Genomic DNA, 144,179 nt, shown 5'->3' with positions numbered 1-144,179 from the left:
TTGAATTTTATTGTTGGAATTCGTGCTAATAATCCCATTATGTGACGAAACGTTCCTACAGGTGTAAAAGAAGTGTTGTCTATCAGAAAATCCGAAAAACGACTTAAAATTTGTTGTTTTTATTTAAGCGTACGAAATTTTTGGCACGAGATATTTTCATTCTCAAAACCATTTTAGGCGGTGATTTTGTTTTTCCCATAATCTTTGATACATTTTTGTGGTGGAATTGAAGATATCGCTGCATTTGGCACACTTTTTGAAACCCCTGGGTTATAATGGGTTAAATGAAATTATAGCAATGTGCATCGTAAAATGCAACTAGAACGCCGCAAACGCAGGAAATATGCACAGCAATAGTGCTTCAGTCGTCCAATATCATCGCTAGCTTCTAATTCTCCCAAATCGAACAACGACAAATAAATATCGTTACTAGTTTCTTTTCGTTTGGCCAGCGCTATGTGCAATATCGAAGAGACTAATGTCGTTCTCAATTTCGAAGCGAAAACGAATGTGTGGAGGAAATAATGAAATTGAATTTACCTGCATGCTTTGTCGTAGGCCGTTGTCTCATTTTCGGTTTCGTAATGTTCTAGTGGTTTAGAAAGTAGCATCGCTCGCTCGTCATTTTCGTCAGATTTTGGTAAACGAAAAAAACATTTTTCGACTCTGGTCCTCACAGAGACGTGGCTAAGCGAAAGCACTCTTTCAGTGCAAGCATTTCGCACAAACTATGACATCTTCCGTACTGATCGTAGCTCACGCAACAGTCACAAGACTGCCGGCGGCGGGGTGCTTGTCGCGGTCCATCGTCGTTTAAAAGCGCAACTGCTCAAGAATATTCTAGGGGCCTGTGTCGAACAGATCTGGGAGAGAATCAAACTGGCTGGCTACGCACTCTTTCTTTGGGTGGTTTATTTTACACCTGACCGGACACGCGATCAATGATTGATTGATGCACACACTCAGTCACTGGAACGGATCTCCACTCAGGCAAACCCTCTTGACGAGATTTTGATTGTAGGTGATTTTAACTTCTCCGGATTAAAATGGTCCACCGCAACTGACGGATTCATGTTCGCGGATCCCGAACTGTCATCTTTCCATTACTCTCATTACCAGTTTGCTTGACTGCCACAGCCTAAATCTTCTGCGCCAAATGAATAACGTGGTGAACGAGAGCAACAGAATCCTCGATCTCTGCTTTTCGAGCAAATCTGACTATGCGCCAACAATGACAGCAGCACCGTCCCCCCTGGTAAAGATTGTTAGATACAGCCCTCCCCTGCATATTTTGCTTGAAGCGAATCCTGTGGAGTATGACTGTAACACTTCTGACAAAGTCAGCTATAGTTTTGGAAGAATTGACTACTAAAGCATTATTGATTTCCTGTCGAATATTCACTGAAACGAAATTCTGGACAATGATGATGTCAACGCAGCAGCCCAGACTCTTTCCGACATGTTGAGCTATGCTATTGATCGCTATGTACCCAAAAGTACTGGCTATCAATCTAGGTACCCAGCATGGCAAACGGCCGAGCTGAGACGATTAAAAGCGACTAAAAGGGCCGCTCTGAAAAAGTACTCTAAACATGGGGGTTACGTGCTACGACAACATTACGTATATGTTAACCAACTGAATAAAAAGACAGCTAAGCGGTGCTATGCTAATTACTTACGGAGCGTTCAACGCAGATTGAAGTCCGATCCTAAAACATTCTGGAGGCATGTAAACGAGCAAAGAAAGGGATCTGGGTTACCTTCAACGATGGGCTACGGAGTGCGTATGAGCACTAATTCTCAAGGAATTCGCGAATTATTCTCTGAAAAGTTCGCGAGCGTTTTTTCCAACGAGAAATTGGCACCGCTCCAGGTTTCCCGTGCGGCACTTAATGTTCCATAGTCATGTCAGTTTTTGAATTCTATCAATATCGACAATAATATGGTACAATTGGTGATTGGCAAAATGAAGACTTCGCCTCCGCAGGTCCAGATGGTAAACCAGCAATTATTCTTAAAAAATGCTCTTTCGGTGTATTGGAACCTCCAGCAACATTAGCTAATGGGAAAGTGACGTCATGGCAGTAGAAACATTTAACAGTAGTTACCACATTTTTATCATCTATAGCTTAGCAGGAATTGACGATGTACACAACTCCCCATGGTTCACAGCTCCCCACCGTCCCCTTGTATCTTATGTTTGTCGTAAACTATTCCACGAACATGAACCCCAAATGAATTTTTGATGCTCAGAGCAGTTTTCGTTTTCTTTCCGGACATTACACGGAACAATGAACATTATCAAACGAATAACGATGTTTTGAATAGTCCTAACCGTTTTCATATATCTACTACTCGTTCGTATAACTATGTTATATTTTATGAACCAGTTCACGGAACACAAATAAGCCCATGAATAATATTCCAAATTTTGTGAAATACTTCACACACAAATTTCTCGACCATGTGCAGAATTAAATGAAAGTGAAAATGATTATAAATACCTTCTAAATTTGTGAACTTATTCAAAAGCACGCAAGAACACAATCACAAATCCGTGAATGAGTCAGAGAAAGTTTTATTGGATAACCTTTATATGCTCGGTGTTAAGTCAGACCGGACTAAGTCGCAAAACATCAAAAAATTAAATAATGATAACACTGGATAAAGTCAGCTACATTCAACTTTTGCCAGATTTGAAATGTGTAACAATAAACAAAAGTTATGATAAAAAATAATTTCCAATAATAATGTAAAGGATGCTGCGATTCAAACTCGTTTTTCTCGAAATCAATATTTTGTCACTTAGTCTGGTCTGACTTAACAATGACCACAGGATATTAAAAAATATTGGAATTTGGAAAGATAGTCGTTAATTTCCTTTTGATGCAACAAAATGATAGAAAAGTATAAAATGTCGGGTCTTGTATCATCTCGTGATTTTTGTAAGTTCCTTTGAAACTTTTGGATTTTCAAAAAATATTCAAAATGTTTTTTTTTCTTCGAATTGTCACCAGATTTCGACGTTTCATGCATATCTAAGACACACAAAAAATTAAAACCTGTATTTCCAAACTCAGCTCACAATTCAATCAATTAAAAAAAAATCCATGTCCCAGAAAGGCATGTTTCGGGATTACTCCATCTCGATGTTTCAAGACATTATAAGATATTTTTTTCTGATTAATAGGAACTTTTTTTGATGTACTATGTCTGTATATTACGACCGATACATTGAGAAGACTATTTTTGGAGCCGTGACCTGGTTTGTGAATGATTGTTTACGATGCATATCATTACATTCAAAGTGCCATCATGACATTCCGGTTATGTACCATACATTATCCACTTATCCTTTTGCACATGCAAGTAAAACAAAGTGAAGGTTTGGTAAAATGGATGTCGAACAAGAATAGTCATCAAAAACTCTAACTTTCAGCTTAAAATCATACACATTGTACTCGGTCGAATCATATCTGATCTTATTCGGATCAAATATAATCCGCTAAGTATACTTAAACTTTCGAAAGAACTGGCGCAAAAAATTTCAGCGGTGAAAAATATTTTGCCCAGAATTGTGATATTCTATCTATTAGGAAGTACGAGCTGTCTACATACTCGCTCACAAAGTTGAGATCGACGGTTTAGTTACCGATTTATCATGCGTGGATCTACTGAAGCACGGGGTTGATTGTTTCAAGGACCCCTTACTCCGGTGAGCAAAGATTTTGAATGACAATTGCACTGGACGGGACAAAATAGTGTGTCCTCTCAAAATTTGTGCCAAGTAACCTTTGGCAGCAGAGTCCACATAACCGAGGAATGTGAAGCATTCCCTTAAAAACGCTTCTCTTTCAGAAATACTAAAAAGAGCTATGCAATTCTCGATCACAAATCATTATGCTCACGTGACTCAGGAGTGTGACTCTGATTATCTCGATGTGAGGACATCTTTTACTGCACCCAAAACTATAAGCAGATGAGATTATTTGCAAAACTTTAAAAAAATTTCCTTAAGAGGCCGTCAAATATATCAGCTTGAGGAAGCTCTGACACAAAGTCTTAGTAATCGGAGATAAAACAAGTAATTTCCAATGCTTCTAGAAAATCCAAAAGTATCATGTGCCATTTCAACGAGAGACTCAACTTAGCGGAAGACTCGTTGATCACTGGCAACTTTGTGATATTGCTAAACTCTTCCCGGTATCGAGACGACTTCATCGTAGCGTAATATTCTAGCGCCTTTGGTGGGGTCTTAGCTGTGTGCTACTTTGGTGTTTACATTGGCTTTCTTTTTCAGTTCGACTTTCGAACAATAATTTAGTATGTACATGGAAATGGCCAGTGGCGGATCCAGGGGGAAGGTCCTTGGGGCCCGCCCCCCCCCCCCCCACCCGAAAATTTTTATCTCCTTGAGAAATTTTAAAATACTTTCTATTTTAAATTCGTTCTAAATTTCAAATCATTCCAAACCAGATTCGACAACCAAAACTGATTTTAATTAAAAAAGGGTATTACATAGTACGTATTGTACATTTAGCATTTCAAATTCGAAATTTCGGACCCCCTCCGAAATTTTTTTCTGGATCCGTTCCTGGAAATGGCACTTCTATCATGACTTATTTTATGATTTATCTTCACTAGTTTTATAAAATAGATCACGATTTCAGTGCCCCTCCTAAGCTTGGCGCCCTTGGCGAGGGCCAACTCGGCCAACCGTATGCAACAGGCCTGCCAAATAGTACTAGCCCCATATTCGCACCAATCCAAACAACTGAATGTGGGATAGAACGAATGGATACGGACATTCATAATTTTATAGTAACAACGATACACTTAGATTTCTACTTTCTACGTCCAGAAAATTATTGTAAACATCGCAGACGGACCACGGAATGCAACAAAATAGAGCAAACGCAATCACGAACGCGACTCGGTTGATTAAAATCAATTGATAACGGCGGCGATAGAAATAAGTACACATACCAGTTATGCGCGTGCTGTAGTGGGTCTATGTGAAAACATCACCGCTCCCAGATATCAGAATAAACAGCTACAAAGTGGATATCTCATACGGTAAAAAATAACAAAGACACAATCTTTCTGTCGGCAATGTTTTCAAATTCCGCCCAGCATATCAGCACATCTACAATAGTAACTAAGTTCAACAGTTGATCTCCCGGTACCCACCCGAACGCAACCTGTTGGAATCCGTTGTTTCGTTTGGCGCAAACATTTATTCAAGGGCAACATTTCTGATAGAATTGTAATTTTTACTTTATATCACTACCGTCAGAGAAAAAAAAATCGAATTTTCACGGCGCCTCTTTTTGGCCGTCGGGGTGTGTCACAGTGTTTAAGTATTTTTTACCAGATAGATTTGACGCCAGTGCCAGGAAAAACCAACATCTGCTAGGGAAATCACACACTGCACGAGAACGGGAAAATCAAAACAAAGAAAGAAAAGCCAAAGGCAGAGACTAGAAAAGCACATTGTTTGAATATCCGCGTGACCGACAATTGCGCATGGGCAAAAATTCAAGCATTTTGTGACCTGGAACATCAGTCATGAAGCAGCAGTGAAATTGATTTCTACGTCTCGAAAACATTGGCAATCATCATCAAAGTGACTCAAATTAGAAGATACGTACGTTTTGATACCAATACACGACAATGTGCTGACCGATAGGAACAAGCTTCCGAAACTCGAAAACATAGCTCAAAAGAAGCATTTCGCTTCGGTGTTGGATCAGTTCAAAGAAAAAGGCTATAGGTCTTCAGTGATCTGTTTAAACGTACAACACCAAGGTGTAGGCCGTTGGCTCCGGTATCTCCTCTAGAAGAGCTTGGGTAACATAATCTAGAAGGTAAGTAAAGCATAAATTTCTCATTCTAATCAAAAACATAAATCAGTTTTCCCCTCTCTCGGGTGTCATATTTCAGGTAGTAAACAGACCGAGCAGGAAACGATGGCCACACTGTTGCGGGCTTTTTCGAGCTTTTTCACCAAGCACCCCTTGGCGGGAAACAGTTTGGTCTACGGAAGCTTGTACGTGGGGGCAGAATTTTCTCAGCAAACTATTACGAGAAAATTTTTGGTAAGAATCTTTCGTTGAATCCTTACGATGTTTTGATGATGTTCGTTTGCTTCACAGACAGATCCCCCGCAAGATATCGACAAACCGACTCTGGGTCGATATGCAATCATGGGAACGTTGGTCTATTCACCAATTCTGTACAACTGGTGGGTTCACATTTTTCCCAGACCACTTTGCCACCGGAAATCATCTACTATAAATTTAATTATCTTTTATATGTTCTTTCTTCCTTTCGTGCATGATTTTTAACCCAAAGATATTCTTTTAACAATTTCTCCAACCAGTAGCTTCTAGCCGAGCTTCATTCAAACTCATAAAAGCCAATCAAAACTCGCATTCATTTTCACACACTTGCTCAGGAATGCTTTTGTTCGGAAAGGTAAATGAATAGCACGTATGTGGAAGGATCAGTCACATCTGCACTACTAAATATTGCAATACATACAATAACTTGTTTGGTTGTGATAAACCCTATTTTCATAACAACGATTGTCGGACTAACATTCTCTCCCCATTGTTAATACTGTGTAGGTACAAATGGTTGGATCGAACCTTCCCCGGAACTGCCAAACGAATCGTGGTTAGAAAACTGTTGCTGGATCAGTTCATACTAACACCGCCATTGCTGGTGCTCTTTTTTACGGGTGAGTAGTGATATGATCTAAGAATGTAGAAATAATTCATAAATGTAAGTTCAAAGCATCCTAGTAGCAACCAGGTTCAAACCAATGTATACACAATCCATCGTTTAAAAACCGAGTAATGAACAAAAATGAGCAAAATCTCTTCTTGCAATAATTTAATCCTTTTTCTCCGCAGGAATGTCCCTAATGGAACGACAATCGAACGTACTGGAGGAGTGCAAACAAAAATTCATGCCAACCTTTGCCCGGTCCTGCCTCTTCTGGATGCCGGCACAGACGCTCAACTTTCTGCTAGTGCCCCCGAAATTCCGCGTCGTGTACGTCGGATCCTGTGCCTTCGCCTGGGTCAACATCCTGTGCTGGGTCAAGCGGCAGAAAATGATCGGCAAATCAAACGCATCCGATGTGCAGTAGCAATGAACAAAAAAAACACAATTTGTATTGCCAAGTGAAAGATTTAAAACACATTTTTGCCTTCTCAATATGAAATGTTCGAGCCATTTATTAAAACTGTTTCAACGGCAGGATAATGTAATGCGCGTATTTTTCTTCCAGAATAAAATATGGAAACTTTGTAACATCAACAACTGACTCTCACTTCGATTCCCTCCAGTATATCAGCTAACAAATTGTAAATAGTCATTATTTTAGTATACCATCCAGCACGCCAGTCCGCGTCTAAAATTAGCTGTGCCATTACTGATCGGGAAAAAATCTTCACACCTTGCCATATGTTCCATACTACCGAGCAAGAAAGACAGCGAAGGATGTGCGTGAGTTGGCCCCATTGTATACAAAATAAAAATTGATTGTAAACAAATCACTCCCAGCCTCAGCGGACCCCGACCCGGATCGTTGTATATAATAAAATTAGTACAAAAATAAAAACAATGAATGGAAGGAAACGGGGAAATTTATACGGTCAGGCAAATCAACGCTCGGTTCGGTTCGGAGGGCAATCGGAAGGGGACGGGAGTAAAGGAACGATCTCACACGCATAAATTCCACCGACCACCACCACCACTGCTGGAACGATCTAATGGTAAAGATAGACATAAATCCGGAATTCGCCGTTAAGAGAAATAAAAATCTTTTCCTCGGCAAAAACATTACGGTCTGCGTCCCAGCTGCCAGTCAGTTCCTGATCCTAAAAAAAAATGCGCCGCCCGCTCGAAGTACGTGTTTCTTTTAACACTAAATTCTGCCCCGTACCGTTCGATCGATGGGCTGGCGAAAGGCTGTGGGTGAATATGAAGCAACTGTGGTCAGCGCGTGCCAGTGGAAAGTGGAAATAAATTCCACCGCTAGGGTGTCTTATTTACAGCGGAAGGAAAAACGTTTTAACACTGCGATGATCCACCTGAGAGCAGGAGATCGTGTTTACAAACTGCACTGATGGAGACGCACGATGAGTTGTTAATTAGATTGTTATTTCGATCATATTTTTTTACGTTGCATCGTGTGTGAGTGGAATGAGACATCGCTGAAGAGTTACCTGTACAGAAAAATAAGACAGGAGTGATTCACCGGTTGCTGTTTGTCGTGACCGGAGGATAGATATCAAACTATCTTTCGGAATATTTTTGCGTTCCTCCGGAAATTCACAAATATTTTCGAATCTTTGAACACTTATTATGGCAAAATTACAACCGTAATAGTTGCGTCCAGCACCTTAAAATCAAAAGTTGAATTAATATCTTTATTACACATGTATTTATTCGTTTATTGTTTACACTTCTTATATAAAAATGCATAGAATTTGCTCAAACTGTTAACATGTTTTTCCGAGGCCCGGATGGTCAAGTCTAATATATCAATCAACTCGGGTCAACGATTTGGAACAATATCTGTGTATCATTTGCTATCCTCCAGTAGGATGATTTCGCTGGGCATCATTCCAGTGATATAGCAGACTGCCACTGATGAGATTGTTCTGTACGCACTCGCGGCTTGCATGGCCAGGCCATATGCCAGTACGCACTTCTCAGCTTCCCTCGATTCCGTTGTACCTCCAGTGCCGGAACCCAAATGGGACCTCTGTACCTCAGTAACGACAATGCTACGCTAGCCAAAAGACACCCTTATCCACTGCTTGGCCCGAAGCTGATCGGTATGATTTTGGCTGAATTGTTGATAGCTCTGGCCCCCTCTCTGGGTGTTAAAGTTGAGCCGATCATCAAACATCGCACCCAGTTGTGTCAGCGCCCGCTTCGAGTCTATTATGTGGAAATAAATAAATAAAATAAAATAAACAGCAGTACATGACCCGCGACACAAAAAGGCGTACAGGTAGACGAACCTGGTTCAAAAGGACACAATGTGGCTGAGCAGATGTGGCGAAAGTTACCCTAAACTATGTAACCACCGGTTACGATGAGTAATTGATGGCTCCGCCACAATAAATAACAATCCTCGAGCGGTTCAATATTTTGCCCTCCCAGTATCGAAATCCATCTCTGCCTTTTCTTGGTTCGAGCTCCACTGCCACCCAAATGGTACCCACATATCATCTCACAGTACTTGTTTACTGCGGTACCTGTCGCATTTAGCTGCCGCTACACTCCACGGGTAGGGGATGGTCGAAAAGGAACGCTATCAACTCAGTGATAAAAACTGCCTAGATAGCGATCCAACGAAAAAGGCGAGGCATTCGATACTGTGCGTTAGTGACACTTGACGTGAAGAGCGCATTCAACAGCGCAAGCTGGGATGCCATCGCCTTCTCGTTGCACCGGCTTAGCCTACCGATGGGTCTGTACCGGATCCTAGAAAGCTACTTCCAGAACCGCGTACTGCTATACGAGACCGATGCCGGTCAGAAAAGAGTTCCGATTATCGCCGAAGTCCCGCAGGGCTCGATCCTAGGCCCGGTGCTATGGAACCTCATGTATGACGGGGTTCTGAGACTGAAGTTCCCTCCTGGGGTCAAGATCGTCGGCTTTGCTGACGACGTAACCTTGGAGGTCTACGGGGAGTCAATCCCTGAGGTAGAACTAACCGCAGAACACGCGATCAACACGGTGGAGGAATGGATGAGCGCGAGAGGCCTGGAACTCGCTCAGCATAAGACGGAGGTAGTTATCGTCAACAACCGCAAGTCGGCACAACATGCAGTTATCCATGTGGGAGAAGTCGTGATCACCTCACAGCAGAGTCTGAAGTCTCTCGGAGTCATTATAGACCTTCGGCAGCCACGTCGACTATACATGAAAGAGTGCGTCGACTGCTGTTGCGGCACTATCGAGGATGATGTCCAACAGCTCAAATGTGTGCGCCAGTAGACGTAAGCTACTGGCAGGCGTTACCGTATCTATCCTCAGGTAGGGCGGCCCGTCATGGTCAAGAGCACTGAGGGTAACCAGTTACCTACAGAAACTGTAAAGCAGCGTGATGTGCGTGAAAGCTGCCTACTGCACGGTATCACACGATGCATTCTTCGTGATAGCGAGCATGATGCCACTGGGGCTGGTCATCCGGGAAGACGAGGAGTGCTTCGAGCTACATGGAACTAGAGTAGCCCGCGAGCGTACCAGGGTGACCTCGGTCGCCAGATGGCAGCGTGAGTGGGATAACTCCTCGAAAGGTAGGTGGACCCACCGGCTGATACCTAACATATCCAACAGTACCTCCACAGGTTCGGGCACGCGGAGGTTCCCGCCTGCCTTGACTGCCCAGGTGTAGACGAAACTGCCGAACACATACTGTTCGTATGTCCTCGTTTCGACGTCGAAAGAAGAGCAATGCTTGACGTCTGCGGCTGGGACACAACCCCTGATACCCTTATTCAGCGGATGTGTCAATCGGTGGAGAAGTGGAACGCAGTCTCGACTGCAACCACCCAGATTGCCTCTAGGCTACAGGGAATTTGGCGCACCGAGCAACAGACGACGGGCACGACTAACTAGTGATTGGTTAGTTGGAGCGAAAAAGGCCGAGCGCAGAAAAGTGAGTGAATGGTCTGTTCATGCTGAGGCAGGTTTGGCGCAGCGACTGGCAACCGCGTAAGAGGTAAACCCAGCCACCCCGAAGCAAGGCAGAAGAGCGAGTGTATAGGCGTATATGTGGACTGCCTCATGCCAAGATGGGAGGGTCGTAGCGAAGTATGTTGGGACTTAGCTATCGATGCCTCGTGGCGTGGCAGAGGAGCGAAAGGGTTAGCATCCAAGTAAGTCTCACACGGTATGTTAAGGGTGAGCACAAAAGTCAGCCTCACATGGTATGTTAGTGATGAGCACAAAAGTCACCATCACAAGGTATGAAAACGGTGAGCACCCAAGTAAGCCTCACATGGTATGTCAGAAGTGGGGCCTCAGAAAAATGTCCCACATGGGATGCCAGAGGGAGCGACAGGGGTGTAATAGAGTGGTACGATTGAGAGTGAACCAGGTGATTGGGTGATCATCCAAGTCAGCCTCGCAAGGAACAAAAAAGGTGAGCACAAAAGTAAGCCTCATGTTGAGTGTTAGAGAGTAAATCAAGGTGTGATAGAGAGAGCACCCAAGTAAGCCTCATACAGGACGTATGAACGTGTGAGCGAGTGTGAATGAGTACATCAAGTACAGCCATCCCCCCAGAAGTAATACCGAGAGGTAGTCCCTGGGGGAACAATGCCGGAGCCCAATGGAGTTTAGTCGGTATTAATGGCTGCGTCACCATTAGAGCCCGACACACCCCCAGTACACCCCTTGTGGTAGCTTGGCATCTACTAATAGCACGTGTACTGGGCTAGTACGTAAATGTATTCTCCGTTGTAAAAAAAAGAACACTCCACGGATAGAGCAACCAGAAAAAGAGTTAGCAGGCGGATATAGCCGAGCTGTCAAACTTCGGAGGTGTTCGGTTCATCTCCGGTGCCGACTTACAAACAGGATACCGTTCTAGGCTCAGCTCCAGACACTGATCCTCCTTTTCGTATCTGACCTCCACCGAAATTAGAAGTGCGCGCGGAGTATTTAAGTTTATTAAAGTAATTTTTTGTTAGCTATTAAAATGTGGTGTAGGTTTATTAATTTAATGTTTTTTTGTTTATTAACCGTAAATAGAGATTCAAGAGTAAAAAAGAAATAAATGAAAATATCGTGTTAGTGAAGTTAAAGAATAAAATTAAAAAACTACAAGGGGCAGCCCTATGGGGTTGCACGAACTGTAGACGTAGAACTATACTACTTAATGTAAAATATTTATTTTCTTAGTACATGTATAGTAATAATAAATCAAATATATTTCTTAAGTATGGTTTAATCACAACCAATCAACATCGAGTATTCCATATTTAACCAAACCTTCTTGGTTATCAGGTCATTTCATTTGTAGTAGGTGATCGAATACGATTAAACTTATTTAAGAAGATCTGAAGAAAGAAGACAGAAAACTGTGACCGAACTAATCTCTGGAACTAAATCTTTATAGCATAAAATTAGCTTGTAAAAACTTATCGATTGTGTGTGATAAAAACCCGGATCAGTGAAGAAAAATCAAATTTTAGACAATACCTACTAGTAAAATCAAAATACTATAGGCTGAGTGGAAATGAATCACGTGAAGGGGAAATGAATCAATGAATTGATCGAACGTAAATAATAAACTTTCATTGTGCAATTTAGTAACAAATTACATCTACCTGACCACACATTCGCCTCAAACATTAAACCCAAGCGCACAAAGCAAAATGCATGAACGCTGATAATGGTGGGTAGAGCGAAAGAGACAACTAATACCAAGACACTATGTTAACCGTGTTTGCAAATGGAGCTCGCATGTACAAACTATTTTGTGTACGAATAATTATACATAAAAGTGTGCTGGAAACGAGCACAACACAAAAGATAGCATAGTGTTTGAACGGCAAGCACAGTCGCATTCACTGGGTAGCGTACCTCCACAGCCAGTGTAACGGACTTCTAACTCAGCTACACTGGCTGTGAAAACACACAACGCAGTGACCTGCTTCATCTGCCGCTCAACAGGCAACTGAGCTGCACTGGCGAAATCCGTCCGTTTAAATAGTCGATGATGACGTCATTCATAGAAGCGTAGCGCGCTAGGTACACAAATCTGTCGTGCTGGACTAGGGAAGCGCTATCTTCTGTGTGTAAATGTGCAATATTTTGACTAGGTTGTTCATTATTTAAATTTTTAATGCCATGATATCAAAAATCTTTGGGTTTATCTATTAGAAGCTATTCTTAGAACTATTTCGGGGCGATATGCGCAAAAAAATTGAAAATTTATCGTGAGATGGCTGAATTATATGCGTTTAAAATTGGACCACTTTTCGTTACATACCATTTTTGTAGAATTTGCAACTTGCATCCCTATATCGAAAACAAAGACGTAGTCCTACGTCAAAAGGTAGCTATAAAATGTTAGGATAACATGTGATTTTGACTTAGAGTAATTAATTTATATCTAGTAGTACGAAAGTGAAATCGGAAGCATTTCAAGACGGTTCACAAACCAATTAAAATACCGGAAAAAGGTAAAATTTGTTTATAAAAAGTAGACGTGAAGTTGGTAGCGGTTACCACATGGTTGTATGATTATGTTGCTAATACCTCTGGGTAGGTCCCCCGAGGGCCTTTTATTATTGGCTCTAGATTGCCATCTGGAGATTAATCCTTCGTAGGACGATCGAACGATCCGAGGTCCGGAGCACCGTGCCATTTCGACTTCGTCGTCTTCTAAATTACCCTAAGTGACGTCACTTAGGGTAATTTAGTTAATAAATAGTGTTAAGATGTTTTCAAACCGGTGAGAATTGTATTGTATAAGCAGAGCTTTTAATTAGCAAATTTGCACCACGTTTCCCTCTTGCTCGGATTTCGGACTCGAAAGGAGTCGCCAGCCCTCGTCTTTGGTTGTCGGTCGAAAAGATTTATCAGGTCGTAGCTTTTGAGCATCCCCCACGTAAGTACACCCGTTTACTGGTCTTCGTCTGGTTACATTGTCTGTGCCATTGCCGGATGCAAATGGGTCACCAGTCTGATGGTGTGTGGCATCCATATTCACCACAAGTAAGCATACTTTTCCCACCCTGAGCAGCTCAAGGTAACAACTAGGCTAATGGGGACAATAAGTTGTTTCTTTTCCCCGCGATCTTTACTGAACGCTATTGCTCGCAATCTAAAGTTTTCACTGACTGAATCTAAAGGTTCTTGAAAAAGTCAACCCCATATTTCAGCATATCTCCCATTTTACATAACTACAGCATTAATCTCTAGTTCTTGTGCGGGTATGTAGACACGTTTTCGCAAAAGGCTCGCAGTTGCCAATCTTGTTTGCCTGTTAAAGTTCGCTCACAGATGCCCTTATTTTTACTTGTCGGAGCTTGGCGATATCGGTTACGCACGAGTAATATTTAGTCAGCTCACGCTATATTAGCTATATCGACTGTTACTTTTTGACCATTCAAGGATAGGTTGAATTGGATGGATATAATTTGAAAAAGATAGCTAATCGAAATTATTTTCGGCAGCAAGTTGATCATCCGGAGAAATGTTCGAACCGATCCCAATTGATAATTATCGTGCGGAATTGGCTATCCGCGAAGAGAAGATTTATTCAAAAGGAACAAAAAATATTAAAAAATGGGAATAAATAATGAAAACACTAATCCGCATTAATTATGCAATCGTTGATGCTTACACCTAAAGCTATATATCTGCAGATTTTGGGATGCACAAGATGACAATGGCATTTTTACTGAATTTATTGTTTCTTTAGCCAATTTTTCAAATATTTTTTTCACATACAAACTTGAAAAACTCTTGTGAGTGAACTAGAATGTGTTGTGTTGTGCCGATGATTTTGACGGATTGTACACTGACCTCATCATGTTTGACTGCTGATTATCTAATAAGAGCTGCTTAGGAAATGGTAAGTAAGAATTCATACCAACCCAACCCCTATTAAAACCTCAACAGCATGATAGCCATCATTGCCGGCCGACCCCATCTCCATCGTGTACGAGGAAGGAAAAGGGATAAGGTTGGCGGGAAGTGTTGATGCTCCACCTACTTAACGGAAGGACAACGATTCATCAGACTCTTCCCTAGGAAAGTGGTCGCAAAACGTGCGATTCATTGTGCTCTAGAAGTTAATTTTAGTGATTTGATGTGTTAGGAATACTTTTTTGGAATGGTCAAAATTCTTTTGACGTATACTGAGTTGTGATTAATCCTTCTAAAAATGAGATAGAAAATTTATTTCTACTAACATTCGAAATGGAGTCATGATGTCAATGACAAAGTTATGAAAAATTCTACTAAGAGAACATGTAAACTATCCTAAATGTGATGGTGTTGAGATAAAGCGCGTTGTTCGTGGAAGGCACCCAAAAACCTTTTTTTTCATTATAACTTTTTTCAGAGGTTTTTTCTAATTGTTTAAATGTTGTATAGAAATGTTGGAATTAAGAAGCTACAGGCATTTGTCGAAGACGTCAACAATTTTTATTTCAAAACAGAGTTATTGAAGAAAGTAAATTAAAATATAGCCATTTTGAACGTCAATTACTAAGAAATATGTGGAAGACATTTTGATTCTGTGAGAGTACTATAAGAAAAATACTAGCCACAACGGACATCCGCAGACCTGTACATAAAAATACTTCCCATCAATGTATTTTGTAACACAATAAGAAGGACTTTTTAAACATAACTCTTTTCAGTGATTTTTCTATTTGTCGAATGTTCTAAAAAATAATTGGAAGTATCAAAGTACACATACTCAGAACTCTAAATTTCTGAAATCTAACGAATTATTTATAAATTAACACGGTAACAAATGTGAATAACTGAAATATGTCCCAAAAAATTTAACTATGTTTGCACACAAAAAACCAAAACAGTATTATAAATTATTTTCATGAAACGGTTACGTGATCAGAATTGCCATTAATTCTTTGGTTTCAAAAATTGCATTTTATCCCTCAAACGCATTGAATGATTAATTGTTTGAAATTAAAATTAGACTGAGATATAATATATATACGAGAAAATATTTTTCCAAAGTTTTTCTGGAAAGTCTGATCCTAAATAGCAACTCTGACTGCGTAATCATTTCATGAAAACGATATCCAATACTTTTTGTTGTGGCTCTTACTCTTGCAAATATAGTAAAAAAACATTGCACGTCCTTCAGTATTTACGTTTGAAATGAATAACTCGTTAGTTTGACAAAACAGAAATTCACAGTTATCGATTTATATGCGTATTTTGATACTCTCAATGATTTAGTTAGTTATGTTGAAAAAGTCCTACTTATTTAGTTACAAAGTACAAAGCATACATTGCAGGAAAGTATTTTTTTATATACAGGCCCGTGAATGCCTGACATTGTGACTAGTATTTTCTGTAGTGCTTCTCACTGTCTTTCTCATAGAAATAAAATGTCTTCTATACATTTCAACATCACCTAGTAATTGACGTTCAAAATGGTGTATTTTTAACCTACTTTGTTCAGTAACTCATAAGCTCTGAAGTAAAACATGTTGACGTCTTCGACAAATATCCGTAATTTATCAATTCTAAAAACTTTTCAGAACATTTGAAAAATTGGAAAAATCTAAGAAAACAGTTATTATGAAAAAATGATTTTTGGGTGGCTTCCACGAACAACGCTCGTGTTGAATAGTTTACATGTTTAGTTTTCTCGCAGTAGAAACATGACTCTATCTCGAAAGTTAGTATAAATAAATTTTCTATCTCACTTTTAGGTGTATTAACCATAATTCAAAATACATCAAAAGAAGGGATTCTCCATTACGAAAGAGTATTGTTAACACACTAAATCACTATAATCAACTCCTAGAGCACAATTAATTAAACGCACGTTTTGATACCATTGCGACTACTATGGGCATAGGTATCGAGGAGTTGGAGGTTTAGAAGGGTATAAGATTTAGAATTTGCTCCAAGCAAGCAATGCGACCTGTATAGTTATTATGTAGCTGTTTAGTTAGTCTTCGAGTACACGATCTTGTTAAGTTTTTTTTTTTAATCTTGGTAGCCGGCTACCGAGAGTATCCTATGGTTTCTAAACAAAAGCAATTTGATCTCCACCAGCCGACTGTGCGAGTATTGCTTAGAAAAGCTAATCCTATCTGGGCCGAATCACTATTTATTGCAACAGTATGTAGACAGATTTCACTATTTCTACGATATATTTTTTGGGTTGAAAAGAACCGAATGATAACACGTTATACAGACAAAGAATCAAGTAAAGGCTTTCCTATTTTCCGTATCGGATTGTTTGTAAAGTACACGTATACGAGCGATAATAACGACCTTTGAAGGGAAATACAAAGGACTGTTAACCACGGGCTTGTTAGTACTAACGGAACTTGAATTTAGAATCATAAAAACAGACGCGACGAATTTTAAGTAGAGTAGAATGCGGTCAAACAGGTATTGGGCTACAATAGGTATGGGACATTATCTTTGCTATGTTATTGCAGAGGTCGTGTGGTATGACTGTCATTTCCGCTGTTACCGTGGATCGGTTGTAGTAGTTACGACATCGTTTAATTTTACGCGTTTTGTTCTGCGAAATCCGAGTGTCTTTCGTCCTTAGTACAGTACATTTAATCAATATAAAACATGTCAAGTGAGATTTTTCTAACGTAAAAATGAATGCTGAACATGAATATTGTGTTACGCTTTGCGGCACGATATTTCAGCCGTTTTGGGGAGATTATACTATCCATGGTCGCCTATTTATCCCGTTATCTGTGGGATTTCCTATCAAAATGGGACTGATATGCTATCATAGGCAGTATAGGTGAAGCAATTAATTTCAATTGAAGACTTTCAGTTATTTCCCTAAGCTCCACTGCGCAATCGAGGCCGAAAGCGACGTAAAGCTGCACTTCGCACTGATTCAGCGATGCTGGAGTCTTTACGAACTAAGCAAGCAGCTACGGCTCGAAAAAACAAACAACCGCCGAAGCTAGAAAAAAAAATTGCCGCAAGAAAAAAGTAAAGAGGAGAGACAGCAAAACGGCAAAAACAGATGAAAAAAGAATGAAAATTCATCGACAAAGAGAAGAAAAAAGAATCCAAAAAACTGCTATGAAGCGCAAACATGGTCGTCCCGTAGCTAAACAACCACGTGAGCCGGAATGCACAACTTCTATTCCACACTCTGGCGACGACGAGGATACCGAAAAAATCATTAACAAGTACAAAACCAGACGCAACTGCTGAAAAAAAACACGTTTATTCAACATTTCCCTACATGGTTTTATGATTTTTCACATCATTTGCCACTTCCTCCATAACTTACTTGAATGAATAAATACCATTCATTATTTGTGTTATTAATTTCTAAAATATCTGCAGATACTCTTCAAATAAAAGTAGAACTGCTGATTTTCTAGGCTTGGACATCGATTTAACCTTGAATAAAGTGACCTATCGTACCCCCAAATTTTAAATACGTCGTAAAAAGTACATTCGCCTTAATAGATGTAGCTTGAAAAATATTTAGCCAAACATAAAATCATTAATGCCAAAACGTTGCCAGATCTATAACCTTTCCAACGAAAGCTTGTTTGTTTAAATCAGTGGAAAATACCATCGCACGAGCTCGCCAAAGAAAACTGACCTATTGGACCGCACTCTACTCTATGTAAAGACCCATGATCATCGATATTAGTCAGATTAAAGTATTACTGAGGCTGATTTCCGAACAACTATTAATTTTTACGGTAGGGTGTTCGCGCTAAGAGTGTTCGAACCCTCTTATTCTGTTACTATCGGCAGAAGACTAATAGCACCCAGTCATCGCCGGTGTACGGACCAAATGTCATCAATAGACTTAGACTCGCGTGGAGTATAGGAGACTTGTGAGAACTATGTTATCTCACCGTTTGACGACCTTAAGTACGTTGGGGTAATAATTGACTCAAAACTTAATGGAACAGCTCACATCGAGTTCAGAATTAAGAAAGCTTGCAAGGCCTTTGGCCAGTGTAGACGCGCTTTCGGCAAATCTTGGGGACTCAAGCTCAAGTATATTCAGTGGATCTACACAACAGTTGTTAGATAATACTAGTATACATATGCCTTGCGTGCTGGCAGACGAGTCAAGTCATGAAAATCCAATCAACGTTAAACCATCTGCAGAGGATGGTCTTGATAGCAATGACTGGTGCATTCGGCTCTCTTGAACATAAAACCACTAAATATATGTGTTTCTGAAACAAGAAGCACTTTCTTGTACACACCGGCTCAAGCTTACAGTAACCCGTAGATCGTGCAACTAGCCACACAAGACTGTGGCCACAAATGATTACTTGGGATAAGAATATACTAGCTCTCAGTGACCTTACACTTACATGTAGTTTTCCTTTTACAACTTTCAATGTAAGAATTCTTCCTCGCGAGGATGGATGGAGCGACAACTTCAAGAATACATAGTTTGTTATGCTGACGGTTTTTTATTGGATAACCAATCTCATTAACTTGGTAGATACTTCACTGTATTCCAAGCAGAAATCTTCGCGGTTCTGTGTGGTATACAATCGGCACTTCAACAGGGAATTTGCGGTAAAAGAATCTATTTTTGCTCTGACAGTCAGGTTGCCCTGAAAGCACTTAGTTCGACAGGTTCGATACCGAAATTAGTGATCGCATGTCGAACTCAAGTCGAAGAACTTAGCATTTGAAATGCTATCTACTTTCTATGAGTTACCCGCTCATTGCGAGGCGCTGCGACTGACTTCGTTGGTCCGGAACCAGTTATACCACTGTCGATAAATGAGATAAAGCTTAAGATTCGGTCTTGGGCTGCATCCGAACATGCCAATCATTGGCGGAGCTAGCTAAACTGCGTTTTCAAGCACAATTACAGTATTCTCGTCAGGGAACTAACAGGACTTTGTAAACTCAATTATCAAATGGCTACTATTCACCGTGCTGAGTAATATTCGTGTGCTCTTTGTGAATCCGATTACGGAACTTCATATCATTCGATATGTAACTGCCCTGCAGTAATGCAATCACGTGTCCGAATTTTTCGTTCTCCTTACATAGCTGAACCTATGTACAGGGAGCTGAAACTCAAGGATATGCTATTGCAGTGGCGTAGCCAGAAATTTGGTTTGGAGGGGGTTTTGACGAAAATCGCAAATTTTTTGAAAAAATGCTAAAATTTAATATGAGTTTGATAAATTATTGAAAACTCCAAAACATAAGTAGTCTAACAGATGTCATTCCAGTCTACAAACAAGAAGGATCAACATGGAACAGTTTTCAAACCTCTATAGATTATTTTATTGTATAATATGTCAATGAAGTCAAAAATTGCGATCTTTTAAAGTGGGATAAATGATCTAAAAAAATTTCAACGTTCAAGATCACCCAATATAATAATCCTTGACTTTGAAGGTTTGACAACTTCGGGAAGTTATCAACATAAAACAGCGCCTGCTTTGATATAGAAATTTTAGTGATTAACTCTCCTAGAGGTAATTATGGTGAATTAATTTTTCAAAAATATTAAGAGACATGGTGCCTTCAGCAAAGTTTTTGATAATGTCATTTCAAATAATTTTGTTGAAAATATGAAGGCTACATGAATTCAACATATAGGGATTTAAATGGACTGGGCCTGCTATATTTCTTCTTAGTGAAGAAAAATTTAGGCGAAAACTATTTTTTTCTGCGCTACGGATAAAATTGTTTGAAACAATCATTGCGAGTTGAGAACACAAAACCTATAACTAAATTATGGATGGATGGAACTGAAACTTGCGTTTCGACTTCATCTCATCAGAATCCGACACTAACTTGGTGGGCGGACTAAGCTAGCGCCGAATTGATGCTAGCTCCTGAAAATGGAATCACTCTTTGTGTTTTTGAGTCCTTTTAATATCTGGGAAATATTTGTTTTAAATCCAGTTCCCTTATTTTTTGTAAGCTTCAAAGGCGCCTTGAACGCAATGTGAATTTATTATTTAATTACCGCAGATGAGATTTATCAAATACAGTAATTTCAGAATAGCTTGTTGTAAAGGTTTTCTACTACTATATTTCGATACTCTGAATATGTGGGATATTTATGTCTTTGACAAAGTTGTTTGAAATAACACTTTCGAAAACTTTGCTGGAGACATTAAGTCTAGACCCAAATTTGGTTGAAGAGTAATTCTTGTCTATAATTACTTCTAGGAGGATTAACCGTCAAAATTATTCTATCAGCAGATGAACAGTTTTACATTTTGAAATTCTTCAATGTTACTAAACATCGAAATTTGGCAGTTTCGAATGAATGTGATCGTGACCGTTAAAAATTTATCGAGCATTAATTTTACTTTTCTTCATTAGTCAACCTCACAACTTGCAGTACTAGTACGTAGCACACAAAATTTTAGTACGCCATTCATTGCATCCTGCTAAGAGGCTATTCATATAGTTGATAATACAACAAAAATCCAATGCTCATAAAACCGATCCTGACCTGCTAGAGACAAAATTACATCAGCTTTCAACTAGTTTCTGAAATGTTATTCTTGTTGTTAACCATACTGAATTGTTGTCTAAACTCTACACAATCTAAAAAAACATTTTCAGCATATAAACCTAAATCGGTTTAAGCCGTCTCTTCGGAAGCATTGTAGTTCTTTTTATCTTAGAATCCACAAGGGAATGTTGATGTATGCGCTTATCGAGAAGTGTCTTTTATTCTCTTGAGAGTGAAGAATGCTTCCTATGTCTATGTTCTCTGTGTCGTTATTTTCCTTATCCCTAACCTTATCACTTCCGCAATCCTTCCCACCAGCAAAATGATGAAAAGACAAATCGTGGTAATGCACAAATCTCCAATCAACAAAGGGAACATGCCATTTGAGTCAGTTGTTTCTAACTTCTGAAACTAGTGTCATATATCAAGCTGCAAGCTATTTGATGTTTCCGACAATTTTGTTGGATTCGATATTATCTAATACTTATCTGAAGAAATGATGAATAATTTAAAATAAATAGATGAATGAATCGAACCCTACAATTGAATGCATTTAGATCATTAAGGAACAATTCAGTAATACTTATGACACACATGTGATATCAAAATCACTGTACACCATGGAATCATATGTGTGTCACCCAGAATCACGGTGGTATCACGCAAGCATCGTGATTCAACATTGATTTCGGTACCATGGTATCAGACCGTTGTACTGCCTCAAAATACAACCAATGGAAATGCTACCAGCGCTATTTCCAGGCAGTGGTGAACTCCAGAGCTTTTACTTTCCATTAATTTGACGTTTGAAGAATATTGTTTTGAAAAAAGTTTTCTTCGTGTTTTGAACTGATCACGTATAAATAGTTCCGGCCAGATTCGATTACTCGTAGAGCTCAGAAAGATGTCGTTTTTGATAATCGAATTATCCGGTTAATTGAATAAAAAAAGTTTCGTCTTGAAAAATATGCATTATATGGTGAAAAAATTCTTCCTATGGTACATGCATTTATGTTTGACCTATAGATTTTGTTTTGTCAAACCGTTTTCATAAGTGAAACCCATATCGTCCACTTTACATTTTTTAAAGTGGAATTATATATGTATGCATCGATTGTTGGTCTAATAATTAAATTTAAGACCAGAGTTTATAAAGAAAAAATTTGGTTTTCAAGCAAAATTTTGCAGCTATGTGCGCTATTGAGAAATAAATAAAAGTTTTCAAAGTTCCAGAGTATTTTTTAAAAATATTCCGTTCCGATAACTTTTATGAAATAATACTATAGTGGATATAGCACCTGATTTTGTCCGCTGTACATTTTTTCGAACCCAGATTTGTCGGCTATTAGCCCGATTTTACAAAGGCTTTTGAAATCAATATATGATGTTCTCAAAAGATCGTATATTTTTTAAAATTAATGTGATAAAGCACTGATGGTTGGATTTCAAAGTGTTTATTGATGGCTCAACAAACATCCTATATGTTCCGATTTTTCAGGCTGAAAATATCGGGCCATATCCCACCATATTTCCTAAGCCGCGGAGATTCTCCCATATATATTTTAACATTCTTATACAAAAGCTAGTTGGCGGTACAGGTAAGTTGGTGGAGCCCTATGGAGCTGGCTGCACTACATTTTGCTTTGTAGAAGTTGCGAGCGATTCTTAAGGGGGAAGGGTTTCAGCGTGAAAAAACACTTTTTCTTGCGATTTTTTTTAGAACTTTGCGTAAAGCGAATTGATCAAAACTTTTGTACGTTATAGTATATTATTTCAGTAACAAGCATTCCTGGAAAAGTTTCACACCTGGCATCATTATGGCAATAATAATTTATTCGTGGCTAAATATTTTTCAAGCTACATCCAATCCGCAGACACTTTTTTCGATGTTTTTAAACTGTGAGGGTACGATAGTTTACTATATTCGAGGTGAAATAAAACTATATATACGCCTAGAAAATCTGCGGTTCGACTTTTATTTGAAGAGTATTAATACTGCAGATTATTTAAAAAATTAATAACGCAAATGACAAATGCAATCCATTTACGTCAGTCAGGTAAGAAAATAAGAAAGTGGCAAATGATGTGAAAAATCATGAAACCGTGGAAGAAAATGTTGAAAGAACATGTTTTTTCAGCAGTTGCTTCTGATTTTGTACTTGCGAATGACTTTTTCGGTGTCCTCGTCGTCGCCAGAGTGTGGGATGGAAGTTGTGCAGCCCGGCTCACGTGCGACGACCACGTTTGCGCCTTGGATCATTTTCTTGGATTCCTTTTCCTTCTCTTTTTCGATCATGTTTTTTCAGTTATCTACTTCAACAACACCCTAAAATATTATATTGTAAACTCACGCGAAATATCTCTCCCGCTTTCATTGATGACAAGCGCTTTCCTTTCACATGAGCACGTAATGTTTCGAGCAGAACCTTGAGTTGTTTAGAGGCTGATCGATACTGGCGCCATCTTGAACAAATGCAATTACGTTCTTTATGGGCGAATTTCGCGCTAAATCTTATTCGGAGTTGACAGCACCATCTCAGATTTTAATGAAACTTTCTGTACATGAAGACTTTGTCACAAAAAGCCACTTTGCATACTTTGGTTTTCCAAAAATGTTCTAGACTTTTGAAAGGGGTCAAACTGTTTTTACCAATTTTGCCTTTCTCATATAAAGAAAGGCTATGCAATCACTGTAAAAATCGACTTTTTAACCAAGGCCCGGAGGGCCGAGTGTCATACACCATTCGATTCAGTTCGTTGAGATCGGCAAATGTCTGTGTGTGTATGTATGTGTGTGTGTCATTTAAACTCACACAATTTTCTCAGAGATGGCTGAACCGATTTTCGCAAGCTTAGTTTCATCTGAAAAGTATAACGCTCCCATAAGCTGCTATTGAATTTTTAGTTGATCCGACTTCCGGTTCCGGAGTTACGGGTTGAAGAGTGCGGTCACATTGCAAATTCCCATATAAACTGGTACCACCATGATGTTCAAATGATGTAAAACATATTAAAATTGATGTAAAATTACTCTAGTTTGCGGGTCTAGATCACTAATGATCAATCAAAGCTGCTTTGACCATATTGGCCACCTATTACGGTTCATGACGCCCCCGGGGAACCCGCCAAGTTCCTAAGCTAATATCACACCCATTCCACAACGAATTCTCTACCGATTTTTACAAACTTGATTTCAAATGAAAGATACAGTAATGCCATTGACTGCTGCTGAATTTCATTCGGTTCTGACTCTTGCTTCCAGAGTTACAGGGGTGTTAGTAAGGATACACTGGAATTTCCCATATAAATCGGTACAATCGTAATACCTCAGAGGCTAAAAACTATTGAAATGGTCACCAAATTACTTCTAATCGCAGATCTAGATCACGGATTGCCAATCAAACATTCTTTAAATATATTGTCCACTATCGACGATTCCGGAAGTCCGGAATTCCGGACATATTCCACAATTAAAGTCACATCGGTTCTTCGGTGATGACTGAACCGATTTTCTCAAACCACGTCTCAAATGGAAGGCAAAATATGCAGTTAGTATTGCGTCGCCGCCCCTCCCCCCGCCTTACCCTTACACCTCCCTCCTTCATCAATCCCCACCCCTTGGACCACCCTCACGTCCGCATTTCCTTCTTCCACCCCGTATACCGAAATAAGATGAAGGATTTCTGACGCATCCTCCACTCCCACTCTACTAACCCCCCATTCCCTCCACTTTCAAACCCATTTTACCAACATTTCAAAATATAATCACATGAAGATAACATTAAACTCATGCTGATTAAGCTAATTAAATATTATTCGTTTGGCTTTCTCATATAGAAAGGTTATGCAATTGCTCCAAAAACCGACTTTCTAACCGAGGCCCGGAGGGCCGAGTCTCATATAACATTCGACTCAGTTCGCCGAGATCGCAAAATATCTGTGTGTATGTATGTGTGTGTTTTTTTTTTTTTTTTTTTTTTTTTTGAGAGCAGTAAAAAAATTTTCAGAAAAACCCTGAGTGAGGAAAAATGTACAAAAACCCCATTGTCAGGGAACGGGTTTGGGCTGCCATCACCCGACCCGCTAAAAACCACTGCTCTTGCCCAGAACCTGATTCCTCCCCGGCACTACCTTACGGCATTACTTCGGGGAGGGGTTTTTATGTGCATAGCACGCACTCTAATTCAACTACTTACTAGTTCGTTTCTTCCGTAGGGTGACAGCCCCACTCCTCTACACACCACCAATTCTCTACTATCCACACAGACTGGCAAGCTCTGCATGGCAGTCGGAAAGCTGGCTGTGAGTCAAGGCTTAGTACTCCTCCCCTACGAGTACAGTCTGAGCGGCAAACTTCTGACTGTCTATTTCACCGAGCCCTGCGGCTCGCTTGTGCCGGTTAGCACCGCAACTCCCTTCTCGCACCATTCAACGCCGTTTACTCTTTGAGCACCAGACTTGTTCGCGAACTACTCGGTCTAGTCCCCGACGATGGACCTAGCCTACTCCGACGGAGAATTCCCCGGCGAGAGAAGTTCTCCCGAAACCGAGCCAACCAACCAGATGTCGAGGTCAGTTCGGCGATTCCGGTGGAGCAGAGCGTCCGGTTCGCTGATGCCCCGACGACCTGCGACTGGTGGTATTTCGTCGCGGTCTACTCAGTCTAGTCCCCGGCGGTGGATCTAGCTTACGCCGACGGAGAGTTCCCCGGCGAAGGAGGCTCCGGTACCGATTCTTCTTTTGTTTTAGCACCACAAATTTCATGAGCTCTTTGGCTTCCTCTCGTTCCGTTTCGTCCGATCTACTCGATCTAGTCCCCGGCGGTGGATCTAGCCTACTCAACGGGCCATACAGTAGGTGCTGAGGTCTATCCGGCGATTCCGGTTGGAGCGTAACTTCCGGTTCACCGGCGCCCCAACGACTCACTGCTAGCTCTGCGACGCGGTCTACTCGGTCCAATCCCCGGCGGTGGATATAGCCTACTCACGAGCTACCCGGAAGGATGTCGAGGTCGGTTCAGCGCTTCCGGTGAGGCTTGACGTCCGGTTCTCAGGCGCCCCGACGACCCAACTCGGTGCTACATCACGCACTACTCAACTGGTCCCCGGCGGTGGACCTAGTCTACACAGTTGGAGAGTTCCCCGGCGGCGGAATTTCTCTCGAAACCCGATTTGCGGTTTCTTGTTGGTCTCTACGCCACTTCCTCTGCAACTCGGAGAGTATGCTCGAGACCACTCTGTTGACAGCGTCCCAGGTATGTTCGTCACGGCACATCTCTTCGACGATATTGTCCGCTGTCATACCAGGTATACCCCTACGAACTTCTTCGAATCTAGGGCATTCGAAGACCACGTGTTCCGGTGTCTCCTGCACGGTCGCACAACCCGGGCAAAGGGGTGACGAAGCATGTCCAAACCGATGCAAGTACTTCCGGAAGCATCCGTGCCCGGACAAAAACTGCGTCAAATGGAAGTTCACCTCTCCATGCTTCCTATGTACCCAGGCCGATACATTTGGGATGAGTCGGTGGGTCCACCTTCCTTTCTCCGCGTTGTCCCACTCCTGTTGCCATTTAGCCAACGAGTCCGCTCGAACCTGTCTCCTAGCGTTACGTGCATTTCTCCGCTGATAGCATTCCACGTCCTCCGCCAGGGTAATGCAGATGGGGATCATCCCGGCGATAACGCATACTGCCTCCGACGATATTGTTCTGTAGGCACTCGCGACTCGTACGGCCATCAGTCGGAATGTCCTGTTTAGCTTTTCACGGTTCCGCTTGGTTTTCAGCGCAGCACTCCAGGCAGGAACCCCATATCGGAGTATCGATGACGAAACAGTAGATAGCAGACGTCTCGTGCTGCTTCTCGGACCGCCGACGTTTGGCATGATTCTCGCTATTGCGTTCGTTGCCTTCGCCGACTTTTCACAGGCGTAATCAACGTGGTTGTTGAAGCTCAACCGGTCGTCGATTATAACTCCCAATTGCTTCAATGCACGTTTCGATGCAATCACGTGCCCTCCGACGTCGATCTGCATCCGTTGGACCGATCTGCAGTTACTGACCAACAACACCTCCGTCTTGTGGTGAGCTATTTGCAGCTTAACCCCGTTCATCCAGCTCTCGATCGCGTCTATTGTCTCCGTCACCGACACCTCCACTTCTTCAAGTGTCTCACCCATCACCGTTAGTGACACGTCGTCCGCGAAGCCTACGATTTTCACTTTCCTAGGCAGCTGCAGCGTTAACACCCCATCGTACATCCCGTTCCAAAGGGTTGGACCGAGAATGGATCCCTGAGGAACGCCCGCTGTGACACGCAATGACTTCTGTCCTTCGCTCGTCTCGTACAGTAGCACTCTGCTCTGAAAGTAGCTCTTCAGGATCTGGCACAGATAGTCGGGAACCCTCATTCTATGCAGCGCTGTAGCGATGGCTTCCCAGCTGGCACTGTTGAACGCGTTCTTCACATCTATCGTGACCACAGCGCAGTATCGATCTCCTCTTCGCTTCTGTTTAGATGACTTCTCGGCACTCTCGAGCACTATCCGAATTGCATCCACTGTCGATGCTCCTTTGCGGAAACCAAACTGCATCTTGGACAGTCCGCGCTCACCTTCCGTGAATTTCGTCAACCTGTTAAGAATGATCCTTTCCAGGAGTTTTCCGAGTGTATCCAGCAGGCATATGGGTCTGTACGAGGTCGGGTCGCCAGGTGGCTTCCCTGGCTTCGGCAGCAACACCAGTTTCTGGACCTTCCACATTTCGGGGAAGTTGCCTTCATTTAGGCACTTCTGCATCACTATCCTGAACATGTCCGGATATGCCAGGATCGCAGCTTTCAGTACCACGTTTGGTATTCCATCCGGACCAGGGGCTTTCTTTGGTTTTAGGCGCTTCGATGCATCTACTAGCTCGTCGTTAGTCACTTGCCGATCCATGTTTGTTCCTTCTTCCTCGCCGTGCGGTGACGGTGGCCATATAGTTGGATCGTGCTTCGGGAAAAGACCCTCGACGATTATCTTCAGCTTGCTCGGACACATTTCGGCTGGCGTCGTCGGACCCTTCATTTTCGCCATCACGACTCGGTATGCGTCACCCCAGGGATTGGCGTCTACTTCTCGGCATAGCTCCTTGTGGCACTCTGACTTGCTAAGTCTGATCTCCCGTTTTAGAGCGGCCCTAGCTTCCCGAAACGATGCCTTATGCTCTTCTCTATCTGGTTCCGACCTTGCTCTTTGGGCCCGCCTTCTGGCTCTGAGACAAGCAGCGCGTAACGTACTAAGCGTCTCGTTCCACCAGTAAGCTGGACGCCGTTTGTTGCGTGGTTCCAGTTTTCGCGGCATTGTGGCGTCACAAGCCGCCACAATCCTTCTTGTTAGGTCAGCCGCATCCACGTTCTCGATCCCGCCGTTCGGCCGAAGTGCCTCAACAAAGAGGTCTTTGTTGAAGGCTTTCGTCTTCCACTTTCGTTCGCCGGTCACCCTTCTCTGTACTGCCGCGGGGTTCCGTTGGCCGATACGGTAGCGAATCTCCTGGTGGTCACTATGCGTATACGTTTCGCATACTCTCCAATCCATGTTCGCCGTCAATGAGGGACTACAGAATGTGACGTCTATGATGGACTCCCTCCCGTCTCTCCAAAATGTACTAACAGAGCCTTCATTGCACAATCGTACGTCTAACTTCGCTAGAGCTTCCTGCAGGATACACCCTCTTGTGTTGGTTACTCTACTGCCCCATTCCACAGCCCAGGCGTTGAAGTCACCACCAATGACTACCGGCTTCCGATCGATCAACTGCTCGGTTAACTGCTCCAGCATTAGGCTGAACTGCTCTACTGTCCACCTTGGGGGAGCGTAACAGCTACATACGAAGATGCCGTTGATTTTGGCTATCACGAAACCCTCATAGGAACGTTCTACCACTTCTTGGATAGGGAATCTTCCCATTACTTGTATCGCTGCGGTTCCTGATCTATCCGCCACCCAGTTACCGTTATTAGGGGGGACTTGATAAGGCTCTGCGATCAAAGCGACATCGCACATAGTTTCTGTCGTAGACTGCCACAACAGTTGCTGTGCGGTATCACAGTGATTCAGGTTTATCTGGGTCATCTCCATCACCGTTGGCCTGCAGTCGCCTTCTTGTACGCTGGGCATTTAAAGCCACCCGTCTGATGGTCGTTTCCTTCCGCTGGGGTGCAAAGCAAGCACTTCGGCCTCTGCGTGCAGTCTCTCGCAAGATGGCCCGTCTCTCCGCATTTCCAGCACATCCCGGATCTGTCTGGGCCTTTGCAAGCCCCTGCTAAATGTCCAAAGCCTAAACATTTGAAGCATTTCTCTGCTTGTTTGTTTACTCGTGGGGCGGCTCTCAGTAGGCATCTCGACCATCCAACTGTAACCTTACCTACCTCCAGTGCCTTGTCTGCAGCGGTTACCGGTAAACGTATCATCGCTATCTGCGTTCCTCCGTATCCCTTCCTTAACCGGATCGTCATGTGCACCTCGCCCAGTTTGCACTGCTGCTTCATAGCACCTCTCAGCTCATCTTCCGTCGTTATTTCGTCGAGGTCTTTGCACACGATTACCATCTCCGGGCTTAAGGCTTTAACTTCTGCCTTTCCACCCATTGATTTAGTTATAGTCTCCTGCAAGGCAGAGCTACTAGTCGTAGTATTCTTTTTAAGCTCGAGGAGCATCTCATTTTTTTGGGTACGCCTGACTCTTAACACGTTTTCCCCCAAATCTTTCAGCTCCGGGTCCTCTCTGACCTTTTTGAGCAGTGCGGCGTACGTAGTCTCGTCATTTGCTTTGACGAGCACGGCTTCTCCCTTAGGCGCCTTCTGACGAGCCGAGATTTCCTCTTCTGCTCCCCTTTTCGCTCCTCCTTCTTTTTTTGCTGTTTCCCGCGTTTCTCCTTCCGACCTACAACGGTGCTCCAGCTTTCACCCTGTAAGGTGGCGTCCTTTTCTTCGGCAGCAACAGCATCCTCGAGCGTCTGCCTCTTTGACCCGCCTGGTCTTTCTTCTCCTGGTGAGGATCTTGTCCTCTTTGGAGTTATGGGAACTGGCGTGTACTCCACTCCAATCTGCCTCTCCTTACCCTGTTTCGGAGGGGCTAGGAGGACAGTGGCCTTAGCCGACGCGGATGCTCGCTCAGCTGAATCTGCCCTCTGCGTTGCCGTATCGTACTCTTTCACGGCAAACAGTAGCGCCTTCCGGATTTTGATGACCATCTCCTTAATGTCTTTGTGGACATTGTTTCTCATGTCCACGAACTTGTGGAGCTCCTCCACCAAGTGCCTCGCTACCACTACCTTTGGCGTTTGTGGAGTGTAGCTCCTTCCGCTCTGCTCCGGCTGTTTTTGTTGCTGCTGTTGCTGTTGCTTCGGCTTCCCCTCCTCCTGCTCTTGCTGGGTGACTTCAGCTAGTATTGGTGGTGGTGACCTCACCAACCCACCTCTGGCAAACGGATTTGCCGTGCCTGCTCCATTTATATCGGTTGTATGTATGTGTGTATGTATGTATGTATGTATGTATGTATGTATGTATGTATGTATGTATGTATGTATGTATGTATGTATGTATGTATGTATGTATGTATGTATGTATGTATGTATGTATGTATGTATGTATGTATGTATGTATGTATGTATGTATGTATGTATGTATGTAAGTATGTATGTATGTATGTATGTATGTATGTATGTATGTATGTATGTATGTATGTATGTATGTATGTATGTATGTATGTATGTATGTATGTATGTATGTATGTATGTATGTATGTATGTATGTATGTATGTATGTATGTATGTATGTATGTATGTATGTATGTATGTATGTATGTATGTATGTATGTATGTATGTATGTATGTATGTATGTATGTATGTATGTATGTATGTATGTATGTATGTATGTATGCATGTATGTATGCATGTATGTATGTATGTATGTATGTATGTATGTATGTATGTATGTATGTATGTATGTATGTATGTATGTATGTATGTATGTATGTATGTATGTATGTATGTATGTATGTATGTATGTATGTATGTATGTATGTATGTATGTATGTATGTATGTATGTATGTATGTATGTATGTATGTATGTATGTATGTATGTATGTATGTATGTATGTATGTATGTATGTATGTATGTATGTATGTATGTATGTATGTATGTATGTATGTATGTATGTATGTATGTATGTATGTATGTATGTATGTATGTATGTATGTATGTATGTATGTATGTATGTATGTATGTATGTATGTATGTATGTATGTATGTATGTATGTATGTATGTATGTATGTATGTATGTATGTGTGTATGTGCGGATTTGTTAGCAAAATGTCCACATCGGTTTCTCGGAGATGGCTGAACCGATTTTTACAAACTAAGATTCAAATGAAAGGTATAATATTCCCATAGGTTGCTATTGAATTTCATTTTCAACCGACATCTTGTTCCGGATTACGAGTTGAAAAGTATGGTTACAAAACAAAATTTGTTGATTTGTCCACATCGGTTTCTCGGAATTTTCAAACTTGATTTTAAATGAAAGGTCCATCAGCTGCGGTTGAATTTTGTGTGGATCCGAGTTCTGGTTCCTGAATTACAGGGTGATACGTACGATCACGCAGCAAATCCCGATTCTAGCGAATTCTGCGATGAATGTAGAAAGGTGAAATTTTTTCCAAAATGTAAACACAACTGTTGAATTTGTAGATCTAGGTCACCAACAGTCATTCAAAGTTTCTTTGGCCACACTGGCCACCATCGACGGATCCGGAAGCATCCAAATTCAGAATAACGATTATATTGGTTTCTCGAAAATGGCTAGACCGATTTGATCAACTTAGTCTCAAATGAAAAGTGTTGCGTCCCCGGAAACTGATATTAAATTCCATCTCCATCCGACTTCCGGCTCCAGAGTTACGGGTTGTGGAGTGCGTTCACATAGAAAACTCCGATTGAAACCGATACCGCGATGAATGCAAAAAGGTGCTCTTATATATACTTACCAAGTGTAATAAGAATGAAAGACATTTCCATAATGTTATATTGTACGAACCAGCTATTAAATCATAGTTTGGAGAAATGAGAAAGGCACAATTGCACCTCTAGGTGGATTAAAACAGGTTTTTTTTCAAATGGCTATAGTCTAAAAATGACAAATCCTACAAAAAAGTGTTCTAGGAGTGATTTTCACAAAATTAGTCAAATTTTTAAATAAAAATATTGAAAAAATTCTTCATTGACTCCTACACTGGAAATAATCGATTTTAAAGCCTTAAAGTCGATTTACTAAAAAAACCCTATCTTTGATTTGGATGAAATTTTGTTCCAAGGTAGGTGATTATATTCCCCATCTACCGTCAACAATTCAAGTTGGGCACTTTTCAGGAAAAAGAGTTACTTTAAAAAAACTTTTCCTTGTCCAAATTGAATTTTTTCCCAGTGTATTTTTGTCGAAAACTAAACCAATGAAAGTCATAATCATCTCAGAATCCAATAAAACTCAGTTTGTGAGAAGATATTATCTAATTTAGCAACTAAGTATATTTTATAAAAGAAATGTATAGAATTCGCTCAAAATTTCAAGATTTTTTCTAATGCCCGGAGGGCCGAGTCTTATTTACAAATCGACTCAGCTCGTCGATTTGGTACAGTGTGTGTGTAATGGACAAACTCTCATTCATGTTTCTCAGCATGAAGCAGGCTGAACCGATATTATCCAAACCAATTTTTAAATGAAAGGCCTTGTTACGACAAAGCCCTCTCGTCCATACAAATCTTTTTTACCGGTACCAGGGGACCTATCCGATCGAACGTCAACAATGAACAAGTCTAATTAGGAAGCGGACTATATTCTCTCAATATAAAATTAAACATCTACAAATTTATTACATACAATCGGTGAATTACTTATCTTAATGCTACAAGAAATATTTAACTTAAATTATAGACTACAAGCGAAGTTTAAGCAGTAAAGGTATTATTTATAATTATCTGGTGAAAAACTAAGGTATAAACACGTGAATTAATTAACTATAATTTATATAAACTTATCCTAAAACTAATGCAGGTGATAAAGGTGCCCTACGCTTTCTGTGGGTATAATTTGAATACACAGTAGATTCAACCGCAATAGAGTTAATATTAAATTAAGTAACTGAGATTCGGAATATTGTATGAAAACCTAACCTAAATTACAGTTGCTATAAACGTGGAACAAGACCCGAACCGATATCAAAAGAGGTTAAAAAGGCACTAAACGTAAGAAATGTAACCATTACTTCTAATATTTTAATAGCCTTAAACTATGTTTCAGAAATTTTATAATCCTATTAAAAAAAAGATTGTCGAATTGGAAAAGGCGCGGTTCATTGCAACAGGCCTATTACCCAGAACGCTGTTAAATAGTTTTTGATTCTGATGTTTAGTTTCCAAGATATGAATGTTTGAAAGTGCAAAAATGGTATTTTTTGCATTTCTTTTTAAAAATATCTGCCAAACTTGACGACAGAAATAAACATTTCATATATATTTAGTCAGCTTATACGAATACCTTTCGAACTAGCTATAGATTGATGAAATCGGACTATTTTCAAAAGAGTTATTAAACATTAGATACGGACGAAAGATTTTTATCATTTCCCATTGCCAGAAATAAGTCCAAAAACATGCAATCCATTATTAACGCCAAAACGGCTAATTTTAGGTCAATAGTATCTTCGGAGAATTTACCGAGAATTTACTGATTTGCTGATTAATCTCCCTAAAAGTGAGATATTTTCATAAATTTTCTGGGAAGTAATTGTATTGAAATGATACTTTCAGCAAATTTGTAGCTCTTACTTTCGCGAATAACTTTACTGAAGATAACAAATATCTATTTTTAACACTTTAAAAGTTATGGCTTGTTGTTTGTGGATTACTCTTTGACGCCTATTTATTATTCAATATAGTAACAATCCATTTAAATACGCTATACATTATTTCGATAAAACGAATTTCGCATTTCATTTTTCTATCTACAACCGCTAGAAATAACCACTGAACAATTCCAAGTTGTCTGGATGGAACTTGATCACTTATCGATGCAAAAAATTTCACTTGCGCGAACCTTCTGACTTTGGGAATGCGACGAGTTTAGACGAAAACGCAATATGATAAATAACGAGGATAACACTTTCCGAAAGTAGAGGCACATTTATGAAAAATGGCGTTTTCCGTTCGACTCTAGCAGGTTCTGATCGATTTTTGTTAGTGTTTGATTTTTGTTGCATTACCAATTATATGAATAGATAAAATAAATGTTCGAAACAGTAATTTAGTATCAAAATAATTCCGAAACCGAAACAATTTCGGAGGTTTAGTATCTTCGATGAATTTTAGAAACGTTAAACAGCACTTCATCTGATAAAATAATGTTGGCGTTATATTCTTCAAAATGTATTTATGGTGAATTTACTTTTCAAATAAATTCAGTTCGAGAATTAATGTCTTCAGCAAAATCTTCGAGACTGATATTATAAACCACTACATTGAAGACATGAAGGCTCCATGTTTTCAGGGTATCAAAATATTTTAGGCTATTTGTATATACCTTTAAAATAAATTATTATGATTGTACTGTTTATGATAAATCTTTTTACATTTCTTATAAAAGAAATGTATAGAATTCGCTCAAACTTTCAAGATTTTTTCCGAGGCCCGGAGGGCCGAGTCTTATATACCAATCGACTCAGCTCGACGATTTGGGACAATGTCTGTGTGTGTGTGTGTGTGTCTGTGTGTGTGTGTGTGTGTGTGTATGTAACGGACTAATTCTCATTCGTGTTTCTCAGCAATGGCTGAACCGATCTTATCCAAACCAATTTTAAATGAAAGAACTAAAAAACAGTATGAACGCTATTAATTTGTTTTTGATTCTGATGTTCAGTTTCCAAGATATGAATATTTGAATGCGTAAAAATGGCGTTTTTTGCAGTTTTTTTAAATTATCTGCCGAAATTGACAATATAGATTAACAATTTATATGTTTTTAGACAGCTTTAACGAATACCTTTCGAACAAGCTATAGACTGTTGAAATCGGACTATTATCAAAAGAGATATTTAACATCAAATGCGGACGAAAGATTTTTATCATTTCCCATTGCCAGAAATATGACCAAAAACATGTAATCTATTATTAACGCCAAAACGGCTTATTTTAGGTCAATAGTATCTTCGGAGAATTTAATGGAGGTAATATGCCCTTTCTCTTGGTATTGTGCTTTTGCTGATTAATCCCCCTATGAGTGAGATATTTTCACAAATTTTCTTGGAAGTGATTATATCGAAATGATGCCTTCAGCAAATTTGTAGCTCTTACTTTTGCGAATAACTTTACTGAAGACTTCAAATATCTATTTTGAATACTTTAAAAGTTTTGGCTTGTTGTTTGTTGATTACTCTTTGTCGCCTATTTATTGTTCAATATAGTAATAATCCATTGAAATAAGCTAAACATTATTTCGATAAAACGAATTTTGTATTTCATTTTACTATCTACAACTGCTAGAAATAATCACCGAACACTTCCAAGTTGTCTGGAAGGAACTTGATAACTTATCAGTACAAAAATGTTCATTTATGCGAACCTTCTGACTGCAATTTTTCTAACTTATAATAATCGGATCGATCTGAAACATATCGGAAAATGAAAAGCGAAATAAATAACTTCAAGCAACGGCGTAGCCAAGAGAAGGTTTTGAGGTTTAACATCATACAACCCCCCCCCCCCCACACCAAAAAAAATATTGGATTGAAGTTGAAAATTTATTAATGCAGACTGATTTAATTCAATACTACAATAACAATTATCTGATCCGTAGATTGATAACCTGTTGTTGTAAACGTCATGAGGACTTTTGATAAATTGTCGGAATGGGGTCCTGATATGTAACTGATCTATTGGTCTTGATTTCACAGTTGTCTAATAGCATCAATATCAAATTCCTGCCTGAAAACCTTCCAATAGAAAATTCCAGAGTTCTGTAATCAATCATAATTCTCAGATTTATTTTCAAATTTTCAGCTTTTTTCCTACACAATATTACGAAAGCTTATTACACAATTTTTCCTAATAGGTTTGTAAAAATTATAAACTATTTGAAATTTTTTAATAGTTTTATTTTTTATTTAACCGTGATTTTTTAATAAATAGTGATCATCGCTTCACAACGTAGTCTATTTTTCATGGTTTGCGGTGAGCACGAACTCTCGAATTGCTGAACTGAAAATTATGGAATAGAAATGAATTTTTAGTATTCTTTACAGACCCGCTGGTGCCCTAAGACGATTTCGCTAGATTTTTAGAGCACTGTGCACTAGACTGCCCAGAAAAATGATGAATTTTTGAAAACTCAATCGGCCCACCCCTGAGTAGATTCCTAGTCCCACCAGGAGTACTTGTACCAAATTTGAAGCAAATCGGACAAGTCTAGCTACCGGACCAACGTGCCTGAAGTTTATATTGGATTTTTCAACAATTTACATGGATAAAAAACTCACTAGCTCGTATTTTCGCCGCTAGGTGGCACTGTATACAACGTATTATCACTGTAAGTGAAAATAAGAAAGATATTTTAATTATCTACAACTTTGTCGCAGACTGCTAGGAATTCCGGCTATGTTAAAAGAAGTTATTAAACTTTTAACGAAGTGATGTCTGAGTCAGTTTTGCATGGGGCCTAGCAGTGCATGGTTGTGTATCAGTACTCGACTCCCGCGAACTATATATTTTTGTGAAATAATGGTTAGATTTAGCCGAATAGTATGTTTACAAGAATTATAGTAAATAATACGAGTTATGTTTTGGTTAGAAAATTTTAGTTCCACCTGTGACCGCATAGAGGGCGCCACTACTAACTTTTCATAGAAAAGAGATAGAGTATCAAGATGTTCAGTAGAAATACTGAAAAATGCCTGTTCTATAACTTTGTAGAAGACACCAAATTTCTATCTCTCTCCGTTGAAAAGTTAGTGGTGGCGCCCTCTATGCGGTAAAATGTGGAACTAAAATTTTCTAATCAAAGCATGACTCGTATTATTTACTATAATTCTTCTGAACATACCATTGAGCTAAACCTAACTATTATTTCACAAAAATGTTTAGTTCGTGTGAATCGAGTACTGATACACAACCATGCACTATTAGGCCCCATGCACAACTGACTCAGACATCACTTCGTTAAAAGTTTAATAACTTCTTTTAATAAAGTCGGATTTACTTGCAGTCTTCGACGAAGTTGTAGACAATTCAATTATCCTTCTTATTTTCACTTACAGTGATAATACGATGCATACAGTGCCACCTAGCGGCGAAAATGCGTGCTGGTGGGTTTTCTCCATGTAAATTGTTGAAAATTCCCATACAAATTTCAGGCCCGTTGGTCCGGTAGTTAGACTTGTCCGATTTGCTTCAAATTTGGAGCAAGTACTCCTGGTGGGACTAGGAATCGACGCAGAGGTGGGCCGATAGGGGTCATTTTTTTCCTGTCACCCTACTGTGCACCCAGTGCATTAACGCAAGTGACGGAAGGTTATCGAAAAGTTTCATGAAAATGAAAGTTCCAGTAATGATGATGATTTTCCCAAACGGTTCGTTTTCGTGAGGTTTTTATTTGTTCTTTGGCATTAGGATTAGCGATAATAATTCAAATCAAGAATACTACTGGGAAGTCACCTTTAGAAAAAGTCGATGTCGAAGTAAAATTTGAAGCTATGCACGCATGCACTTCAGAGATAGCGTGATATCAGGAGCTGCGATTTCATTTCAACGCTTTTTTGTGAAAAGGGCGATACTTACAAATGTAAACATAGGGCTTTTTTCTTACATGCGAATGAGGGCTTTGAAACGTAACAAATTAACCTAAAAATTTTGATTCTACGATATTGCTTTCTTAAACTACAGCAAAAAAAAACAACGGGCGATACTGTATTTTTGTTTGTTTATTTAAAGTTTCGCCATCCACGCTCCATGCAAACAAACAGGGCGATACTTTTTTTTGCTAGCAGTTTAGAGGCGAAACTGTTATTTTCGTATATTTTAGGATTATCAAACTGATACCAGCTGAAAATAGTAACAATGATCTCTATTGAAAAAACCCGGACGAAATCGGTGGTGTAAAACGGTAGTTATTGTAAAAAAACGTAAGGGCCATACTTCAATGCTGATAGATGGGACCGAAAAAGTAAACAATCGCCAAAGGGGCGATACTATCATTTTGTCAATTTCAATAGCAAAAACAAATTTTAATTTAATAATTTCAAATACTTTATGAAGTTTTGGGTTTCGATCACTGAATCATGCAATCTAGGATGTCAAAAAACACAATAGTTCTTAAATAGGAAATAAAACCAAGTCTGGAAATATTCACTGTTGATATTCTTTGAATGGTATCACTGCTAGTATCGCCCTTTTCAAGAAAAAGCGTTGATTTCTTAGTTCTCAGTCGCGTTGGAAATTTGAGTAAAGTATAAACTTCAAATCGATTCAAAAAAAAATCCACCACAATATAGATATTTTATTAACAGAGCGTTAACAATAATTCGTTGGTATGTCTATTTTATGGGCCATTTTTTCGCTTTCCCATTGATTTGGTTTGAGATTTCTAGCACTGATGTTGTCCTATGCTGATTTGAGCGGTTCTCTGAGTCCTGCCACTATCCCATGTAGTATGTGTTATCAAAAACATCGCGAAGCATCAAGTTCTAAATGCTCTCAAACGATATAATATCCGAAGAGAGTGATAAGAGTTATAAGAAATGTCTCATCACACTGTTAGGTGGATTAAACACGTTTTTACTGTTTACAAACAATAAAATTTACATTTGTCCAAAGTTTAAAATTGTAAAGCTCACAATAGAAAGTTATTTTATAAAAAGAAATAGAATTAAGAACATTTCGTAAATATCATTTTATTGCTCGATATAATCCCTACGCGTAGTATCCATGCCTTCAATAAAGTTATTTTAAATGATAATCTCAACAAATTCGCTGAAGACACGAACTCTGTTACTATATTTTGACAAAACAAATTTCCTCCATTTTAAAACTTCAAAAATAACGTAACGCAGTAAGTTCGATTTTCACCAATCCTCCAAACCGAATTACTGGCTACGACGCTGATTCCAAGGAAGTAGAAACAAAGTCGTTCTACACTCGTCCACAGAAATTTTTTTTCGAATATTGCCTATCTATTATAATACATTGAAGACCTGATTTGATCAGCCCCCGATTTTGTCAGCCTAATATGAAAATTTGTTTGATGGGCTCTAGCAGACGAACAAGGCTGAATTCTTAAAGATGCAAATATGCAAAAATAAAAAAAAAGATTTTTCAAAATTTACGCTAGACGACCCCTTTAAGAGAAATTTACATTAAATATTCAGAAATAGTTATCAGACTACATCAAGGAAAGGGAAGAATATTAAGTTTATTATAAAGAAAGAAAAAAATATGTTCCCATTTAGTCAATATCCCTATTTGGTAAGCATAAAATACACCATGGGGCTGATAAATACGGGTCTTTACTATATTAATTATTCACTGTGTCCCACATCAATAAGTACATCCCATTTTTTGAGCATATATCAGCTACTTTTTAACATTTAACAATGTTGTTGGTTTTGGTTAAATAATTATTTTTGAAGGAATAACAAATTTTTCAATTTAAAGGCTTGAAGAAATTCAAGTTAAATACAAATAATTTATGTAGTTGGAAGCTCTTCAGTTTTGTTTCACTAGAAAACAAAAATTTTTGGCTCAAAATGATACAGATCAGGATAATTAAAACTCCTATCACTCCACTTCTAGTTGATAGAAAATACTTTTTCCGTTGGATGTGGAGTGTCAGATGGTAAATAATTTGAAATTTTAGTTAGAAATACTCGGGAGAAACCAAATCCAAGTTTAGGAAAAAATATCCATTTCTCTTTCACTTCAGGTGTTTCGAAATTTATGCCGAATTTATAATTCAGTCAGTAATCGTTCAGTGTGAAGAAATATTATAATTCAAAGTTATTATAATACAATAAATTATAATTTGGTGAAAAGTGTTGGTGTGTCTTGAGATAATAAGGCTAGTAGTAATAAAGAATTTTGTCTCACCATTAATTTCAAGATAAGAAATCGGAAAAATATCAAGAGTTATATTTTCACATAACTTGCATCGCATGTTCGACAAATTTGACGATTGCTGAAACATTAATAAAACTGTAATAAATAAATTTACTATATAAATGGATTATTCTGTGAAACAGTTTTGTTGTTTTCCCTTATTTAGAGTTTTCATCAGAAAATAATGGCATATTCATTTTTGACAGTGCACTACACCGGTGTAGTCGGTGCTACACTCATTCAAACTTGGGTGTAATCAGTCTATCTCTTTCTTTGCACTACACCGGTGTAGTACCAAGAAAAAACGAAAACGCCATAAGATGAGGTAGGGAGTGCTTACCCTATTCAGAATGTTTGGACTAGTGCTCACTGTTCGATAGAAAATTTAGTTTGTTTACTATGATCAGAGAAAATGCAAGTTTGCTTTGATTGCGAGCTAAAAAATGTAATACAGCGGTAACAAAACATGTGTGTCACAATGCCGCTGTACGAGTACAACGTGGTATGAGAATCATTGTACGGAAATCACATGTGTGTCAATGGTATAAACTACCACTAATAAATGCATCTACAACTACAATGTGATATTTGGTAAACTAATTACATAAGAGCGGATAATACAAAGAAAGTAATATGATATCTGTTAAACTCTATAGCTAAGTATGCACCTCTTGCGAAATGAAATTTCCTATACAAAACCTATGCATAAAAAACGTCGCGAAATGCTCGCGAAAAAAATTTTCGTTTCCATTTCGTAAGCGGTACGCAGCTCTCGCGAAAACGATAACGAAAAATGCAGTTAGCCGAGACACGGTTCGACAAACGATAAGTTTCATAATACTTCCGCGAGACAGCGCTGCTTTCTATGCGCTGTCACCAAGGCAAACTTTTTCCTTGCGAAATAATGGTCAGAGGTATTATTTCGCACGGAGGCTCGCGAAATTTTGACAGGTTGCAATGTAAAAATATGAAAAAACAAGATTGGTAATTTTGTGTTTTTTTTTCAACGCAACCTGTCAAAATTTCGTAGTTTTAGAGATTCAATATTTTGAATTTGAATGGTAAGTTTAGAAATATTATTGGAAGTGTGATTGTTTCTAGTTTTAAACAATTAAATTTAAATAATTAATATTATTTACAGCACACCCGAACAAGGCGGCCGCCGGAGCAGTATTTTTTGTCAGCGGCAGAGCCAGCAGCCATCGATCAACTTTGGAAGTTTCTCTCAACAACAACCCGATGCTACAAATCAGCTCAACTAATCTTATCAACATCCTGGCCAACCAATATTAAATCGATACAACCGTAGCAGTACCGACAACTCCAAATCCAGCAGCAGCCAACAACCCCTCAAAAAAGAACCAACTAGAAATATATAGTTCTAACAAACAACAGGAGTTTGCGAATGATCGACACATCGGAAAACATTTTATCGGCACATTCTGCCTTAAAACTTGTCTGCCACAATTTTTACCAGCGGTAGCCTTCATGATTTAGAGAAATCGGAGTCAAGCACAACCAAAGCTGGTTACTCCCGTAGAAACGGCTGCACCTGCAGTTTTGGGTTCGGTAGCTACGGAAATTCTGACTAACAGCTCCTGAAGAAAAACAAGCTGCAAGAGAAAATGAAAAAACAGCTTCCTCCGCGGAAGACGCAGAGGTATTCAAGTAAGTCGAAATCTGGAGAAAATTTTGATTAGGACATAAATAACATTGAGAGCTTCTCTTTGTTTACTTTCTCTTATTATGACATCACTATAACACCACTAATTTTCCAGTACATAGCCGATGGTTTTTACTACAATATTAGGCAAAGAGTTGAGTTCTAAATATTGAAACGATCGTTTAATAAACAGAAGAGAAAGACCCCAAAGAGAACCTCATTGTTGCTTACGTCCTATTCAAAATTTTCTGCCGATATATTTAGTATCAGCTTTAAAATTATCTATGACTAATCTTTTAGCCCGGCGGATTCAAGTTTGCTAATGAAAGATGTTCGCTAAGGTCTAGTAGTCAAAGCTGGATCTGGAGGTGCAGCGGAAGGATTCTTCTTCGCCGGTTGGTTGGTTAAAACTTTCGAAGCTTTGCACATGAAGCCGGAATTTCTTCAATGAGTCTATGCGATGGGTTTCAACGCCCCTTCCAAGATTCAGGTGACGGCTGTACCTAGTCTGTTGGGCGGTCCGCCACGGAATTTAATCGCCCAGTCAGTCGGAAACAGGAAAAACCGCTGCCTTCGTGCTGTCAATGCTCAGTTGAGTCCATCAGTTAAAAAACTATCTGCAGGTGATTTGTATTTCCCCCACGTATGAGCTGGCAATTCAAAAGGGGGAAGTAGCTGCCAAAATACCAAAGTTTTGTCCGGAAATCAAACTTCCTTACGCCGTTCGCGGTGAAGAGATCGTCGAAGGGGCGAAGCTGACTAATCATATCATCATCGGAACACCCGGCAAGCTAATCGACTGGGGTATAAAGTTCAGGACGTACGACCTAGAAGTTTTCCCTTTTTGTACTGGACGAGGCGGGTGTTATGGTCGCTGTTCTTGGCCACGTACGAGCGTGAGGTGATGGAGTTCGCAGAGTACATCGTACCCAATCCAATCGTCATACGGCTGGCGTGGGAGAAAGAATCACTCGATAACATCAAACAGTACTACGTCAAGTGCCGCAACCAGGACGAGAAATTGTGTGATTACCGTCGGACAAGCGATCATTTTCTGTCATATGATGTATAGGACAGTTGTAAACTCCAAGTAAACTTATTTTCGGAACTGTTAATCGATCGAAACAGGTACGCAAAACGGCCGGTTGGTTGACCGGCAGGATGTCCCAGGATGGTCACTCGGTAGCGGTACTGTCCGGTGATCTAACGGTGGAGCAACGGTTGGACGCTCTGGATCGATTCCGAACCGGACTAGAGAAGGTTCAGATTATAATGAACGTTTTGTCCAGGGGTAAGTTCCGCCACTTGATTCTGGCTACAGCACCAGGTTACAGAGAGATTCTTTCACCTTAGGTATCGACGTCGAACAGGTGACCATTGTCGTCAACTTCGACCTGCCGATGGATCAGCAGGGACGAGCCGATTGCGTAACATATCTACATCGAATTAGACGCACCGGTAGATTCGGTAAGTGTGACTCATTCTTGTGATCCTCTCGATTGTATTTCTTTCCGCTTTAACAGAACGGAATCACCATCAACCTAGTGGTAATCGAAGCATGATGATTTGCAGATCAATCGAAAAACATTTCCGGAAAGATTCAGTTGCTAGTCGCGGAGATCTCGGACGAAAATGAAAAGATCGGATCGTAAAGTGTTTTCGACCAGCTACTGGTGAACGGCATTGGAGCTTTTTTGGGTCATACTTGTTTCGATTTTGAATTTATAATTTTATTTAGCTCTACCCAGTTCTATCCCAACATTTGAAAAGGGCCTTACTGCAAAATGTAACAAATTGAATTTTCATGTTTTCCATTAACAAATATCTACCCGAGCATGTACATAACGCATCAGTTGATTATGAAGAATTTTGATAGCGATTTTACTTATTGATTTTTATGACCAAACTGATTATGAAAGGACCTAACTGATTGGAAAGTACCTAACTAGCAATAGAGTCGTATTAAATGGATTATAACGCATTATTGTATTAAAAGACTTCCATAATTTACATACAGGGCCAATCTGATTTTATAATGTTCAGTGGGGTCAATCTGACCATCAAATTAGAATTCAGTTAATTCGTCTAACTTTCGGTGTAATATCAGACTTGAACAGCATTTTTTGTGTGAGGTATACAAGTAGTAGCAATATGCGCAATCAAAAGAAATAAAATAGTATCGATTTTCCAAATATGATTATAATGAATCTGACCTTTGACAATTTTCTCAATGTTTACGTTTTGCAGATAAGCCCTTTTTAAATATTTGGTAGAGTTGGTTTCCTTATGTTGATGAGCAAAGTTTCTCTTTCGTGAAATGTGCATTTGTTAGAAATATAGGATTGTATAGCGCATGTTTAATGGTTATAATTTTCAATTAAATCGACTTTTAAGAACACGACTTTGTTTTTTTATTTTATTTTGTCGTTGAACGGCCAGTAGAGAAAGCGGTGGAAAAATTATCCGAAAGACTAACCTTGAAGCAGAAGATGAAAAATATTTTGTTCATTATGTGAATCAAAATTCCAAGAAGACAGAACACAGCTATAAAAACACAAAAAGATATCTTAACTGATATATGCTTTGAAGCGATTCAAGGCGACTGGGTTTGAATCTAGTATATTTTTACATTTATTTATTCCTTCATTATTGCCGAATTGCGAAAATTGTCCTGGTAGTTCGTGGTATGAAATTTCATACGCTAGGATGAGCCGATATCTTTTTTTCCGAAGGCAAAATTATTTCCTCTAGGACCCGGAGGGAGCTCACAACTTTCTCGTTGAGTTTAACGTTGAAGCAGTGCATTCAAGGCTAACAAATGCCTTATACGTTGCAAATCATGCCTGGTTCTAACCAGAACAGTTTTTATGTAAATTCTCGTAAGAAAATGTTTTTCTTAAAATAATTACATAGTTTAAGGGAAAGATGGTTTGATGCAACGAACCAACAAAACGGCATGATAGAGGAGAGAAGTGTTAAAATCATTCAAAAAAGCTGCTAAATGAATTTTCTCGCAAGGTTGAAGATATTATTCGATTTTATGCTAAATATAAGGATATGAGTTGAATTTTCTCTGTAATAATTAGTTGATACCCTATCAGCCCAGCGTATGAAATTTCATGTGCTAGTTTTTTTTCGCACCAAAGCGTTCCAAACGGGTTATTTTATTTTTCCCATACTTAATCCGGCATAATATGAGGGCTCACGAAGTATTTTATGAATTACCAAAAGTTTTAACATAGCTGGGTTATAATGGGTTAAGCGGGTCTGATAGTGCAAAATTTAAAAAATAAATCAGATTTTTATTTTTGCATATTTTGGATCCCTAAGATAAGAAAAATATGCCCAAGAAAGGATTTACTCGAATTGAATTTGGTTCGACTGCTAGAGCCCATCAAACTACCAGCTATCAATTTTCATATGAGGGTGACAAAATCGGGGGCGCGATAATACAAACCCGATCGCAAACGGTATCCTTCACGAATACCGGCACCCACCGCACAGTGGTCCCAAAGAGCAAAAAAGGGGGTTTTTTAGATTGCGTCAAAACGGTTGACTTTAGCAATATGGTGTCTTTGAGAAAGTTTCTTGGAGTAGAACTCTCCTTCTTTTTGTCTTATCAGATTAATGATTAATCCCTCTAATAGTAAGTTACGAAAATTATTTTCTTCAGCAATTCAGATAGACAAATACTTACTTCAGCAAAGTTGTAGAAAAACTCGTTACAAATATTTTACCCGAAGACTTCAACTCTCTATCTTTTAAGGTTTTTGAGATATGGGACATTATTTGCGAAAGGCCCCTTAAAAACAGTTTTTTCATCATAAGTTTTCTTCTAGATTTTTTCCATAATATAAATGTTCTAGAACATTGCTTGGACTATTAAACTGCATTACTTTGCCGAAGACGGAAACTCGCTATCGCTAGTATGTGTGGAGATATTCACATGTTTTGATTGAAAATGGCTCTTTTTCCAATGCCGATAACTTTTAAACGGGCAAAAACGGGCAAACCACTTTGTAAACAAATTAAAGTGCAAGAAAATCACAACAAATGCTGGAAAAATCAGATCTCCCCAAGGCGGCCCTCTATGGAAATACTAGAGCCTAAGTTTGTCCATACTAGAGCTGTTCCGGCATTAAATACATGACCATTTATTACTATTAGTTTTTTTATTTCGATTATAGAGGTTTTCACCTTAAGGTCATTCGCCTCTTCGGGTTAGAAAAATCTCTTATGAAAAATTTCTAACCCTATGTGCGGGGTCGGGACTCGAACCCAGGTGCGCTGCGTACAAGGCAATCGATTTACCAACTACGCTACATCCACCCCCTACTGTTAGTTCTGAAATAAAGGCTTAAAGTCGTAATAATTAGCCTTTCTTACTTTTGTAAGCACGTCTTGAGTAAATACCCCAGCAACCAAAAGTTGATATAAAGGAACTACATAAGCTTCTCGTTTTAAGTAATTTTGCAATACGTTTTATGTTCTAATAGCGGGTTAAGCAGTTCTATTAAAGCTTGAGCAGCTTGAAAGTTCGCTAAGAACTTTTTATGAATTTTAAAGTGTGCTTTTTAAGTATTATCCGAACTTCTGTTTGCTTAGGTCAATAGTTACAGTTGTTCAAAAATTCAATGCATGCGCCTGACACCGGAAACTGACAATTCCATTGCGCCTACTTCATAACAATGGCGCAAGTGCAACCAAACGGCGAGTAATCAATTGCATTTGATGACGGAATGAGACCAATTTCAGCTCAAGTATTTACATAGAGGGCCGCCTTGGGGAGATCTGATTTTTACAGCATTTGTTGTGCTTTTCATGCACTTTAATTTGTTTACAAAGTGGTTTGCCCGTTTTTGCCCGTTTTAAAGTTATCGGCATTGGAAAAAGAGCTATTTTCAATAAAAAAATGTGAATATCTCCACACATACTAGCGATAGCAAGTTTCCGTCTTCGGCAAAGTAATGCAGTTTAATAGTCCAAGCAATGTTCTAGAACATTTATATTATGGATAAAATCTAGAAGAAAACTTATGATGAAAAAACTGTTTTTAAGGGGCCTTTCGCAAATAATGTCCCATATCTCAAAAACCTTAAAAGATAGAGAGTTGAAGTCTTCGGGTAAAATGTTTGTAACGAGTTTTTCTACAACTTTGCTGAAGTAAGTATTTGTCTATCTGAATTGCTGAAGAAAATAAATTTCGTAACTCACTTTTAGGGGGATTAATCATCAATCCGATAAGACAAAAAGAAGGGGAGTTCTACTTCAAGAAACTTTCTCAAAGACACCATATTGCTAAAGTCAACCGTTTTGACGCAATCTAAAAAAACCCCTTTTTTGCTCTTTGGGACCACTGTGCACCGTCTAGCATATAAAAAGCAGCATGGTGATTAAGTAAACGTGCTATAGCACATACGGAATTCTTGAAGTACAGCAGTTGTTGATCCGATTGGTTGACGATTTGTTTGACCATCGGTTTCGTTAAGTGACCAATTTAGTTATATAATATAATCCAGTGATTTGGAATGACGATTCAGACCATGAAACACTTCCCCGGGATTCCTTTAATCTTTTCTCTAGCCTTTTATAGTGTTTCATGTAATTAGAATTACCACGAATTACTTATGACAATAAATTTGAATTGCGATTCTCACAATTGTTATACCAAAAATAGGTTTGCATCTGTATTGATTATTGGTAGCATTCGCTGAGACTTCCAGAACCTTTAGTAGTAGCCATTGTTATCATAATTGATTTTTAACGTCACCCAAAGTTTGAAGCTTAGGGTTTAGTTCGACCTGAAACAGATTGAGTCGGAGTTGGTTGTTATATTTGCGCTGGAATCCATTCCGGATTCCAAAACGTGTTTCGAAAAATAGTTTCCCCGAGACTTGTATGCTTCTTAATGGTCACACGCCAATTTAGACTTACGATTCGGATAATTGCAATAAATTTGGTTTAGCGAATTTCGATCATTTCCCTGGGTCTTCTAGAACCTGTAGAAGCAGCCAATTTAGATAGAGAATGGCCAGGCAATGATTTAAATTTCCGATTCCAGGAATTGTGCTGTCTAAATTGGTCAGACTGAACTTCCCCGAGACATCCGGAACCGTCACAAATAAGCATTATGATTAATCATGCTCGAAACATGATTCACGCTGAGTACGTCACTTCCCTGATAGCTTCATGAATGGCAAATAGCTTTACAATTATCACCGATTACATACACATCAGTGATGAATTAATTAATTAATTAATAATTAATCCCGACCCCGCACATAGGGTTAGAAATTTTTCCTAAGAGATTTTTCTAACCCGAAGAGGCGAATGACCTTAAGGTTAAAACCTCTATAATTGAAATAAAAAAAAAAAAAAAAAAAAAAAAAAAAAAAAAAAAAAAAAAAAAAAAAAAATACACCAGTTCCATATCAACATTTGAATAGGGCTAATAAGATTTGTAAACAAACTTTTGTTTTGCTGATTTCTCCTAATTTGTTATCATTTCAACACAGAAAACATTTGAAAATGATTCTACCAAGGGTAAAGATGTTGATTCATGTGTATTTTTCATGAAATTCAACTCGGTGGCGGAATAATAAGCGAAATAAGTTTGTTTACAAAAGTCTCATTCGCCCTTTTGAAGAATTACTATTGAGTTAAAACATTCAAATCACAGCAGAAACATAAAAAAGAAATAAACAAACAACAGCTGATGTCGTTTTTCAGTTATCAAAAGCGACATCTAACAGTAAACACATAGACTAGTTTTCGCGAGCAAATGTCAAAATTCCGCACGGAAGAAGGAAAAATATTTCGCGACCTCATTTCGCAAGAGGTGCATACTAAGCTTATATATGAATAATTCTATAGAATAAGAAAGAACTATAACTGAGAAGTGGCAGCACTGCCGAATCTCTCGGAAGTGATTTTGTGTTCCTCCCATAGTTTGCAAAATTTTGCAGTGAAATGTAATATATTTAATAGGAAATCGAAGTTAATCGCTCGGTAGGTCGTTTCTCCTGTTGTGTTATGTGTTGGTAGGCAAAAGTATTGTTGGAATAGTGTAATTTGACGTAGTGATTTTATCGTCACATCACAATTATTTTACTATGTATGTGCGCGAGCTACCAAAAAAATGTTCCCACTTAGCATCGACAGCGCCATCTGAACTTGACTAGTTGATGCAACGATTTCACTGATTCCCAGTTAAACTCATTCCGGAACCGGTTCGGATATCTGAATGGAGTCAGTACCCGGTCAAAAAAAAATGCGGACTAAGATCGTCAGGCGATTTTAATAGTTTGACGTTTGACTCAACTCACCTGTGCTAATTGCCCCTAGGAACAAATGCTATTTGCGAATGCGATTTAAAGGCAATTTCAATACTTAGACGACAAATTTTCTGGCGGCTGCAATGGACTTGGTTGTTTTTGCATTTTTCAAACATGGCGGTTAGTGTTATCCACATTATTCATATTATTTATCTTATTAATTCAACAATTTTTTTTATTGTTTTATTCATGTTAATTGTTACATTTGTTTTAATCATTTTATTAAATTGTTAGTTTTTCCCAGTTCATTTATTGTTCAGTTTCTTCATTTTATTAATTCGGTTTAGTCAGTTCTTTTAGTTATTGGATGACAGTTAGTTAGCTTGAAACAATTTAGTTTATTCTCTTAATTTCATAACTTTTTTAATATTGTCTGATTTTCATTTGAGCTAATTTGATTTGTTTTATTAATTTGATTTATATGGATCATTCTATCCATTTTATGAGTAACTTTTTTTGTTTCATAATTGTTTTGATTTTTGGTTTGTTTTGTTATTGTTTTTTAATTTATTCAGTTTATTATACGTGTTATACGTGCAGGACTCGAGGCTGTGCTTGTCTCACATATAGTTGCTTGCCAGCTTTGCGTCCGTTTGGCAAATTAATGAATAATACAACAGTTATATGTATGAGAGGTGTCTCATCCCACTGATGGGTGGATTAAATCGGTTTTATGTATACATGTGTGTATATATGTGTATGTGTTTATGTGTGAATATGTACATATAAATTTTCAAAAAATGGTTGCATTATACACGGGATTGTTCTGTAGTGTACATATATAATCTATTAATGTGAAAAACTGATACTTCTGGATAGAAGTCAGATCTTTCTCCAATTACAGCTCCTTGGAGATCTCCAATGGAACAACTTACACAAGTCCAACAGGCAGTGACACCAGACTAGGAGAAACGGAAGCACTGAGGAAAACACGGAGTCTATCGGTTCTTTTTTATTATTTCCCCTTTTCTTTCTTAAATAAGCAGGAATTCAAGAAATGTGGATGAGAGTTAAAGGAGACATAAATGGAAGATATGAATGAAGGTAGAAAACTGAAAAAATGGTAAGTTCTAGTACACATGTGTTATGTTATATATACAAATTGAACCATTATAATAAATACGCGTCGATTTCCTGCTTAAATGGAATCGAAAGTTTTACTGTAATGTTACAATCCAATTGATACAAACATTACAGTAAGGCGGGGCTAGTTGATGGAACGATGACCTCGGAACATGTCTGGCACTATACACGAAATGGATCATCGGAAAGTCAATTGAGCTAACACCTTCCTAAATCCGTGAACCAAGTTATTTGCATGAATGTTTAAATACATGCAAACATCTTTTTTCTGTAAATCCCTACCAGCTAGTGGGAGATAGGAAGGTTAACACACACACACACAGAATAAGAAAGAACTATAACTGATGCAGGGTCTGGTTTTATTTCTGTCAAATTTAAAATTTTTGTAAAAAGTTTCCTATCCAGCGTACTAGGTCTACTATGATAACCTTTTATACCCTATTACAACAATCTGTTAGGTCAAATCGGGGGCGTGCAGAAAGACATAAACTGAATGCACTTCAGTAAGCCGCCCTCTGGCAAACATTGAAAGAATATGGAACAAATTATTCGACTGGAGCATCCAAGTTCGTAGGAATTCTAAAGGTGCAAGAACTGATAAGGCTTCCATTTCTTCTATTTAGAACAGTCTCAGCTCGTAATAAGCAAAATATGAATATGACTGAAAACCGACCGAACGTGAAAGACAAGCCACGGATAATAATGATGCCCTAGGGGTGGTTCGGGTACAACCCACACTCGAACTAATAATGTTGGTTTTTCTTCGAATCACTGATATATAACTATGTCCGCAACATTTGTGATGTACAGATGAATAATGTATTGAAAGCATATTTATTTTATTTAGTTATTGTGACCTTCGATTTCTACATGCTTTGCAGTAGAATTACGGAACTAGTCTTAGGACACTACTAAGACTAAGAATCCTTCCAGTTCACTGCTGCACCTTGCAATTATGTGCATCTCGCTAGATACAAAATTACATCTTTTCGACCTGTTTATATTCCTACAACTTTAGTGAAACCCTTTTATTGTTAACATTCCGGTGGGTTTTACCCTGATCATTTTGTTATGAATCCAGGTTGAGTAATAGATAACTAGAATGAGAGGTGTTTGTTTTTCCGGTAATGCGAAGCCTCAAGTTCTAGTACAAATGTTTGTAAATAAATCAAACGGACATCCCTACAGCTAGAACATCCTGTCTATCAGCAAAATGCAACATGTAAACAACGTCTAGCAATCGACCTGGGTATAAAAAGAAATTAACACGTAAACTACGGTTCAGTTCATTGCAGGACGTTTTACTGATAAGTAGTGATCACTAGCCGTTTCGTGGTTTTTAACGATCAGTTCCAGCCTATTCAAAACCGTCAATTGAGATGATAGCCGCGCAGGTTTACCCGACCTCCACCTGGTTCCAGTGGGCCAAGGAACAAGGATCTTTCTGGAAAATCGTTGCCCGCCAAGGCAACTTCAGTATTCCATTCGGTCCTAGAATGTTGCACAAATCGCGTAGTGCTGACAATATTGACAGTGAATATGTGTAATTTTTAACCATCCAAGTCCAGGTGATAACTGTACTAAGAGTTATGTTTCTAATTGTAGATCCGTAGAAACATGGATCTCTTCATCCTACCTGGGAATGTTAACTGGAGTCCTTATGATAGTTTTTCTATGTCATAAACTCTCCCGTTTGAAAGAAGATTTATCAGACTCGAAGGCGTTAAATTGGATAAAAACCCTTACAACCGCCGATGTCCGCAGATTCTTCTTTGTTCTAGGCATGTTTCTCGAGTTCGTCATTCTATCACCAATCTTCGTCGCAATCTATTTCGGATTCAAATGCTACCGTTCGGTAATCGGAGCAATCCTGAAACGACGTCACGGCCCGCACTTCAAAGGTCTCCTAGAGGGAGCCGATGTAGTGTGGGCCATCGAAAAGGATAACTCGCGTGGTATGATCAACATAATGGCATACATTGAAGAGACCGTAGAACAGCAAACTCTAAAAGAACACTTGACCAGCGCAGAGCTGCTTCTCGTTTTGCGGAAACGGATATCCGCTAGATTGATGAACTGTTACCAACCTCATCCAAAAATGTTCTGGAAACGAAACCTTGAGCTGGGTTATTACTACTGGAGTGACCAGTCGAATTTGACCGTGGAGGATTACATTCGTTACCTGGATCATATACCGTTGGGAAAGCATGGAAAATATATAGACGAATGCCAATTACGTGCTTGCTTAAGTGAGATCAGCAATCGTCAGTTGCCTGAGAATCATACGTCCTCGTGGGAGATTCTAGTTGGCAGGCAACCGCTGTTGGACGATCAGCGTAAAATGCTACGATTTCCGGTGAGTGATGTGAGACGAGGATAACATTATAATTTTCGTGTCCAAATTGGTACTATTCTGAAAGATTTCCGTTTCCTTAGATCCTGTTCCGCGTACATCATTCCCTAGGAGACGGGGTGGCCCTGCTGCGGCTACTTTTGGAAGGGATCGCCGACAAAGAGGTCCCGTCCCGATGGAAGCGTCTGTCCAACTTCAAAGTAATGAACATAGAATACATCCTTAAGGAAGGAACAACTCAGTCCATTCCGAAGGAAAGTGCCGTGAAAAAATTATTCAAGAAGATTCCCAGCCCAAAAGAACTATACGCGTGGAAGTGTAAGAATTTTCAACTTCTAAAAACCATCGTCACTGCTCCGGCATTTTTCCACGACATCTCCCGCCGCCAAGTAGATGACAACTGTATTCACGCTAGCAAGCTAGTGAACCAAAAGGTCGTCAGCTGGATTCATGAGGAGGAGACCAGCAATACGCGCTGGGTAAGGGTAATCAAACGAATCAAGCATCTAGTTCCCGGAGCCAGATTCTCCGACACTTTTCTGACAGCACTATCCAGCAGCCTGCAGAAGTATTTCGTTCGTAAACAGGGATCCATCCCGAACAATATTACAGTGGTACTTCCGACTAGAATCGAACAAGAGTGTAAGATCGCAGTTTGAAAATAATCACAGAAACGTAATTAAATTTTGCCTTTCAGTACCTCAGTTGAAATTGCACAACCGCTTCTCGGCAGCCCTTCAAACATTACCTATCCGAGCAGGCATTCAGCTTGACGATCCTAATCGGCTTCAAAATCATCTTAGCCGTCTAACGCAGATAAAGCAACACTCGGATAATCTTCGCTCCTCACCGGATTATTTGGTATGTGATCCAACATTAAACAAACAATTCACCCCTTTACTTAACTCGCCGATCGTCACATTTCAGATCAACTACTGGATCATGACCTCGCTGGCTTGTCTGTTTCCGGATACGGTCCTGCGCAAGAAGCTGACAAGCGCACACAGCACGCTGGCCATTTCGAACTTGCCGGGACCACAGCAGAAACCTCGCATCAATGGGCACGAGCTGAAAAATATCAGCTTCTGGATACCGAACATTGGACAAACGGCCGTCGGGCTGGCACTATTGACCTACGGAGGAAAGCTACAGCTGGGGATTTTGGCGGACCGAGCGGTAATTCAAAGCGAGGCGGAAGCGCACTCCATTCTCGTTGATACGATCAACGAAATCGAACTGATGGGACAGATTCTGGACGATGCTTGATGTATGTGATCGATGTGAGAGAGGGAGAGGGTTGGATATGTTTCGAATAGGGAATAATTTGACATAAGCCTGTGATTAGTGAGAATTACTATATAATATTATAATAAGATTAGTTCAGTTTTACTAGCTGATATTGCAAGCAATTTCATATTTTAATAAGATTTGCATTTCCTTTATCCTCTTCAGAAATATTAAGTCTAGTAAGTGTTAAGTAGCTTTATTGTTATACTTCAAGTATGTTTTAAATGACATTTGATTCGCTTTATTCATTTTTAACACTACAATGACTGTAATATCTGAAGTTCCTGCTACCAACTAACTAGTTCCGATTATTCATGCCAATGTTCATTCTTAATTGTTTTGTTGCCCATTTTTGTTTCAGAGTAAACGATGTTTCTTATCTAGCCGAATGGCTACATTTTGGAACGCGAAACCTGAAATCCTGTTGTCCCTATGGCTGCAATTGTTTTGGAAACAAAGCAAAGTTGTAACTAAGTACTAAAATTCTGTAAAAATCCAACAGTCGAAGTTTTGCACTCTTTGCATTTCTTTTATATATTTATATCAATCTGCTTTTTCGTTGAACATTTTAAAACTGGAGAAGCTGCAAATATACGTTACAATGAGCAATCAAAAATTAATCGATGGTTGATTACCGTTAGCGTCCGCCAATGGGCGAGAAAGAAGATTTCAACGTGCATCCACACTTCGTCCATTTTCTCCAAAATAAATACAATTATTGTCTATCTGCAATATTGATCCCATTTATAAATTTTGAAAGAAAAATCGTTTTATTTAGAGATGAATAAAGTAGTATACTTTTTTGTTAAGCTATGTTTATAAATGACAATGACAATATAATAATAAATACGCTTATCAAAAACAAACTCTTGTTGCTTGCTCCTGAAAATAAACATTTGCTATGCATATCTATCGATTTTGATGTGGATTCTTGTGTGGAATCCATATTTTTTGCAGCATGGATTTATTATTAATTATTATTGAGTCGACAACAAAGATGGTGTCAATTTTAAATTGGTGCTACTGCAAGACTATCAAGTTATTTCCCGAAACAATTCAATAATTCCTTAACCGTTGAGATTTTACGGTAGATGTAGAACAATGTTTTCTCCAAATATGCTCATCTATCGCCCATGAACAAATTTTTAACCATCAACCGAACACCCTGTATACATGACACCATCGGAACGGACGGAAAGCTTATTTAACGTAAAAAGCAACGAAAGCTTACTTAACGAACGCATGAACAGAGACAGAGAGCCAACACGGAAAGCAAACGAACTACAGTGCTACCAATTTTCATCGCTACTACACATAGCACAAGCTTACTGTTTCATGCAAGTAAGCCACAATCTTGCACGCAAGGGTTCGTAAGATGAAGTGAATTGATACATATTCTAGACAAACATAACAAATGGTGCTAAGTGCGAACGAGAAGAAGAAAGGTTCTCTTTGTTTACTTCCTTTTTTGAGTATTACGGCGTCATCATAAAACTGTCCAGTACAATTTTTCAGAACTTATCGACAGACTATGAATTCGACTAGCATATTATGCAGAGTAAAGGAGCCAGTGTAAACGCGGCTGAATTATAGACTCAGCCAAGCGAATGCATCATCGACGTAACAATCTGCGATCCGTTGCTGATGAAATCAGTGTTAGCCCTTGGGCTACTCTCTTTCTCTACTCAGCGGTTGGGAAATTTTTTTTTACAGTTTAAGGGGACCTTCTCCTGGATTCAGAAAATCTAAGCAGTATTTGAGATTTTTTTATGGAAAAATTAAAAGACATACATGGGGAGATTTGACCAAGCGCAGAATTCTATTATTGGCTATGACGTGTTCTATTAGGTTCTTAAAAAAATTTCAAAAATATTTTTATACTTGTTTCGGTCCTCTAAGGTAATTTTAAAAGCGTGGAATGAAAAATCCTTTCCTTATAGAAAACATTCCGTAATTATGAAATTTGCGTTAAATGATGTAAGTATTTATCAAACTTTGAATGGACATATCTGAAAGGACTAAAAAATATTTTTAAAGTACTCATACATTATACTATTCTTTATAAACGAGTGAAATGACTACATAAATCAGAACATTGAAATAGTTATTACTAAAATTTGCACGACATTGAACGCAATAACTAATGTTGGGGAGACTTGACCAAGATTTTATGGGGAGACATGACCAAGTGGCAATAAGCTGAAGAAGTATAAAAAAATTCTGATATTTACTAGACTGCGGTACCTACTGTTAAAGTTAATCGCGTCACAAAAAAATCCCACATCAAACATTAGTCTATATCTTTTAGTACTAGTAAATAAAGTTATCAGTAATATGGCTGATTTCGTGACGTGTGAACATCAGAATCAGAATATATTGGCTCAAATGGCACGTTCCCCGTACATAGTCGGGGATTTGTGCCTATGCATTTAAAACAGTCGAAATTAAACCCCTGTTCCCCTATATGCTTTTTGTCTGACTTATACCCAACATTGGCATGACAAATTATTTATTTATAATTTTAAATATATGATTTAATAGCTAATTACGTTCAACATAACATTGTGGAAATGTATTACCGTCCTATTACACTGGCCACATATATGAGTGCACGACTGCCACGAACTTGATGAGCAACTTGTCGAGACTGACACACTTGAAACAAATAAAAACATAATATTTAATTAGCTTAATCTGCGTAAGTTCAATGTTGTCTTCATGTTAACATATTTCGAAATGCGAGTGGTGGGGGACAAGGATGCCACATTGAAATCTGTATTTCGGCCAAAAAAATCTTTTCACCATCTGTGATGACTAAAACAGGAAAAAAAAATTGTGATAAATTTCCAAAAAATCTGTGAAAAATCACAATATTTCCAAAAATCTGTGAAAACCTGTGATATTTTTCATCAAAATGCCAAAAATCTGTCATCTGAGAAAGAATCTGTGATCAAAAATTGTAAAAAAAAATCTGACATTACAGAAAAATCTGTGAATATGGTGACCCTGGAGGGAGAGGTTAGGGGGATAATTAGTGAGAGGGGAGGATTCGTTGGGAACAACCTAACATATTTTGGTATGCGGATGAGCAGAGGGACTGCGGGTGTGTGGTTGGTCTGATAGAAGGCGGGGTGTAAGAGGAAGGAGGAGAAGGGGTGGACGGGGGTGCAACAGCCAACTTCATATTAAAACTTCCATTTGAGACTAGGTTGGAATATGCCCGGTACCAGGGACTTCCGGAATTATCGATATTGGACAATATATTCCATGAATCTTTGATTCACCATCAGTGATCTAGGCCAGGGAATTGGAGTAATTTAATATTCGTTTCAATAGATTTTTAACCAATGACGTATTACGATTGTACCGGTTTATATGAGAAATTCCTATGTGACCGCAATAACTAACCTGTAACTCCGGAACCAAAAGTCAGAACTGAAAAAAAATCAATAGCGGTCAATGAAAGTATTATATCTTTCATTCGAAATCAAGTTTATAACAATTGGTTGAGAATTCGGTGAAAAATAGTACCAGCTCGTCCATTTTGGTTTGCACCTTTCTGTCTTATACGCAGTTGAAGTTAGTGTATAAAAATTTAAAATTCTTCAATAACTCTAAAACGAATGAGTAATTTTTCAAGAGGTGTGTGCCGTGCTGCCAATTTCAGGTAACATTACATACAGTCTTCAACAATATGTTTACATGCAGTCTTCAACAATAATTTAATTTTTACATGCAGTCTTCAACAATATTATGTGGTTTTAATATTTCAACTTTTGTCTGGAACATCGTTTGCACGAAAAGTCACAGTGAAAAAAGTTATATTAAAACACTAAATTTAAGGAGGTTGCCTTAGAAAACGCTTTATAAATCGATAACCTGAAGTCCTACAAGTTCAAGTTGTTCAACAAAATTCTTCATTATGAGCATTTCTAAAACTTTGTCGAAGATACCAACTGTCAACCTCGTCAGTGTAAAAAGTAAATTTTTCTAGTTCAATCATAGTAAGCCATGCCTCAATTTAATTTTTATCAGATTGTGGGGAATATTCATACGAACAATTCTTCTAGACACTCTGTTAATATATTCGATGTTTGGGCCTCTAGTGAATTAAGTTCAGGTTTTTGGCATTTCCGACCACTGTACGCTGCCTGCTGGCTCGTGGTAGATTCGGATTGGTTTATAGAAGTTGTTAAGTCAACCGACTAAACCTAAACCTCTTGTATCTCGCAATCCTCATCCATCCGGGGCAATCATTAAATACTGCTTTAGTAGGGATTGTGTTCTTGCTTATTTTGTTTTGTGTTAATCGTCATGTTTTTATTCATAGCTACTTTTCCTTACTTGCTGTCCAACCTTCGCGATATATATCACCTGCTCAAGTCTGCTGCAAATATCGTCACCTGTTGAGACATGAACCGATCCGTGTCGACCATAAGGGTTTACATCTGTTTACAACCACCTTCGCCGGGTATCCTTCTTGGTGTTAGTCGTTCCTATTTATCTGTCAGCTGGTGCTGAGAACTTCTCGGCAGCGGTATTTCACCCTATACCGATGCCCACTTTGGCGATCCATTTCGCTGCTACTCCAACGGAATAATCTTCGGTGGTAAAATTTCAACGATATCCCGATTTTCTCCAACTTCGTGTTTTTCCTCCTTAGCTGCCGTTGCTAGCCCGCTGACCGACATCTGCTGTCTACTCACTACTGTTGCTAATATCGAAGCTTGTCGAAAGGTGAACCAATCCTTCAGAGAAGCCGTCCAACTTGACATATATCCCTTTCCAGACACCTTCGCAAAGTTTCATCCTTGGTTTCTTCATTGACTTGTTTCAAGAGTGACCGAACTCAAATGACAGTTTCTGTGACAAAATGGTTTGCACTTTTTTTCCTGAACAGGAAGTTAATAAATTTTTAAGAGTAATTAATTCAAAACCCTCATGGGGGGTTTGAACCCCCAAACCTCCCTCTCTCTTGCGCGCGGGCCCGCTGACACTATATTTTTGCACCCGCTGTTTAAAGTTTACATGGGATTTTGTATGGGAAAATGAACTTTCACAAAACAATTCCTCTAGGAGTCGCCCATTGCTTTCTAAAAATAAACCGTTATGTGGCTTTTATAGTATATTTAGCAAAGAAACAAAGTGTCGAAAACTACGAAACGTTCAGATACTTCAGAAAAAAAGTTATTAAGCTGAAACCGATTGACGCTCTGACGATTGATAAAATATCCATTTTTCCTAGCACCACTGCTGTTGGTTGTCCAATTATATACAATTTTGTTTTGATCGTCTTATGTGTCTAAATCATTTATCTATACTGTTTGGCCACTTTGCAAGAGTTTTCATGGATAAATTGAGGTTTCTTGTGTACATAATTACAGAAAGTTAAAAATTTTGTATATAATTCTATCATCAGCAGCAGTGATGCTATACAATTTAAATTTTCATCAAACTTCAGGACATCAATCGGTTTTTACTTAATAACTTTTTCCACAAGGATCAGATCGGTTCATGGTCTTCTAGACCCTGTTTCCTTCATAAATTTCCTATAAATCAGAGATCTATTTATTTTTAGGATGTAACGAACGACTCTTGGACGAATTATTTTGCAAAAGACTATTTACCCATACGAAATCCCATGTAAACTCTAAACCGTGGGCGCGAAAATATAGTTTCACCGATCGAGTTAAAATTTGCAGAGTTGTTCTGGGAGCTATATGCAACCCAAAAAGTTACTCGGAGCAAAATTTTATATTTTTTTTTCATACAACCGTGTCCTGCTCTAATGAGTATCCAGAGCACACCATCCAATCAATAATTCACAAAAAAACAAGATAATCAAACAAGCTCTCACAACCTTAACCCCATCAACTGAAAGTTTAAAAAGAATAGCTGTAGATTTCAACAACAATGGCATATCCACTCAGAACAAAATTAAAAAAGTTTGGAATGGATCTTGTTTTTAGTAGTAGAAATTACCAACTCAAATCAGTACTAGGGCCCACAAAAGATACAATAGATAGTCCTAATTGCGATAAAGTTTATATTGGACAAACCAAAAGAACATTAGAAATCCGGTTTAGGGAACACTTCGCAGAAATTACCAAAGTTTCTAGGGAATCGGATAAAGATGTACCATTTCACTTCAAATCTAAGGTAGCGGAACACGCCTTTTTCATAAAACACGACCCAACTACTGAAGATATAAAACTCACTCAATCTTGGATATTCATGGCCACGGCCAGCTTCACGCATCTAGTCACCTACCGATCTTTCTACCTGTTTTCTGTATAAAAAGTTGTAGCAATTTTGTTTAGACTGATATGAACACTGAAGAAGACTATAAGTAATTCAATACACCCCCGTGGCTAGCGTGAGTACGGCTTTTGTTTCTATTTTAAACAATAATTCTAAATGTAATCATTTTCAAATATGGTGCATTTTTTTTTCTAAAATCTACATTAATCACCAGGGCCGGCGGAATACGTGGGTGGTATGGGTAGTACTACTTACTCTAAACTTGCTGAGGGGGGAATTACGCACTCGAAAGTTTGGAACAAACCACAACCTGAAATTAACCACGTAGTGTCTCGCGCACAAAATCGATGCGTCTGAAATTCTCGATGTACAACAATTTCATATTAAACTTGCAGTTTTTTGACAAACAGTAAATCACTGTCCGGACATCATGAACCGGATCGCCGACTGGCCTCCTTGGAACCGCTGGGAACTCTTGGGATCAGATTTACAGGTAGCTGTTAGCATGTCAACCAAAAGAGAAGAGATAAATAAATTCAGATATCTTTCGGGGCTTTAAAACAGGATCGGATAACTGGCGCTGGAACACTAGGCGCACGACCAGACAACATGTTCAATGTTGCGATTCAACGTACCATGATTGGACATGACCCGATATATCACCCAAAGGAATTCACGACCTTCATCCTTGAAATCGAACATGGTGACCAGCACTAAAAGCTTATCGGGTTGAATCGAAGCTTTTAGACTTTTGTTGTGATCAGGGTCTGATTTGATGATGGAGTTGTGTTGACTTTGCTCGACAATAGAGTTAATCTCGGTTATTGCTGCGATAGTGGTAATAACGGAGTTAGCTCGTTGAGTATGGGGCTTGATGACTCCTTCTGACAACTAACTAGATATCGGGTTCAATTCCTGATCAATCAAGAATTTTCTCGGATAGGAATATCCCTTGATTGCCTTGGGTTAATGGTAGGAAACTTTCAATTAAGGGGTCTGATGTGGATGATATAACTCGACCGGACTCTGCACTGCCACTAGGCTCGTCACTTCTCACCTTAGCAGGTGGTAGTACCGATGTCTTGGTCAGGCGGGAGGAGTCTTACAGAGAATTATCGGAAATGGAAGCTATTGGGTTCAATTCCCGATTCTATCAAGTATCTTCCCGGAATGGAAATTTTCTTGATGGAAAGGAAAGGCTATGTCTGCAAATTGAACCAGTCCGTTTCTTTTTGTTAACTGGTTTTGTTATGGATCAAAATATTAATTATCTTTTAGATAAATCGTTCAGCTCACACCTTTGTGGGGGTATGAGGTGGGACCATCATCATCATCCATCCCCTTTGACCAAGGTTGGCTGTTACCGTTCGGATTCCAAAACTTTCATTGCCCCACGAAATTTAATAAATTTTCAAGCGTTCTCTGACAAGATATACTAAAAAATTCGTTGAAGCTACGCGATCTTTCATAAATATCTCCTTCGAATGCCTAAGTGCCCGCCTTCTCATTACCCGGAATGAAGCAATGTGAAAGAACTTAAACTATCATTTGTAACTATATTTGTATTCCACAGGAGGAATTTCTTGTTTTGATTCGATTGTTTTGGATATATTGAACGCGTAACTTTTTGAATCAATGGACACACTAAATGTAGCGAGGTCGAGTGCAATGATAAATCTAACTTAGGAGTGACGCACTTCGGTTTTGTAACAGCACCCATCAAGGGACACTTTCAGGCGTTTACGAGGAAGCTCAGGAGAGGAAATGATTCTCCTCTTTCGAAAATTTATAGGCGCATTACAAGATGTTCCCTCAATGGGATTGTCAGAATCTCCCTCTAGTGAGAGTAGAAATTAGTAGTGGCCGGTGGCGTAGCCCTCTTTAGCATTTCTCCTCGGAGTGGAACTCAAAAGAATGCTTCAGTGTTTCCCCGTCTAATTTATATGTGCGATATGTCGACAGTTCATGCGGAGTCTCTCCACAGAAGGAAAACATTCCACAATTCGCTCCGCATTTTCTGCTCCGTGCCTTGTTTCTACAATGGGAAACTATATAACCCTATTGTTTCCAACGTCGGTAGTTTATGCACAAAACCTAGACGAGCCCCGTTCAAAAGAACAAAGTTTGGATGAACAGATCCGGCGAAAGGCTTGAAATGAGGCCAATGGAAAATAAGTTGTATTCTTATACTCCTCGATTGTTGCTTAACGCAATTGCTTGCATACCAGAATTTTCACTGACTGAAGCGAAGGGTCCTGGAAGGAGCAAACCGCATATTTCGCAATTAAGGCCCCTCCCGGAGACTACACCATCAATCTTCACTTTCCGGGTGGGTACGTAGACTAGATACTTATTCATATACGTTCGAGTGTTGTTCAGTTAGATCACGCGATTTATGGATGATGTTAAATGGCTTATTTTTGGTCCGGAAGTAGACCGTCCAAGGGCCGGTTGTATTAGATGGGTATTGCTTGTATTGAAAAGGAGACTTATTGGCATTATTTTTGCCATTGGAGAAATATTCAATTCGTTCTATGTCGGTCGTCGGAGATACCTCCCCATTAGTCAATATTATCATGCGGGCTTCAGTATCCACCAAAGAAGGTTCTATCGCAGGGAGTGCAACGAAATTGAAATGAATGGAGTAATTGGTACTTAGCTGTACAAATGTTCTATAAACACATTTTCGCTAACCCGTTAACAAAGGGTGTTCCAAATGAATACAAGCTATTATCAGGGAGTTTTCATTTTCACTTACACACGCCGTGTTTAAACGTACATCAGTACGAGTAGAATTTGCTCTGAATCTAACTACCCACTCGGGAAAAAAGTATTCCGCCGGTCCTGTTAATCACACGATCATTTTTCTAAACGATAATCACACAGATTGACCCCATTAATCTAAAAATTTGTCCCACACCCAACAAGCAAATTTGACCTACAGTGCAATAAAATATAATAAAGGCGATCGAAAGTTATCGATAGCTTCGAAGGGTGCACCAATTACACATATTGAAAGCAAATTTTTCACTTCAACCATTCAAACAACACATCATGTAACACCGTTTAGAACCGGATTTTTGCAGCCATCGTTTAGCAGGTTAACACGCAATTAAACGATCTTCGCTTAGTGCAAAAAGAGCGACTAAGAACTCTTTTCAGAATACAGAACGTGAGAAATCGAACTCAATTGTTTGATTCGAAGTTGTTGAACTCACTTCGACCAGCAGCGACCGGTAAGATACACGCTTGGCTAAAGTATGGCACAGCGCGCGGAGTGGAGACTATTGAAGGTTCCCGGATGCATACCGGTCCGCGGTTGGTAAGTTTACAAAACACGAAACAGTTACCAGTTCGTTCTAGCTAGCACATCAAGCGATGCAACGATCAATATAGCATCTGATTCAATTTTCAATGTGGTTAAATTTTGGAAGGTCGAAACGAGTGGCCAGCAGCACTTTCAACAGGTGTGGATGTACCATGTTCTGCCCCGAAGACAAGCGCAACATGAAAAGGAAAATTAGGTCATTGAGTCGATTGCCAGGTCATATATTATTATCATTGTACATGCATATTTTAACCCATTAGTTACTGGCGCATCTCTGTAAAAATCCCGATGTCAAACGGAAAGATGGAAATTGGTGAATTATTGCAAAAGTCGATTTTTTCGAAAGTTTGGCTACTTGCTGGGGACATTATGTAGAAGGTGTAGAATCTGTCGTTTAACCTTAAGGAGTCCGTTATTACCTACTTTCCCCTATATAAACAAAAGAGGATAATGACATGTCGAATCTCATATATGGTTACACTTCGGCATTAGCTACGCGAGAATTGAAAATAAATTGAAAATAGCAAGATTTAACCATCTAAATGCTTAAGGTGGAAGTTTGCCGTGACTGCATTTGTGGATCCCTCACACAAAAAATATTTTATAATTTCACATTTATTTTCTTTCATAAATTTGGAGCATGAAAAGTGAAAGTAGTAGTGAAATACTTTCCTAAAAAGAAAAACCAATGCAATTGATTTTTATTTTTATTCCATAATAGTTGAAAAATATATTATGTGCAATACCGTATGAATGAAAGTATAAAATCATATGCTTTTTGATGCTCTAATTATGTGAATTATTTTTCACTTAATTTTCAATCAAATTGTCTATTCAAGCAATGTACGTTTCCAGCCGTTTAAATTTTACATGTCTTTTAAATTTCATTGTTTTTTGGTGTGGTTTCCAAGACAACCGGAAAAGGAAATATTCAAACTATGTTTAACCTGAAAATGTTTCCAAAAAATACTTGGGTCGGTAAGCGATTTGCACATGTGGGCTGAATAGGAGAAATTTTCGTAGCAACTGACACAATCAATCATATTATTTATGTCAAGTAATGCTGCCAAAAATGCTTGTTAGCTTTTTTGAAGAAAATCAGTAGTTCTGTGCTGTTTTGGCAAGACATAACCTCCTTTCACCACGGGAAAATGGAATGGTTTAACTCCAACAACGTCGCATCCAAGACCGAAAATCCTCTGAAACGGTACCCAATGGACAAATATTTTATTTTTTTATTATTTAATTGAAAAATTGAATTGAAAAGTAGTGAGCAATTGTTAAGCGGAACTACAAGAAAACTCAGAAAAAAGTTGAAAATGATAAACAAATCAAAGCAAGACATTTAATAATGTGGACAAAATATTTTATATTTGTAATTAAACCAACCGCAAACCAAACATAATTAAATCATTAATCATTAGACAAATTACGCTATAGTATAATATGGCTGCACCACGTCATTTCTTCTCACGTGCTGTCTAGACCCAAACTTATTATGCATAGCGCCTATGTACGAGTCAGCCGGGTCAGCGAGTGGATAACAGGTTTATTTGCGAAGATCCACCCCTTCCGACGACGGGTCAGATTCAGTGTGAAGGCATGCATGAGAAGGTTTTCCACAATCATTACCGATGGCTCGAATAAAAGTTTACCTGCTCGGCTACACTTCGTTGTCGATTCAAAAAAAGAAATTAATGCTTATAAGCAGCCAGCCAAAATATATGACAGCTTATTTATTAAGGAAGGTAAGGAGATTTACAAGGAGTGTCGGAATCCTTAAAATCTATCAACCAGACAGACGAAAGCTTCATCGGACTTATTTAAGGGGTTACCTCTTTCTGCGAGTAAGTCGGATAAAAGCTGCAATTACGGGATTGTTCAAAATCGGAAAGATCAGCTCATGTTTAAAAGAAGAAAAAATACGCAATTTATTTTTCTTTCTCAATAAAAAAAACATGATACATGTCGTTAACCGAAACATTGCCGTTAGGTTACATGTTACATAAATATGGAAGCAAACATTAATTTTGCTCTCGAAGACTAATAATGTTTTCAATATTCTGTCCAGTAAATCACCTGGCATAATGACATATTCAAGCTAATGGCGTTCAGCCAAACAACATATCACCTAACGGACTTCGGCCTAACGACCCGCCACTGTGCATATAATTTTAGATGCAAAAATTATGATTCTAATTGTAAATAACGTCGTTGATAGCTTGGAGTATTACAATTTGGCAAGATTCTTGTTGGATATATGTTTTGAAGAGAATGCTGTCTGCTTCATATAATGGAAGAGTTGTGGGTTGCAAGTAGCGAATAACCACTACTCTGTTTCAGTCAGTGTAGAAAAATTTCAAATCATTCTACAGTGGTTTTTTTTCGCCAAAACGTGCGAAAAATTATTTACCCGAAAACGGTAAAGCGAACAGCAATGGTGTCTTCTAAGATGTCTCATGAAGATACATGACCTTCATTTTGATGATATAGTTAGAGTGATTAATTCCCCTTGAAGTGGGATATTTACCACATTTTTTTTAAGTATGAAAAATAGGATGAAGCCTTTAGAAATGTTAATGAACTTTTTACGAACATCTTAACTGAAGACCGTTGTTTGTGAATGACCCCTTAAAACTTTTTTCAAGATAACTTCTTAAATATCGTAGATAAAGCTTCAGTATGTTCCGCCAAGTTGTTTGTCTTGTCAAATGTTATTTGGTAAATCTTGGTAAAATTCGCAAAATTTTTAAAAATAATAACTATTAAGCGGGCAAAAATTGTCTCCAGTCCACCATTGTGCATTCAACTGAAACTGATCGAACGCAGCCAATCAGTTTGTTATGGAAACATTCATATCCATTTAACACATCAGTTGATATTGAACCAGGGGTCCCTGTCATCCGCTATGGAGATATACAGACTTTGACAGTAGTCAACATATGATGGGCCTAGCCGCTTCTAGGGCCATGTTATCCATGCTATTGGATTGGGTTGCTTTGATTCCGACAAAGGCAGATATTGGCTAGGAAAAAATGGCCGCCTTGCAGGGATTTGTATTGCATTGAGGCAAGGCTCATGGTCCTTCATTCACCGTCGCTTTCAAATGAATCGCAGCTCATATGCTATCTCCTTCGTCTGATCCCGTCAAATGAAAAGGTCCCGCTTTCAATTGACCCAGTGAACACCAGTCAAATGATATTGGGGTAAACAGTCGAACTCATCAAAAGTCTAAGGTCGAAATCCAAGATGATGGCAATAAGAATATCATTCGAAAGGGACTCGTCAATGGAAAACGGAAATCGATGGTTGAGACCGTTTTAAAACCCAAGACCGGAAAAAACCACTATCAAAATGGTTCAACATTTGAAAGATGGTGGACAGAAGATGAGGGGAATTGAGGATTGAAGCCATTTTGAAATTCAAGATGACGGTCTCTGGTAACCACAAAAAAGTGAAAACCATCATCATTATCTGTATCATTTAAAAGGTGCTAGGGTCAGTAGGAAATGGAAATTTATGGTTGAGTTCATTCCGAAACCAAAGATGGCGACAACCGGTTACCACAGAGCAGAGAAAACCTCCATCAACTAAAAGGTGGTGGTCAGCAGAAGCCGAAAATTGTTGAGTGAAGCCATTTTGGTATCTAAGATGGCGGTTTCCGTAACCATAAAAAAGAAAATCATAATGAATATGGGCGTTATTTGAAAGGGGCTTTTCAGTAGATGGCGAAAATTGATGATTGTGAAGACCACCATAAATATGGGAATCATTTGGAAAGAGCAGGTCAGTAGACGCCCGAAAATGATATTGAGGCCATTTTGGAATCCAAGATGGCGGTTTTAGGTTACCACAAAGCTAGGTTTAGCTCCATCAATATGGGTAACATTTGAAAGAGGCTGGTCCATAGATGACCGAATGTGATGGTAGAGGCCATTTTGATGGTACAGGATGGCGGTTTCCGGATACCACAAAATTGTGAAAACATCCATCAAGACGGGTATGATTTGAAATGAAGCCATTTCCAAATCTAAGATAACGACTTTCGCTGTTAATAACTTTCGAACGCCTCATAAAATAATGGAGTTCTTTTGAAAGAGGTAAGAAAGGGAATCACTAAATTCGATTTACAGACATATTTCTACCAAAAACCTTCTCTTCAACTTGTTTTCAAATGATAATGCGGTACAATATGGTAACGAAAAAAAATTCAAATAGCAAAATCTTGTCAACTACTATCGTAACCAAAAAAACTTCCTATAGCACATTCCCTTCAAATACGACCCGATTTCACATTGCTCCCATATTAATGAGCATTTTAAAGCTTTGTAGGAATCGATTAATTCCCAATTTAGAGTTCAAGTGCTAACAACCCCTTTATAAGAACGTAAAACTTGATTAATATCTCAAGTATTTTGTAATTATTATCATAACTTTAACGGCGTCATCTACTCAAGCTCTACATTTCATATGGCACCCATATTGGTAATAGTTTTCAATGCTTTGTTGTAACCGAAAGTCGCCATCTTGGTTTTCAAAATGACGTCAATCTTTGATTTCCTTCATCCCCGTGACGACCACCTTTCATATGACTTCCATATTAATAATTTTCATTCTTTTATGGTAACCAGAAGTCGTCATCTTTGTGTTCAAAATGGCCTCAGTCATCAACTTTCTTTCATATTGATGATGGTTTTTACTATTCTGTGGTGACCAAAACTTGCCCTCAAAGTGGCGTCAACACATTTATTTGAATGTAGGTAATTGGAATGGTTCACTTCCATACCCTCAGAGAGTGCTGAGGTGAGGTTGGTTTTCAATTGAAACTAAACAGTTAAAAAAAAGTCATATGACGAGAATCTGTTATTCAATTGACAGTGAGCTCTGGATGACTCAAATGAAGACGACAGCAAAAGTCACCTGATAGACTAGCTCTATGCTATCAGTGCATGACTCACAGTTTCACTTTCAATACATATTTTCGTTCGAAATTGACATTTTACCGCACTACTGAAAGTTTCAGTTCATTCGCCCGACTAACTCCAAGTTTCAGGGCGGCATAGATGATTTACCAGAATTTAAGATTCTTGTTAACAAACAAGCGAATAGTGAACAATGAAGGAAATTGAGTTTACTTCTCACTGCTGCTATCGCTGGTCTCATCAGCAAAACAAAAGCCCTGTTCTTGCGGGACCTAACCCAAGATAAGTTGTTTATTCTAGCCCACAATAAATGTTTCCATTTTGGATATTACGCCTATCTGGTTACCATAATCGTATGCTATGGTAGAGCGGCGGTTATTTGACGAACATCAATAGACTTTATTTCCCTTAGGAAAGGTCAGCACCAAATGCCGAAACCTCAGGTGGTAAGAAACCCTTTGTTTTGATTACAAATAGTGAGACAGCCGACTTCGAATTTTTAGTTTCTCATCATATTCGTATCCTACATAATATATTTTTATCGATTACATAAATCTTCAATATTAGGGTTCGTATAAAAATGACGCAATGTTTGAACCTCCCCTCTCTCCTCGTATCATTTCTTCACAAAATTCTTACCTACCCCTTGAATATAACGTAATTCCAAGACCGCACCCCTCCCTTCCCGTCAAGCGACCAGTCGATGAATTTTTTTTCGATTGTTTCATTTTTCATTACTTATTTTTCAGTTCACAATCCTGCAGTTTTGCTGCCGATGATTTCAAAAACATACATTCAACTAAATTTGCCCTAATTCAACCAGAAGAGAATATTGAATTCAGCTACCAATCTAAGTATACAAGTGAGGAAGATAAATCTTTCTTGTATATGCGTTGCGTTGTGACGATGATTTTGGTTGATTGCACACTGACTTCATCATGTTTGACTGCTGATTATCTAATAAGAGTTGCTTAGGAAATGGTAAGTAGGAGTTCATACCAATCTGACCCACATTAAATCATCAACAACATGATAGCCATCATTGCCGGCCGCCCCCATCTCTATCGTTCACGGGGAAGGATACAGGATAAGGTAGACGGGAAGTATTAATGCTTCACCTACTTAACGGAAGGATGACGATTCATCAGACTCTTCCATAGGTGTCGCGGAGTTGGTGGTTTGAAAGGGTATGAGATCTAGGATTCGCTCCAAGCAAGCGATGCGACCTGTAAAGTTGTTCAGTTAGACTTCGAGTACCCGGGCGCTCGAAAAAGAAAAAAATCTTGCTTAGCTTTTGTTTTTAAGCTCTGGGCAGCCGGCTACCGAGAGTAACCTATATTCCCTAAACAAAAGCAATTTGAACTCCACAGAACCGACCGTAGGAGTATTGCCTAAAAAAGCTAATGTTATCTGCGTAATGGGCCGGATCACTATTTACTGCAACAATATTTAGACAGATTTCGCTACTTCTCTACAATATATTTACTGGGTTGAAAACTACCGAGTGATAACACATTATACAGGCAAAGAGTTGTGATAGTGCGAGTTGTTATAAATCAAGGATATTTCCTGTTTTCCATATCGAATTGTTTGTGAAATACACGTATACGAGCTATAATAACGAACATTGAAGGGAAATATAAAGGATTGTTAACCTGATACACGGGCTTGTTGCCAATAACGGAATTTTAAATTGGATTCCCAGAAACACGCGGCGAATTTTCAGTACGTATTGACCCGTCGATACTAGTCAGATTAAAGACAACTGATTTCCGATCAACTAGTTATTTTTACGGTAATGATTTCTCGACTAGAGCTGATCGAACCCTCTCATTCTGCTACTGTCGGCAGCGTCGCCGATCTAAGGACCAAATGTCATCAATAGACTTAGACTCGCGTAGAGGCACAAGATAGGAAACTTGTATGAACTTTGTTATCTCACTGTTTGACGACCGATAAATCTTTCTATGCCCAGTAAAGTCTCTTTTCAGCCTCAGGGAAAACGTATCCAATAAATTAAAAACCTCATACAAAATATTTAATGTTTTTTGTTAGCTTACAGTTCTGCGAATCAAAAACCCAACCACATAAAAATAGCGTGAAAAGTAACTTTTATGAATTTTATTTTATTTTTATTAGGAATGGGAAAACAGAAAATTATTTCTCTAATCAATGATGCCCGTCAAAAAATTTAAGCTTAATGCTACGTCACACAAAGGTTAGCAAAACCCTACCCCCAAAAAAGCTAAGTTATTTATGCATGTCCCCTAATACTGTTGTGCCTAACGTTCCTATCTGACACAACCCATCTGTTAGCGCCCTAAAGAGTAGGGTAAGGTGGGGCGAATCCGACCTAGTAAATGGTTTTGGCTGTTAAATGCTCATTTTACATCGGATCAAGTCGTTTTATATACCAAATTAAAGGCGAGACTCTTGGGCAACTTCTATAAATAGCATTTTATTTGGATCTTTGGAATATCTTGTGATACAAGCGTTTTACAAAAATGTTCATTTTAGCTGTTTTCAAAAATGGTGGGGTAAACCCGACCCCCTATGTTTTTAGTTGATTTAGTGCAGATATTATCCAAATTTGATGGTTTTTCAATGATAAATCAATGAACGTTGTGTCATTGAATTGTAACATGAAGAAAATGGAGTTCAATGTCAACCTTGGAATGCTAAAATCACGAGCAGTAGCACGTAATGATATTCCCATTTGCATCGGAGTAATTGCTCGATGAATACTATAATCATCACGTTTTTGTGTCTTTCGTTGCCCCACCGCGTCATTTTTAATTACGATGCAATTAAAAAAAAATATGAAAAAGATTGAACTAAATTCTTCTACGCACTTTGTAGGACTTTAATCAAAGAATTTAAATCCACTTACATTTATTATGCAATCACTTTAACAATCAGAAATATCCTGTAGTCAATGATGCACAAAAGTCAAATCAAAAGTTGTAAAAACACAGTTTTTGTCGTTTGAGCATCTCAATGTAGACTAATGAAATGCTGTCTTACCACCATTATGATTATTTTCGATGCTCTACACGACAACATTGATATTAGTTCGCGTAGTGCTTCTGATTTTCGGTAACAGAGGGGGGTTGGGTTTACCCAACGGTCGGATTTGCCCCACCTTACCCTACTGAAAATTGCACTATTCAAAAATCTGGATCATATCGTTGAAAGTAGATGCTCTGCCTTCCCGGATGGCGCATAAATGACTTTGTTTATGGATCCGTTTCCTTTTGACCCTTCATATAACGATAATGTGAGCGTCATTTGACAATACATTTCTACCTTTGCTGTTAAAAGCAGCCACCAGAATATTCCATGCACTGATGGTGGGCTCCCATATTATCATCATCATCAACATGTGACGATAGTGGGTATCCCTACGAACGCAGTCATTTTATTTTTAAAATTCGACTATTTAACAAAAAAAACGAAAATAAATTTACTAACGAACAATTTACTAGACATGGAACATATCTTCTAAAATGTATCCGCTCTCTTTTTTAACTGCGAAATACGATACTTTCTCCCACGCACATAATCCGATACTTTTGCAATCCGCTCTTTGTTTGCAATCTCAACTGACCTTTGCAAACTATTGTAGATTTGTAAATGAGATTAGTTATCATGCAAAAATTAAAATGTTTAAAAAGATAGTCTCAAAAGCTTCGCTGTTAGAATTTAGACATACACTAGAAAAAATCCGCATCGAAAACACTCCTCCAAAGATTCATATTGGTCCATCATAGGCACGGTATTTTTCTGTTTAGCCTTTTTCCTTCAGATCCTCCGGAAGTGGCCTCGAAATCAATCCTACTTTTGCGCTGATACACATTAGTCATGCCGTCGCAGCATATCGATGAGTCCTTGTGGTGTGCAAATGCAAAATAACGTCAAACGTTGTGCATAATTTTCGGGTCACGAAACCGTGCTTTAAAGAAACGCCCGTCTCCGTTAGCTGATTGTTGCGTCAAGCACGCGATGGGTGGGCGCATGGGGTCAAATGCGTTCGAGTTGGATTGACTTGATTGCGAAGCGGTTTTCGCTTGGTTCGGTTCGATGCTGGCGGTGCTGGTTTGCCGTTTTTCCTATCGTTAATCTTTCATACATTAGATTAGTGATATGAATCTATTATATTACTTTTTTAATATCCCTGTGAACGAACTGCACTAATGGGGCTGCTCCATAGTTAAAGACCGTTCACGACAGTCGTGTGGTTACTTGATAGGCAATTTTTCGATTAAATTATTCTTTTCAAAGTTATATTATCACAACTGCAATGAGGTCTCGTTTGAAGTGTACTGTACATGATTCATATAACCAGTGTGTTTCAGTACATCAAACAAAGTTTATGAACGACAATCACCATTAATTACTCTTTACTGTTATAATAATAGCACCAGTGAGCTAATATGTGATTGTGATTGTTTCATGCGAGAGATCGAAACATCGAAATCATCAATAAAACTAAAGCATGAAGTTACTTGTTTGTGCTGAAAACTCTTACACCACATATTTACACCAAATGCCATGCACGTGTCTAACTGATGAATCATTTGTTAACGTCAGCTCTTTTAACATAAATTGGTGGTGTTATGCACGTGATGCTAAGAAAACCTAATCAAGACAAAAATCCATCTTTAATTTGCTACACCTGATCAACTCCCTATCAGACAGTGCATTGAATTTATTACGTAGATCGACACACCTTACCGTTACTTTTATGAGCAGAAATTGATTATAAAATTAATCTTTTAGTATTGGGGTCAATAAGACTTCGTGGAGTTAGTCGAAGTGCCATAACTGTTTTAGTTTAAGACACAGAAAGTTGAAAATTTCTCTTCCATGTAAACTAATGAAAAAGCATTAGTAATTAATTAGCACGTGAGAAAGTAGCACTTTTTCTCGATTTTTTTTTTTTTGAATTTAATGATAGTTATTACTTATAGCTTTAGGATGGGGCATTGTTATATGGAAAAACGTAATCATAACCACATCAACCGAGCACAGCACTTTTTTGGTTCCATTTCTGGTCCCAAATAATTGTGCAACATTTGGAGTCGATTGGTTTTGACCTGGCGTAGCGCATTGTGTTTGAAATTTGTATGGAAATTAGTATGGGAAAACCTACTTTTTGCACTTTCAATTCTACAGACTATAATTCTTCCTGCAGTATACCAACAATGAGATAGAAATGTAGTCCAGGATATGCTGAACAAGTTTGCCGAATGATGTATGGTGTTATAATGTTTTTAAAACAAGTTATAGCTGTTCGAAGTTCGATAGATCGAATTAAATACCAGCAATTATTTTTATTACCAACACTACAGGTGTACCAACGATATTTCATATAGCACACCAAAATAACATCATATATTTTAGATTTATCACATTGGTACTATCGGATGAATTATTCAAAAGCCTTAGCTCAATTTCATGGACGTAGGTAGTTGATGAATAGGGCGTAGTGAGGGGCTTCAGCATATATAAATTCGAACTGAAATAACTGAAATATTGTCGAGTTAGAATATTCTGATGAATTCAATATGATTTGGTAGGATGCTCTTTTCGATGCTGTTCGGTCAAGTGAAGCAAAAATGATCACATTTAGTATCTAGCATAACCCTGAGATTATGATGCAGGTCTACCGTTTCAAATTGGATCCTAGCAGCGAATAAAGGAATATGATAGAGTTTCGTTTACAAGTGAAGGTGATAGTAGAGCACTTTGATGCATTCAGCACCATTTTCTTGAATTCACACCAGTTAGCGAAGATATCGAGCTGCTGTTGCAGAAACTGGGCATTAGATTACAAATTCTTAAGTGAAATTTAAAACCATCGAAGTAGGAAAACTTAAATTATTTCAAAGAGCGATTGACGTCATTGCTGTAAATTGAAAATTGGAGAGGTCCAAGATGACTTCCTTGTGGTACACCAGATGGAACGGCAATTGTTTTAGAGATACTACCTACTACTTTCACTGACATTTGGCGGCCAACAAGATACGAGCTTGGCCAGTTGAGTAACATTCCGTGGAAACCGAGACGCTTGAGTTACGCTATGGCGATTTCGTGATTAATTTGATCAAATGCAGCGGACCGATCGGTGTAAATTGCATCCGTTTGATGTCCTTTTTCCATCTCCTGGATGATGTAGGAAGTATAGCAAACTAGATTGGTGATTACTGAACGCTTGGGAAAGAACCCTTGTTGACATGAAGCTACTAATACAAACTCGAACAGCTTAGACGATGCACATAAAGCTACAATGCCACATAGTTCGAGAAAAAAAGAAACGACTTTTTCCAGATTTCTGAGAATGTTCCTGTAGAGTGCGAGTGCGAGTGAATTGCCAATGGAGACGCGACGTTAGTTGTACAATTTTTCAAAACGATCGATGGAATGCCATCTGGGCCGGGATTGGATGAACATTTTAGGAGTGAGCACGCTTCTAGAACCACCGCATTAGAGACAAGTTATGGAAATCCACGGATAGAAAGCACGGAGCATTATTTGCCGCTTTTAAGGTTGAACAGAGAATTGACAAAAATCGAATACGAAAAAAGCAGTTTTTTTCCACACCGAGTGTTAGATATTCATAAAAATCAATCAGCAGTACCGTAACAACATTCTACATAAGCTGATTGATTTTGATGAGGATCTAACACACTGTGTGAAAAAAAACTGTTTTTTTTCGTTTTTTTTTTCTTCTTCCAATTCTATTTATTTTCCGTCGGACTATTTCCGCTACGAGGCCAAACACCGATGCCAGAAAGGTGACAGTCCCACTATCTGGACTGGATATCGACCCATCAACTCATGGACCGGGGACCAACGGCTTTACTTCCCTTCCGAAGGAAGGCGTGACCTCACCACTGAAAAATCTCAACGACCTCGACTGGGATTGAACCCAGACCAACTGGGGTCATGCTTACCACCCAACCATTGGCCCGTCCTTTTCGTTTTTTGCCCATTCTCTGTCCAACCTTAAGGTGAAGCGATGCCAAAATCACAACAATGGTTCGGCTATGTTCGGGTTACGTTCAGCGTCTGTGTGCGGCTAGAACGTAATACACCGATAGGAGATAGCACGCACACAAGCGTATCGTTCAGCAATCAGCCGACTGATTTTTGCACCACGTGTTGCTTTTGTTTTGAAAAATAAAGAGATACAAAGTTTCAAATTACAAATTACAAGCGAATGAAAATTCCGTGAAGAGAATCTATTCATCTGCATGTGCTTGCATACAATGATACAATTTATAAGCTATCTGAGATAAGACATTCAAGTTACAAACGATTTTATCTTGCACGCCAATGCAATGTTTTGATTTTGACGATGAAATAAAAAGAAGAAGCAGAAACGACGGCAGCCATTTTAGCGGCCACTTTGAGACTCTGTTCAGCATGTCCTTAAGATTGAATTTCTGTCAAGGACTTCGTTGCTGAATACACTATATTAAAGTGATCACGGAAAAGGCTGCAACTAGCTTCAGTTGAGGATGCGTCATTATCGCAATTAACCATGATACTTGGAAGTCTGCTTTCTTTCCTCTGCCTATAGACGTACTTCCAGAAGCTTTTTGGACCGATTTTTAGTTTGTCCGTTGTTGTTGATAAGTTGCGAATATTTTTTTTGTTTAGCCGCTTATAAGTGTTGTTGATAGTCACGTATCGCGATGTAAGATGGTAGGGCGGCCCGATTAGCATCGCAATTGGCAAGTACGTCGTTCCAATTGACACTGCCGAGAAATTGGTACATCGAAGAATAATCTGCCCTGCTAAAGTCGTATGAAATAGTATCTGTAGCTTGTGGATTTTTGATCTTTGAGCTTACACAAGAGGTCCTTAGGTGTGTTACCGCCTTTGTAAATGACATTGTAACCATGGTACTTTTGAGAGGATTAAACTGGATCGGTAATTGCGGGGTAAAACGGCAAGAAAATTCGTTGTTCGTGTTTTTATCCGGCTCTAATGTTATTGCGTTCTGTCTATGCCCTTGTTTTCTTGAAACTTGATTCACAAAATACTGAAAGGTAAGTCTCGGCCTGATAGGGCGCTACGCTACTCCGTTCCAGATGCCGTCGTAGACTTTCTAAGGCATCAGACACCGGCACATTTGGGAAAAGTGAAGTCACATCAAACGATACCAGAATTTCCCCTCATCTTACTTCAAAATCCTTCAATTGCTAAACCAGATCTACACTATTTTTTATCTTTTTCCGTAGGTAATAGAGTATGTTTTCATTTCATCCGGTATATATACACTGGGTTTTTATTAATCTTGGGTAGGCAGTGCAGTGAGGCAACCTGCGGGTTGGAGACTTGAAATTTCCGTTCGAGTTTTTCCTGTCCCATCAGACGGGCACCTTTTCTACAAATCACGTTTGCCTTCTCTTTCATCCTGTTGAGAAGGTCTTAAGGGAAGAAAGAAGCTTGTCAACTTCCCACTGTTATATCGACTAGGGGAACCCCTTGGTAGAGGGCTGAGCTTGAAAGAGTGAAGAAGGATATGAGAAGAACTTGGAACCGGCGTCAGTATGATGACTCCAGGGCTTTCCAGGGTAATGCATATAAGAAATGTCTTAGATTTTCAGAGCGTGCTGGTTAGCAAAACCTATGCACTATGGTCACTAGTCTGAACGAGGCTAGCAGGTTGAATAAAATCCTCTCAAAATAGAAAGATATTCAGATTCAGACTCCTTAAAGACCAGAGATGGCGTTTGTGAGATGGAGGATAAAGATGTTCTTAATTGTCTATTCGCCGCACACTTTCCAGGTTATATCGATCCGGAGCTGAACAACGTTCACAGATCTCATTTTGGTGATTCGGACTCGTCGGCGCTAGTTCACACATTGGTAACCACGGAATCGATTACATAGTTTTGCTCCATACAAACCACCTGGAAAAGATGGGATATTTCCCATGCTACTGCACGAAAGATTTGATAATCTCAGACATGTTTTGAAAAAGATCATGCTTATCAGTCTTGCTCTCGTCATTAAGACAGGAAGAGATACGGAAGTTGAATATTTGCGGTTGTCATCAGGGTGGAATTCTATCTCCTTTGTTATGTAACCTGGTTGCACACAACTTATTGAGAACATTTAATGAGATTGAATTTCCAACTTGACGGCAACCAAATACTAATTACTGAATTTTGCAACGAGACAATCTTTGACTTAATGCAACAAGTATTAAGAACTGTCGAACAGTGTTGAACTGATAATTTAACATGTCGACACATGTTAAATTATCAGTTTTTCCAAACAAAAGTGCTATGGTTCTTTTCAAGAAGAAACGAATAATAACCGGAGTTCGTTCCTTGCAGTTCTTTCATTCTGAATTGCTATGTGCAGATCAAGTAAAATACGTTGGAGTTACAGGTAAACTCTTGGAAAAACTTTGGGTCTCAAACCCAAATACATATTTTGGATTTCTCGTACGTCGTACGTCCAATACTGTCATTCGGATGCCTTGTGTGGTGGCAAAGGAGAGGGGTGATAACGGTCCAGTCAATGATAAACTATTTAGCGCGCTTAGTCATTTTTATGTGATCTTTGTGAAACCGACTACGGAACGTCATATCATCTGATATGCAACTGTCCAGCAGTAGCGCAATTATAGATTTCGAATTTTCGACCGTCCTCACATGCACGACACGTGTGTGGACGCCTGAAACTTAGAGACATACTAAAGTTTCTTATCCAATGTGGTAAAGAGCTTTAGGCTTACTCGCAGGCGATTTGGACTACTTGTGAGTTTAAGTTACCTACTGTTTGTTTTTGTGCTCCTCCGTTCCCTTTTCTTCCGCTCAGGAAATGATGAAAAGATCAGGAAATGAGAGAGCCATTTGAGCCAATATATTCTGATTCCTGATTTCCCATATTGAAGTACTTGATGCAGCAAATGTTTCCCCGCTACATAAGAAGATCTCCACGCGGAATCGTAAAAAGTGCACGCAAGATTCGGATGTATAGTAGGTAGCGCACGCAAGATACAAGTTTTATTTTTAAAGCTTACATGTTGTGGGCCCACAGCTCAGCAATACCCCATCAAAATAAACCAAAAAAGCGTTGTACAAATTGCTGATACTCCTTACTACCTCGTATGGCAATGATGCGTGGATGTTGAGGCAGGTATATTTTCGAGTACATACTTGGTTTGAGAGAAGATTTGTGTTCAATACTTGAATAAAATAAAGAATGACATGCTGACATTGGAATATTAATCCAATTCGGAAAACGACAGTCAGTGAACTAAACAAGTATCCATTATTTTGAAACATGAACCTGCTAAAAAGCTGATTAAAGACAATACAATAGTTATTAACTTCTGGACAGGCGCTAACGAGAAAGATGCGCGTGTGTACAGAGAATTAAGAGTATTAAGAATTAAGAGTATATGTCCCGCAAGGTTACAGGTTTAGTGCTCTTCAAGCGCAAAGATGGTTTTAAACGATTTTTTCCTTAATAGTGAAAAAATAGTTTTTACCAAAATTGTTCTCCACTAAGGCGAAATATAGCATAGTGAATCTATTAGCTGCTGATGAGACGAGTTCGGAACACAAAAATCCAATTGTATTGAAGCTAGCAACGTGTCCCCGTATAAACAAATTTTGATTTAACCCAATTTGATCGCTAAAGAGAAACCGCATATTCTTTCTACTTCTGCCGGAATCAGACCTACAATCGAGCCAAGTGAACAACCGACCTCTCGATCTAGTGTGCATTGTCTTAAGAACACAGGAAACATTACGAATTATCCATATCATCGTGAGAAAAGTTGACGAAAAAGGTCCACTCCGACCCAATGCAGCGGTCCTTTACTTTATATTTTTTGTGTAATACGATCGAGTTTTTGTGAAGTGAAATTCCTTCTGAAGGTAAAAATGAAGGCTTACCGAAGTCGCGTACCTTCAGTATCATCATATTCGCAATGCAGTGTTAATATAATTCAACAAGTTAGCCTAAACCGAGCGTTTCGTTTTGCAGAACAACTCAAAACACGTGGTTGAAAGTGACAACGTTGGAATTAAGATTCCCATGTATATTGAAAATGGTTATATAGATGTAAAGCTACATGACCTATCACCTCGTACCCCGCCTGAGCCAATTGCAAAATGCATGTCGCAATACGTAGAAGTAGAATCCGTTTCACCTGATACTTGGAGAAACTTCTTTCCGGGTACTCGTACTCGTTTTTATAGTGAGGATACGGGTCGAAAGGCCTGTACCATCATACTTGACAATAAAACTCAAAACTCATGGAACTACAATTAAACAAACTACGCTTTGCACTCATGAGCGGCATACTCCTACGTGCAAGTATTGTAAGCACAACATGGGAAACCTTGCGAGGAACATGCAGAGGAAAATTCATCTCAACAGATTGCCAATCCAAAACAGACTTTTCAACACCAATTCCTGAACCACAAACGTTGGCCAAATGTGTGGCAGCTGTTCAAACCGTAAACAACCACAAAAAAGCATCCAGCCCCCCAAAATCAACTGCAAGCAATATCGGCAAGGAAAGTAATAACAATGACGACGGATGTACACTGGTCAACAATCAGTGTAAGAAGCAAAGAAGAGCATCTGATCGCGGGCACCAAGCCAGCTTCGACCTGGACGTGAAAAACAAAAGAGTCAGGGAGGTCCCTGGCAAAACATGCTAATAGACAAATTTTTCGCCCCCGCAAAAGATGGTCTCCACGATAAGATTTGTTTGTATTTTATTTTAACATTTTGTAAACATATAAAAGATCCACGGCTCCGTTAAGCTACCACTATGAGCCGTGTCTAATAAACGCATTAAACATTAAAAAAAAACACATTGATTTGCTACTAAAAAACCTATTTTAATCCACCTAGCGGTGCAATTGTGCCTTTCTCAATCATGAATCACGAGAATGTGTGCGTTGTTTATATTCATTAAAAGCTTTTAAATGCATATATTACATTTTATTATTATACATCACATGACAACTATATACAGGAAAATAAATCATTATTCGAGTTCTAAAATTTTGAAGAAGAAAAAACAGCCACGGTAATATTGAACTGAAAAAAGGTGCAAAATCGGCAAAGTCCCAAAAAGTCGATTTTTATAAAAAAAATTTTTTTCGAGATAACATAAAATCTCGACGTTTCATGCATTTTAAAGATGTTTGGCATCAAAAATATGAATTCGATTTCTGAAATTTCATGAGGTCCCCGCTTTGAAAAAAAATTTGAGTTCCGGCTTATATGGGAATTTCATATATGACAGGACGATTTAGTCTATATTTCCGGACTCATATAAGCGATCCGTACGAAATTTTATAGACATCTGTGGGGATATTATAGCTATCATTTGGGACTAAGTTTGTGAAAATCGGCCTAACCATTTCCGGGAAACTGATGTGAGTTCGTAAATTTTGAAAGATGGCCGCTTTTCCCGGGCACTTCCGGAACCGTCTATGGTGGTCAATGTAGTCAACGAAAGTTTGTTTGGCCGTCGGTGACCTAGAACAGCAAATTTAAATTGTTTGAGAGACATTTTAGCGAAATTTTTACCTTTTTTGCTTTCATCGGAGTATCGGTTTGAATCACAATTTGCTATGTGATCGCACGCCACAACCTGTAACTCCGGAACCGGAAGTCGGATCGAGATGAAATTAAATAGCCATTTACGGGGACGCAATACCTTTCATTTGAGGCCAAGTTTAGTCGAATCGGTCCAGCCATCTCCGAGAAACCGATGTGACTGTTATTCTGAATTTAGATACTTCCGCCGGGGCTTCCGGAACCGAGGATGGTGGCCAATGTGGCCAAAGAGACTTTGAATGGATGTTAGTGACCTAATACTACAAATCGAAGCAGTTGTGGTCATATTTTGGAAAAAAATTTCACCTTTATACATTCATTGCAGAATTTATTAAAATCGACATTTTCTGCGTGTTCGTACTTATCACCCTGTAATTCCGGAACCGGAAGTCGGATCCATTAGAAATTCAATAGCAGCCTATGGGAACGTTGCACCTTTCATTTGAGACTAAGTTTGTCAAAAACGGTTCAGCCATCACTGAGAAAAATGAGTGACATTTTTGGTCACATACACACACATACACACACATACATACATACACACATACAGACATTTGCCGAACTCGACGAACTGAATCGAATGGTATATGTCACTCGGCCCTCCGGGCCTCCGTTAAAAGTCGGTTTTCAAAGCAATTACAATACCTTTCTATTGAGAAAGGCAAAAATTGATTTCGCTATGCCCTTAGAAAAACAAATCAGAACTTCTGCACTACCTTAACACCAGTCCCGACCAGCCGTTTTTACGTACACACGAGGAATGTTTCACACAAATCACAAAAATAATTTCTAAACTGCGTTTGAAATTCGGGTCATATTTACCTGTTAACACCTTATGCGCTACAAAAAGTTAACACCCAACGAAGGTAAATATAATTATCGCAGAAACATATCGATTAGCCAAAGAAATTATATTAGAATATTTGATAACAATCTTTATAGTGGTCCTTTCTTCCAAGCATTTAGTCATTCCTTCTCTTTACCTATTTCAAAACTGAACCAGAGCTACAGCAATCACTAGCCAAGTCCTGCAAATGAAGTAGTGCATCGCTAAACGACAGAGATATTCGTTGCAAAACTGTCACCACTTATCCTTGTAAGGTGTGAAATCCACTGTCATACATACATACATTGTGCATCGCAAAAACCAAAACAATACAATATTCCCAACAACGCTAATGATTAAGATGCGAACAAACTTCAACATCACCTTTATATCTAACCGACATCAAAAAACAGCACACGTGCGCCACGGTTGGGCACTGCCCGCCGACTTAGCATTGTCTCGCGTCAGTTCACGCCGAACGATCAACGCGGTAGGTTCGAAATCTTTCCACAGCACCAAAACCAACAGGTGCGAAACAGTCGAACATAATCAGTGCTGAAGATACATAATCGATCATATCTAAGGCGTAACGCTGCCAGTGATGAACCAATATCACGCTCGTGTGTGAAAATTCGCGTGAAAATATCCAACATGAAGCAACTGCTATTCAATGCCTGTGCCTTCCTACTATTTGTTCCGATATCTCCACTTATCCTGCTGTTTTTCATAACACTTCTTATCTACCGTACTATCGTGACAAATTTGATCAAACTTTTCCATGGATCACATTTCCGCGGCTTTCTCGAAGGACTGGATGCAATATGGAACGTGGAGAAGGGCAGCTCCCGATCGATGATCAATTTGATGTTTTTCATCGAAGCTCCCGTCGAAGGTGGGCACGAAAAAGTTCCCGCCAAATTTCTGCACAGTGTTAGACAAACGATAACGGAAAAATTGATGGGAACCTGTCGGCCCTATCCGCGACTCTTTTGGACCCGTCGGCAGACGCTGGGATATTGCTACTGGACCGATAGCTGCAAACTCGCGATCGAAGAATTCGTGCGATTCATGAACCCGATCGGTACGGATAGTGAAACGAAATTCGTGCGAGAGGAAAAATTACGGGTAGCGGTGGCAGAGATGAGCAACCAACTTCTACCGGATGGTCATGCGGCGTGCTGGGAGCTGTTGATCGGGACGGAACCTGTCGAGGGAAAATCGAAGTACTCAGTGAGATATCCTGTGAGTATCGGTGAAGTGATTCAGAACACGTGAAATAATGTGGATCATTTGAAATATCGATTACGAGGAAAGTCGTTCAAGGAACGACATTGATGTGACTGGTGATCAAACCAAGGGACTTTCTGTTCATAGTATGGTGAAGGTTGTTAGTCCATTAGTGTTGTTAGTGATTGCCTTTGAAATTGATAGCTTATGAACTGTTGAAATTTATGGTGGGTTGCGCATCTGATCATATGATAGATTACTTAAACCGAATATATGTAATTATATTGGCATTTTTATCACCTTCGCTTAAAATCGTCTTCACTCGTTCAAATTTGGGTATAATAAATATATCTTTTTTTCTCACTAGGCTTAAGGGGGTGGCCTGCTTTGGAAGAGATAAAATAAGTCGCCAAGATATTAGAAAAGCTTAGAAAAAGTTCGTTAAAAAACATTGGAACATTACGAATTTGTGATAAAGAGTAAAATGCCTCATCACTGCAGTTCAAGTAGGCTGGAAAAGTCCAATTTGTAATAATTAAAGAAATTCATAAAATCGTAACCTTTTTTATCGTTTTTAGGGTATGTACATTTTCGGAATAAAATTTTAACTTTCCCGAGCGACAAAAATACTGAAAGTGATTTTTAACTGAGATTTAAGGACCAAGGATAAGAGAAAATAATTATGAATAGAACAAGCTGTAACTTATTCCGATAAATTTTTCCCACCTATGGAAAAATGGAGAAAACGCAAAATTGACAGGATGAGTGAGGGGCATTCCATACGACCATTGCACTGCCATGCCTGTTTATTTTTTCGATCTTGTGAAATAGGCAACTCCCTTAACAAAACTCAAAACCAAAATCACTCATAATAGTCGGTTCCCAAAGATCGACCTATTATGTAAGGTGGTTATTTCAGCATTGGGCCAGAATCAACTTTCACAATTTTGAAACCCTTTTCATCTAGCGTTGATGTTACTATGATTGAAAATCGGAAAGAAGAGAAGTACAATCCCACGCTAATCAGCACCCGCTGTTCGTGTTTCAACAGCTATATTTGATAGCTGCGAAACATGTCACTTTGTTGCAGCACTCCGTACCCCGCCTGCTGCTAAGCTAACATTGCCTGCAGATATAATCACTAAGGGACCATCCATAAATGACGTAGCATTATATGAGGGAGGGGGAGTTTTGTATTTTGGGATGATGTGTGACGACAGGGGGGTAGGGGGTCATGTCATGCTACGTAGCTTTTTTAAAGGGGAATAACTAACATCTTTTTCTATTTTGTTTTTAAATTTTACTGGGTCAAAGGGGGAAGGGAGAGTTACCGTCAAGCTAAGTAATTAGCAGGGGGTATTTAGAGGTTTGTGACGAAATGCTACCATGGGGGAGGGGGGTGTTAAAATCACTCGAAAAATGCTACGTCATTTACGGATGATCCCTAAAGTATAAAATCGAAATAAATTTTTCCACCTTTACTGAACATTTTAATGCACTTCAATTGTTTATGTAGGAAATGAGAATTTTAGAACTTGTTTCAGACACTTTTCGGTTTAAGATTTGTTGACTTCAGGAAATTTGCTTGGGAAAATAGTGTAAGTTTTATTCATATAGATTTTTATTGTCAGTAAACATGCCTACACTTATTGTCATAGGTGGCTTCAGTCATATAATGAAGGGGGGGGGGGCATCCAACTTATTTTCGCATCTCAAAAACTCCTTGTCTAAGTAGCGAGTGGAGAATAATTTGGTTTAATCACACCATCCGACAGTGGTCGAAAATTAAAAAAAAAACCTGTTTTAATGTAGAGTCTGGGTCAATTGGCATAAAGTCATTTGGTATAAGGTCATTTGGCATAACATACATTTGGCATAACGGTTATTTGGCATAATTTTGAGAATTGATTACACTGAAGGTCATTTGACATAACGGTCATTTGGCATAACGGACATTTGGCATAATTTTGAGAAGTGATCACACTGGAGGTCATTTGTCATTTTTTCAACTATAACATAATTTAAAACTGTTCGAGAAAGCAGGTAATTCGGCATAATTTTAAGCCGTGCTACTGCTGAAGGTCTTTCCGTACAAATATTTTTATGTTAAGCAAAACAGTAATTTAGCATAACGGTCGTTTGGCCTAGGTATATGTAGTGATAAAGTTATCGATTACCAGGATGTTTTTTGAGTATATCCTTTCTTGTATGTATTATGTATTTCGATTGTATGTTGACGATAACGTTCATCGTTCCAGGGAAAGTTATGCAGTTGTAAGCAGCTGACATGTTGATCACATGTTTGAGCATAACGGTAACTACCTAAATATTCAAATGACTTTAAATGAGTTGGTTTACCAATAGTACTAAAATTGAACTTGAACCAAAATAATTAGATTATTGTTCTTTACCAATTAATAAAACAACATTTAGAACTAATGTTGCTATGCCACATCGCTTCAAATCGCGTGCTGTCGGACTTAAATTAATTTATAGCCCCTATGTTTGAGTAATCCGGGCAAACGAGTGAATCACAGGTTTGCTTGCGAGGGGCCGCCGCTTCCGACGGCGGGTCGGTGGCCACCTCTTCCGGCGGATCATCAGCGGCTTTGCGCCGCTTCGGAACCTTGGTCTCGGTTATGCGGCAAAGCCGAATTGCACTGGCTTCGCCCCAAGTGCTAGAACAGTGTAACCACCGACGTTTGAATATATGTAAGTTCATTAAATATATCATCGCTTGAAAAACAGGACGAAATCCACAAATGATAAAGTAAATAATTCGAAAGAACAGCGCATGATATAAAGAAGGATAATTTTGATTATTGTAACATAGTATGGAAAACCATAACTCATTGGCGATCATGGTCATCATAATAATAGCCAAAACAAAACATACGTCGGGTGGATCGCAGTACTACACTATACACTCAGGTTTTTAACGCAGTTTTTTGCGCGGTATTTTTACGCTGTTTTTTAAGCGGATTTTGAAATTTACGCGGTTTTCATTTACGCAGATTTTATAATTTACGCAGTTTTTGAAATTTACGCTGTTTTCATTTACGCGGATTTTGAAATTTGCGCGGTTTTCATTTACGCGGATTTTTAAATTCACGTGGTTTTCATTTACGCGGCCTGTATCCCCCGCGTAAAAAACCTGAGCGTACTTTATTAAAACGTATGTCATAGCAAAGAATCCATAATTACAAGAATGAACAAGCAGAAAAATTTCAAAAATGAAACTCAAAAGATGTCCGTTATGCCAAATGATGGTTGTTTTGAACTTGAAGGAGGAACAAATCTCAAATCATGCTCTACTATGTTCAATTCGCAGCTGTTGGTTTACATCATTCATTCAAACAGCTGATCTTCTCAATCATTTTTCATTAATTTTCAATTTCATTGACGCTGTGAATATCTCTCTACTGCGGTATTGACTAGGTTTTTCAAGCAAAACTACTCTGAACATTCTTCTTACTGTTCCTTACATGAAAACGCAAAACATGTCAGCATTTAACCTAAAATGGAATCTACAGAGCAGATGACAGCTTTGGTTGGTGAATGAAAAAGCATCAATTTGAAATGAAGACGTACGATTCAGTTATGAAAACCCCGCCAACTTGAAAGTGAATGATTGAGGGAGGCTTTAAATTTGAATCATGGTTGGGTTTGATTGAATTGAAAGTTGGTATTTGAAAATGAAAATTTGCACCACTGACCACGAGTCGCATCAGACTCATTTTCAGACGTCAGAAAAGAGCTTCGATTATTTTTAACTCTGGCAACAAGATATAGTGGGACCAAGAGATAAGTCGCTTAGAACAATGTGCCGTACACACTGTATCACCTACGATAACACGATATAAAATTACGATTCACAGTAATACACAATCATTTCAGTCGTTACTACAATGTGTGGCACAATGAGGCATACTTCTGACAACTCAAAAACTGTCAACAAAGTGTAGTTAAATAATCATAGCAACCATTGCTTTTGTTTTACTGAACACCATAGCACATTGTGGCACATTGCGGCACAAGCTACCACGCTGTTTATTCGTTAGCACAATTCGATTTGTGCTAAGCGACTCACTCCTTGAGTGGGATCCATTGCTAGAGTAACCTTTTATATATGACGGTTTATAACATAAAATGTGTTTATATTATTTTTAATTTATATACAATATTAGCGATAAACAATTCCTGGTTCACTCTTGCTTTGTGAGATGGTGCCGATTCTTGTTATAACGACCATATTCCAGACCGAAATCTTTGTGTGCCCACGTCTTCAATGAAGCCTGTGGAACACTTTCCCGATAATATGTCGCATTTTCTTTGACGATTGAAGATCACCAATCTGCGGTTACAGCGGCCCAAGCCATTATTTTTGGCGACTGCTGCCACCTGATGGCCAACCGATGACTCAAATTATCATGTGAATGTGGTGGGTCAAAAAAAATCCTCTCCAGTCTAACAAGCTGTCCAGCAACAAGCTGCTTCAGCGTAAAATAACTGATCTTTTGGACCCAGTAAGGCTTGACCATTAGCTCATTTTTCAATATGCATTAGATGCTGCAGTCGGATATTTTCGGTTCTTTAGACATTTGATTGGAACTTCGTCGAGGATTTCGCTCGAGTCGCTGCTTCACAACCGAAACCTCTCACGTGGCAGTACAGTATTTTGATGCAAACCTCCATGGCGTTTTGCGATGCTTCCAGTATTAGTATAACGAGTTATGGTGCGATAAACAACTTTAACATGAAGTGCTCGAACTCACAAAAAATCGCTGGTTGTGATTTTCCAACTAAATATAAAGCGATCCCACTATTTCTTTTATATTTCATCGCTAATCACTTTTTTTGCGTTCACTTTTAGTAAAATATTTGTGTACGCTTGTAAACAATACTCCGAACTGCAATTCAGGTAATTTATGACAGCTGATGCCATAGCGACAGTTGCGCGAATGATCTAAAGTTAGTTACACTTGGAGTGACGCAACCTGAAATTTTTCTATGTTTTACTCAAAGACAGCACTTAGGACTACTGATCTTTGGTTTATTCATCAACAATCTCCATTAAAGCAACATACCATTTTGCTTTTAATATCAATGCAGAGAGCTTTATCAATTACTAGATTATATTGAATCTTACATAATAAATTCCTTTTTTTTATATTATTTGTATAGTCTGCCCTCAGTCTCTATCTGATATTTTGGCCCAGACCAAAAGAATTATTTCAAGGTACTAGAATGACTTGAAAACAATCTTATTAGAACTAACATTTTTAGAACCACTCTCCTATATCGTCCAACTTTTGATCAATGACGTCTTCGCAGGAATTTGCGGATATTGCAAGCCCTTATCTTGTTATTTTATTGATTAATCTCCCTAAAAGTAAGAGTGCATATAATAAAACTATATCTTCCGCAAAGCTGTAGAGCAAGCATTTGCCAATAACTTGTCGAAAGACACAATTGGAATTTTTTGAAAAATAAAGTGTTTGAAGTGGGATTTTTTAACCATTTTTTTTTTTTTTTGGTAAAGAAAATAAACTAACATCTAAACCCTTTGCGATGCGATTTTTTTCATTATTAATTAATAAAATTCAACATGGCGAATCCAATATGGCGACTGTGCTAGGCTAAATTTCATGTTTTTTTATATTGGCCTATTTTCGAATTCTGACATCAGAATCGTAATCAGCGACCCCAAACACTCTCGTAAATCGAGACCGGCAGTGGTCCACCAGGAGATTGATAACAGTCTATTATCTTTCTCCGGACAAAACCAGCCTAGAGGCCGTGTGGCTTCCGGCGGGTTGAAGTATTTCAACCAAGAATTGATCACTGGGTTCCTGTTCCCATGTCGTAAGAAGTCCTCAAGTCAAGGTATTTCTCCGTGCCGAGGACTGAATGGTTGGCAGGACTAAAATATGCCAGTCGCGCACGGAGTGTCGTGGGTCTTACCCTTGCTGTGTTAAGCGAATCTCTGACACTGTGGACGTTGGTTTCTTCGCAAATCGTGGGATTCAAATGATGGTCATGTCCCTAATACCCATTTCGGGGTTCGCCATAGGCGATTATAAGCCAACGTGTTTGGTATCTTCTAGTTGCTGTACAACAAATGCAGATGATGAAATGTGTAGTGCTGTAATCGAGTACGGTTAGAGTAGCACAAATTTATCTTCAGCATAAACGTACAGCAACTGTGAATCAATTCAAGAACCGTATTCCCATAAAGGAAACTTCTATGTTGGAAAGGTACTTAAACCCGTCTTCGTAGCTTTCAACAAAAATGGCATGACAAATCCACGTGAAATGCCTCGTGCATGTATACTTGCGAATAGTGCTATTGACGCATGTCTTATATCCGACCTCACAACTCGCGATATTTGTGCTGTCATGGTAAATATGACTGTTGACAACATAAACAAGAAATACATCTATTGTTCGGCATTTTTGCCGCATAATGAACCAGCACCTTCTGATGATTCCAAAAGGGTTGTATCATACTGTGGCAGAAAAGGGTTCCCACTCATAATCGGCAGTGATGCAAATGCCCACCACATAATTTGGGGCAGCTCAGCTATTAATTTGAGGCACCGAATTAATGGAATACTTAAGTAGTATAAATCTGCACATCCTTAATGCAGGAAACCGCCCAACATTTGCACGAGTTGGCAGAGAAGAGGTGTTAGAAGTAACTCTCTGCTCTCACGGTATTACGCATGAGTTGGCAAACTGGCTCGTACCTAACGAGCTAGAACCGTCGTTATCCGATCATAAGTAAATCGTCTTTGATCATTTAAACATCTCGCTAGATATCGTCACATATCGTAATCCTAAATCTTCGAACTGGGACCTCTACAAAAAGGGCTTGGCGACCAGGTTTCATGGGTATCTTCCGACGATTGAATCTCAAAGTGACTTGGATGAGGTCGTGGATAAACAAGCTCACTCATAGTAGCAGCATACCAAGAGGCTTGTCCGCTTCGAGTTATACGTGCTTCTTGGGGAACACCTTGGTGGAATATTGAACTTGTTCGACTCAAAAAGTTATGTAGAAGAGCTTGGAATCGCAGACGCAAGGACGGGTCGGAGGCATTTAAGTTGGCTCGCAAAGCATACAGAAATGCCCTTCGATCCTCTGATCGAAGTGATTGGAAAAGCCTCTGCACAAATGACTCGAGTCTCAACGAGACTAGTAGTTAAAATAAGTTACTTTCGAAATCGAAAGACTTTCATGTCAGTTCAATTAGAACTGCTGATGGTAAATACTCGTCTGACGAAAATGTAGTACTCAACTGTCTTTTTGACACACACTTTCCAGGCTGTACGGAGCCATCACTGACGACTGTCTCTGAGTGAGTTCTGATTCTTGGGCATTTGCTCGTAGAATTGTGACAACCGAATCGATTAAATGGGCGATTGAAAGTTTTGCTCCGTATAAGTCTCCGGGAAAGGATGGAATCATTCCAGTTCTGCTACAAAAAGGATATGAACACTTCAAGCATATTTTGAAAAAGGTTCTTACTAGTAATCTTGCAACAAGATACATTCCATTAGCGTGGCGGGAAATAACTGTAAAATTCATTCCCTAAGGTAGCCGCGTCACTCATGAGGAGGCAAATAGCTCTAGACCGATCAGTCTGACCTCCTTCCTTCTCAGTAGAACGTTTAATCGATCACGATCGATTCGGGATGTTAGCTTGGGCGAGCACCCGCCGCATGCAATGCAACATGCATATTAGCGGGGGAAGTCTACTACCACCCTGTTACACAATGTTTTCTACAACATTGAAAAAATCTTTTTCACAAAAGCAATCAAGTTTTGGAGTTTTTCTCGTTATCGAAGGTGTTTTTACAACGTGTTTTTCAAATCCACTATGGAAGCAGCACGAGGTCATGGAGTATCTTCATATATCACGCTCTGAATACACGCAATGCTTAGCAACCGACATCTGTACTCTCGTTAAGACAGGTAGAGATAAGGAAGCTGAGTGTCTGTGTATGTACTCAATGTGGTTTGCTGTCACCACTTCCATGGAACCTTGTCGCTGATGGCTTGTTAAGGAAACTTAATGAGCTTTTGCTTCTGATGTATTGGTTCGTCGATGATTACCATATAATCATCACCGTTATTTGCATTTACACACTTTTTGATATGATGCAGCAAGTCTTATGTGTTGTTGAGCAATGGTGTCTTCATGTTGGACTATCAAGTAAAACATCAATACTGCTTTTCGCACAACGAAAGATTATAACCGGAGCTCGTTCGTTGCAGTTCTTTGACTCTTAAATTATTGTCGCAGACCAAGTCAAGTACTTTGATCAACTAGAAATCTTCGAGATTCTATGGGGCGTATTATCAGCATTTTAACAAGGAATTTACGGTAAAGGAATCTATTTTTGCTCTGAAACCCAGGCTGCCCTGAAAGCACTTAGCTCGGTAGATTCGAGAGCGAAATCATGGGCGACATTATGAAACCATTTCGAATCGACTTTTTCATACAAGCTTGCATACAATAAACCTTTCGTTTCGAGATGCGTAATGCCACCCCAGTAATCGCATATCAAGCTCAAAACGAAAAAGAAGAAAAAGCATTTTCTTCTAACGGTACGCGGTCATTCCGGTATTACTGGAAATAAATGGGAGGACGAATTGGCTAGAGCGGGCGCTGCGTCTGACTTAGTTTCTCCTGAACCAGTTTTTCCACTTACGATTAGTTGGATAAAGCACAAGATTTGGTCTTGGGCTGCATATGAACATGCCATAGCTTGTAACATGCGTTCAAATAAAAACTTTTCTGCAGGACATGATTCCAAAAATGTCAAAGAATTTACTGCATTTTTCCAAGCACATTTGCATTATTCTACACCGAGATAAAATAACTATTGAAATCCATAAGAATCGCTTATGGTTTTGCGCCACAAGTGTCCCATATGAAAATCATAAGATTGTCTTATGATTTGACGAGAAAAATGGCCATTGACTCACGGCTTTCATAAGGTATATTTAGGGAATTCTTAGGTCGTTATGACCTTCATACGAGTATATTTATATTAATCATCGTCTTCAATTATACATTTTTGAGGAGAATTATTATGAGGTTCATGAATGTGATATATTCACCTAATTGAAAAAATAAAACGTTTTCAATTCATTTTTTCACACGATTTTTTTATTAATTTTAGATAAATATAATTACGTTTATATTTATAACAGTCTTCGGTAGGAAAAAGATCACCTGCCAGATGTTTTCAGGTGGACTCGGAGTTGGTCAAACACCTACGGTCAAAACTTCTGTCAATTCCCAAGGTTGAAGAATTAATAAAATAAATTAACACAATCAATAAATCATTAGACAAAAATACACTTACATTCATTTATTATTCTTTTGAACTCGCTTTTGAAGCAGGGCACCAGATCACAACTAAATCCAAAAATATTGACTTGACTTATGGCATTTTCACAATGATATTTTTATAATAATCTTAGGAGCATGTATGATTTCCATAAGGCGACTTATGAAATTCATATGCATGCTTATGCAATGCAAAAAAAGTAAAATAGATTTTTATGTCATGTATTGAACCGAAACTCGTAAAATGAATCATACCTTCACTACTCATAAGATATAATGATATGTAAGGCAAGAGCTGTGTCATTCACCACGACAAATCAATTGCCCACTTGACTCAGAAAAAGTGTCATTCAGACTACCCTCATGTCGGTACATCCTTTCTTGCTCCAAAAATACTATAGACAAATTGGATTGCTTGTTAAGGCTCTCTTGAAAAACCATCAAAATTTCTACCAATGATTCAATCACAATAGATCTAAACACTGGTCGTACGGTCAACGGTAGTTCGTATCCTTCAAAAAAACAGAAATTCAACTTATGGTAAGACTGGTTGGGCTCTAGCTTGGGCACCGGCAACTCTTTGGTATTGCAGAACGCCTCCCGCCATCGAGTTGACTTCAATTCTCACTGTAGGGCATATGGTTGCTATCTCGATGGTATTGGTCGGTGTTAAGTCAAATCGGACTAAGTGATATTGTGTTGATTTCGAGAAAAAACGAGTTTAAAACATTAATCGCAGCATCCTTTACGTTATAATTCGAAATAATTTTTTGCCGTAATTGCTTATTATAACATGTTTCAAATCTGGTAAAAGTCGCATGTAGCTGAAGAAATTCTTCATCCAATGCTATAATTATCTCATTTTTTTTAAGATTTTGCGGCTTAGTCCGGTCTGACTTAACACCGACCAATTGATCTAGCCACGTTCTTTGCTACAGCCTTAAACAGGTTTTACTGCCCATGGCCACCTATCTGTTCCACTTGCGTTTCTATGGATCTGAGAGAACGAGCGACACAGTTTGCAATAATTTTCATTATTTTTTTATTTTGAAATTTTTGCAGTTGATAGTATCGTGCCGTGCAATTCCAACATGCAAGTTATTTATTCTGTTATCCGTCTCACATTTAAGAAGAGCACCATTCATTGTGAATAAATCTGAATGGAACTGACAGAGATGTAGTGCGCTCTTCTTTCGAGTTTAATAGGCTTTCTTTTTCAGATCGACTTTCGGTTTTGTGAACCTGGAAATTATCCTGATTTATTTTATGAATTATCCTCACTTATTTTATAAAGCAGATCAAGATTTGCAGGAAGTTAATCCGGCCAACCGGACGCTATGAGCCTGACTATGGTTAGATCATGATGTAGAATACTGAAGGGAGAACTAATAGTTTGTAGAAATCAAACTACAATGATATGCATGTTTCTGCAGGAATCAAATTTTAGTATTCTTGAAATTTGAAATTAAACTAAACGTTTGCTTGATTCAAACGAAGTGCATTTTTCAGCGTGTAAGATAACCAATAACCATACCTGTCGTCAGAGCACGATGGAAAAAGTACAATGAAAGTATCCTAGAAAATTACTATATTTCCAACTCCTATCTAGAATCAGAATCCGAAATATTCAGAAATTTCTTCGCAAAACCTACCTACATAACTATGCATCGCCAACTATGTCAATGGAACTCTCTTCATAGGAAAAGATAAAAACAAAGCCTCTTACTAGCTAAGATCAACGTGCCAATGTTCCTGCCTCAAACTACGCAAACGTGTCTGGCCTTTGTAAGTTGTCTCTCAGCTCCGACAGAAACGTGCATCCACTTGAGCACCAAAAGCCTACCCAATTTTATGAATCCCGGGTTATGCCACGCCGCCGTGCGGTGGGATGGCATCGCTCTTTGGTTTCAGTCGGACAACCAATTTTGTACTCGAATGCTGCTAGTATGCTGAATGACCCAAAATTTAATTTTCGGGTTCAGATAGTGAGGCCAGGCTTGTAGACTATAAGTAGTTGATCCTCGAAATAAAAGTATGCTGCAATTATTCCAATTAAGATGAGTTTGTAGTACGTACTGCCGTGGAAATATTTCAACACATTCAAACACGTGGTTGGCAGGCCGGCGTGGATCATGCTGCTTCGCCGATTGGAGTTTACACAATACTACAACCGTAGCTTGGTCACTAGGAAGTGTATTGAGTTGGCATCGGGTGTGGTTAAATTATTGATCTAGCATGAGACTTGAATTTTAAACATTTATAGCAGATCTGTGCCGCTATCAATGCGCAATTTGTATCTTATGGAAGATATGGTACGGATTTCAAATAGGTTCATTAGGAAGGCTAGCATATTTTGGTAATAGGAAACCGAAAGGACAATTCACAATATTTACTGCTTCCGCTCTTCGATGGTTGAACGTTATATCAGAAATCGATTGTTTAGATTTTGGGATATCTTTTCTCGTCATCGCGAGCCTTCTAATCATAATAATAGCCGTATCAAATGAACGAGGTGAAATGAATCAAATCATTATAATTGCCATACTTTCATTCTAGAAATTTTTATGAAACTAATGCAGATGTTAGTGAGCCAAAAGATTCATTCTTGAATTTTCTTGTGCGCGTTTTAATAAAATGGCCGCCACAATTCCTAGAAATCAAATAAACCGTTCGCTTTTTATGATTGATACAGTTCTTCGATAGTTCAAACCGAAACAAGTAAAATAGAACTAATTTGCCAAAGACCCCTTACATCAAAAATGAGTTTTTTCAAGTTGTGAAATTTTTCATCACAAATATCAAGCCCCCGAAATGAGTAGTTAAACAGTATATTATTTTGATAGTTTTGAATCATTGATTTTCAAGCACGTAGCCAAAAAAAAAAACGGAAAGGGTCCAAAAACATTTACCAGAAATATTGTTTCGACACACACGGAAATTTATTTCATATAATTTTTATGCGGTTTTTATGTGACTTTATGTTTCCTTGTTAGTAGCAGACTGCATTTGGAGATGCAGGATCCAACAGGATGAAATAAAAATATTGCCGAGGAAACACTGTAGATAAAATTCTTATGCCAAATTTTCGTTATGCTCATAATTTTTCCAGAAGAATGAGCTACGACAGTCGCTAACTGTTGATAGCAAAGTTATCCAAAGTGTACTCACTGATAAACATGAGTAATATACCGAGCGAAAGAAATTGAAAAACTGTCAAACTAAGTCATTAGATGCGCGAACTACGAACGAACGATGAAAATGGAACTGCTAAGAGCTACGCAGAATATTCACTCGCGAACGTTTTACATTTCTTATAAAAGAAATGTATAGAATTCGCTCAAACTTTCAAGAATTTTTCCGAGGCCCGGAGGGCCGAGTCTTATATACCAATCGACTCAGCTCGACGATTTGGGACAATGTCTGTGTGTGTGTGTGTGTGTGTGTGTGTGTGTGTCTGTGTGTGTGTGCATGTAACGGACAAATTCTCATTCGTGTTTCTCAGCAATGGCTGAACCGATCTTATCCAAACCAATTTTAAATGAAAGAACTAAAAAACAGTATGAACGCTATTAATTTGTTTTTGATTCTGATGTTTAGTTTCCAAGATATGAATGTTTGAATGTGTAAAAATGGCGTTTTTTGCAGTTTTTTCAATTATCTACCGAAATTGACAACACAGATTAACAATTTATATGTTTTTAGACAGCATTAACGAATACCTTTCGAACAAGCTATAGATTGTTGAAATCGGACTATTATCAAAAGAGATATTTAACATTAAATGCGGACGAAAGATTTTTATCATTTCCCATTGCCAGAAATATGACCAAAAACATGTAATCTATTATTAACGCCAAAACGGCTTATTTTAGGTCAATAGTATCTTCGGAGAATTTAATGGAGGCAATATGCCCTTTCTTTTGGTATTATGCTTTTGCTGATTAATCTCCCTATGAGTGAGATATTTTCACAAGTTTTCTTGGAAGTGATTACATCGAAATGATGTCTTCAGCAAATTTGTAGCTCTTACTTTTGCGAATAACTTTACTGAAGACTTCAAATATCTATTTTGAATACTTTAAAAGTTATGGCTTGTTGTTTGAGGATTACTCTTTGTCACCTATTTATTGTTCAATATAGTAATAATCCATTGAAATAAGCCAAACATTATTTCAATAAAACGAATTTTGTATTTCATTTTTCTATCTACAACCGCTAGAAATAATCACCGAACACTTCCAAGTTGTCTGGAAGGAACTTGATAACTTATCAGTGCAAAAATGTTCATTTGTACGAACCTTCTCACTGCAATTTTTCTAACTTATAACCATCGGATCGATCTGAAACATATCGAAAAATGAAAAGCGAAATTAATAACTCCAAGCAACGGCGTAGCCAAGAGAAGGCTTCGGGGTTTAAGACAATACAACCCCCCCCCCCCCCCCAACACACCCAAAAAAATATTGGATTGAAATTGAAAATTTATGGATGCTGACTGATTTAATTCAATATTACAATAACAATTATCTGATCCGTAGATTGATAACCTGTTGTTGTAAACATCATGAGGACTTTTGATAAATTGTCGGAATGGGGTCCTGATATGTAACTGATCTATTGGTCTTGATTTCACAGTTGTCTAATAGCATCAATATCAAATTCCTGCCTGAAAACATTTCAATAGAAAATTCCAGAGTTCTGCAATCAATCATAATCCTCAGATTTATTTTCAAATTGATCTCGCTTTTGTAGAGATGTACTGCCATAAGGGTCTTTATTTAATAGGAAGTGAAGTTAAAATTGATTTAATGTCTATGAAACATAGAACTGCTCACCAAAAAAATGCATAACTTTCAACATTTGCTAAAAATGTTTTTGCCTTTCTCATTCACTCTAAAATTCGTCAATCTAATCCCGACCCGGAGGGCCGAGTGTCATATACCAATCGACTGAGTTAGTCGAAATCGGAAAATGTCTGTGTGTGTATGTGTGTATGTGGAAAAAAATGTGACCTCTGTTTCGCAGAGATGACTGGACCGATTTGCACAAAGTTAGTCTCAAATGAAAGGTACAACCTTCCCATCGGCTGCTATTGAATTTTTATTGATTGGACTTCCGGTTCCGAGTTGAAGAGTGCAATCACACAGCAAATTCCCATATAAACTGAAATGAAAAATTTTCAAAATCAAATTTGTATTTTTGATGCCAAATGACTTTAAAATGCATGAAACATTGAGATGTTTGACAAAAATTGACTTCTTTAGACTTTGGTACATTTTTGCCTTTCTCATATAGAAAGGTTATGCAATCACTCTAAAAATCGTCAATCATACCGGCCCGGAGGGAATATACAGTGAGGGGTTGCTACTTTAAAATTAAAACGAGTTTAAAATTTCTTAACAAGTTGAAAATTTTCGGCAAGACCTGGACCTCCCGGTTCTTTCTCCATGATCCGCCGCTGGTTTCAAGCGATGTTTCAATATCACATAGTATCTCAAGATCGTGGCTGTCGATCCATTGTATGTATGTGCATTCATTCATTTCCACCATTGTATTGACATAACCAGCCATGGAATCGTAGTCTGGACAAATGAGACAAGCACAATTGCACCGCTAGGTGGATTAAAACAGGTTTTTATTTTGGGAATGTGTCGAGTTCTAACCCTTACACAGCCAGTATTGAAAAGCTATAGTTAGTGTAGTGTTTTTCTTGTCAATATTAATATTTGATTTGGGAATGCGTCGAGTTGAGACGAAAACGTAATATGATTAATAACGAGGATAACGCTTTCCGAATGTAGAGAGAAATTTATGAAAAATGACGATTTCCATTCGATTCTAGCAGGTCCTGATCGATTTTGATGAGCATTTGATTTTTGTTGTATGACCAATTATATGTATAGGTTAAATGTTCAAAAACAGTAATTTAAGGTCAAGATAGCATCATTTTGAAACCGCCAATTTCGGAGGGTTAGTATCTTCGATGAGTTTTACAAACGTTAAACAACGTTGACGGTATATCGTCCAAGTAGTATTTATGGTGAATTTTCTCAGGTTAATATTCATGACTACAATAAAGTCTCAACAAATTCGCTAAAGACACGAACTCTGTTACTATTTTCTGAAAAATTAATTCTGCATAATTTTAAAACTTCAAACATTACGGTTTCGGAATTATTCCGTTTGGACAGTATGATCGATTTTCACCAAACCGAATTTCTGGCTACGCCGCTGATTTCAAGTAAGTAGAAACAAAGTCGTTCTACACTCGTTCAAAAAAAACTTCTTCGAATGCTGAATATCTAACACATTGAAACCCCGATTTTATCAGCCAAATATGAACATATGTTTGATGGGCTCTAGCAGACGAACAAGACTGAATTCGAGTAAATCCTTTCTTGAGCATGTTTTCCTAATCATGAAGATATGCGAAATATGCGAAAATGAAAAGTTCATCATAATCAGAAATAGTTATCAGACTACATCAAGGGACGAGAAGAATATTTTAACAGCTTCAGTTCATTATAAAGAAAAAAATTGCCCGATTTAGTCAATGTCCCCATTTTGTCAGCCTAAAATACACCATGAGACTGATAAAAATGGGTCTTTATTGTATGTATTATTCACTGTGTTTCACATTAATAGGTACATTTCTTTTTTGGGGATGTTTTATTGTATCGAACTACAACAATTTTTAGGTAATTTTCAAGGGGTTTTTTATAGACTTCTTCCAAAATTTGGCGAACCTATTCCACTTCGTATACCAATTAATTGGTATACTTAAGGGTTAATATGTTGCAGATAGAGAAAATACTGAAATTTTCAGCTTTTTTCTTACACAATATTACGAAAGATTATTAAACAATTTTTCTTAATAAGTTTGAATTTTGAATAATATTTGAAATTTTTTAATAGTATAATTTTTTTTATTTAACCGTGATTTTTTAATAAATAGTGACCATCACTTAACAACGTAGTCTATTTTTCATGGCTTGCGGTGAGCACGATTTCTCGAATTGCTGAACTGAAAATTATGGAACAGAAATTATTTTTTAGTATTCTTTGCAGATTTAACTCGCCGCGCAGATAGCTCTGAATTAGACCCGCTGGTGCCCTAAGACGATTTCGCTAGATTTTCAGAACACTGTGCACCCAGTGCATTAACGCAAGTGACGGAAGGTTATCGAAAAGATTCGTGAAAATGAAAATTCCAGTAATGATGATGATTTTCCCAAACGGTTCGTTTTCGAGAGGTTTTTATTTGTTCTTTGGCATTAGGATTAGCGATAATAATTCAAATCAAGGATACTACTGGGAAGTCACCTTTAGAAAAAAGTCGATTTTTTTTCCTTTCCATTGATTTGGTTTGAGATTTCTAGCACTGATGTTGTCCTATGCTGATTTGAGCGATTCTCTGAGTCCTGCCACTATCCCATGTAGTATGTGTTATCAAAAACATCGCGAAGCATCAAGTTCTAAATGTTCTCAAACGATATAATATCCGAAGAGAGTGATAAGAGTTATAAGAAATGTCTCATCACACTGTTAGGTGGATTAAAAACGTTTTTCACATAGCAATGTTTTTATGGAAACAATTTTAGTTAGCGAAGCGCTCTTGAGGTAGCTCATACTAGAAATTTTGTCTAATGTTGGACTAATTCTGTTAACAGAGTGAATATAAAAAAAATCTACGATTATCGGATATCCAATTGCTTGAGCTTATGCGACCACCCCATGTTGCAACGCGCTAAGTGATTGGATCTACCTGAATTGAATAGAGAATCTATATATGATAATGCCTGGGAGTAACAATTCATCATTCAATGTAAAATAGGGTTTGACAAAAATTAGATTCTTGCTCTGAGTAACTTTTTGGGTTACATTTGGGTCCTAAAACAATCGTGCAAATTCTTAGCTCGAAAGGTGAAACTATATTTTTGCGCCCATGGTTTAAAGTTTACATGGGAATTCGCATGGGAAAATTGATTTTCACAAAATAATTCCTCCAGGAGTCCTCCCATTACCACCTAAAAATAAATCAATATGTGGTTTTAGTAGGAAATTGACCAGTGAAACAATGTCTCGAAGACAGCGAAACGATCTGACGCTTGTGGAAAAAGTTATTAAGCAGAAACCAATTCATAGTCTGACGATTGAATAAATATTCATTTTTTCTAGTACTGCTGTTAGATTTAGAATCATGCAATGTTCTTTGACGTTTTCTTATTGAGTCCAAATCAATAATCAGAGTTATTTAATCACTTGACAATAATTTTTAGGAAAAAAATGAGGCTTCTTTTATCCACAATAAGAGACAGTTTAAAATTTTGTAAATGATTCGACCATCAGCAGCAGTGATGCTATGAAAATAGAATTTTTATCAATCGCCAAAGCATCAATCGGTTTCTGCTTAATAACTTTTTGCACAAGCGTCAGATCGCTTCGCAGTCTTCGAGACATTTTTTCACTGTTAAATTTCCTATGAAAACCACATATCGATTTCTTTTTAGGAGGTAATGGGAGACTCCTGGAGGAATTCAATTAATTTTTCCATGCGAATTCCCATGTAAACTTTAAACCATGTACAACTCCTGTCAATCCAAATTTGTTTATTGATCAATACTAACGCCGGTCAGACCCGTACGTAGATCACACAGGAAAGAGAAGGAATGCTAGTCCGATACTTGTTATTACTAAAACCATTCATGAGCAGTGATGTACCGCTGAGAGAAATCCCTTCTTCTCGGTTTTTTTTTATTTTTGGGTTTTAACTGGGTTTTTTCTCAAATTATTAAATTATTTTTTCGTTTTATCGAATTCATTATGTTAATTTTACGTTTTAGGAAGCATGCATTTATGTACAACCAAAAATAAAACTCGCAGTTTACAGTCAAAACCAATGTAATGTATAAATCGGATACAGACTTCAAGCGTATAAATCCGCAAAAATTGTTTAAAAAGATTTCACCCGAAAAAGTCGGCAAAGATGAACCTCCAGTATAAAAGTGGTTAGAAATATATAATACGTTCGCGGGAAACCCCGTATAACGTTACATTCTAGATCAGTGATTCTCATCCTGGGGTCCGGGGACCCCTAAAGGCCCTCGAAGTCATTGCTAGGGGTCCGCGAAGAAAAATATATTTTCCGAGTGCAGATTGGAATTTCAAGTCTTGTTTCCTAACAAATTAAAAATGACATATTGATAGCATCCACTGCAATGCTTAATGCCTATTTTATAACTTCAATCTATGCCATCACGATGAATTGAATGCGGAAATTTCACGTGTCAATTAGGTTGAGATATTAGCGACGGGCAGTTTAAATGAATCTGTGAATAATTTTTATCCTGAACTAGATTCAATTTTCCAACAACTTGTGTCTAAGAAGAAACGTATGCACCCCGAATATCAAACGACCGTGGTTGACTGAAGAGCTACGAATCTTCAGAATAGACTGAGAAAGGCTCGAAAATGTTTCTTCGGAACAAGGAGCGAAGTCGATAAATAGTTCGGGCGGGATTTAGAACGCTCGTATATCTCCCGAATTGAGTGCAGCATAAAAGACGACCCCAAGTAATTCGGTCTTACCTGCGGAACAAAACGTCCTCGGGCGGAATCCGTGGAAGCGTCAAGTATCACGACAGGACAACTGAGACACCTGGAGCGTCAGCAAATCTATTTTCGTCATTCTTTCAAAATGTTCATTTTGAATTTGCCTGCAACATCAAGCTCCGAACATGAGGTATATATCAAGCTCGTCGGTATTGACAGTTCGGAAGAACCGGGATCGGACGAGCTTCGACCATCGCTTATCAAAGAATGCTCTTCTTTGCTGGCTTTACCGGCATCTATACTATTCCATGGTTTCATTGCTCTATCTATCCTGCATTAAAACGCATCATCAGTTCGCACCAGCATGGTTTTGCAAGAAAGCACTTGACAACTACTAACCTGCTACATGTCGACACTGATTGATAAGGTGGAAAAACGGCAAGAGACTGTATGACTAATTAGATCTCATCGCAGTGCTTCTGTGCGACTTGGAGCTATGCTCTCAGATCCTTTCCACATTACATCGGGCTTTCCTCAAGGAAGTCATCTCGGATCTCTTCTTTTTGTGTTCTTCGTAAACGACCTCTGCAGTGCATTGTCGTTGTCTACATTAATGTATGCAGATAATCTGGAAATGTATCTTGTTAAAACAACTATGGTTAACTGTTGCGCATTACCAATGGACCTCGAACATGTCATGGGTTAGTTTAACAGAAATGAAATGAGTGTGAACATTCAAAAATGCAGTATAATTACATTCGCGCGAGTTCTGTAGCCGACCGTTTCCGAATACTTGATGTGCTCTGCTCCTGTAAATCGAGTAGCATCCGTCAAGGATCTGGGTATCACTCTCGACCGTAAACTACGGTTAACCACACATGTTTCCTCATAGCTAAAGTCATAGCTAAAGTTTGCGCTGTACTTGGACTGCACCAAATGCAACACTAGTGATTTCGATTGTTTATTGTCTAAAATCTCTTTACATCGCACTGGTATACAGTATTCTGGAATATAGAGTTACCATTTGGGCACCGCATTAATCGTTAACATTAATCGTCTTGAACGGGTACAGAAGAATTTCATCAGGTTTGCGCATCGTCGGCTGTCCTGGCAAAGTCAATTATTGCTGCCTCCATACGAAGATCACAGTGCTTTCATCAAACTCCTTACGCTGGAAAATAGGCGAATTTTCCTGCACGACCCAAGTAACCAATAAGCATTATAACGTAGCCTAATATCTGCTTTAGATCCACATACAAAGCTGTCCTCAAGAGCCGCGAAGTCCTAAATACTGATATAATGCTGGTATTATGCCAGAAAAGGCGAAATATAGTGCTATTACTGTGCAGAGATTGACACCTCTTTTCTGCAGTACTAATGCTATTATATAGCAGCAGCGTACAAATGTCAAATTTGAAAACCTTATATTGGCACCACTAATGCTATTAAAAAGCTTCAGTTGGCTGTCATTGTCCACCATGGTTTTAAAACTATGTTCTTATGTTTCCTTTCGGTATGATGAGCAAAAAGGAAAAATTTTAAAATAAAGTGTTCTGTAGAGATTTTTTTAATTTCTTTTACTGATTTAATTTTTTATAAATTTCAGCAGAAATAAGGAGAACATTTATAGGTGTCTCCTTTTTCCTGAAATATACCGAAAATGGACCTTTAGCTGATAGAGGATATTTTTTATGGTTCCAAATTTTGACCATTAAGTAAATCATTTTGAGAATCAATAAGCTCAAGAGGATCACTCGGGTCACCGTCCATGTGAAAAATATTTAATGGATCGGAATAATTTTAAACACAACACAAAATTTAAAAAATACGCAATTTATATTTATATTTATATTTATATTTATATTTATATTTATATTTATATTTATATTTATATTTATATTTATATTTATATTTATATTTATATTTATATTTATATTTATATTTATATTTATATTTATATTTATATTTATATTTATATTTATATTTATATTTATATTTATATTTATATTTATATTTATATTTATATTTATATTTATATTTATATTTATATTTATATTTATATTTATATTTATATTTATATTTATATTTAACAATTTACGTCCATCTGACAATAAGTCTTAATGAACTAAATTACAAATAATTAACCTAAAGTGATAACAAACGATTTCTAAACTGTGCAGAACTAATGACGAAGTCGAAGTTGTCGGTAAAATCGTTGAAGCGACGGACCATTACTAGTATCGGGCTGTTGTCAGCTTAGTTAGTGTTACGCATTTCAGTCTGCAGCAGTGTTCGAGGACGAAGGACACGGGTTGGTGCGTAGAGGTTAATTTGTGATAGGAGATCGGGAACATCATATTCGGCGAGAAGAAGCTTAGATACGAAGGTAGCTTGCGACGCGTGTCTACGATCTTCTAAAGTGTGCAGTCCTAGTAATCGACAACGGTCTTCGTATGGTGGCAAGTTCAGCGGATCATTCCAAGGCAATTGACGTAACGCATATCTTATGAATCTGCGCTGGACGGCTTCAATTCTTTGGCTCCAAGTTGCATGGTAGGGGCACCAGACGACGTTTGCGAATTTCAACTGTGAGCGCACCAGCGAACAATACAACGCTATGTAGCACAAAGGGTCCCGGAATTCGTTGGATATTTTGAACATAAAACTTAGTAGACGTTTAGCTTTGTCAATGATCGCTGAGAAGTGATGGGTGTACGTTAGCCTTTCATCAAGGATGACGCCCAAATCTTTAACATGATCAACGCGTTGCAGCTGAGTTCCAGCGATGTTGTAGTTGAAATTAAACATGTTCCTCGTTCGATGAAAGCTGATAACAAAGCATTTAGCAACACTAAGAACCATCATGTTTCTTTTACACTAACTATAAAAGGTGTCAACGAGATACTGTAGCTCACGGCAATCGGCTTCTTTCCTTATAATTAGAAATAATTTCAAGTCATCGGCGAAGAACAGTTTCCCTCCACGCATTAAGACGAAAGCCACATCATTCACGAACAGTGAGAACAGTAGCGGACCAAGTGTGCTACCTTGAGGAACTCCAGAATGGTTGGACTCAGATTCATTGTCACCAATTTGAACAACGACTTTACGGTGAACAAGGTATGATCGAAGCCAACGGCAGAATCGGGCAGTGAATCCAAGTTTATCAAGCTTCGTTAGCAGTATCTCATGGTTAACAGTGTCGAAAGCAGCCTTAAGATCTGTGTAGATCGTGTCCACCTGCAGTTGTTTGGACATTTGTTCCGTACAAATGGATGTGAAGGAGACCAGGTTCGTCTCCACCGATCGACCGGGAAAGAATCCGTGCTGACAAGTGCTTATGTAATGTTTACTAGCAGAGAACAGCACCTCGTTGACAAGTGATTCGAAAATTTTTGACTCGACTCTCAGCGAAGTGATTCCCCGGTAGTTCTCGATGTTGCCTTTGTCACCTTTCTTGTGTACCGGAAACATGACTGAACACTTCCAATCATCGGGAAATTTTTGCTGCTGAAATGACACATTGAAAAGGTGCGTCAGTGGAATCGCTAAAATATCCGAACATTTTTTCAGAACAGCTGAAGGCATTGCACTTAGTCCTGGAGCATACGACGATTTCGTTTTTTGTATTGCAGAGAGAACCGATTGTTCTGAAATGGTGAATACATCCATATCCACCGCACCAACGGGAACATCACGGGACGCGTTTTCGAGCTCGATGGCAGTTGGCGCATCAGTAGTGAAGACACTCGAGAAGTAACTGGCAAATAGAGAACACTTTGTCGCCGTCGTAGTCGCTACTTCGCCATTGTAAACCATCCTAGACGGAAGACCCGTTTGCTTCCTCTTCGTATAAACAAAAGTCCAGAAGCCCTTCAGATTTCGTCGTAAGTTTTGTTGGATACGGTTCACATATCCTTTGTACAGCAGTTTATTATAACAGCGGTACTCATTACTGGCTATTACGAAAAAGCGCTTGAGAATAGGGCATCGTCGATTTGTGTACGCACGTAGAGCTTTGGCACGAATGCGTTTCAGATTCCGAAGCATTGCGTTCGACCAGGGAGGCTTCCTGGGAGGTTGATAATTTGGAACAGATTTTTCAACACAGTCAAGGAGTAACTGATTATAGAGATCAACTGCAACATCTACATCCACTTGATCAAGTAGTACACTCCAGTCAATCAGCAACAGTGAGCGGCGTAGAGCTACTAGATCAGTTTTGCGAAAATTACGACGATTCACAGCTAAAGCTTCTTCATATAGTGGTGAACTAATGGTGGAAATGGATATTTCTAAAGCGGGATGATAGTTATCCAAAGGAACGATCGCACTGGAAGCTTCACTCACTGAACACTCAGGCAAAGCATTCTCATTGACGAAGACAAGGTCAAGAAAACGAGATTGATGGTTGGAAACCGTGCTTACTTGACTTAGTCCGTGAAAAGCCATCCCGTCCAGAAATAAGCGGCTGGCAGGATTTGTTGTCGAGGATAACGGGTTAGGGTAAGCGTACCCACGTCCAGATGACACCCACATGAGTCCTGGTTGGTTGAAATCGCCAAAGACTATCATCACATCGTTTGTATCTGCCTGAGAAGAAGCGCGCTCTATGGAGTCTAGGTGGATCTGCGTAATAGAACAATCAAGTCGTTTTTCTGGAGGAATGTAAACAGCTCCAATAAAGTAGTTCTTCGTTTGCGTAGTAATCTTCGTCCAAACTGCTTCAATGCTTGATGAACTATCCACACCAAACTCACAGGAGGTAAGTGCGGAAGAAACAGCGATTAAAACTCCCCCGCCGCGACCAAGCAAGCTGGAAATCAGAAGGTTTTCAGGAAGCGGATCGTCATTTAAAGCAAAATACTCGCCTGAGAAGGGAGTTGGGAAGACCCCCTCACGACCTCCGAACGCAGGGCCGGGACGACTAAGCTGGTCGCTGGCTGGTAGCACGACTGCGTCGGAGCGCTCGGGGGCTTCCGTAGTGCGGCATAACAGGCGTCCCGGTGATGGCAGCGCAGCGTGAATTCATTTGTGCAGTCTCGGCGATGACGGCGGAACAATGCTTCTTCGTAACGGTGGCAAGTTCTGCAAGAAAGGAATTCGGAAATCGGCGATATAACGTGTACTATTTCAAATCAGCTACTTAGTCACCATTGGGCTTTCCAAATTCTCAGTATGATTACATCCGCTTGGAGTTTGGAGTCGGTTTAGTCCGGGTCCACGATTGGGTTTTATTGACATGTCAATGAATTCTCGAAACAGCAGGCCCTCGGGCCAAGTAGACGGAGTAAGTGCTATCTGTTTCAGTACTGGATCAAGGCCAATCTTAAACGACACGAAGGACAAATTTGTCGTGTCTTTACCCTTTGGCACTAAACGCACGATATCAGTGGTACCTTCAACATTCAAATAACGAAGAAGGATTTTCTGGACGTCACTGTCGGTGATCATAGGGTGAAAACCAGACAAATATAACCAGAACTTTGGCGGTGGTGCTTCAGGAGTAATAGACGTAACGGAGAGGTCACTGAGGTCAACCATATTTGTTCCATGGTTAACCATAGCACGTACAGGCTGGCCTTGATTTCCACGGCGACGTTTCACTCCCAGTCTAGGCCAAACTGGCGTATCAGATTGACCACTAGAGCGAATTTGTTCATCATTCGTTCGATCGGCATGGTTTTGGCACACAGTCAAACGGTCGACTTTTTGGCTCAACGATTCAACAAATGAAGAAAGTTGTTGAATTTGAGTTAATAAATTTTCAACATTCGGTGTAGCAATTCCAGGTTCGACTTTAGCCTCAATATAAGAGCGGACAATCCTTCCATTGAGCTCATCGCGACACGGTGAGCAGAAAAAGACAATCTTTCCCTGCGACAATCAATAAAAATAAAAAATAGCAAAAGAATACTTATCCTTTTCTTTTCCTTGAATGCTTCTTCTTCAAACTTCGAATACTGCTTGTCTGGTCCTGGAACTGTCTGACTTCCTTCCTTCAAGGAGAAAAAATCGGGAATTCACTTCTCTCATTCTTCACTCCTTCTTCTTCTTCTTCTTCTTCTTCTTCTTCTTCTTCTTCTTCTTCTTCTTCTTCTTCTTCTTCTTCTTCTTCGTCTTCGTCTTCTTCTTTTTCTTCTTCTTCTTCCGGTTCTGGTCCGGAACCGCAATTCCTTTTTCCGAAGTACTATTAATTTTCTTTACTCTAAAATGAAAAAAAATAATAGGCTGCAAAGAAGTAAAAACACGTCACTTCTCTTCAAAGCCTGCTTCGATCAATGTAAGAGTGGATTGCACCCAGTTTAACAGTCATCCTATGATCACTTAAGTGGAAGCTCAACCAACGGACAAAAATTGCAGAAGACCCCAACTTATTAACATAATTTGGCAATAAGAATTTCGTAATGAACACGATCGAATGCAGTTTTCAGGTCGGCATAAACTGTGTTTATTTAGAGCTGTTTTACGTCATGAAATTCTTCAAACATACTAAACCTCCAAATCTCGGCTAAGAGATCAAGTTACAATTCCCACAACTTTTCAAAGGTCTCCAAACAATAGATTCTCAATGTAGTTATTAGGCAATATACTTCCAAAATTATTATTGTACAGTATTTAATTAAATTAATCTGCATTAAATAATTTGTTACATTTCTTATAAAAGAAATGTATAGAATTCGCTCAAACTTTCAAGATTTTTTCCGAGGCCCGGAGGGCCGAGTCTTATATACCAATCGACTCAGCTCGACGATTTGGGACAATGTCTGTGTGTGTGTGTGTCTGTGTGTGTGTGTATGTAACGGACAAATTCTCATTCGTGTTTCTCAGCAATGGCTGAACCGATCTTATCCAAACCAATTTTAAATGAAAGAACTAAAAAACAGTATGAACGCTATTAATTTGTTTTTGATTCTGATGTTTAGTTTCCAAGATATGAATGTTTGAATGCGTAAAAATGGCATTTTTTGCAGTTTTTTTTAATTATCTGTCGAAATTGACAATATAGATTAACAATTTATATGTTTTTCGACAGCTTCAACGAATACCTTTCGAACAAGCTATAGATTGTTGAAATCGGACTATTATCAAAAGAGATATTTAACATTAAATGCGGACGAAAGATTTTTATCATTTCCCATTGCCAGAAATATGACCAAAAACATGTAATCTATTATTAACGCCAAAACGGCTTATTTTAGGTCAATAGTATCTTCGGAGAATATAATGGAGGCAATATGCCCTTTCTTTTGGTATTGTGCTTTTGCTGATTAATCCCCCTATGAGTGAGATATTTTCACAAATTTTCTTGGAAGTGATTATATCGAAATGATGCCTTCAGCAAATTTGTAGCTCTTACTTTTGCGAATAACTTTGCTAAAGACTTTAAATATCTATTTTGAATACTTTAAAAGTTATGGCTTGTTGTTTGTTGATTACTTTTTGTCGCCTTTTTATTGTTCAATATAGTAATAATCCATTGAAATAAGCCAAACATTATTTCGATAAAACGAATTTTGTAGGGGAACATGGGGAGACTTGACCAGGTTTTCAGCTAAAACTGCATAAATCTCTAAAAAAGCCTTCAATCCCCCAAAAATCATTCAGATATAATGCGCAAAGTTATTGCGCGTCTTCATGATTTTTTGCAGAATTTTTAATTTAATTTTTAAAAAGTTACAAAAGTTTTTCTGTGATCGTTTTTTCTGGTCAAGTCTCCCCATTGCGGGGAGACTTGACCAAGGCGTGGGAGACTTGACCAAGAGAATTTTGAAAAATTATGACAAAAAATAATGACATAAAACATACTGTAATTATTTTTTCCTCTATTATCCTTAGGTAGCAGTAAAAAATATAAAAGAGTTGCATTTGATAAATTTTGATTTTTTTAAATGCATTTCTTTTTAAGGATTAACTGTACTGCTTGCATTGCATGTTTACACGTCACGAAATCAGTCCTACTATTGCTAACTTTGCTTACAAATTTTAAAATATAAAGACTTATGTTTGGGGTGGGATTTTTTTATGGCGTGATTAACATTAACAGTAGATACCAAAGCATAATAAATATTAGGAATTTTGTATCTTTCTTCAGCTGATCGGCACTTGGTCAAGTCTCCCCATAAAATCTTGGTCAAGTCTCCCCAACTTTAGTTATTGCGTTCAATTTCATGCGAATTCTAGTAATAACTATTCCAATGTTCCAGTTTATGTAAAATCATTTCACTGCTTCACAAGGATTAAGATGGTATATTAGTCCTTTAATAGTAATTAGTAGTCGAGTAGATATGTCCATACAAAGTTTGATAAAAAATTACATCATTTAATGCAAATTTATTAATCACGTAATATTTTCTGCAAGGAAAGGATTTTTTACTCCAAACTTTCAAAATTACCTTACGGGATCGAAACAAGTATAAAAATATTTTTGAAAAAAAAATTAAGAATCGAATAGAAGACACCATAGCCGAAAATAGAATTTTGCGCTTGGTCAAGTCTCCCCATGTTCCCCTATTTCATTTTACTATCTACAACCGCTAGAAATAATCACCGAACACTTCCAAGTTGTCTGGAAGGAACTTGATAACTTATCAGTACAAAAATGTTCATTTGTGCGAACCTTCTGACTGCAATTTTTCTAACTTATGACCATCGGATCGATCTGAAACATATCGGAAAATGAAAAGCGAAGTAAATAACTCCAAGCAACGGCGTAGCCAAGAGAAGGTTTTGGGGTTTAACACCATACAACTCCCCCCCCCCCACCGCACAAAAAAGAATTGGATTGAAGTTGAAAATTTATTGATGCCGACTGATTTAATTCAATATTACAATAACAATTATCTGATCCGTAGATTGATTACCTGTTGTTGTAAACATCATGAGGACTTTTGATAAATTGTCGGAATGGGGTCTTGATATGTAATTGATCTAGTAGTCTTGATTTCACAGTTGTCTAATAGCATCAATATCAAATTCCTGCCTGAAAACATTCCAATAGAAAATTCCAGAGTTCTGTAATCAATCATAATCCTCAGATTTATTTTCAAATTGAGCTCGTTTTTGTAGCGATGTACTGTAATAAGGGTCTTTATTTAATAGTAAGTGAAGTTAAAATTGATTTAATGTCTATGAAACATAGAACTGCTCACCAAAAAAATGTATAACTTTCAACATTTGCTAAAAATGTTTTTGCCTTTTTCAAACACTCTAAAATTCGTCAATCTAATCCCGACCCGGAGGGCCAAGTGTCATATGCCAATCGACTCAGTTCGTCGAGATCGGAAAATGTCTGTGTGTGTATGTATGTGTGTATGTGGAAAAAATATGACCTCTGTTAATCAGAGAAGGCTGGATCGATTTGCACAAAGTTGGTCTCAAATGAAAGGTACAACCTTCCCATCGGCTGCAATTGAATTTTTTATTGACTGGACTTCCGGTTCCGGAGTTACGAGTTGAAGAGTGCAATTACACAGCAAATTCCCATATAAACTGAAAGGAAAAATTTTCAAGATCAAATTTGTATTTTTGATGCCAAATGAATTTAAAATGCATGAAACATTGAGATGTTTGACAAAAATTGACTTTTTTGGACTTTGGTACATTTTTGCCTTTCTCATATAGAAAGGTTATGCAATCACTCTAAAAATCGTCAATCATACCGGCCCGGAGGGAGTATGCAGTGAGGGGTTGCTACTTTAAAATTAAAACTAGTTCAATAAATTTTAACAAGTCCGGCCGAACCCGGACCTCCCGGATCTTTTCCATGATCCGCCGCTGGTTTCAAGCGATGTTTCAGTATCACATAGTATCTCAAGATCGTGGCTGTCGATCCATTGTATGTATGCTCATATCGTACTGAACATGTAATATTCATTTCCACCTTTGTATTGAACATAACCAGCCATGGAATCGTAGTCTGGACAAATGAGACAAGCACAATTACACCACTAGGTGGATTAAAACAGGTTTATATTTTTGGAATGCGTCGAGTTGAGACGAAAACGTAATATGATTAATAACGAGGATAACACTTTCCGAATGTAGAGAAATTTATGAAAAATGACGATTTCCATTCGACTCTAGCAGGTTCTGATCGATTTTGATGAGCATTTGATTTTTGTTGTATGACCAATTATATGTATAGGTCAAATGTTCAAAAACAGTAATTTAAGGTCAAGATAACATCATTTTGAAACCGCCAATTTCGGAGGTTTAGTATCTTCGATGAGTTTTACAAACGTTAAACAGCGCATCATTTTATATAATAATTTTGGCGGTATATCGTCCAAGAAGTATGTATGGTGAATTTTATTCATGAACTCTGTTACTATTTTCTGAAAAATTAATTCTGCATAATTTTAAAACTTAAAAAATCACGGTTTCGGAATTATGCCGTTTGGACAGTATGATCGACTTTCACCAAACCGAATTTCTGGCTACGCCGCTGATTTCAAATAAGTAGAAACAAAGTCGTTCTACACTCGTTCACAAGAAACTTCTTCGAATGCTGAATATCTATTATAACACATTGAAACCCCGATTTTATCAGCCAAATATGAATATATGTTTGATGGGCTCTAGCAGACGAACAAGACTGAATTCGAGTAAATCCTTTCTGGAGCATGTTTTCCTTATCACGAAGATATGCGAAATAATGGAAAATAAAAAGATCATCATAATCAGAAATAGTTATCAGACTACAACAAAGGGACGAGAAGAATATTTTAACAGCTTCAGTTTATTATAAAGAAAAAAAATTGCCCGATTTAGTCAATGTCCCCATTTTGTCAGCCTAAAATACACCATGAGACTGATAAAATGGGTCTTTATTGTATGTATTATTCGCTGTGTTTCACATTAATAGGTACATTTCTTTTTTGGAGATTTTTTTTATCGCATCGAACTACAACAATTTTTAGGGAGTTTTCAAGGGGTTATTTTATAGACTTCTTCCAAAATTTGGCGAACCTATTCCAATTCGTATACCAATTAATTGGTATACTCAAGGGTTTATATGTTGCAGATAGAAAAAATACTGAAATTTTCAGCTTTTTCCTACACAATATTAGGAAAGCTTATTAAACAATCTTTCCTAATAAGTTTGTGAAAATTATAAACTATTTGAAATTTTTTAATAGTTTTATTTTTTATTTAACCGTGATTCTTTAATAAATAGTGACCATCGCTTCACAACGTAGTCTATTTTTCATGGCTTGCGGTGAGCACGATTTCTCGAATTGCTGAACTGAAAATTATGGAATAGAAATTAATTTTAAGTATTCTTTACAGATTTAGCTCGCCGCGCAGATAGCTCTGAATTAGACCCGCTGGTGCCCTAAGACGATTTCGCTAGATTTTCAGAGCACTGTGCACCCAGTGCATTAACGCAAGTGACGGAAGGTTATCGAAAAGTTTCGTGAAAATGAAAAAGTAATGATGATGATTTTCCCAAACGGTTCGTTTTCGAGAGGTTTTTATTTGTTCTGTGACATTAGGATTAGCGATAATAATTCAAATCAAGGATACTACTAGGAAGTTTCCTTTAGAAAAAGTCGATGTCGAAGTAAAATTTGGAACTTCAGAGATAGCGTGATATCAGGAAGTGCGATTTCATTTCAACGCTTTTTTGTGAAAAGGGCGATACTTACAAATGTAAACATGAGGCTTTTTTCATACATGCGAATGAGGGCTTTGAAACGCAACAAATTAACCTAAAAATTTGGATTCTACGATATTGCTTTCTTAAACTACAGCAAAAAATACAACGGGCGAAACTGAATTTTTGTTTGTTTACTTAAAGTTTCTCCCTCCACGTTCAATGCAAACAAACAGAGCGATACTTTTTTTTCTAGCAGTTTAGAGGCGAAACTGTTTTTCGTATTTTTTAGGATTATCAAGCTGATACCAGCTATAAATAGTAACAATGATCGCTATTGAAAAAACCCGGACGAAATCGGTGGTGTAAAACGGTAGTTATTGTAAAAAACGTAAGGGCGATACTTCAATGCTGATAGGTGGGACCGAAAAAGTAAACAATCGCCAAAGGGGCGATACTATCATTTTGTCAATTTCAATAGCAAAAACAAATTTTAATTCAATAATTTCAAATACTTTATGAAGTTTTGGGTTTCGATCACTAAATTATGCAATCTAGGATGTAAAAAAACACAATAGTTCTGGAAATATTCACTGTTGATTTTCTTTGAATGGTGTCGCCCTTTTCAAGAAAAAATGTTGATTTCTTAGTTCTCAGTCGCGTTGGAAATTTGAGTAAAGTATAAACTTCAAATCGATTCAAAAAAAATTTCGATTTTTTTGGCTCAGTACAATATATAACCCCTTTAGGAAAATTCAGTTTTCCCACCACAATATAGATATTTTATTAACAGAGCATTAACAATAATTCGTTGGTATGTCTACTTTATGGGCCATTTTTTCGCTTTCCCATTGATTTGGTTTGAGATTTCTAGCACTGATGTTGTCCTATGCTGATTTGAGCGATTCTCTGCCACTATCCCATGTAGTATGTGTTATCAAAACATCGCGAAGCATCAAGTTCTAAATGTTCTCAAACGATATAATATCCGAAGAGAGTGATAAGAGTTATAAGAAATGTCTCATCACACTGTTAGGTGGATTAAACACGTTTTTTCTTTTCAATTCAATTACTTTTGGTTTGGAGGAGCAGTTCACCCTTCGAACTGTCCCCCTGGCTACGGCACTGGTCGTTGATATAACATTTTTTTACAGAACAAATTCACTTAATTTAATTAAAAATAACTATGATTACAATTGGCACTTATTCAATTCAAATAATTCTTTGATTCAGTTGTGTTTGACTGTATAACGTTTGTCTTAATTAAATGGAGAATATGCCAATAAATAATAACAAAACTAAAATTTTGATCAGGTGTGCTAATGGTCTGATTCACGTATCAATTTGGAATCACCGTGCTAAAAGAAATAAAGATAATCCTAAGTGAGCATATGCCATCTATGCCTAGTGACCATATACCATCTATGTATAGACCAACTTAAAAGTCTTGATTTTGCAAGCCATAGACCACTGCACTAGTGGCATATCATCTGACCTCGTTTAGACCAGTGACATTTAAGGGTAAAAGATTTTTCATCCAATTCGCACGGGTGATCGGTGAGCACGTTGTCTATAACCTTTTCATGGCATCCTGTGATTGCATCCTCCTATCCATCTAACAGCGTCATAGCGAATCGAAACTAATCTGCATAATTTTGACAATTTCTGATGAAACGTGATCGACCTCATTAGATACACGAAACAGTTCGCCCAAGCGAAATTTTTGGTTGGCGGAGAGTAAAGCCGCCTCCACAACCTTCTTCTTTTCACACCTTTCGCGTATTTGCCGGTTCGCTACATTGAGTAAATATGTATACACAAATTTGTGCAACTTACGTACCTGGTCAGTCGGGGTGTCAAGGTCACAATCTTTCCAGCTGGAGAAACATGCAAAAAATGGAAACCTTACCTAATAATCAAAGTGTAATGGACTAAAAACATGTTTACCAAAATACTACCGGTGCTTATGTAGCTCAACTTTAACACTTCATTTCTTGGCGGACGGGAGGAACAGTGTGGAGATGATTGCGGTGAGAATGTTTGTTAGGTGGGCCGAAACATACGAAATCGATCAATCAATGTTATTCAAGCTGCTTTTCACGTTGATTGTTTGAAATTATGCTGGTGCTTGAATTTGGTGGGTTATCATTGAAGCCTAAGGGACTCGCCAGAAAGAGAGGGCTGTTTGATATCCAACTACGAATGTTTATTCCATTTAAAATTACATGGTTTTATGTGTTAAAATATGCGTCTGCGCGCTTATAGGAACCTTTCTAATGCCACCAAAAAATGTGAAGGTCTGCTAAGCGGTTGTAGAGATAGTCGATCATATTCAGTATTATGACGGATTGAACTTATAAAGTACCATCGAATCCGAATAAGGCTGATTATGCTCAGTTCAGTACATGAATATTTTCCTATACTATCTGTCCAGTGCAATAAGATGATCATGGATCCAACCATTAATAGAATTTAGAATTATACACGTGTCACATTCTCACCAATTTCATTCAACGCTTTCCAACAGGTTCTCCTGCGCCTACACCACACGGCCGGCGATGGGATGGCAATTGTGCGACTCATTCTGGACACCATCACCGGAGATCACAAGGCACTGGCGGCCCGTATTTCAGCACATAATCCGCAGAAGCAAACCAACCAGCGTAGTTTGAATTTTGTCCAACTTGTCAAAATCCTGTTCAATGGGCCGGCTTTCATTCTTCGAATGATGTTTCAAAAATCGGAGAAGAACTGCTTGAGTGGTGGAAGAATCACCGACAATAAGGTTGTTAGCTGGTGTCACGAGGCCGAACTAACCAGTGAGAAGAAATCGATAATCGAAATTGTGAAAAGTACAAAACAGCTGATTCCCGAAGCTAGATTCTCAGACATTTTTCTTCTGGCGCTTGCAAGCAGCCTGCACAGGTACTTCGAAGCCAAGGGGGAACCGTACCAAAACGGAGTGGTTTCCGTGATCGTACCAGGGCGGTCGGGAAGTGAAGGTATTATTATATTGGTCTCCGACGCAGCATCATTATTATATTTATGTTTGCAATAACTTTCAGCAAAATCACTCAAAATCAAGAACCGATTCACAACTCGTCGCCAGATGCTCCACATCAGTCAAGGAATCCAGCTTGATGACCCAGATAGACTATCAAAATTACGTCAACAGTTGTCGATCCTGGCTCAAGGGTCTGCTTCGACGCGATCGGCATCATCGCATGCCGTATGTGTCTCTCTTGTACCATCATTCTTGCTTGACTAAACAATAGCTTTACTTTCAGGTGATATCAATATTTATTTCATCTCTGTCCAACATTCTACCGATTGCACTGCTTCGGCTACTGGTATCCAGTTTCCGAGCCAACGTAGTCTTTTCGATACTCCCGGAGATCGGGAAGGTGAGCTTCCAAGAGCACGAGATGGCCGGACCAACGCTGTTTCTTCCAAACACCGGCAACATTTCCGTCTGTATTGCAGCCGTCACTTTTGGAGACAAGGTGCATCTGGGAATACTGGCCGATCGATCAGTGATTCCGTCCGCCAATGAAGCCCATTCTATTTTGCAGGAGATTGTCAATGAAATAGAACGGATGGGAGTGGTGCTGGAGGATGCGCCCAAGCAAACCACGGTACGGTTTGAGTAACATCAGTGATAATGTGATTTGTTTTAAATATTGCTAAGTTGGATTAAACATAGATATTAGTTATTTTGATAAATGGAAATTTCTTTCAACCCATTTACGCTTGTCCTCGTACTGTATCAACATTGTTTTATATCAAATGTCTTCTTTTTACTAGCACTTTTTTCTCTTATCTCAGTTCCGTAACATATCTAATAGGTAACACTATCTCAGTATAATTACTTTTGACGATCAGCTGCGATTTTCTGTGCACCCCTAGCCAACACTCAATTGAAACAAATCGGTCTTTTTGGGATTTCCGTACCCAGCTGCTGTAAGCTCACTAGAGACAATAAATAGAGCTTCAATCCGTTTTCTTCGCCGTTGATGAGAATGGCTGGATTGTGTACCAGCCCTGATTTAGAACGTCAGACAAAAGTGAAACAATTCTTCGTAATTGTCATCCAGGTAACGATACAATTGGACAAGCTCATTTTCGAAATTTTGCTCAAATTGTGCACGGCTCATTTCCTAGGCCACTAATAAGCATACTTCAACTAAGCAACTGAAACGATCCCTGCTCTCATTCATTCGCGAACATAAACAAAACATTCCTAAATGCCCTAAGTATCATCACAAAAACATACCTTTCTTACGCCCACATTCCCTTAGTCTTGATTGGCTGGTTCTTCTGCAACATACTGATTTCGAGCTGATAATGCACCATTTGTTTTCTCAGATTTGCCCTTTGGATTGCTACCGACTGTTTCCATTTTTTTTTCTTCTAATCATATCACTACTTTTTACAATTTAGCCTTCCTCGAGAGTTTCACAGATTTTGCTTTATTGGTTTTCAGCTGATTAGTTTCGCGATAGCTTGTTTGCGGTGAGTAATTGTAAATTTTATATGTGATTTCTTTGTGTTTGTGTTTCTACGCCTAGCAATTCAGACTTTCACAGATTTTTGGTAATATTGTTAAATATTCTCCGCCCCCACCAGGACTCCAGATCGAACGGTTTGAAATCCACCAGCACCGGGCTGGGCGGGTCGTTGTAGTACAGTGTCGTCGTACTGCAATTCGAGCAGGTGGAGGACGCTGAACTGGTACTGCAGGACGATGAGAGGGAGGTGTTGGAACCTACGAATAAATGTAGATCGTTTTAGATAGCTACGATTTTAAAAAAGGGAGGCGTTTGCTTGTACTTACTTGTGCTGTCAGGGGAACCTGGAACGTCGTAGGGATTTGGTGCTACCGCCATGTTCCACGCTAGGGGTCGAAATAAAAAGAAACGAAAAAAGATGCTGATAAATTATTAATGATCATTACGATTATCGTATCATGCTTCAGAAAGTAATCTCTAGCAACCCGGACATTGTGAAGAGAAAGCATTGAATTGAGTGAACAAGGAGTGTATCTAGTTGATTCTGAAATAAATGAAACATTCAACGAACAGACTACAAAACATTGTATGTGTTCTAGTCGTAATATATGGCAGACCATTCATACAAGAATGCCCAACTTATTTATAAAAATTTCTTTCTCTGACCATACACGGATGCAAAAACAACCAGCGCAAATTTAAAAAATGATCGTATCCTATGACGTAGGCAAAAATATACACAGTGTTGGTTTGATTGGCGTCCTGCAGAAGCCAAAAGGTCAGACGATCATGTGTTTACGAAAAAAAATACAAAAGCTAACGCGAGCATTGTCTATCAGCTGATCGTGAGCGTCAGTTAGTTTCTGTTGTCGAAATCGTTGAGCTTTTGTTGTTTTTGTATGCTAGTATTAAAATTATTTGCGGTACAGCATTGGTAGTCCGAATTTCGGTTATCGTGGTGATATAGCTAAACGTTATGCTCATGAGCACTCCTTTTCATCCCATCGTTCGAGCAAATATTTTAAATCAGACCTACATAGCAGCTGCTACTCTTACTAATATGTTCAAATGAGTAGGGTGAATTGAGGGGATTAAATGAATTAGGGAACAGCTACCCTATGCTGCAGTAAACTATAAGTGGATTTTTGTGTACCCCATTCAACACTGATTTGACTTACAGCTTCTGATCACTCATGATGAGTGTGATGACTTCGTTTGTCTCCCCACCGCCGTCCTTTTAGCGTCGTTATTGACGCATTTTGTTTAGTGCCATTTCATTTCCCTACTGTTATTGATATCCCGTTTGTCTTACTACTAAAAAATGATTAACGGGTAGCATCAGGACTAAAACTGACAAACATCTACTCGTTAAAACGCCTGTTTACACGCTAGGTTAGAACGACACATGATAACCAGGTCCGCCGAGAGGGGAGGACCTTTAACAGGAGGAATGATTCTGTCAAATATAATTTCAATAACAATTTATTATAGTTTCAATATTGGCATGATTTAATTTCCTCTAATTTCTATCATAAAGTTTACCCATTCATGCCCGTGTTGTTTGTGGACAACAACGTTTTTAAACAGCTATAACTTTTGATTGAGGCGAGATTTGCTCACAAAAACAAGTAAGGCTCATTAATGTGATTATTGCCATAAATTTGAGTATTAACAGTTACAAGGATCAGCTCTAGAGCTGAAGGTGTTGCAATTAGTCTGACTGGATTCCAATGGAGCAGTGCTACCAGGGACAGTTTGCGTTGACGTCAGAAAATGAATTTTTCGTATAGCTTCGTTATGTTGCAATATTATTGAAAACTGATAAAACTTATCAATTTAGACTGTCGTTGGCTACGTTTTCCACGTAATTGGACTACTGTAATTATCCTAGCAGAATTTTATTGAGCATTTGAAGGTAAAAATTTACCAGCTTCTAACACTGCCATGGAAGCACCTATCTTTATGAAAATAGGCTTTTCGTGTTTCTTAGCCCCACCGTTTTCAAGGAAAAATAGTTTTGAAATCCTACATGCACTAGAAAAAAGTTGGGCATGAAAGGGTTAATCGTAAATTATATTATAAAGTTTATACTGCATTAAAGACTAATCAAAAGAAATCTTTGAAACTTAAAACTCAAAAAAGAGTTTATCGCGGAGTGGGCAAAAAAACATACGATCTTTTATGTAAATTGTGTTTTAAAGAAACGAAATTTATTTTCTATTTCATACTTTACTATAATTATCTCATGAATTTTTACTATTTAAAAAACTGAGTTAGTTAAAGCTTAAAGTTCCGGGTTCTCGAAAATGATTTTGATTGGAATTTTAAAACATAGTTAGAAACTTTGCAATCTGTTGATGGTGACTTCTATTTCTATGTATTTCAATCCGTCGTGGCTGCTAAATGGATCACAAAAGAATCTATTAGAAAGAGGAACAAACTTAGCTGCCTTCTTTTTAGAGTGCTCAATTGGTCAATAGGATTTGTGAAACGAATTCTGAATAACTCCACTAATCAAGAACATAAAAATCCACAAAGAAAACTAGTAAGAGACCATTAATAAATTACGTAACGCTTTTAGGGCAATACGGGGTACGACATATTGTGACATGTTGTGACACATGGGGGAGGGGGAGTAAGCTAGATCGTTACATAACATGTTTTTACTGAAGAAAAAAAAAATTCGGAATTTGTTACGTAATAAGGGAGGGTGGTATAGAGAAATTTGTGACATTTTGTTAAATGGGGGGAGAGGGAGTAAATTTTGGGCAATTTTTGTGTTACGTAATTTATGAATGGTCCCTAATGTTTCGCATTCACTTAGAAAATATTATTTAAATATGAGAAAGTTTTCCTCTTTAATGTACTATTATTATTATTACAACTTCGATATATATCGCACAGATAACACTTAATGCTATTGCTAGTGTCAATGTTAAAAATGTCTAATTGCTAACTTATAGTAGGAATTAGTGGTATGGAAGTCATAAACTAAAGCAGTTTCTTTGAATCTGTTACAACATCTGTCTACCGGATTGTTCTGGACATATTCTATACGGTGCCTAGGAATCTACAGAAGCGGACGATTCCTTATATCACGATGGGGAACAAATGAATCCTCGAGAGAATGTCGGAACAGTCAATACTGTTCGACAACATATCGAAAATGAACATTTTTGCAAGAAAGTGCGGCGAGACTCCAGCGTTGGCAAATCTAGCAACATGCATCTATTAGTATATGGCGAAAGACGGATAGGGTCGTTCCAATGTAATTTTCTGAGAGCACATCGTACAAAACTTCACTGAACGCGTTCTAGCCGGCTACTTTGAATGGCATTGTATGGCGCCCGTACTTGTACAGCATATCCCTAGGTGCTCCGGACCAGTGCGCAGTATAAAGATTTCAGTGCGTAGAAATCCACAAAATTGACTGTGTTCCGTTTTAGAAACCCCAATGCTGCAAAAGCCTTCGCCGTTGTTGGAGTGATGTGGTCGGCGAAACGAAGTTTTCTGTCGAATAACACTCCCAAGTCACGGATAGAATCCATCCGCTCGATGACACAGTCTTGAAGAGTATAATCGCAACCCCTTATATTTGCCGAGCGTACGAAACTTATCACCTTACATTTATCGACGTTGATTTGCATACCGTTTAGCAAGCACCATTCCTCTCTATAGGCTGTATCGTCTTGGACAAGCAGATTCGAGTTCTGAGGCAATTGAACGAAAGATTTTCAGATCAACAGCATAAAGTAGTTCTTCAGAGTTGATGCGGGTGCAGAGATCGTTGATGAATAAGAGAAAGATCAGTGGCCATAGGTTACTTCCTTGAGGCTCACCGGTTGGCGTTACGAATGCGCTTGAGCGTGTGGTGCTAATTCTAATATTTTTTTCTTTTATTTCATATTTGATTTTTTTTGGTTGCTTTGCCCATTTCATCCAGGTTTTATATTCTTTCTATTTTCTTCATTTAATCTCGTCTGCCCGAGGTTTTACCACCACCGCTACCACACCGCACACACAACCAACTTCAAATGTTTACATTGCTCCCAATTCTGAGCACACCTGTTTTGCTAATGCCGCCTATACGCCTGCTACCGCCACTATTCCCGCTGCTACTCCCACTGCTGCTGCCGCCGCTGCCGAAGCCATTTCAATTGTCGCCGATCCGATTCCAACCGACACCGATACCAATACCGCCCCCGCCACTACTGTGGTACATCATGCAATTCAGTTCGCTCCAACTGCCTCCAATGATGCCAATACCGACATCACTCCATTGCACCCGCTACCAACCCAAATTACCATCGCCAACCGCCCCGCCAACACACATATTTCGCTGCCGCCAATTACCACTGCTATGACCATCAGCCCCACCGATACCCACACCAACGAGTCAAATCGAATGCACCACATGTCACTTGCAGCATATTCGTCGTCAGTCGGATTCACTGTTCCGTCTACATCAACATCAACATGTAACAACAACTATGCAGCTCATGTCTCGCTTGCAACATCAACGCAAACTAATGGCAGGCAAGCTATATCAGTAATTTCAAATGTACCATATACCGGCCCCAAACAGTTCATGATCCAACCCGCGCGTCCCCAACAATTAACATATAACGAAACTGCTCTCCCCCAAAGAACCATTATTAAAAATCCCGCAATAGCCCAAAATAGTAATCAGAATTCCTCTCTCTTGGTAGCTCCCCCCGCAGAGCAATTACCTAAAGCTGAGAAGTGGTTCTACATCACCAGATTTTTACCTAATGAATCAGAAGATAACATTTGTAACTATGTACACGCTAGAATTAACTGTGACAAAAAATCAATCTTGTGCCATAAGCTCGTGCGCCAGAATCTTGATTGGCCGCTCTCTTTTGTATCGTTCAAATTAAGTGTTCCTGCTGATTTCGAAGAAGTAATCACATCTCAAGATTTCTGGCCAAGCGGTGTGACAATTGCTCCTTTTTTAGAGCACAACTCCAAGCAATCAGCGCAACGCAGACTGAATCCGTCCCTTCCCCCACCCCCTCGTCTGAAAGCCATTCGCAACAGAAACACTCTTGTGCAATCACCACAATCTCCAGCAATTATAACACGGCTAATTCGTCAATCATGCCCCCGCTCCCCAATGTACCATCAGCCGGTGTCAGTTTCACACCAAGCACACCAATTCCAGACAACCCTAGTTTAGACATATACTACCAGAACACAGGCGGCCTAAATAGCTGTGTAAGTGCGTACTGTCTTGCTTGCTCTGACAGTACTTACGATCTGTATTTGTTCACCGAAACTTGGTTGAACAGTAGCACACTATCGAAGCAAATTTTTGGTAGCTCTTACACGGTGTACAGGCAGGATCGCAACGATCAGAATAGTTCCAAGGTGAGAGGAGGAGGTGTTTTGATAGCATGCCGCTCAAAATTCAAATCTCGTCTGGTGCCACTCTCTAATGTCACCTGTAACGTCGAACAGCTCTGGGTCGCTCTTTCGCTCCAACATTACACGCACTATGTCTGTGTTATTTATATTCCGCCCGATCGAGTGAATGATTTAGATATAATTGATCAGCATCTGAACTCTCTTTCCCTGATTACGAAACAAATGGCTTTGAATGACAGGATAATTATTGTTGGCGATTTTAACTTTCCAGGAATAAAATGGACCAGTAATTCGTCCAGTTACTTGTACCCTGATGCAAACTGCTCTTCACAAACTGTTTCTTCTCGGAGGCTTTTGGACGACTACAATACCGCTGGTGTGATTCAATTGAATAATTGTTACAACAGCAACAATCGCCTGCTTGATCTCTGCTTTGTCAGTCAGGAGTTCGCCGGTACTTGTGCAATCACCGCTGCACCTTCACCGCTTGTTAAAACTTGTCGCCATCACCCCCCTCTCCATATCACTATTCAGAATTGCTCGCCTGTTATCTTCAATGAAGTCTGTGAATCTACTTACTACGATTATAAAAATGGAAATTTCGAAGCAATGAACAGGTTTCTGTTAGGGTTGGACTGGCACTCTCTTCTATCCAATGGGAACTGTAATTCTGCTGCCACGCTATGGACGCATATTGTATCTTATGCAATTGATCAGTTTATTCCTAAAAAGACACGCCGTGAACCCATGCATCCACCTTGGTCCAACCCAACTTTAAAACGATATAAATGCACCAAACGGACAGCACTCAGAAAACTGTCGAAGCATCCCACCCTTCATCTGAGATCATATTATATACAGCTCAACAATCGTTACAAGCGACTGAACAAGACACTTCACTATGCTTACCAACGTCGCATTCAGAATAGTCTTAAAACAAATCCAAAATTGTTTTGGAACCACGTTAACGAGCAGAGGAAAGAATCCGGATTACCCGCTCAGATGTCACTTGACGATTCATATGCATCAACCTTGTCTGGAATATGCAGCTTATTCCGTGAACATTTCAGTAGTGTCTTTACCAAAGAAACTTTAACTAGCCATCAAATTTTAGCTGCAACCAGAAATATTCCTCCCCATTCTCCCATTGGGCCCCACCCCCTCATCACAACTGCCATTGTCAACACGGCATGTTCTGAATTGAAGTCATCGTCAAGCGCCGGACCCGATGGAATTCCATCTATAGTGCTAAAGAAATGCATAAGCAGTCTCCTCGTACCATTATCAATACTATTCAATACCTCTTTGCATTCGGGAATTTTCCCTGACTCATGGAAACATTCTTACATTTTTCCCGTGTTTAAAAAAGGGAACAAATGCCTTATATCAAACTATCGCGGGATAGCTGCCTTATGTGCAGTATCTAAGCTATTTGAAATTATTGTGCTCCAATTCATCACTCACAACTGCTCTAGATACATATCTGATACCCAGCATGGTTTTATGCCCAAACGATCAACTTCAACAAACCTTGTTTGCTATACATCTTTCATCATCAAGTCCTTACAAGCACGACTTCAGGTTGATAGCATATATACCGATTTCTCTGCTGCTTTCGATAAGATAAATCACCAGATAGCAATGGCCAAGTTCGATAGGCTTGGGTTCAATGGTTCCTTTCTGGCTTGGATCCAGTCATATCTGACTGGTCGTGACATGACTGTGAAAATTGGAGACTGCTCAACCATGCCATTCGAAGTGACCTCTGGGGTTCCACAGGGAAGTCATCTTGGACCCTTCATATTTTTACTCTATCTAAATGATTTAAACTTTTCATTGGAATGCTTTAAGTTGTCATTCGCCGACGACTTCAAACTATTTCATCTAATCAAAGATTCTGAAGATACCGATGTTCTGCAGACACAGTTGGATATTTTTTCAAATTGGTGCAGCGTAAATAGGATGGTATTGAATCCTTCAAAATGTTCCGTTATCTCTTTCTCCCGCAAACGCACGATAATTAAATATGACTACAAGATTTCGCAAACCATTCTTAAGCGAGAGTCATCCGTAAAAGACTTGGGGATTCTACTAGACTCTAAAATGAATTTTAAGGATCACATAGAATATACAATTTCCAAGGCTTCTAAGTTAATGGGGTTTATTTTTCGTATTTCGAAGAACTTCGACGATATATACTGCTTAAAGGCACTTTACTGTGCTCTGGTTCGTTCAACGCTTGAATATGGTGCTGTTATTTGGGCACCATATTACCAAATCGATATCCAGCGCATAGAAGCTATTCAACGCAAATTTATTCGTTTCGCTCTTCGTCAACTTCCATGGAGAGATCCACTAAACCTCCCGAGTTACCAGGACCGCTGTCAACTTATTAATCTCGACCTGCTGTCCGTTCGACGAGATGTCTCTAAAGCTGTTTTCATTGCTGATCTGCTACAATCACGAATTGATTGCTCTAATCTCCTACAATATGTGGATTTCAATATTCAACCTCGTAGTCTTCGATTTCATCCCTTTTTAAGAATACCTTATGCCAGGACCAATTACGGGTATAATGAGCCATTTGCTAGTATGTGTCGTCTATTCAATCGTTGTTCTAATGTCTTTGATTTTCACTTGTCCCGAGATGTTGTAAAGCGATTGTTCCATAATACCCTGTCATATCGATAATAATCTCAGTGTTAGTTTGTAAGCGTAAATATTGTACTCGTAGTATTAGTTATAGTGAATCGTTTATATGTATCATTTGGATGTTTGTAATCTGTTGGTACAAAAGATGAGGAGGTTTTATGCCTGCTGGAGAGCGAGATTGAAAGGATTTCAGCTCCAGCGGGCTTTTCCCTGCTCCCAAATAAAACAATAAAACAATAAAACAATCTCATTTTACTTTTTTTGTATGTTTTGCCCTATATTTTCCTTTTTCTATTTTTACCATTTTTGCATCCTTTTCAAAAACTGTCTAATTTTTTGTATTTGTCCCATTTTTGCAAATCTTTTCATCTCTTCATGTTTATTCATTTTTTTTTTCATTTTATCTATCATTATATCTGTTTCTTTTTATCCGCTTGATCAAAACAGTTTTCATTAAATTTATTTAATTTATTTAACTGAACTTTTGTTTTATATTATTTCTTTGTATTTTTTCATGTCTTCCAAAAAAACTTCTTTTAGTGTTTCTCTATCAGACCTTTTTCATATTTTTCCCTTTGTGGCATGCACGTAGCCAGAAAAAATATCGGATGGGGTCCAAAAGTTTTGAAGTAAAATACTGGTTTTCAAAATATCTCCCTGAAACGATATTTCTATATATACTGAAATCTTTTGAATCAACTTTATTGCTGATTTTCAAAGTATTGGGTTTTTTTATGTAGATCCTTTCAGTATATGTGTATACCATTGTTTGTAGCTAGCTGATTCAATGCGATAGAGCTTTTATTCCAAACCTATACAACAAGACCGGTATGCTGGAAAGACAGTATTGTCAGCTGTGCCCAGGTTGTATGGTTTCCATGCTGGTAGCACACTACTTTTGGAGGTGGAGGTTCCGACATAATGAAATATAACTTTGCCCAATAAATCGCTGCAGATAAAAATAATTATTGCTGTTGCTAAAATAAACGGTAACCAAGCATATGAATAATGTTCATATGCTTGGTTGCAGGTTACGTTATTTTTTTTATTGAACATTCATTTTTCCTGTGGCAGCTGCTAACTACAAAGTGTGCACGTTAATAACCATGAATAACATACCAAGCGAAAAGGATTGAAAAAGCGTCACAGCGCGCACTAGATGCTAGGAATGCGAACGAATGATGAAACTGGAACTGCTGAAAGCAGCATACATTCTTTGCTCGCGAACGTTTATCACACAGAAACGTTTTCATTTAAAGAATTTTATTGGTGAAACCTATGTGAGGTAACTCATACTAGGAATATAATCTAATGTTAAAATAGCGCTTTTTCTGGAATCTAATGTTAGGATAGAGCAAATTTTCTGCTTTTGATCTTTTAAACGTTAAAACGACTAAAACGATATCAACCTGATTAATCCCGCAATTTTCATGAAGACAACTTTTTTTGGATTCTTTGAACTTCAAACATTTTTGTCGTGACTAACGACTTACCTTTCAATATAGGGGCCCCTTTTCAAAATTTCGGCAGAAAAATGATGTAAGATTTTGAACGCTTATATCTTTTGTTGTACTGAATGGATTTAATCAATTTCTTCGGCATTTTGTCGAAAATATTTGTACCAATGTTGTATTAAATTTTGGAATATGTAGGACATTCATTATCAACGGAAAAATAGTGTTTTGAAAAATCTTTCGAAAACGACTCGGAAAAGTGAAAATTTTCAGCCCATCCCGCACAGAGCCGTCAAAATGGTGCAGCAAATGAACAATAAAATAATGAAAAGTTTATATATAGGTTCACTACATGTTTGTTCCTTTGATTATTCGTATTGGGTTGCTTGACGAGAGCAGTTGGTGGGGGAAAGCCGGCATATTAGTTTCGGTTATGTCATTAGAACCCGGGCGGAAAGGAAAGGCTCATGCACGCCACGAGAACGAGCGAGAAAGCGATAGTAGTGAATATTAGCGAAAGCGTTACGTACAATTTGAACCTTAATAACTTTTCTTCTACTAAACGGATTGCCAATCTTGTTTCATAAATCGGAAGGAAAACGTTCAACGCTTGCTACCGATACGTTGTTTGCTATATAAAATTTGTTTAAATAGTTCAAAAACTACTTTAAATGAGAATCAACATTAATGATAAAACCTATAAATAGGGGTGTCGCAGCTTTTCTCAAAGCCAGACGTGTGTAAGACGCAGTGCATAACAGACGTGCGTGGTCGTGAGAAGCTGCATCGGACGACCAATCAAATTGGCTACCACCGGAGAGAGGAAAAACGGAGGTGGCGGTGAGAAGGCCAAAAAGCCAAAGGCTAAGAAACGCAGTCACTGAAAAGGCGGTAGTAACTGCCACTAAAAATGCTACCAAAACATCGAAGGCTGCAAAGCGTACTCATTCGGTGTGAGCTACGAAAGGGGAAAGATTGTATGGATGTACGCAGTAAAAACAATCTTCGGCAAGGTTTGAATTGTTTTAAAAGATTCCCGTCTTGTATCAACATAGACAAACCGTCCTTATTAGGACGAATGCAAAATGGAAAAAGAATTTAATTAGAAAGTTTCTTTTATTAACCAGTATTAAGTTTGCGCTTGGTAATTCTGTACTTTTACCAGTGAATCATGAGAAAATGTTTTTCTAATCTACAAATCCGAAGGTTTTTGCAAATCCTTCCAAGAAAATCAGTGAATGTGGCAACTCTGCCACTAAGCGAAAGCTACACCAAAACGAATGATGAAAATATTTTCATTTATCGAACAAAAGGACGGCCTTCCATCTGCATTGTAAAGTCTATAAATAGGAACACCATGATGAAAACTGTGCTCATTCGGTGTGAGCTGCGAAAGGGGAAAGATGTATGTACGCAGTAAAAACAATCTTCGGCAAGGTTTGAATTGTTCTAAAAGATTCCCGTCTTGTATCAACATAGACAAACCGTCCTTATCAGGACGAAGGCAAAATGGAAAAAGAATTTAATTAGAAAGTTTCTTTTATTAACTAGTATTAAGTTTGCACTTGGTAATTCTGTACTTTTACCTGTGAATCGTAAGAAAATGTTTTTCTAATCTACAAACCCGAAGGTTTTTGCAAATCCTTCCAAGAAAATCAGTGAATGTGGCAACTCTGCCACTAAGCGAAAGCTACACCAAAACGAATGATGAAAATATTTTCATTTATCGAACAAAAGGACGGCCTTCCATCTGCATTGTAAAGTCTATAAATAGGAACACCATGATGAAAACTGTGCTCATTCGGTGTGAGCTGCGAAAGGGGAAAGATGTATGTACGCAGTAAAAACAATCGTCGGCAAGGTTTGAATTGTTTTAAAAGATTCCCGTCTTGTATCAACATAGACAAACCGTCCTTATCAGGACGAAGGCAAAATGGAAAAAGAATTTAATTAGAAAGTTTCTTTTATTAACTAGTATTAAGTTTGCGCTTGGTAATTCTGTACTTTTACCAGTGAATCATGAGAAAATGTTTTTCTAATCTACAAACTCGAAGGTTTTTGCAAATCCTTCCAAGAAAATCATAGAATGTGGCAACTCTACTACTAAGCGAAAGCTACACCAAAACGAATGATGAAAATATTTTCATTTATCGAACAAAAGGACGGCCTTCCATCTGCATTGTAAAGTCTATAAATAGGAACACCTTGATGCGAAGCGTACTCATTCGGAGTGAGCTGCGAAAGGGGAAAGATGTATGTACGCAGTAAAAACAATCGTCGGTAAGGTTTTAATTGTTTTAAAAGATTCCCGTCTTGTATCAACATAGCTATCTACAAACCGTCCTTATTAGGACGAATGTAAAATGGAAAAAGAATTTAATTAGAAAGTTTCTTTTATTAACTAGTATTAAGTTTGCGCTTGGTAATTCTGTACTTTTACCAGTGAATCATGAGAAAATGTTTTTCTAATCTACAAACTCGAAGGTTTTTGCAAATCCTTCCAAGAAAATCAGTGAATGTCGCAACTCTGACACTAAGCGAAAGCTACACCAAAACGAATGATGAAAAGATGGGTTGGTGATGTATATGACATAACAGGGGTGTCGTGACCACACTTCGAAGTTATTTCAAATCTTGCAAAGCATAAATTGACATAATTTCAATGATTGTTCCTTTATGAATGAAATGACAAATTTTCAGGTCAACGCGGCAATAACTTTGCAATTTATAGAACAATTTTATATTTTTAGTTATCATATATTAACTGTCATCTCTTCCAAACAACTTAACCCTCTGCTGCCAACCCCGTGGTTTTGCAGGGTTAAGGAGAATCATTGTAAAATGTCCAATACATGATTTTATGTTGTTACCTCCACTAAAAACACTTCAGAACACTCCCACCTGTCATACATGCACATTGTCTGCTTGTTGAAATCATTATATGAAATTATTGACCTGTATTCAATGCGGAGAACTCGTTAATAAAATTGTTTTGCTGAATATACTAACGAACGGGATCCCCAGGAAAATTTCGCTGAGCCCGGTGAATCGAACTTAATGCGTAAAATTTAGCCATTTGAAAGAGATACAAGCAGAATTTTAAGAATATGATCATCGCGGTTATGTCCCGGACATTACCCGCTCCTAGGTTTTTGCTAAGTGTGTTCATTTTTGTACGAAAAAGATTCCGATGGTTGTTTCGAGAGATTTTAACATTGATATTTCAAAGGAAGAAAATTGTTCATTTCATGAATGAATGTCTCAACCAGCTTAGAATCCAGCGCATCCCCTATCAACGCAGACGCCAACAATAAAGGTTCTTTTCAAAACCACCATAATTATTATAAAGAATAACTTGAAACAATCCCACATATTTCATTGAGTATCATTCGATTTGAATTACAAGTCAAACGAGTAGTCACGACACTCCGGTTATGTCCTAGACATTACCCACCCATCTTTTTTTTTGATTATTTGATTTTCCAAACAAACTGAACGGAACAAAATAAAAAAATGTTAAGGGTTTAGTGTTTCTACTAAACCGTTGTGAAGAAACATACAAACTTTAGTTTTAAACTGTGAAGTCACACTCCATTTTTTAAATGTTTTCACAAAGGCTTCCAAACAAAAATCGATTTCGTTTCGGGGGGGGGCTATGGTTTCTCTCATTTGATTAAAAAATCAATTTTTCTATTTCTTTCGTTTATTTTTTGTGTTGTGAATTCCATTTCATTAAATTCTGTTCTCTATTTATTATTTTTGAAATTTATTCTTTGCTTTTGCATGGATTTTTTCAATATTATCCCATTTTTAATTGTTGTTGTTTCTTTACCTTTAGCATTTTTCTTTTTTACCCATTTAAAAAAATGAATTTCAAGTTTTCTATTTTGTTGCTGTTTTAATTTGAATATACGGCTAGTTATTTTATTTTTATCTTTTTATTCCATTCATGTATTTTATCATTTCTTTTATTTGGAAGCATTTTTAACGTTTCCCCATTTTCTTGTTTTCGTGCTTTCAATTTTTTAATTTGGTACTAATTTTTATATTTCAATTTTAGTTCTATATTTGTTTACTTTATTGCAATCTTGTTTATAAATATTTTGACGCATTTATATGTATTCCTTTTGCCATTTTAACTGTTTTCCATGTTTACAATATTTTATTTTCATTTTGTTGTTGTCCCGTTTTTCACTATTTTATCCATTATGCAATATTTTCCTATTTCTTCCATGTTTGTCTAATTTCGTTTTGCATTTCCTTTCTTTAATGTAATTGTTTCAATTATTCAATCTGATTTATTTTACTAGTTCCTCACACCAGAAAGCTCACAAACGGTAGTGGACACATCAGTTTTCAGCGTACAAAAAAGATCAGCACAACAAAACAAAGTTACGAATCGCGGAAACGCTGAGAACAAAAAAAAACAATACGAGACCGACAAAACACAAAATTTGACAAGAAGTAGCTACGGCGAGTACCCAGCGAAAAAATCCTTTTAGGGGCCCCTCGTAGCTTTGCAGGAAGTTTATAATAATTTAAATTTATTTATTGCTTATTGCTAGAAAAAAAAATCAATTATTTTTATTAAAAAAATGTTATCCAATTATTACTAAAGGAATAAGCTCGATTGGTGGTGAACGAAGTTTAAATTAAAAATTCTCCTATTGTTTTTTAAATTTGTTTCAATTTTGCTTGGCAAAAGAGTGTGACATGTTATTTGCTTTAAATCAGCAGGAATCTGGTTGAATAACTTAGGTCCGATGAAAGAAATGCGTTTTGAAGCGTTTTTATAGCTTTTTCAGATTCTAAATGCTGGCACACCCCTACACAGATACAAGGTAGTTCAGCAATGAGTGGATGTTCGCATAAAATTTTAGAAGTACATGCTGGGGAACAAAAGAGCATACTACGCATAGTCCCACATAACGATGCAACTTTTCTCTCTATAGATTTTATATGCTCAATCCAAGAGAGTGTGGAGTCCTAAATATTTGAAGCAGTTAGTTTCCTGAATTACAGACTGCCCCATTCTCGGGTCTGGATGCACGTCTATAGCTCTTCTAGATGAACGAAACAGCATATATTGTGTTTTTGATAGGTTCAAGGATGTTTACATATTTTCAAATTTTAACTTTTCCATTATCTTAATTTGGTCCATTTTCTGTTGTTTCTATGTTTTGGATTTTTTTCTATCTTTGATATTGGTAGGTTTTTGACTATTTACATATTACTAATCTTTTTTACAATATTTTAAATGTCATGTTTAGTTTTCTTGTTTTGTTCCATTTTATCTATTTATTAGTTCTTCCTCCTCTGTTCCTTTTTCGTTTTCTCTCTTTACATTCTACCCCCATTGAATGTTATTTTTGTTTTTATTCAAATTTATTATATTTCCATTTTGATACTAATTTGTGCAAGGTTTTAATTATGAGTATTCAATAAGATTGTACCAAATATATAAATGAAGGACTCGCAAAAATCACCTCAATCAGTTTCCCTGAAACCAAAAAGTCAATTACACTATCGAACAAATGAGATGTGTTATTATTAATGTTGTAGCGCACCGACACCTGGGAAAATATGAAAATATTGATAAATCTGGCACTTTCAAAGCCACCAAAAATTTCATAACGATATTTAAAAGGTTTTACGAATCAAAATTTGGTCGAATTGAACTTGACGCAATTCTTTGCACAATGTTCAACAAATCTAAAAAACCCTCATTTGCCTGCGTGCAGAGAGATGCCTTTCTATTTGACATTTGCTGTCCAGTTATAAAAGTGTCGTCTAAGCAAGAGGAGCAACATAGAGCAATTTTGCTCGCGTATATCCGGAATCCGAACTACTTGCACGCTAAGTTAGCGAAATTGTTAAAAGTTGCCAAGTCGACTATCACAAACGTAATGGGAACCGAAAGGAATAGAGGCCGATATTTACAAGCATATGCACCTGTCGAAGTTCACACAGAAATATCTGATTTTGCAGGATTTTTGTACCTGTGGTTTGAAAAGCGACATTTTCATTGCGACCGAGCCCGTCAACAAATTTACGTGAAAGAGTGCATGAAAAAACGTTTGCTACCATTCAGCAACACGATTATTCCACACTATTTTGGCCGGATTTTGAACCCTGCCATTACGGAAAAAGGACATGTAGTGGTATGACGTCTACTAGGTTCAGGTGGCGCCCAAAGACACACTAGAGCTCGGCCCAATCGAGGAATATTGGTTTATCATCAAGCGGCACTTGAAAAAGACCCAAAACTGTCAAAGTAAACTGTACAAATCTACACACACTTAATGTAGGAAATCGCCCAACATTTACACGTGGTGGCAGAGAAAAGGTGTTAGATGTAACTTTGTGCTCTGATGGTATTACGTGTTAGTTGGCAAACTGGCTCGTACCTAACGAGCTCGAGCCGTCGCACAGTGTCGCCTAGCCGAACAAAACCTCAAAATTTTATTTTGAATTTTTCATGATTTAACTTTTCTTTTTGGTTTGTAAACAGGTTGAATGGAGTCTTCTTAAAATATTTAGTCTTTAGGACAAAAGTTGGATTTTTTACAGAACTTCAAAGGTGAAATTTATGATCAATTCTGTAAAAAACTGCATTCTAACTTGTGTTATTCAAATCAATATATTTTTTTAGTTAAGATTCCGATTAGGGTCGAACTGGTTTCATTTGAAAAAATATTCGCTGGACTTATACTTGCAATTCGATTTAGTCGTTACAAGCCTTTCTACTAGCTCAGACATGTAGGAAAAATAATAAATCGCGCAATAAATTAAAATTCTTATGTTCAAAGTGGCTGTACTTTTTTAAGCAGTTCGGAAAGATCTCTTGTAGTTAATGACACTTGAAAATTAGTGTACTTTCCGAAAATTAATGTTTTGTTTTGCCCCTTTCTGCTCCGAGGCATGAAAAATGGTGATTTTTCATATGTCTGAAGGAGACGCATGGTAGTGTTTGATTACCCAAGATTCGCAATAAAATTTATAAATGTCTCTCAGCATTATCAACAATTGAAAAAATGTGTATTCTGCTAAAAATTTACTACATCAATTTTTTTCAAATAATTTTTTAGATATAGTGTACTTTGTATTCGTAAATGTTGAATTTTCCAACCACCCTAACTGCCAAAATTTTGAGGTGAACAAAAAATAAAAAATTATTATCAAATATGAATTCGGCGTCACAAAATTACCCATAGTAATTTTTTCATCAAATTCTATTAAGGTTTTGTTCGACTTTTGTATGGAAGGTGATCACTGTGCGTCGTTATCTGATTATAAGTATATCGTCGTTTATCATTTAAACGTCTCGATATCGTCACATATCGTAATCCCAAATCTACAAACTGGGACCTCTACGAAGACGACTTGGCGGCAAGGTTTCATGGGTATCTTCTGACAATTGAACGTCCAAGTCGCTTGGATGAGGTCGTGTATAAAACAAACTCATAGTAGCAGCACACCAAGAGGCTTGTCCGCTTCGAATTATGCGTGCTTCAAGCGAAATATCGAACTTGTTCGACTCAAAATATTATGTAGAAAAGCTTGGAATCGCAGACGCATGGACGGGTTGGCTCGCAAAGCATACATAGATGCTTTTCGATCCTCTGACAGAAGTGGTTGGAAAAGCCTCTGCACGAATGTCTCTCAACGAGACTAGCAGTTTAAAGAAGTTACTTTCGAAATCGAAAAACTTTCATATAAGTACGATTTATTACCGAAGGTGGCCGCGCTACTTATGAGGATGCAAAGAGCTTTAGACCGATAAGTCTGACCTCCCTCCTTCTCAAATCAGTGGAACGTTTATTAAAACACTACATTCGGAATGTTAGCTTAGGCGATCATCAACTGCGTGCAATGCAACATGCATATCAGCGGAGAAAGTCTACTCCCACTCTGTTACACAAGGCTGTCTACAACAATGAGAAAGCTTTTTCTCAAAAGCATTCAAATTAGAGATTTTTTTTCTTGATATTGAAGGTGCTTTTGACAAAATGTCTTTCGAATCCATTTTGGAAGCAGCACGAGGTCATGGAGTACCTTCATATGTCACGAACTGGATACACGCAATGCTTAGCAACCGATATCTATGCTCATCGTTAAGATAAGTGAAGGCAAGGAAACTGAGTGTCTGCGGATGTCCTCGAAGTGGTGCGCAGTCACCATTTTTATGGAACCTTGTTGCCGATGGTTTGTTGAGAAAACTTAATTAACTTGAGTTTCTGGCATATTGTTTCGCCGATGATTGCCATATAATTCTCGTTGATATTTGCATTAACACACTTTTTGAAATTTTGAGCACTGGTGTCTTCATGTTGGACTATCAGTTAATCCAAATAAAACATCAGTGATGCTTTCCACGCAACGAATGATTACAATCGGAGCTCTTCCGTTGCAGTTCTTTGACTCTGAGCTATAGAAGATCAAGTACCTAACGTTGGGGTAATTCTTGACTCAAAACTTAATTGGGCAGCTGATATTGATTTCAGAATCAAGTAAGCTTGCATGACCTTTCTTGTGCATACCGTCCTAAGGTTACTGATCTGGGAACAGAAACCCAATAGATCGTGCAATTAGCCACACAAGACTAAGACCCCAAATGGTTACTTGAGATGAGTATACACTTGCTCCCAGTGACCTTACACTCACACTTATTCCTTTTAAAATATTCAATGTGAGAATTCCTACTCGTGAGGAATAACTGTCTGGCTGGATGGTGCGACTCTGTGTGGAATACATTCGGCACTTCAACAGGGAATTTGTAGTAAAAGAATTCATTTTTGCTCTGACTATCAGGCTGCCCTAAAGCAATTAGCGAGTTCAAAATCGCAAGTCGAACTCAAATCGAAGAACTTGGTCTTTCTAATGCTCTCTACCTGGTCAACGTTTTCGTTTCGAAAGTGGTCTACAGTAAACATTTTTCCACGATGACCATGCGTTTCGTAAAACCGTACAACACGCTCGCGGAGTGCTTGCTGTTTCGACGCCATCTTTGATTGAACTGACAGCACCCGAACGAAAAGAAACATGCCACCCATTTCTAGGGAGTCCAGAGAGCAATTCTCTTGGAGAGATAAAACTACAAGGGGCAGCCCTATGGGGTTACACGAGCTGTAGACGTAGGACTATACTACTTAATGTAAAATATTTATTTTCTTAGCATATCAAATATATTTCTTACGTATGGTTTAATCACAACTAATCAACATCGAATATTACATATTGAACCAAACCTTCTTGGTTATCAGGTCATTTTATTTGTAGTAGGTGATCGAATCCGATTAAACTTATTTAAGAAGATCTGAAGAAAGAAAACTGTGACCGAACTAATATCTGGAACTAAATCTTTATAGCATAAGATTAGCTTGTAAAAACTTTTCGATTGTGTGTGGTAAAAAATTCGGACCAGTGAAGCAAATCGAATTTTATACAATATAATCAAATTTCATGTATAGACCAAGCATTCTAGTTATATTTTGCCATTATTGTAATTTTCCTAAAGTACGCATACAAATATAGCGAATGCAGTAGTCTTAATCATATATCGAAACTATAAATATACAAGAATCGAAAACAATCTTATATGTGGACAAGATGCGTTTTTGCAACGGTTTTCCGAGTGGCAGTGTATTCATTCATAAATAGGCTTTGTAGTATGTACCTATTAGTAGAATCAAAATACTATAGGCTGAGTGAAAATGAATCACGTGAAGGGGAAATGAATTGATCGAACGTAAATAATAAACTTTCGTTGTGCAATTTAGATCTACCTACCTACACATTCACCTCAAGTATTAAACCCAAGCGCACAAAGCAAAGTGAATCAACGCTGATGATGATGGGTAGAGCGAAAGAGACAACTAATACCACGATACTATGTTGCTTCGTCTGCCGCTCAACAGGTAACTGAGCTGCTCTGGCGAAATCCGTCCGTTTAAATAGTCGATGATGACGTCATTCATAGAAGCGTAGCGCGCTAGGCACACAAATCTGTCGTGCTGGACTAGGGAAGCGCTATCTTCTGTGTGTAAATGAGCAATATTTTACTAGGTTGCTCATTATTTAAATTTTTAATGCCATGATAACAAAAATCTTTGGGTTTATCTATCGGAATCTATTCTTAGAAGTATTTTGGGGCGACATGCGCAAAAAATTTGAAAATTTATCGTGAGATGGCTGAATTATATGCGTTTAAAATTGGACCATTTTTCGTTACATACCATTTTTGTAGAATTTGCAACGTGCACCCCTATATCGAAAACAAAGACGTAGTCCTACGTCAAAAAATTACGCTCTTTAGTTTACTTACATAAAGGTATTGAAATCATTCTTATTTTTTATTGAACACCCGTTAAAAGGGTTATAAACTGAACTATGACTCCCGAAAAGTCGTTCTGTGATCTCAATTTGAACCAGTCACTATTGAATCCTGATTCCTGATGAGGACTAAAATTTACACCCTAAAATAGAACAACACGTGATTACTAACTGCTAGAATAAGCTATATAAACTTCTCATCATTGCAGCAGCGATCATCAGTGGGACAACATGGATACGTTGGTATGTTTTATTCAGTTTATCTCTGCACTGTGGCACTGTGTAGCCAACAATGTGTAGCAATGAGTTTCGATATTGTATTGCATAAGTTAATGTAGGTTAAACACTAATGAAGCATTTGGAAGCTTTTCACTCACAGTTGGATAGCGAAAAAACAGATACATGTACGCTCCCGATGATTCGTTTTGGGTATATTAAACTACAAGCGGATCTTGAGACTGCTTTCGACACCACGAGATACTGTTAGAAAAGCCTTTTAAGCTGGGATATACCGCCATATTCTGACACTGACTTCGATTTTACCTTTAACACCGCGATCTTGTTGTTCAAATCGATGACTATGTGTCTGAATTTTTTTTCTAATAATTCCAGAGTTCCTCTAGGTAGTACGCTAGGTCTGGCACTATATAAAATAGCATAGTGTTTGAACGGCAATGCGTGGAAGAAAGCCGTTTTTTGTCGACGACTTGAAAATATTACTTGTAATAAGGAAATATGCCGATTGCTGTGAGCTACAGTATCTCATTGATACATTTAACAACTGGTTTGATGGAAACATGTTGATGCTTAATGTTTTGGAATCACTTCAGCAAATGTGAAATCATTTCCCAGCAGCTATTGACAAAGCGAATAAACTCTTGGGTTTCAAATTCAAAATTTTCAGCGAATTCCTGAATCCTTTTTGTTTTAAGGTTTTATGCAGTTCACTGGTGCACTCCTAGTTAGAATTTGCAAACAACGTCTGGAGCCCTTATCATGCAACGTGCAGTCAAAGAATTGAAGCTATCCAGCACAGCTTCATACGATCAGCTTTACGTTAATTGCCTTGGAATGATCCGTTGAACCTGTTACCATAAAAGTACCATTCCAGGCTATTAGGACTGCATACTTTAGAAAATCGTAGACAAGCGTACGCAACGTTGCAGCCCATTATTACTTCTAGTAGCTGAGTACGAAATCTCATAGGGCGCTCCAACCCGTATTCTTCATCCTGGAACATTGCTACATATCTAAATGCGGAAAACTAACTACAGTCCGATTTTAGCAATGATATGACGATTCAACGACTTTGTCGAACACTTAGACTTTGTCATTAATTCATCCCATCTTTTAAATACAAATACAAATGAGCGGCTCATAATAAAAGTCTACTACAGCCTAGAAGACGACCAACTTCAAACATAATATTCGTACTAACGTTCTTCTACGTAAGTAATTGTCAAGAGCATCTATCAAAACTGGACAAGAAGATAGCTGCTATTTATCGAGTAGTTTTTCTAGACAGCTTGTAGTGTTGAATGTAATTTTATATGGAATTTTATGCGTAACAATGAAGACAAAACTTTAACCGGATGCCAATTTTTTAAGCGTTTTTACGCCGAATTTTATGCTTTTTAGTCGGCTTTTATATTATAATACTCTAAAAAATTTTAAGAAGCATTGTCTAACCTAATTTTCCGTTCGAAATTAAAAACAGATTCGATCCAGAATATTCATCCATCCCTCTCGCAATTATATATAGGGTAATGAGCTTTTATTCACCCTGTTTTTATGATCACCAATACCCATTAGAAGACGTTGGTTACAGCAACGTCTGCCTTTTTTATTCAACCCATTGGATCACGTAGTAGGGAGATAATTGGGGCATTCGATTGGAGTTTTCGTTGCACTCAGACAGACGGATTTCATCATTCTCAGGCCATTTCCGGTATTTTATTGGATCTTAGGGACGACGCAAAGATGATGATGCCAATTTATGCGCATTCCATCGATTGTAGACCGCATAATTAATAATATAGTGCGACAGCTTCACTACTAGGGCCAAAATACCCCTTCACCTTTGTTTTGTGGTCGCGATGAGCGCGTTCAGAGATTGAGCTCAACATCAACTATCAGCACACAGTGACCATCAACGATAGTGATTAGGTCAAGCCTCGTAGAAATTGCGTACTTGTCAGTATTAATACTACTACAGAATTCATTCAACTTGTACATTCATGATCTACTTTTAACAAATTCAATCTAAAATGAATTAAGACAATTGACTTTCACTCGTGGTTGCTACACACGAAAACAAGATTCGATTCAGCCGATGACAGAACAAAACACACCTCCAAATGAGTTTGCACATTCTCATACTCACAATCATTTATGTATTTTATCAGCTCCTCGTGTTGCGGACTCAGATGCTCTCCTACGGCTTGCTGTTGCTGTGCTCGCAGGTAGTGTGTGGCTGATTTCTTCGTTGTCTGGAACACTGGTCGGGGTACACTACCGGAAAGGGGGGAAAAAAGAAAAAATCACGGTTATCTCACATCAAACAATCGCTTTAGTATTGACACAGAAATATGTTGTTCACAGCGGCAATAAAATGTGATGGATCTGTAAAACAAGCAGCAGTAGCCAGTTCCCTCGGTCGAAAGTTTAAAATAAACCTGCCAATCATTCCTCAAACATGGTCGCTGGCGTTCACTCCACTTACAATCTAGATCCTCGCTATGGTCTAACAAAGTCTGTCGACATAGGGACTAATCCCATAACATCCGACAGTGTATGCAATCCTCGAGGGCATGTTACATAAAGTTTGCCTTATCTTGTTGAACACACGTGATTTTAAGTTTTTAGACCTACAAAGGGATCGGCCAAGAAAAAAAGTGGACAAACATTCAACGATGAGTGATGTGTGAGAGGAGAAAACAAACGACGCATTTTCACGCACAACAACGACCGAACTAGAAAGAGAGATGTATACATTAGATCAAATTACGTCTAGCTAAGCGGACCTCAAGCAAACAGCTTGTCAAAGGAGACGAAACATATGCGTTGTATTCAAATGTTCCAGGAAGGCGACAACAGCACATCTTATCTATCTACTTATCGGGCAATTTTGGGTGTTTTATTTGCTATAAATGAGTGAATATCTTTTAAAGAAAGAAAGACATTTGATTTTTAGCTCTCATATTTGTAGTTTGGGTAAATGCAGTGGTCCAGAATGCATATTTAGCAGACAATTTAACGCTGTACTTAAACTTGACATGTAACTTAATCTTTGGGAAGATTTTTGTGTAATTTGAGAGGCTCTTCTTTTTATTCAGACAGACGGTTCTAATTATAACAAGACCTGAAAATTTCTCGTGGTTCAAGAAAAAACTGCACAATCTCCAATTAAGTAATAGAATTAGATTTGGAAATGTTTGTCAAGCACGTGGAAGCACTTTTTTCCAGTTAGAATTGAAAAACCTATAAAAATTCTTGATAAAGCTGAGTTTTAGTAAAATGATAATTCCTGCCAAATTTGCAATGGCGACCTCTGTCCCGTCAGAAAAAATTTATAGACGCTACAAATCCATCCTTCTAACACTGTGGCCATACTGTTTGGCCTAGAGCAAAATTGTCGTTTAAACGAATGCCGTTCAGTGCAATGTAACAGGGCTAAATGCCATTTGACCGAATGTTATTTGCCCTGAGCTCACGGTTCAAAGCGTAATGTGTTGGCCTCACAAGCCACTCTTCGTACGTTCGAGTTTGCAACCAGGAAGAATTCTTTGCCTAGGATTGTAACACTAGCCCTGTACTGCCCTTGTACGCAAGTGACGTAAACGCCATCGAGTATGCACGCCACTTATAAATACGAAAAAGTGAAATTTGATCAAAGTGTCATTTACAATTATCCTGCCAAAAGTTCGGTGACAAATAAATACCTTCACTATTCAGTTTATTTATCAACTACCTGGAAAACATTCGGTGTTGTAGTGCAAAAAATAGACAGATTACATCCAAGCTTGAACCAGTGTAGTACTGTGTAGTGCAATGTCAAAAACGAAAATGCCATTATAACGTTGCATAAATTCGGAACCAAATATTGTTTTTCAAAGCTCAAAATAAATTTCGTTTGGAGATTCTAGTGATCTCGAAACTACATACAAATATAATAAGAAATGCATCTCTAATTTCTGCTTCTTCCTCTTCACAAAATGCTTTGTCCATTTAGCATGTTAATAACAAAGAAGGAAATAACTAAAACAGTTCTATTTACACAGTTCGTCCACGATAGTCACGAGAACGATGTAAAAATAAGACGGATAGCGCTGAAGTGCATCAACCATTGACAGCATGAGTGATCTTCACATGTTTGTTTCATCCTACGACCACGCTTGCTCTGGTTGCCATGTTACCACGTGCTCGAAATACTCAGCCGATAGAGAACCTTTGCAGTTTACGCTTCCTATTAGTGATTAGAGTGCAGGTATTTATTATTCATTTGACTTTCACCTAGCCCTACATAATTTCCATCACACGTTATCGAGAATGCGCTCGAAAACGAGTTTGATAATTAAATTATCATACGAATGTTAATTAATGTTCGGTTAGAAAATGTTGCACTACTGAGGAAATTCGTTCCTCATAAAAACCAAGCCCATTCTAATCGGTTACGAAACACACCGGCTTTTGACAGAGACGGCGTGCTGAACTCCCATACAAGCATATTCTAGATTGACAGCTAACCACTGCATTTCATCATTCGTACTAAACGTTATGTAACACTATCAACCTGAGCCAAACCATTCTTCGATGCACTGATGCAAACGTTAGCAAACACTTTACTTCCCGCTTGCGACTCTGCATCACTATGCAGAAAAAAGTCCAAATCAAACCCGCATCCCACACATTTTCAGGTTAGGTACTTGTTATGTAAACTTTTGAACCCAGCTACTCACCTCAATTCACTGTCTATATCACAGTCACCGTTCTTCTTGCCCAAATCACGCATCAGCTCAAACTTTTCATAATTCTGCGGTATCCCTGGAAAACGATCAAATAGAGAAAGTCTCCAATCAGTCCTGTTGTTTGATCACGAGAAAAATAAAACAAAATCTTCCGGTCGCATCAAAATCGATTGCACAACATTTAGCCCCGAGTTCGTCAGATGATTTTCCGCCCCACTCACAGCCACCGACATGCTTCCAGCGTGCGTACCTCTTCGCGTTTTCGCCACCAGTTTGCTGGGACCTTTGGAAACAGTATACATCCTGCGAGTCCGCCCGAAACCGCACAACCAACAGTAGGAACTACTTCACTTACAGACCGCAAACAGACAGCGACAGACAGCCGACAGTAATTGTCATCGATAAACTAATTCAAAGTGAGAAACTTTAATCAATCAGTGCAAAAGTACGACTGCCGTACCGCGGCTGTCTACGAACCGCGAGGCCTACTGTCCACCCGAAACCGTGTGTCTTGTGAATGAGCAACGACAACGCGATGGTCCGCTCTCTTGCGCATGAGAAAGAGAGAGTGTGTGTGTAAAAGTTGGAAGTCGAACCTTCTGGATGAAGTTTGATGCAAGATTCTGCTAGATGGCGGCACATTTGGTATTTTTATTCGAGATCTATCTTCGCAATATCAAGCGTTGACCCTTTATAAGGCGGTGGCAACTATTTTCTTACATCTTTTTTATTGAGATAATGCGAAAACTCTCAGATTGGTGAAGAGTTTCTGAAAAAAAATTCTAGACACTAAAATTTACTCGCTTTTGAAAACAATGAATGCTCTAAACTCTAAAAGTTGGTGATTAAATTTGTAAAAACAACTATTTTTTATCCGAGAACTTTGTTTTAGTGGTAAAAATTACTAAGAGAACAATATATTAAATTAAAATAGATGGTAATATAATTGCGACCGCCCGTTCAAAACCGTCAGTTTTCCTAATGTTTGATTTATTTCAAACTAGATCGGTGCATATATAAAGTAAAATTGAGCTGACTCAGAAATTCTAAAAGCAATGAAGGTGGTTTACTCCTTATGACTTGATT

The 144,179-nt window shown here is 38.4% G+C and overlaps 4 protein-coding genes and 1 pseudogene across 4 annotated transcripts; 4 read left to right on the top strand and 1 right to left on the bottom strand.

The window, feature by feature from the left end:
• The first annotated feature begins 5,161 nt into the window (after positions 1–5,161).
• Positions 5,162–7,329, top strand: LOC131691554 (mpv17-like protein). Its single transcript, XM_058978064.1, has 5 exons — positions 5,162–5,867; positions 5,944–6,098; positions 6,156–6,244; positions 6,630–6,742; positions 6,918–7,329. Exons 2-5 carry the CDS (start codon positions 5,970–5,972, stop codon positions 7,154–7,156), a joined length of 570 nt encoding a protein of 189 aa, XP_058834047.1. The 5' UTR covers positions 5,162–5,867; positions 5,944–5,969; the 3' UTR covers positions 7,157–7,329.
• Positions 7,330–42,011: 34,682 nt separating this feature from the next.
• LOC131686815 (DEAD-box helicase Dbp80-like) lies at positions 42,012–44,070 on the top strand (annotated as a pseudogene).
• A 7,666-nt stretch (positions 44,071–51,736) lies between these two features.
• On the top strand, positions 51,737–54,838 carry LOC131689316 (uncharacterized). Its single transcript, XM_058974317.1, has 5 exons — positions 51,737–52,009; positions 52,072–52,822; positions 52,903–53,461; positions 53,517–53,680; positions 53,747–54,838. The coding sequence occupies exons 1-5, from the start codon at positions 51,846–51,848 to the stop codon at positions 54,083–54,085; spliced, it is 1,977 nt and encodes a 658-aa protein (XP_058830300.1). The 5' UTR covers positions 51,737–51,845; the 3' UTR covers positions 54,086–54,838.
• Positions 54,839–82,537: 27,699 nt separating this feature from the next.
• LOC131686814 (uncharacterized) lies at positions 82,538–117,442 on the top strand. The gene is made up of 4 exons (XM_058970808.1): positions 82,538–83,294; positions 116,320–116,794; positions 116,858–117,021; positions 117,080–117,442. The coding sequence occupies exons 1-4, from the start codon at positions 82,704–82,706 to the stop codon at positions 117,440–117,442; spliced, it is 1,593 nt and encodes a 530-aa protein (XP_058826791.1). The 5' UTR covers positions 82,538–82,703.
• A 100-nt stretch (positions 117,443–117,542) lies between these two features.
• LOC131688836 (MAPK regulated corepressor interacting protein 2) lies at positions 117,543–143,580 on the bottom strand. The gene is made up of 5 exons (XM_058973390.1): positions 143,344–143,580; positions 143,085–143,169; positions 140,510–140,637; positions 118,627–118,686; positions 117,543–118,557 (listed from the first exon to the last, which is right to left on the bottom strand). The coding sequence occupies exons 1-5, from the start codon at positions 143,393–143,395 to the stop codon at positions 118,373–118,375; spliced, it is 510 nt and encodes a 169-aa protein (XP_058829373.1). The 5' UTR covers positions 143,396–143,580; the 3' UTR covers positions 117,543–118,372.
• Between the last annotated feature and the right edge of the window lie 599 nt (positions 143,581–144,179).

This window comes from Topomyia yanbarensis, chromosome 3 (assembly GCF_030247195.1).
Source record: "Topomyia yanbarensis strain Yona2022 chromosome 3, ASM3024719v1, whole genome shotgun sequence".
NCBI classification, from domain to species: Eukaryota; Metazoa; Arthropoda; class Insecta; order Diptera; family Culicidae; genus Topomyia; species Topomyia yanbarensis.
The sequence above is the reverse complement of the archived record's forward strand: the minus strand, read 5'-3'. Positions and strand labels throughout refer to the sequence as shown.

What these genes read in the sequence shown, in the direction of transcription:
- LOC131686814 (XM_058970808.1), top strand. Translation starts at nt 82,704, where the DNA reads ATGAAGCAACTGCTATTCAATGCCTGTGCCTTCCTACTATTTGTTCCG. An exon ending in AGGGCGGTCGGGAAGTGAAG is followed by an intron (nt 116,795 to 116,857) that starts GTATTATTATAT and finishes AATAACTTTCAG; the next exon opens with CAAAATCACTCAAAATCAAG. An exon ending in GATCGGCATCATCGCATGCC is followed by an intron (nt 117,022 to 117,079) that starts GTATGTGTCTCT and finishes CTTTACTTTCAG; the next exon opens with GTGATATCAATATTTATTTC.
- LOC131688836 (XM_058973390.1), bottom strand. Translation starts at nt 143,395, where the DNA reads ATGTATACTGTTTCCAAAGGTCCCAGCAAACTGGTGGCGAAAACGCGA. An exon ending in GGTGGCGAAAACGCGAAGAG is followed by an intron (nt 143,170 to 143,343) that starts GTACGCACGCTG and finishes ATCGTTTTCCAG; the next exon opens with GGATACCGCAGAATTATGAA. An exon ending in AGGTTCCCCTGACAGCACAA is followed by an intron (nt 118,558 to 118,626) that starts GTAAGTACAAGC and finishes ATTTATTCGTAG; the next exon opens with GTTCCAACACCTCCCTCTCA.
- LOC131689316 (XM_058974317.1), top strand. Translation starts at nt 51,846, where the DNA reads ATGATAGCCGCGCAGGTTTACCCGACCTCCACCTGGTTCCAGTGGGCC. An exon ending in AATATTGACAGTGAATATGT is followed by an intron (nt 52,010 to 52,071) that starts GTAATTTTTAAC and finishes TTCTAATTGTAG; the next exon opens with ATCCGTAGAAACATGGATCT. An exon ending in GCTCCTCACCGGATTATTTG is followed by an intron (nt 53,681 to 53,746) that starts GTATGTGATCCA and finishes GTCACATTTCAG; the next exon opens with ATCAACTACTGGATCATGAC.
- LOC131691554 (XM_058978064.1), top strand. Translation starts at nt 5,970, where the DNA reads ATGGCCACACTGTTGCGGGCTTTTTCGAGCTTTTTCACCAAGCACCCC. An exon ending in CTATTACGAGAAAATTTTTG is followed by an intron (nt 6,099 to 6,155) that starts GTAAGAATCTTT and finishes TTTGCTTCACAG; the next exon opens with ACAGATCCCCCGCAAGATAT. An exon ending in GCTGGTGCTCTTTTTTACGG is followed by an intron (nt 6,743 to 6,917) that starts GTGAGTAGTGAT and finishes TTTTCTCCGCAG; the next exon opens with GAATGTCCCTAATGGAACGA.